Genomic DNA, 113015 nt, shown 5'->3' with positions numbered 1-113015 from the left:
AGAAGAGGGATTGAGAATAAGAAAAATAAAAAGGGACACATGTAGCCTAATTTTCCAGTAAGACATAAACAACAAAACTGTCCAAGAAGCATGTATGGAGAGGAATTTGTACACATGAAACTTGTTCTCTTCTATAGCACACTAGAAGTTGTGTGTGGACACACTATTTCAGCTGCTCCACAGTATTTCATTAACTACACTTATTTATGTTACTCATGGGAATGTGATGTCTCACACTCTGCTTATAAACCTTCCATGAGAAGTCACTTCCCCATTGTCACTGAATCCCATAACAAGTGTGCTTACTTTTTCTTATATCAGAAAAATTAAAAACTACCAGAAGCAAATTAGCACTCAATATTGACAGAATGTAAGGTTTTTATAATCTATTTGATCTAATTCCATCTTTATCTCCATATATATATATATATATATATATATATATATATATTTGCCAGTCTTGGGTTTGAGCTCAGGCCCTGAGCACTGTCCTTGGACTTTCTCAAGGCTAGAACTCTACCACTTGAGCCTCAGCACCACTTCTGGCTTTTTTCTATGTATGTGGTACCGAGGAATCGAACCTGGGTCTTCATGCATGCTAGGCAAGCACTTTAACTTCTAGGCCAAACTCCCGGCCCTATCTCCTTATATTTTTAAATCTTCAACATACATAGGTAGGTAAAACACTGAGAAATAAAAAGCAACTCACCACAGATCTTCTCATTTTTTCTTGCTTTTGACAATGAACAGAAGATTCTGGAAGAATAGCTGGGAGAAAAAGCAAATGAGGTGGTTAGGAAAGAGTCTGTATGGTTTTGCTCCATTTTTTTCCTGCAAAACACAGACTATTTAGGCTGGAGAAGCATAAAGCCTTCTATAGATTCTTTTGGATCACAAGTATAGCAATAAACTCTCTGCTAAAGAAGAATCCAGTCCATTAGATGTTAGGTAGATAGTATACAAGCAATTCATTTCTAGATTAATAGATATACAGAATTCATAAAAGCTAATGTTTGCCTGGGTAGGGAGTGTGCCCTCCCGGTAGATTGCTCGCCTATCATGCATGAAGCCCCTTATTTGATTCCTTTGTACCACATCTACAGAAAAAAGCCAGAAGTGGTACTGCCGCTCATGTGGTAGACCTGTAGCCTTGAAAAAGCTCAAGGACAGTGTCCATGCCCTGAGTTCAAGTCTAGAACTGGCAAAAAGCAAACCAAAACAAATGTTCCCACCAAAAAGAATTAACTAATTGAAACAAATAGAAAATGAAACCCTCATTAAAACTAGTTTTTACTGAAATACACTGAGGCATGTATGAATGATTATTTTATTTATTCAAAGGTATCCAAGGACTGCACTGACCATTTGTGTACTGCCTCATTCATTTACATACTAAATACAACAAAAACATGTATGTCTAACTCAGTATTTATCACCCAAATTTATACAGGAGAAGTGTATATGATATGTAAGTCTTGTTTATAATGTTTCAGTAATGGCTAACAAATGGCACATTTCCCTATATTCAAACACTCAGAGAACCCTTGTGCAATGATTTGCAAGTTGTCATTTAACCTGCTTTTGTCAAAAGGCCATCAGTAAAGATGATGCAAGTCCTTAATGCTGACTTTCCTAAACAGTAAAATTAAGAACCTTGCTAGCCTGGTGGAGACACAGGGCCTAACAAAGATGCAACATAAAATACCGGTCAAAGGCGTGTCTCAATCCAACTCACACATCCTGAGCTAAAGAACCAGAAGATTATAGTCTTTTCTCAGGTCCATTTCTGCCCGGGCTGGCTTTGAACCTTGATCCTGAGATCTTAGCCTCCTGAGTAGCTAGGATTACAAGCCTGAGCCATCTCACTCAGCTTACATTCTAACATTACTTAAAAAATACTTATGTAAAATTACTAGCTGAGAACTCTCCAAAAGGCAGATCCATTATATTTTTAAAACATTAAATAGATGTGTTTCTACATGTACTTAGTAGTTGGTTTGTTACACATGAAATACATTATCTACAGTTCTGTTTGTTTTTTTTTACACACTCATGTAGAATGGAAATTCTTTTTTTGTGTTGTTCATTGGACTTCTGCTTTAGGGCCTGGTTGTTGTCCCTGAGCTCCTCAGCTCCAGGCTACCACCCTACCCCTGGAAGCAAACAGTGCCACTTCCAGGTTTTTGCTGCTTAACTGCAGGTAAGATTCTCAAAGACTTTAGTGCCTGAGCTGGCTTTGAACCACAATTCTCAGATCTCAGCCTCCAGAGAATGTAGGATTATAGGTGTGGGCCACCACGCCCAGCTTGGACATTTTTTGATGTAAAATAACATGAATCTTACAAAGACGTACAAAAAATGAAAATGTACTCTTTAGACTTTAAGTGAGGCTGTTCTTGCTAGGAAAGACAATGTGAATTGTTTAAAAGCAATGTTTGCAGATCAGTATTTTGTTTTTCTACATCAGAATAGTGTTTCCTTACATTAAAAACAATTTTTGAAAGCTGGTGCAGGTGGCTCACATCCATAATGCTACCTTCTCAGGAGGCTGAGATCAGAGGATCAAGGTTCAATGCCAGCCTCGGCAGAAAAGGAACTGAAACTCTTATCTCCAGTTAACCTCCAGAAATTGGAAATGGGCCTTGGCTCTCTGGCAGGGTGGTAGCCTTTTAGTGGAATACCTCTGGAACAGAGCCCAAGCCTAAGAAAAACGATAAGCTGGGCCGGGAGTTTGGCCTAGTGGTTAAAGTGCTTGCCTAGCATGTATGAAGACCCGGGTTCGATTCCTCGGTACCATATACATAGAAAAAAGCCAGAAGTGGTGCTGAGGCTCAAGTGGTAGAGCTCTAGCCTTGAGAAAGTCCACGGACAGTGCTCAGGCCCTGAGCTCAAGCCCAGGACTGGCAAAAAAAAAAAAAAACCAATAAGCTTAAAAAAGGTTTTACAATAGCCCATTGCCTATATTCACAACGCTTGAGATCAAGAGTGTTATAGATTTCAGGGTAGGGTATTTTCTTTTTGTTTTGGGATTGGGACTACCCTTATACATATTAGTGACTGGACATCCCTTATTAATTTAAAGTTTTCTATTTCATATGACTTTATTAGAAATATAATATGCATTTTATAAGAGAGTATTGTAACTAGGCTCTGGTGGCTATAATCCTAGCTACTCTGGAGGCTGAGATCTGAGAACTGTGGTTCAACCAGCCCAGGCATGGAAAGTCTACGAGAGGCTCATTTGCTATTGAAAGCCAGAAACCCGGAAGTAGCACAGATTAAAGCCAGCAGGGACAGGTCTGGAAAAATCCAATCTCCAAGAAAATACCAAGAATAACTGGAATTTAAGAGGTGCTTTAAGTGTTTCTGAACACTACTCTTGAGCAAACAAGATCATGGTTAGTGCCAGGCTGTGAGCTCAAAGGGCAAAATTAGAGAACCCCAAACAGAGAATACTAGCTAAAACTGCAGGGTATGTAACATATACAAATTATAAAATCTGCAGCAAGATACCTTACTTGAATGTTTCTTCTGTGATTTTCCAAAAAGGACAAAGATATGGACTTACACTTCCTGAAATGCCAGCAAGAGCCAATATAGGATCACCAGATCCATAGATGGGATATTTGGGATTCAATTTGAGAGATCATGTACTAGAATGATTGTGGGAGTAGACAAATAAATTAGTGAGAATGGGATTGGGGAGTAGTGCCTAGACAGATCCTTTCATTTGTCTCTTGTTCCCCTCTAAAAACTAGGTTCCAGCTTATTCCTCGGCCCAGCTTCTCTCCCCGCCTGAAAGTTGGTCTAAACCTTCCAAAATCAACAAGTGACTGAATGTTGTAAGAAAGACTACGACGTCCATTTTGTGCTCTGCAGAAGTAGAACCAATGATTCCTTAAGGGAAGAAGAGCTAAAACCGGCTTCCTCTTCCTGTGCTTTTCTCCTCTGCTCTGTACGGCTTGTCAGAGTGGGTGAAGTCTGTCCTTTAGGAGGGAGACTCCTGGTCACAGGGTGTCTTTGAAACATCGCTAGGCTCCATTCCTAAAACCACAGCACCAGCACACACTACTCCAATATCCCATGAACAATGACTCCAGACACAAGGACGTGTGCACACCTGCGTGAACTCAAGCCAGGTGAGCTAAGAAGGCCAACAAAGCAGGAGCAGAGCAAACATGTCTTGAGAAACAACACAGAACCCCAATCCCAGCTCACTGTCCTAAGACCTTCCACATTTCCACCACAGTCATGCCCTGGCTCGTCCTCCAGCTGGGCACAGTGATAACATCCCATGGCCGACACAGCACTCTCTCTCAGTCATGGAGGGAAATGCACAGCTCCTGCTTCTCCTGGTCTGCAGGGCCCAACTTGCTCTCCCGGCGTCCAGAGCCAGTTTCTGGCACCTGGAGGAGACCCGAGAGCTGACGGCAGCGACACTTATGAACCCCGAGTGGAGGAACACGTGGAGGTCGACTCTGCTCCAGTGCTCCAGCCCCGGCTCCACACCTGACATGGGCTCCACACCTGAGATGCCTTCAAGTACAGCTGGTCGCCTGTCTCAGGGGACTCCGACCTACAGATGGCCAAGTTAGTCTTCCGCGGACTTCCAGCAGCCAGGGGAAGAGGCAGAGCGGGGATTTTCAAAAGCTAAGCTGTGGCTGGGAACGCGCAAGCGCAAAAAGGATCTTCCGCTTCCCCACCCCGCCTCAAAACAGAAAACCTCCACTACCAAGGGCTCTGCTCTGCCCGAACACTACAACTCCCACAATGCACGGCGGCACCCTGGAGGAAGTGGGCTCCTTTCAGAGGTTGCACCATTGTCAGATCCTAGATCACAGGTGTGGCTTGATAGTTTGGAAAGTTTCTCACCCGGTGGGGGAGCCAAGGTGAGTTTCTTCTTCCAATTACTGTTTGCCTCTCAAAGCATTATAAGAACACGCAGAAAATGGAAACATATGGCTAGCACTAGATAAGTTGGCTCTTATTAAAAAACTTTTATTAGAGAATTTATTAACATTGATTTTTACATCGTATTTCAAATGACATGATTAACAAACAAGTGTTCAAAAGGAATCTCTATATACAATCAATGGCACTTAGTTTTTATAACATAATCAAAATTAGGCTAAGGGCTTCCCACATTCCTTACATTCAAAGGGTTTCTCTCCTGTGTGTTCTCTGATGTGAAGTGAGGTATGGTTTCTCTCTGAAACACTTCCCACATTCCTTACATTCAAAGGGTTTCACTCCTGTGTGTATACGGGAGTGTCTTTGTAAATTTCTCTTGCATGCAAAGAATTTGTCACATTCCTTACACTCAAAGGGTTTCTCTCCTGTGTGTATACGGGAGTGTCTTTGTAAATTTCTCTTGCATCCAAAGAATTTGTCACATTCCTTACATTCAAAGGGTTTCTCTCCTGTGTGTGTTCTCTGATGTAAAGTGAGGTGTGGTTTATCTCTGAAAGACTTCCCACATTCCTTACATTCAAAGGGTTTCACTCCTGTGTGTATACGGGAGTGTCTTTGTAAATTTCTCTTGCATGCAAAGGATTTGTCACATTCCTTACACTCAAAGGGTTTCTCTCCTGTGTGTATACGGGAGTGTCTTTGTAAATTTCTCTTGCATGCAAAGGATTTGTTACATTCCTTACAATCAAAGGGTTTCTCTCCTGTGTGTGTTCTCTGATGTAAAGTGAGGTGTGATTTCCGTCTGAAAGACTTCCCACATTCCTTACATTCAAAGGGTTTCTCTCCTGTGTGTATACGGGAGTGTCTTTGGAAACCTGTCTTGCATCCAAAGGATTTATCACATTCCTTACATTCAAAGGGTTTCTCTCCTGTGTGTATACTGGAGTGTCTTTGGAAACCTCTCTTGCATCCAAAGGATTTGTCACATTTCTTACATTCAAAGGGTTTCTCTCCTGTGTGTGTTTGCTGATGGGAGGAGAGGTTTGACTTTTGTCTGAAAGACTTTACACATGTGTTACACTTATAAGGTTTCTCACCTGTGTGAATTCTCTGATGCAAATTGTGGTATGACTTCAGTCTGAAAGACTTTCCACATATGTTGCATTCATAAAGTTTCTCACTTGTGTGAATTCTATTATGCATGTCAAGCTGTGAGTTCTTCATGAAAGTCTTTCTACATTTGTCGCATTCATAAGGTTTCTTTTCTGTGTGATTTCTTGTATGTACATTGAGATCTGATTTCAGGGTGAAGTATTTGTCACTTTCCGTACATTCAAAGGGTTTCTCTCCTGTGTGTGTTTGCTCATGTAAAGTAAGGTATGGTTTACGATTTGAATTCAACTTAAAAGTTCGTAGTGATCTCATTCTTTCCACGACTGTGTTACTATTCATGCTTTCTACTTCACACACACATTCATCTGGATTTTCCTCACACGTTTGAGTCATTGCCTCCATCTTTTGGATACCTAGAATGAGTCATACAAAAAAAATACAAATGAGAACCAATGATTCTGTAATGTAAAGGTAAAGACATTTTCTCCCATCCTAACTGTTAAAGAGATTGTAAAATGTCAAAGTAGGAATTGATTTATGAGAAATATATGCTTTTCTTTTGCCGGGAGTTTGGCCTAGTGGTAGAGTGCTTGCCTAGCATGCACAAAGACCGGGGATCGATTCCTCAGTACCACATATAAAGAAAAGTCAGAACTACTGCTGTGGCTCAAGTGGTAGAGCACTAAACTTGAGGAAAGTCCAAGGATAGGCTCAGGCTCCTGAGTTCAGTCCTCAGTACTGGCAAAAAAAATAAGAAACAACAGAGAAATATATGCTTTTCTCTCTAGTGTATTAATTAAGCAAGTAATCCAGACATTTTACAGAGAAAAATGTTTTTCTATGTGTCCTTTTTCCTTTGTTTTATAACAGAGAAAAATTTACTCAAATTGCTCAATTTTGTACTGATAAAATTGAGCTCAGTACTTACCTTTGGCCTTTACCATTTTTTTCAAATATTATTTGCTTGATCATGGGAGAAAAGCTGCTTTGTTTACATTTACTTTTTTGAAATAACTAATACTGCTGTGTTTCTCAATAATTAGGTGACTCTTTGCCTTTCAATAATTGTTTATACATTCAGTTCTAACTTCTCATTAAGAATTATTTTAGGTATCTATGGGAATTATAAAATTTGTGTTTCTCTATCTTAGACAATGTCTCATCAAATTCCTTTCCTAACACTCCTGTTCCTCACAACCTTGGAAAAACAAAGATACTCCAGCTCACCACCTACTGAATCATCCTCACTAGACTAAAAGCTCTGCTTCTGGATCTCAGTCTCTGCCACCACTGATACACTATTTTGGTTTTCAGAGTAAAACAGCCCTGATGTATTCCTTATTTCCTCACACCGGCATACTTTTACTTCCAGGAAAATTAAAACTCTTTTCTCTCTTCCTTTCTCTCTTTCTTTATCAGTTCTGGGATTTGAACTCAGGGCCTGAACACTGTCCCTGAGCTCTTCAGCCAACACTAGTGTGCTACCACTTTGCCCCACAGGATCACTTTCACCTTTCTGGGAGTTATTTAGAGAGAAGCGTCTAAAGGACTTTCATGCCTGGGCTTGCTTTGAACTGAGATCCTCAGATCTCAGCCTCCTCATTAGCTAGGATTACAGGTGTGAGCCTCCAGCACCAGGCAGAAAATGAAATCTCATTTTCTACATTATTCACTTTATTCTTTTTGTTCCATAGTGACTTCCACATAAAGAAAGAAATTGCTAACTTTACCGCCACAGAGAACATAGTAGATCTCCATATCAAGTCTTGTTTCACAGTCCTTTGACACAAGGATCACCTAGGTTTCCATCACACACAGGACTCAGGGAAACCTGCAATATTATAGCTCCATACAGCACAAGAAGAACTTACCCACTGAGTTCAGGCCTCAGCATCACTACATATGATGATGTCACTCACCTGTGAAGTTCTGGTCAGAGGCTCCCCAGGGTTCTGTACCTTGCTCCAGCTTGGCAATCAATTCAGGTTTAGGGAAGCAGTGCCCTGCTAATAAGAAGTAGTGGAGAACTATGGCTCATGCTGGGTCATCACTGCTCTAGGATGTCACACATATTGTTCACAAGGCTGATCCTAAATCTTGCTTCCCTTTTTTTTAGTCTATAATGAATAAATTTATTGTCTTACAAAAATCATTGTCTAGAAATATGGGAATACAAGAAAAGATATCTGCAGTCAGGAGTCTGGTGGTCAACAGCCAGTACAATTCATCCAGGGGAGATTCAAGATTCCAAACCTGCATGACAATTCTTCCTAACAGATGATAAAGCTTTTAACCCCCAAAGGTTTTGTGTTTTGAAGTACAATGCAGAGGATTGAGGATTTTTCATTAACACTGATTCATTGTTGCTGAATGTTTATAATACTACTTTGACTAGAGAGGTACATGTTATGAAGCACAGTCAAAATAATACAATAAATTGTCCTAGAGGCAAATAATATATTTAACATTGTCTTAGTACTGTAGTGTCTAAGGCACTTTCTGTAATGTCAGTTTGCTCAACTATCAACTGAAAAAAAAACCCAAAACAAAACACCAGAATGCTAAGTGTGCACTGGAATACTGTGCAAAGGAAAACGAAGGATTCACACCCCCTGGCATGTCAGCGTTCAGGCAGGTGGCATCTGTTCTTCAGGAGGACGTCAGCACAGACTTGGAGAAAGCCAAGTCCAAAAAGCATTTCCAGTCTTGAGTAGTTAATTGGAGATAAGAGCCTCATGGGGATTTTTCTGCCATTGATGGCTTCAACCCCAAAATCTCAGATTTCAGCCCCTAAGGAGCCAGGATTACAGGAGTGAAGCACTGCAACCAGTGCCAGATTTAGAGTATATATCCTGCGGCCTGAAATCTTACACTCCAATAACACAAACATTCATAAATCCACTACAAAATATGACGATGACCTTGTAGGTTATTATGATTTTTGCTCACCCAAGGACACAAAGTTGCTGTAGGTATCTAGCATGGCATCCCTATACATGGTTCTCTGGGCATTGTTCAGGATCTGCCACTCCTGCCAGCTGAAGTCCACAGCCACATCATCAAATGACACCAGGTTCTGTAACAGCACATTTCCATCAAGTCATTAACTGTGAGGCATAAGAATACCAACTCTGGAAATTCACTCTTGTACATATATGTTTCATCTTACATCAAATGTTTGGAGCTTGCTCTGTTATGTTACACTAAGAGAAAGAAAAATTAAAAGAAATATATGTCTCTATATTAACTTAGTAATTAGTAATACAAAGTTTCTGCTGCTAGCATTAGAGACAAAGTAACTTCTAAGGAGCTAATAACCTGGAATAATAAAATTAATTATACATAGGTTTCTGAAAGAGTGTCCTTAGCTTATAATATGATAAAATTTACTACTTCTCAGGGTAACCATGAAGTAAACAAATTATTTTTCCATATTTTCATATTCTTCCTCACTGAATATGCTAATTTGATCTTTTATAAAGAGCTCTCATAAGCAATCAGAACAGATTCAGGACATCACATGGAATACATATGCCATTAAGACATCTGTGACAAGTAGAGTGTCCAGGGGAATGTTTAAGTGAGTGACAATACTCAAGTATGTACCTAATGGAAATTTTACAGCTCAAGTGTTAGAGCTCCAGCCTTGAGAAATCCAAGGATAGTGCTCAGACCCTGAGCTCAAGCTCAAGACAGGAAAAACAATAAATAAATAAATAAATAAATAAATAAATAAATAAACTTACCAGTTAATTTTCTATGAAAAGAACAGTCAAACTACCAGACTAGATTATAGCTATTACATAATTAATAGCTTTTCAAAGGAATATACTAGGCCCTGCATATTTGTGAACTGCACAGATGCACAGAGCAATCGAACCAAAATATTTGAAAAAGTTTGGCATCTGTACTAAACAGGCAGTCTTTGAACTATTGTTATCTTAATAATCAGTCAAAAGAGATCTATACTAAATATAGAAAAAACAAATAAAAAGCTAACCTAAGCAAAAGACAATAATGAAAAATACAAATGGTGGGAACATGAAAGGAAATAAACATCAGTACAAATTGTATGACCATAGCTACAGACCATTTATAATAACGAATACATCAAACATCTGCATAATAAAAGATGCATGGTAAAAAGGAAAGTCTCGAAAGACATGCTTAAAAGGAACTCTGGGGCCCTGACTTTGGCCTGATGGTAGAGTGCTTGCCTAGCATGCACAAAGACATGGGTTCAATTCCTCAGTACCACATATGTAGAAAAAAGGCAAAAGTGATGCTCATGCTCAAGTGGTAGAGCTCTAGCCTTGAGAATGTCCAAGGAGGGTGCTCAGGCCAAGGACAGTGCTCAGACCCTGAGCCAAACCCAGAAATGGCAAAAAAAAAAAAAAAAAAAAAAAAAAAGAATAAAAGGAACCCTAAAGCTGAGGGTTTAAAGTTCCACCTTGCCAGAATGCAAAATACTGAGAGCTGGCCATGAAGGGTTTAAACAGCAACTCTGGAGAGTGTTCAGAGACTCAGATCACACCTCTTCCTTAGTGCTGGGAAGGCTGGGAACTGAACCTTAGAATGTTGTTGACCTTGAAAAATAATTAAGGAGGATTTCATGGCTGGAATTTGTCTGGGCTATAGTCTCCTGTCTTAAAAGCCTCTTACAAACTCTGTTTTGGCTCTGCTTGTAATATTAATATAGGTGCTTTATTTTTTTTTAATGTACCCCTTGTAACCTTCCCTTTGTGAATTAAATATGCTTGTTTGCTGGGACTCTAGGCCCAAATGCTAGTCAAACTTGGAAAGCCTAGTTTCTCTTTTATTTCTCGATTTTTTTATGTCTTCTTGTTGTTTTTTGTTTTTTTTTTATTTGTTTCCTTTGGATCTGGAATCCTGTAGAAGTGTCTCAGTTTATAATTTGCAACAATTTTCCTATATATTGGGTAAGAAAAATGTCAATTCTGACCAGGTGCTGTGGCTCCAGCCTGTAAACCTAGCTCCTCAGGAGGATGAGATCTGAGATCAAGGTCCAGAGCCAGCCCTGCATAAAAGGACCAGAGTGTCTCATCTCCAATTAACCTCAAGAAAACAGTCTCCAGGATAGGGCAGTGGCCTCTAGCTGAAGAGCTTCAGGACAATGCCCAAGCCCAGGGGCAGGATGGTAAGGCTTGAGCTGATAAGTTCAGGGAGAGTACTGAAGTTAGGGCCGGTAGTTTGATCTAGTGGTAAAGTCCTTCCCTCATATGCACAAAGGCCCAGGTTTGATACCTTGGTACCATATACATAGGAAAAAAAAAGCTGGAAGTGATGCTGAGGCTCAAGTAGTAGAGTTCTAGCTTTGAGAAAGTGCAAGTATAGTGCTCAGGCCCTGATCTCAGGCCTAGCACTTGTAAACTAACGAACTAAATAAATAAATAAATCAAGGATTGAAGGAAGGAAGGAAGGAAGGAAGGAAGGAAGAAAGAAAGAAAGGAAGAAAGGAAGAAAGAAAGAAAGAAAGAAAGAAAGAAAGAAAGAAAGAAAGAAAGAAATGTATGTAAAAGAAATGTCAATTCTGGCCCGGGTTTGGCCTAGTGGTAAGAGTGTCTGACTAGCATACACAAAAACCCAGGTTCGATTCACCAGTATTCACCAGTACCACATCCTCAGGAATGGCAAAAAAAAAAAAAAAGTAAGAAAGATAGAAAAGAAAATGTCAATTCTATGAACCAAAGGAAAATGGATCAATAAGGAAAACTAGTTCCTGGCAGGGAGTTTGGCCTACTGGTAGAGTGCTTGCCTACGTAGCATGCACGAAGAACTGAGTTCAATTCCTCAATATCACATACACAGAAAAAGCTGCCAAAATGAAGCCAAAAGAAGATCATTGGAAGAAAAGAAAAAGGTGAGACTTATGACAGACAGGGGGGACCAGGAGCATAGCCTAGTGGTAGAGTGTTTCCCTAGCATGCAGGAAGACCCAGATTAGATATCTCAGACAGTATGCCATACACAAAAAAGCCAGAAGTGCTGCTGTGGCTCTAGTGGTGGAGTGCTAGCCTTGAGGAAAGTCCAAGGACAGAGCTGAGGACCTGAGTCCAAGCCTCAGGACTGGCCAAAAAAACAAGGAAAAAACGTAAAGAAGGAAGGAAGAGGGATTGAGAATAAGAAAAATAAAAAGGGACACATGTAGCCTAATTTTCCAGTAAGACATAAACAACAAAACTGTCCAAGAAGCATGTATGGAGAGGAATTTGTACACATGAACCTTGTTCTCTTCTCTAGCACACTAGAAGTTGTGTGTGGACACACTATTTCAGCTGCTCCACAGTATTTCATTAACTACACTTATTTATGTTACTCATGGGAATGTGATGTCTCACACTCTGCGTATAAACCTTCCATGAGGGCCATGAGTTTGGCCTAGTGGTTAAAGTGCTTGCCTAGCATGCATGAAGACCCGGGTTCGATTCCTCGGTACCACATACATAGAAAAAAGCCAGAAGTGGTGTTGAGGCTCAAGTGGTAGAGCTCTAACCTTGAGAAAGCCCAAGGACAGTGCTCAGGGCATAAGCTCAAGCCCAGGACTGGCAAAAAAATAAAAAAATAAAATAAATAAAATAAACCTTCCATGAGAAGTCACTTCCCCATTGTCACTGAATCACAGAAAAATTAAAAACTACCAGAAGCAAATTAGCACTCAATATTGACAGAATGTAAGGTTTTTATAATCTGTTTGATCTAATTCCATCTTTATCTCCTTATATTTTTAAATCTTCAACACACATAGGTAGGTAAAACACTGAGAAATAAAAAGCAACTCACCACAGATCTTCTCATGTTTTCTTGCTTTTGACAATGAACAGAAGATTCTGGAAGAATAGCTGGGAGAAAAAGCAAATGAGGTGGTTAGGAAAGAGTCTGTATGGTTTTGCTCCATTTTTTTCCTGCAAAACACAGACTATTTAGGCTGGAGAAGCATAAAGCCTTCTATAGATTCTTTTGGATCACAAGGATAGCAATAAACTCTCTGCTAAAGAAGAATCCAGTCCATTAGATGTTAGGTAGATAGTATACAAGCAATTCATTTCTAGAATAATAGATATACAGAATTCATAAAAGCTAATGTTTGCCTGGGTGGGGAGTGTGGCCTCCCGGTAGATTGCTCGCCTATCATGCATGAAGCCCCTTATTTGATTCCTTTGTACCACATCTACAGAAAAAAGCCAGAAGTGGTGCTGCGGCTCATGTGGTAGACCTGTAGCCTTGAAAAAGCTCAAGGACAGTGTCCATGCCCTGACTTCAAGTCTAGAACTGGCAAAAAGCAAACCAAAACAAATGTTCCCACCAAAAAGAATTAACTAATTGAAACAAATAGAAAATGAAACCCTCATTAAAACTAGTTTTTACTGAAATACACTGAGGCATGTATGAATGATTATTTTATTTATTCAAAGGTATCCAAGGACTGCACTGACCATGTGTACTGCCTCATTCATTTACATACTAAATACAACAAAAACATGTATGTCTAACTCAGTATTTATCACCCAAATTTATACAGGAGAAGTGTATATGATATGTAAGTCTTCTTTATGATGTTTCAGTAATGGCTAACAAATGGCACATTTCCCTATATTCAAACACTCAGAGTAGCCTTGTGCAATGATTTGCAAGTTGTCATTTAATCTGCTTTTGTCAAAAGGCCATCAGTAAAGATGATGCAAGTCCTTAATGCTGACTTTCCTAAACAGTAAAATTAAGAACCTTGCTAGCCTGGTGGAGACACAGGGCCTAACAAAGATGCAACATAAAATACCGGTCAAAGGCGTGTCTCAATCCAACTCACACATCCTGAGCTAAAGAACCAGAAGATTATAGTCTTTTCTCAGGTCCATTTCTGCCCGGGCTGGCTTTGAACCTTGATCCTGAGATCTTAGCCTCCTGAGTAGCTAGGATTACAAGCCTGAGCCATCTCACTCAGCTTACATTCTAACATTACTTAAAAAATACTTATGTAAAATTACTAGCTGAGAACTCTCCAAAAGGCAGATCCATTATATTTTTAAAACATTAAATAGATGTGTTTCTACATGTACTTAGTAGTTGGTTTGTTACACATGAAATACATTATCTACAGTTCTGTTTGTTTGTTTTTTTACACAGTCATATAGAATGGAAATTCTTTTTTTGTGGTGTTCATTGGACTTCTGCTTTAGGGCCTGGTTGTTGTCCCTGAGCTCCTCAGCTCCAGGCTATCACCCTACCCCTGGAAGCAAACAGTGCCACTTCCAGGTTTTTGCTGCTTAACTGCAGGTAAGATTCTCAAAGACTTTAGTGCCTGAGCTGGCTTTGAACCACAATTCTCAGATCTCAGCCTCCAGAGAATGTAGGATTATAGGTGTGGGCCACCACGCCCAGCTTGGACATTTTTTGATGTAAAATAACATGAATCTTACAAAGACGTACAAAAAATGAAAATGTACTCTTTAGACTTTAAGTGAGGCTGTTCTTGCTAGGAAAGACAATGTGAATTGTTTAAAAGCAATGTTTGCAGATCAGTATTTTGTTTTTCTACATCAGAACAGTGTTTCCTTACATTAAAAACCATTTTTGAAAGCCGGTGCAGGTGGCTCACATCCATAATGCTACCTTCTCAGGAGGCTGAGATCAGAGGATCAAGATTCAATGCCAGCCTCGGCAGAAAAGGAACTGAAACTCTTATCTCCAGTTAACCTCTAGAAATTGGAAATGGGCCTTGGCTCTCTGGCAGGGTGGTAGCCTTTTAGTGGAATACCTCTGGGACAGAGCCCAGGCCTAAGAAAAACAATAAGCTTAAAAAAGGTTTTACAATAGCCCATTGCCTATATTCACAACGCTTGAGATCAAGAGTGTTATAGATTTCAGGGTAGGGTATTTTCTTTTTGTTTTGGGATTGGGACTACCCTTATACATATTAGTGACTGGACATCCCTTATTAATTTAAAGTTTTCTATTTCATATGACTTTATTAGAAATATAATATGCATTTTATAAGAGAGTATTGTAACTAGGCTCTGGTGGCTATAATCCTAGCTACTCTGGAGGCTGAGATCTGAGAACTGTGGTTCAAGCCAGCCCAGGCAGGGAAAGTCTATGAGGTGCTTACTTGCTATTGAAAGCCAGAAACCCGGAAGTAGCACAGATTAAAGCCAGCAGGGACAGGTCTGGAAAAATCCAATATCCAAGAAAATACCAAGAATAACTGGAATTTAAGAGGTGCTTTAAGTGTTTCTGAACATTACTCTTGAGCAAACAAGCTCATGGTTAGTGCCAGGCTGTGAGCTCAAAGGGCAAAATTAGAGAACCCCAAACAGAGAATACTAGCTAAAACTGCAGGGTATGTAACATATACAAATTATAAAATCTGCAGCAAGATACCTTACCTGAATGTTTCTTCTGTAATTTTCCTAAAAAGGACAAAGATATGGACTTACACTTCCTGAAATGCCAGCAAGAGCCAATATAGGATCACCAGATCCATAGATGGGATATTTGGGATTAAATTTGAGAGATCATGTACTAGAAATGACTGTGGGAGTAGACTGAATAAATTAGTGAGAATGGGATTGGGGAGTAGTGCCTAGACAGATCCTTTCATTTGTCTCCTGTTCCCCTCTAAAAACTAGGTTCCAGCTTATTCCTCGGCCCAAGTCCTCTCCCCGCCTGAAAGTTGGTCTAAACCTTCCCAAATCACCAAGTGACTGAATGTTGGAAGAAAGACTACCACGTCCATTTTGTGCTCTGCAGAAGTAGAACCAATGATTCCTTAAGGGAAGAAGAGCTAAAACCGTTTTCCTCTTCCTGTGCTTTTCTCCTCTGCTCTGTACGGCTTGTCAGAGTGGGTGAAGTCTGTCCTTTAGGAGGGAGACTCCTGGTTACAGGGTGTCTTTCCAACAGCTCTAGGCTCCATTCCTAAAACCACAGCACCAGCACACACTACTCCAATATCCCATGAACAATGACTCCAGACACAAGGACGTGTGCACACCTGCGTGAACTCAAGCCAGGCCAGCTAAGAAGGCCAACAAAGCAGGAGCAGAGCAAACATGTCTTGAGAAACAACACAGAACCCCAATCCCAGCTCACTGTCCTAAGACATTCCACAATTCCACCACAGTCATGCCCTGGCTCGTCCTCCAGCTGGGCACAGTGATAACATCCCATGGCCGACACAGCACTGTCTCTCAGTCATGGAGGGAAATGCACAGCTCCTGCTTCTCCTGCTCTGCAGGGCCCAGCTTGCTCTCCCGGCGTCCAGAGCCAGTTTCTGGCACCTGGAGGAGACCCGAGAGCTGATGGCAGCGACACTCATGAACCCCGAGTGGAGGAACACGTGGAGGTCGACTCTGCTCCCGTGCCCCAGCCCGGGCTCCCCACCTGACATCGGCTCCACAGCTGGTCGCCTGCTTCGCGGGACTCCAAGCTGCCGAGTTAGTCTTTTGCAGGCTTCCAGCAGCGAGCAGGGAACAGGCAGACGCAGGGATTTTCAAAGGGAAAACACCAAGCTGTGGGCGGGAGCCTAGGTGCAACACCCATCTTCCGATTTCCGACCCCGCCTCCAAACAAACTTCCTCCACTACCAAGGGCTCTGCTCTGTGGTAAAACTACAACTCCCACAATGCACGGCGGCACCTTGGCGGAAGTGGGCTCCTTTCACAGGATCCACCACTGTCAGAAGCTAGGTCCCAGGTCTGGCTGGATGTACTGGAAAGTTTCTCTCCCGGGTTGGGGAGCCAGGTGAATTTCTTCATCAAATTATTGTTTGCCTCTGGAAGCATTGTAAGACCAAACAGAAAATGGAAACGTATGGAGAGCACTAGATAAGTTGACTTCAGCTCCAGGCCTTGGTTCGATGGTGCCCCTCCGGTGTTCTGGAGGTTAAATGGACATAAGAGTCTCCACGATTTGAAAGCCTGGCCTGGTTTTGAACCACAGTCCTCTGATCGCAGCTTCCTGGGAATTTAGGATTACAGGCTGAGTCGCTGCCACCGGCTTTGGCTTTCTAAGTCCTAGATGTAATCATGGCATTGAGGTTATGAGACCACATTGGTTTTGGTTTTCTTTTCACAGATTCATTCTGCTGCAGGGTAAAGTATGTCTCTGTTTCCCCTTCAAGTTTTGAGTATCTTCCCTGTCACTTTGAAAAGATATTTGTAGGCCAGCGCTGAGAGTTTGGCCTAGTGGTAGAGTGCTTGCCTAGCATGCATGAAGACCCAGGTTTGATTCCTTGGTACCACATACATAGAGAAAAGCCAGAAGTGGTGCTGATGCTCAAGTGCTAGAGCTCTAGCCTTGAGAAAGTCCAAGGACAGTGCTCAGGCCCTGAGCCCAAGCCCAGGACTGGCAAAAAAAAAAAAAAGAGAGAGAGAGAGAGAGAGATTTGAAGGCCCTAAACTAATTCCTGGATAATTTTCTACTGCTCTAATGTTCACACTGATATAAAATACCTGTATTGTTATTGTAAGAACCCAGTTTTAGATATAGTATTTTTGGTGTGTGTGTCTTTTCTTGTTGCTGTTTTTTTAGACCCTGAGCCTTTTCCCCAAATTGGGGGTTGTGGCCTGTGCAGACCACATCCCCGTTTCAGAAACTGCAAAGGTCAGTTCTGTGAACCAGCTTGTTTGCAGGCAGAATCAGGGGATGTGGGATCCTCCCTGCCTTCCCAGAAAAACCTAGCCAAATATACAAGCTGTGTGTGTTGTGGGTAATTCCCCCACAAAGTCCAGGCAGAACGTGAAAAATCCAGCATGGAGAAATTGCGTTGAAATCATGATGTGAGCCTGGAAATGGGCTGGGGAGAAGCTAAGGAACATGGCCTAGGACTGCTTGACCTTGGCTGTGGAGGGAAGAGGAAGGCTCTTAATAGAGATTTAAGTTAAAAATCAGACACATGTTGAGTTTCTTGGACCAGTCTCCACTAGTTCTCGTGGAAGGGAAGGTCATGGGAGGAGATGACTGGTAATCACTTAGCCACTAATTCTGCTTATTTGGGGAAGTGGTAACCCTCACCATGATAGGTTTCTTTTGTATCTTACATCGCAGTCATTGGCTGCCTAGATGATGATGTAGCATAAAACTGTTGGCTGTAGGGCCGGGAGTTTGCCCTAGTGGTAGAGTGCTTGCCTAGCATTCACAAAGACCCGGCTTCAATTCCTGGGTTCCACATACATAAAAAAGCCAGAATTGGCTCAGTAACTCAAGTGGCAAAGCTCTAGCCTACAGAAAGGCCAAGAACAGAGGTCAGGTCCTGAGTTCAAGCCCCAGGACTGCTGGACTTCTGTCACAAAGACCAGGCCCTAACAGAATCAGAGTTTGCACCAAGTTTTGCTTTCTTGTGTTTTTGTTTTTTCCCGGGCAGTGGGGTGGGTTGGGAACAAGAAAATCATGAAGCTTGGCACTGTCCCTGAGCTCTTTAGCTCAAGGTTAGTCTTCTACCACTTGAGCCACACTGCCACTTATACTATGCCATCCACCTTGCTTCTAGGAATTATAAACTTAGGTCAAGCTTTCTGTGTCTATGTAGATGAAAGGGTTTCATTCCAACCTTCTGTAAAATGCCTGAGCCTCTCTAGCCTTGAGAAAGTCCAAGGACACTGCTCAGGCACTGAGCTCAAGCCCAGTACTGCTCCTCCCCCCCCCAAAAAAAAAAACTGTGAACCTCTGTATTATTCAAAAAAGGCTCAAAGAATTTCTTTCTGGTAAAACCCATTTTTTTCTTGAGCCATATTTCTAAAAGTTATTTTTAGATGCTCCCCAAAATAAATTTCCTTCCTTCCTCTTTCCCTCCCTTCCTATCAAGGCCTAGCATGTTAGCTGAGGCCTCTACTACTCAGGTACAACTCACAACCATAAGATTTGTATCCACTTAAATTATCCATCAAATGAAGGAGCAATGACAGCTTTCTGAAATATGGAAAAATACTCAGCAGCCTGAGATCTGAGGATCACAGTTCAAAATCTGCCATTGCAATATAGTCGGGCAGTATTCCAAACAAACTTTAACTATTAAAAACACAGAAGTGAGTTGGGCTTCTAGAAATAAGAGCACCAACATTCACTAAAAAAAAAAAATGTCAAAAACCCCAAAAGAAAAACACACTCTCGCGCTCTGAGCGCACGACTGTAAGTTCAGAAAAAAAAAACAAAAAAAACAAAAATGAAATAATTTTTTCTAGCAGATTTTCCTTGAATAAAGGAAATATTAGAATCCTTGCCTATTATTCTAGCTACATAAGCTTAAGTAAGAGGACTGCAGTGTCTGAAGCATCCCTTGAGGTTTAAGCAATATTTCCCTGATTAAAAATATATATATCTGAGCTGGGCATGGTGGCTCACACCTGTAATCCTAGCTGCTTTGGAGGCTGAGATCTGAGGATTCCAGGCCAGTCCAGTCAGGAAATACCATTGACATTTCTCAGCATTTCAGCAGTGAGAAACCCAGAAGTAGAGGTATGCTTAACAGGCAGCCTATCATCCATAAGGGAAAAGGCCAAGGAAGAGCAAGAATCCTGGGTTCAAACCCTACTCCTCACACATACAAACTAGGACCAATGAAATTAATTTACAACTAGTAACTCAGACCCTTACTCATCAATAACTGGTTCCATGTTGCTTGTGAGAGAGTAAACGCTTTTGTGCTTCCTTCACACAGGTGACCTGCTGCTGTGTGTCCTCACCCACTCTTGGATATGGATGTAGGCCACCTTTAGCATATCAGCAGTAGAAGGTCATTCCAGAATTGTTTAATATATATCCTTTGAAAACTGAAGATGACATCCAGCTGCTACTTTATGCATCAGAGGGCAGAGATGTAAGAAGTGGTTTGTTTCAGCGAGCTTCATAGAACAGTGATTTCTAATTTGAGTGGCATCATAAGGGGTCAGTCATTCTCCCTGGCTTGTTCCAGAACTCTTCCCTATGAGTGATTGTACTAAAAACATCCAGTAATCACAGGAAGGAAAATATTTTGCCTTTTAGACAGAAACCATGTAATATTTACCTTTCACTCAGTTTACTGAGTGAAATCACCAGTGTTACAACAGAATGAAAAGACAATTGATAATTTTCAATGGCTAAGTTCTGATTTCTCAGGTATATGACACAGAATTTATTGAATGCCTTATAAGTTTTTTCACCTGTGTGAATTCCCTGATGCAAAGTGAGCTTTGACTTCTTTCTGAAAGACTTTTCACATATGCTGCATCCATAAGGTTTCTCACTGGTGTGAATTCTATTATGCACATCAAGATGTGACTTCCACTTGAAGGTCTTCCCACATTTGTTGCATTCATAAGCTTTCTTTTCAGTGTGAATTCTTGTATGACAGTTGAGACCTGATTTCTGGATGAAGAATTTGCCACATTCCTTACACTCAAAGGGTTTCTCTCCTGTGTGTGTGCTCTCATGTAAATCCAGGTATCGTTTTTGTCTGAAAGACTTTCCACATTTCGTACATTCATAAGGCTGCCGTGTGTGTTCTCCCGTGTCTTTTAAAATTTCGCTTGTATCTGAAGGATTTGCCACATTGCTTACATTCAAAGGGTTTCTCTCCTGTGTGTTTTCCCAGATGGTAAGAGAGAATTGACTTAATTCTGAAAGACTTTTCACATTCTTTACACTTATAAGGTTTCTCACCGTTGTGGAATAATTTTCAATTTGTCATTTAACCTGCTTTTGTCAAAAGGCCATCAGGAAAGATGATGCAAGTCCTTAATGCTGACTTTCCTAAACAGTCAAATGAAGAATGTTGGGCAGCCTGCTGGAGACACAGGGCCTAATAAAGATGCAACAGAAAATACAGGTCATAGGAGTGTCTCAATCAAACTCACACATCCTGAGTAAGAGAATCAGAAGATTATAGTCTTTTCTGAGGTCCTTTTCTTCCTGGGCTGGCTTTGAACCTTGATCCTCAAATCTCAGCCTCCTGAGTAGCTAGGATTAGAAACGTGAGCCACCTTGCCCAGCTTATAGTCTAACATTACTTAATATTTATACTAGATAACAAGCTGAGAACTCTCCAAAAGGCAGATCATATTATTAAAAAAAATTAAATAGGTATGTTTCTACACTTACTTGTTGCTTGGTTTATTGCACAGAAAATAATTGTCTACAGTTCTGTTTTGCTTTGTTTTGACACAGTCATGTAGAATGGAAATTCTGTTTTTGTTATTGTTCATGGGTCTTCAACTCTGAGCCTGGGTGTTGTCCCTGAGCTCCTCAGCTCCAGGCTACCACTCTACCCCTGCCACCTAACAGTGTCCGTTCCGGGTTTCTGCTGCTTAATTGCAGGTAAGAGTCTCATAGACATTAGTGCCTTAGCTGGGTTTGAACCACAATTCTCAGATGTCAGCCTCCAGAGAAGCTAGGATTACAGGTGTGGACCACCATGCCCAGCTTGGACATTTTATAATGTAAAATAACATGAATCTAACAAGGAGATACAAAAAACGAAAATCTACTCTTTAGACTTGATGCAAGGGTGTTTTTGCTAGGAAAGACAGTGGAATCCTTTAAAACAGTGTTTGCACATCAGTACTGTGTTTTTCTACCTCAGAAGAGTGTTTTCTTACTTTAGAAACAATTTTAAAAAGCCGGTGCTGGTGGCTCAGACCTGTAATCCTATCTTCTTGGGAGGCTGAGATCAGAGGATCAAGGTTCAAAGCAAGCCTGAAGAGAAAAGGAACTGAGACTCCTATCTCCAGTTAATCTCTAGAAAATGGGGAGTGGGACTTGGCTCTAGGGTAGAGCAGTAAGTAGCCTTGAGCTGAAGAGCTCAGGGACAGAGCCCAGGCCTAAAAAAAACTTAAAAAAAGATATTACAATAGCCTAATGCCCATATTCACAATGCTTGAGATCAAGAGTGTTTTAGATTTCAGGGTGGGCTATTTTCTTTTTTTGTTTTGGGATTGAGAATACCCTTATACATATTAGTTACTGGACATCCCTTATTAATTTAAACTTTTCTATTTTATATTATTTTCTTAGAAATATAATATGCATTTTATAAAACTATATTGTAATCTGGCTTGGTGGCTCAGGGCTATAATCCTACCTACTCTGAAGGCTAAGGTCTGAGAACTGTGGTTCAAAGCCAGCCCAGGTGCTAAAGTGTATAAGATTCTTACTTGCTATTAATCACCAGAAACCCGGAAGTGGCACAGATTGACTCCAGCAGAGACAGGTCTGGGAAACTCTGATCTCTAATAAAATATGAAAAATAACTGTTATTGGAGATGTGCTTTAATTGTTTCTGCACATTATTCTTGAGCAAACAAGCTCATGGTTAGTGCCCAGACTATGAGCTCAAAGACCAAGATCAGAAGAAGATAAAAACAGGCATTGTATCGTAGGTTATATTTCAACAATTGTTTTGCAATATAGATTTAGGCAGTCTCTAGAGTTAAGGGATGTTAAAGAGGCAGACAATTAAAATGGAGAATATCCATGTGAGTAACATTTTAAACTTGCAAAAGCCATAGCAAGTGCAGAGGATAAAAACAGCAAAAAGCCAGCTCGGGCAAGGAAGTCCTGTGAGACACTCATCTCCAATTAACCACTACAAACTGTGGCTCCAGAGCTGAAGAGCCCAGTGACAGCACAGCCCTCATGAAAGATTTCCAGCCCCAAGACCCACAAAAAAAAATCAAACAAACGAACAGCTTCAAGCCAGGAGCTGGTAGCTCACACTCATCATCCTAGCTACTCAGGAGGCTGAGATCTGAGAATTAGTTCAAAGACAGCAGGCAAAATATCCAGAGAATCTTATCTCTAATTAAACGCCCGACAACCTGATGTAATGCTGTGCTTCAAAGTCAGAGCAATAGTCCTCAGCTGAAAAGATCAGGATGAGTGCCTGTTGTACCCGAATTCCTAGGATCCCAAAATAACTACCAGACATCCAGGTAAAACCAAAGAGCCAAGGGTCGTTTATGGTGAATTCGAACTCAGGCCTCTGCGCACACGTTGCCGGTGACACTCAGAGGCCGGGAGCAGAGATTGCACACAGCATTTATAGTCAAGGGCAAACAAGTTTCCACAGTTACAGACTACGTTTAACTTTGAACCACTGGTCACTTCAGGATTGGTCAGAGCTCATAACCGCAGGGCGATGAACCATTGTCACCTGGGCTTCAAGTCTGGGTTAGTGTTTTCTGTGGTTTTGGTTCCCAGACAGGGCCTGGGGTGAGGGAGGTCATTTCACCAACAAGTACCAGTGTTTTTCCACTCTTCATGCCACCGAGGCCCACAGTTAAACTCCCACAAACAACCTCCCCGCCCCCCCCCACAAAAATATCACCCAGCATAAACATGTTTCCATAAGATATTTTAACAGAGCCAGGCATGGTGGCTCATACCCTGGAAGCCTAGCTACTCTGATGGCTGAGATCTGAGGATGAAGATTCAAAGTCAATGTGGGCCCAAAAGGAACTGAGACTCTTATCTGCAATTAACCTCTAGAAAACAGGAGTGGGGTTTGGCTCCAGGTAGGGTGGTAGTCTTGAACTGAAGAGCTCAGGGACAACACCCTGGGCAAGGGGTAGGGAGGAAGCCTTGAGCTGAAGATGGACCGCACATTAAATCCTCACGACCCACCCCCCACAAAAGGTAGTTTAACAGACTGCTTATGTCCACTAAGTTCAATTCCCAGAAAGAAGGTCTTATGTGAAATAATACTTCTTAGAGTAGATTGTCCCAAATGGAGAACACTAGGAAAAAGTTCAGGATATGTACAATCTACAAATTATGAAACCTTCAGTAAGATACATTACCTCAAAATTTCTTCTGTAATTTTTCTTAAAAGGACAAAGATCATGGACTGACACTTCCTGAAATGCCAGCAAGAACCAATATATAACAGCTAGGATCACCAAATCCATACATGGGATATTTGGGATTAAATTTGAAAGATCATGTACTAGAATGATTGTGGGAGTAGACTGAATAAATTAGTGAGAATGGGATTGGGGAGTAGAACCTAGACAGATCCTTTCATTTGTCTCCTGTTCCCCTCTAAAAACTAGGTTCCAGCTTATTCCTCGGCCCAGCTCCTCTCCCCTCCTGAAAGTTGGTCTAAACCTTCCAAAATCAACAAGTGATTGAATGTTGTAAGAAAGACTACCACGTCCATTTTGTGCTCTGCAGATATAGAACCAATGATTCCTTAAGGAAAGGAGAGCTAGATAGATACAGATAATATTATAGTTAGACAGTTGGCCATAGAAAATGCTAATGTAGCCTGTAAAGCTGCTTTAAGAGGCAAAACAAAGACCCTAGACTTAAATGGTATGATTAAAATTTGTAATGATGTGGATTCCTTTGAATATAAAATGTCTAAATCTATTAATTTGGCCATTGGAGCCATACTTCAGAACCAGACTCCGCCTTCAGGAAAACTAGGACAAATATCTAGCCCTAAAAACTGTTTTAAATGTGGACAAATCGGACATTTTGCTAGAGAATGCCCTGGAACATTTAAACAACCCAACGTTCCTGGGGCGATTCCCCTCCCCCCTCCCCCTGGCCTTTGTCCTAAATGCAAAAGAGGCCATCACTGGGCTAGAGAGTGCCGGTCCAAGACCGATATAAATGGCCAGCCTTTGTCTGCGGTCTCGGGAAATGGGCTACGGGCCCCAGCACAGGGCCCTACCTACCCACCACGACAACCAATGACCCTTCCCGACCAAAATATGCCTCTAATGCAAACATCGCTGACTCAGACTTGTTCCGAGCCACTGCAGGCAGTGCAGGACTGGACCTCTGTTCCCCTACCACCAGAATTATAACCCCAGAAGAAGGAACAGTTGTAATAAATTCTGGAAAGTTCGGCCCCCTCCCCCCGCCGGGAATGTTTTTCTTATTATAGGCAGAGCTTCAAGCTCACTGCAAGGACTCTCCGTCATCCCCTCGGTAATTGACAATGATTATTCAGGGGAATTAAAAATTTTAGTGCATGCCTCTCAAGGCCCTCTTACCATTGCAGCGGGCCAACGCATCGCCCAAGCCCTCCCTCTTTTGGTAATAGGACAATTCCCATATAAACATCCCCAATGTGGCACTTCTACATCAATAGATGTATTCTGGGTACATCAATTGACGAAATCTCAACCAACCTTAAAGCTTTTTTTGGAAGGAAAACAATTCCTGGGCCTTTTAGATACAGGGACTGATGCTACTGCCATTGCAAAACAACATTGGCCTATCTCTTGGCCTCTGGAACCCACCACTACCCACTTGCAAGTTATTGGGCAGACGAGAAATACACTCCAGAGTTCTAAAATATTAACATGGACGGACCCTGAGGGAAACACTGGGACAGTTAAACCTTTTGTTGTGGAAGAACTCCCTGTAAATCTGTGGGGAAGAGATATAATGACCCAAATGGGAATTATCATGTTCAGTCCTAATGAGACTGTGACTAACATGATGCTTAAGTCTGGATATTTGCCAGGAAAAGGGCTGGGAAAGCATGAGCAAGGAATTAGTCACCCAATTATACCCACCCCTAAATGGGATAGAAAAGGTCTTGGGACCGACCTTTTTTCCTAAAGACCACTGCTCCCCCTGCGCTCCAAGCCGATAAAATAACTTGGAAATCTGACAATCCAGTTTGGATAGACCAGTGGTCCATGCCTCAAGAAAAGGTTCAGGCTGCTCTTCAGTTGGTGCAGGAACAATTAGAGCAGGGACATGTTGAACCTTCTACCTCTCCCTGGAATACTCCCACATTTGTTATAAAAAAGAAAAATGGGAGTTGGAGGTTACTACAGGATCTAAGGGAAATTAATAAAACCATGGCACCCATGGGAGCCCTACAACCTGGACTGCCCTCTCCCACGGCTATCCCTAAGGGATTCTTTAAAATTGTAATAGATATAAAAGACTGTTTTTTCTCCATTCCCCTCGATCCTGGAGATTGTAAAAGATTTGCCTTCTCCATCCCCGTGGTGAATCATAAAGGCCCTAACCCCCGCTTTCAATGGCGAGTACTCCCACAGGGCATGGCCAATTCGCCTACACTTTGTCAAAAATTTGTGGCTCAATCCATAGACCCAATTCGTGTTCAATACCCTCATATATATATATATATATATATATTATACATTATATGGATGATCTATTAATTGCCGCCAAACAAGAAACGGAGGTGCATCAAGTGACTCAAAAAATAATTATTACTTTACAAGATAGAGGATTTTTTTATATCCCCAGAAAAAATTCAAACCTGCTATCCCTTTTTATTTTTAGGATTTCAATTAGAACCCAGCTTAATTTATTCGCAAAAAATTAAAATTAAAAGGGATAAATTAGTTTGCCTAAATGATTTTCAAAAACTTCTAGGAGACATTAATTGGCTACGCCCTTATCTTAAATTAACAACAGGAGAATTAAAACCCTTGTTTAATATTTTGCAGGGAAATTCTGATCCCACGTCCCCAAGAAAAATTACTCCAGAGGCTGAAAAGACCTTAATAAAATTAGAAGCAGCTATTACCCAACAAAATATAGCCTATTTTGACCCCAGTTTGCCTCTTTATTTAATTATATTTGCCACCGAATTCACCCCCACTGGTTTACTGTGGCAGAGAGCAGTACCCCTATTTTGGGTACATGCTTCTGCCTCTCAATCTAAAGTATTACCCCCCTACCCCCTTTTAATATCTCAACTTATCTTTATAGGATTAAAAATTTCAGTCAGGTATTTTGGAAAAGATCCCGATATCATAATTACCCCTTACTCTAAGGAGCAAATTAGTTGGCTGCAACAAAACAAGATGATTGGGCTGTGTTATGCACTGGGTTCCGGGGTAGCTTTGATACTCACATGCCCCGCGACAGACTTATTCAATTCCTTAATATTACTCCTTTCGTTTTTCTAAAAAATACCTTAATAAAGCCCGTCCCCAATACTTTGAACATCTTCATTGATGGATCAAAAAATGGAAAAGCTTCATATGTTATCGATAATGTTCCCCACTTTGTAAATACTTCCTTTAAATCTGCTCAGTTAGTAGAATTATTTGCTGCACTTTGTGTTTTTCGGTTATTAAAGACCCACCCTTTTAATCTGTTTTCGGATAGCCACTATGTTGTCAGAGCTTTACAAGTTTTAGAAATGGTTCCGGTTATTCAACCTACTACACCTACTTTTCAATTATTTTTTGAATTACAGAAACTTATTAGACAACGTTCGTACCCCTTTTTTGTAGGACATATTCGTGCTCATTCCGGCCTACCTGGGCCACTAAGCCGGGGTAATGAATTAGCTGACTTGGCAACCCAAATAGTTACCTTATCTCAAACAGTTGATCCGGTGACCCTTGCACAAGAGGCCCATACTGTTCACCACCTTAACGCTCATACCCTGCGCTTAAAATTTAAAATTACTAGAGAACAGGCAAGACAAATTGTTAAAAACTGCCAAAATTGCCTAACCCTGCTCCCTGAACCCCATGTAGGTGTAAACCCCAGAGGGCTCATACCTGGACAACTTTGGCAAATGGATGTTACTCATGTCCCCTCCTTTGGAAGATTAAAATATGTACATGTTACCATTGACACCTTTAGTGGATTTATTTGTGCCTCTGCTCATTTAGGGGAGGCCACAAAAGATGTTATAAACCATCTCCTATATGTTTTTTCTGTCATGGACAACCCCAAACTATAAAGACGGTTAATGGGCCCGGATGTACCAGTCAAAAGTTCAAATAATTTTGCTCCCAAATGAGCATAAAACGTATTACTGGAATCCCCTACAACCCCCAAGGACAAGGAATAGTGGAAAGGGCTCATCAGACTTTAAAAAACACCCTCATTAAACTTGCGTCACAAGAAACATTATATTCCCTTAAAGGAAACTATAAGACTTTACTATTACATGCTCTCTTTGTCTTAAACTTTTTAACTCTTGATGCAGAATGCCTTTGGCATCCCACCACACAATCAGACTACGCCCAGGCCCTATGGAAAGACCCACTGACGGGAAAATGGAACGGCCCTGACCCAGTCATTATCTGGGGAAAAGGATCAGCTTGCATTTATAATTCTAAAGAAGGGGGAGCTAGGTGGTTACCTGAAAGATTAATAAAACCGTATAATAAATCCAGGGACCTTCCCTGAGAAAGTTTTTCTCTTCTTCTAGGATCCACGGCGTTGCAGAGTCTCAATAACTCATGACCGTTCCTGTAATTGGTAAGATAAAGATGCAGCCAAAACTTGTGCCCCTATGGCTTTTAGCCTCAATAATAATCAAAAATGTAAATTCAGGCTTTGGACCCCCCCCCCAAGAAAGGAACTTTATACTGAACTCTTTGGCCCTCCCTGTGACTGCTCAGGAGGATATTGGCCTGAAGCTCCTAGTAGTTACACTCGGACAGTGGATTGTACAACTAAGGTGGCCTACCTCCGCGCAGAAGTAAATACTAATTCTGGAGGATTTCATCAACCAAAATGGGTTTGCATTAATAAACCAAAAATAGTTCCCTCTAAAACAGGCCAAGCCAGACAAAATTGCTCAGAATCCTGCGGATATACCACAGCAATGCACAGCACTTGCTATACATCAGCCGCCATTTGTATAGGCAAACAAGGCCTTCAATACTTTTCAAGCCTCCCTGACCAAAACCTTTCGCCCTGAAGGAACGGCCACACACGTGACCACTGGTCTTTTGGGGTATACAAGACTCCATACACAGTTGCAACTTGCCGGCTGTGAGGGAACTATTGGCAAACCCTCTTGCTGGCCCCTTACGGCCCCCATAGGTGTATCTGATGGAGGAGGGCCCACAGATGCTATTAAACATACCCAAGTACTGAAATCACTAGAACCCCAACTGCCTCAACTTACGTATCATCCCTTAGCATTACCCAAGTCCCAAGCATCAAATTTAGATATAAATACAATGGATATTTTAAACACCACCTTTCTTTTACTCAACAACTCTAACCCTGTACTTGCTAGTGATTGTTGGCTTTGTTTAGCAGCAAGGAGAGTTATGCCTTTAGCCACCCCTAACCTTGAGATTTCCCGTTCTTGTTATTGCAAAAACTTCCCCTCCCATACTCCCTTCCTTACACTCAGGGTATATAAACCCTGCTTTGCTTTTAATAAATGAGACCTTGATGCGACCCAGACTGACTCTGTCTTTCTTTATGCGCCTGGTCTCCTTCCTCTCTTTCCCCCATTGGTTTTCTTCTCTTAGGAGGTGCCTACTAGAGCCTGACAATTAACTGAACCCGCTGGTCGGGACACAAAGCAGGAGCAGAGCAAACATGTCTTGAGAAACAACACAGAGCCCCAATCCCAGCTCACTGTCCTAAGACCTTTCACAATTCCACGACAGTCATTCCCTGGCTCGTCCTCCAGCTGGGCACAGTGATAAAATCCCATGGCTGACACAGCACTCTCTCTCAGTCATGGAGGGAAATGCACAGCTCCTGCTTCTCCTGGTCTGCAGAGCCCAGCTTGCTCTCCCAGCGTCCAGAGCCAGTTTCTCCCTGGCTTTTTCCAGAACTCTTTCCTATGGATGATTGTACTAAAAACATCCAGTAATCACAAGAAGGAAAATATTTTGCCTATCAGACAGAAACCATGTAATATTTACCTTCCACTCAGTTTACTGAGTATAATCACCCGTGCTATAACAGAGTGAGAAGACAATTGATAATTTTCAATGGCTAGGTTTGATTTCTCAGGTATATGACACAGAATGTATTGAATGCCTCTGAGGTTTAATTTCTTGCCTTTATTATTTTGTTTTGCTTGGTTGTAGGGCTTGAACATTGGATGTGGGTTCTGGCCCTGAGTTCTTTGGCCCAGGTCTAGCACTCTCCCACTTGAACCACAATACCACTTTGCAGTTTTCAGGTGGCTAATAGGAGATAAAAACCTCACTGACTTTTGTGCCCAGGCTGGCCTTGAACTGCAATCCTCACATCTCAGCCTCGTGAGTAGCTAGGATTACAGGCATGAGCCACTGGCACCCAGTTCTGCTTCTTTCTTTAAAAGATGTTTGTTACAGTACCTACTCTCTGTGCTATTCTTTTTTTTTTAACCCCCAGTGCTGAGCTTGAACTCAGGTCCTGGGCACTGCAAATGTCAGTTCTGTAAAGCAGCTTGTTTGTGAAGGGACCCCTTTCTTGACTTCCCTCCAAATCCATCCCCTATAGGCATTTCCCATCTTAGGATAAAGGAGTACTTGACTCAACTCAGGGGCTGTAAATTCCCTGACAATAGCTCAGGTTATAAGAGCAGCTTAACCAGGTGAAGTTACCAGGATTCCTCCTCCACCCTACCCATCAGCCCGACAGGAAACTCCCTCCCTTTTCTTTGTTGTCAAAGCAGTGTGCCAGAAGCCCACCTAGATGATAGGTCAGTTCAAACAGCAAAAGCGTCAGTGGTTGCCCCAGACATCACTCAAGGAGGTTGAGATTCCATTGGCCCCCTCTGCATGGCCAAGCCCTACTACATGGCTGGTGGCCTCCAAAAGTAGCCTGTGAGATCACAGGGGGTTGCTCTCTCACATCTTTTTTTTTTTTATTGTAATTAGTAAAAGGGTTACATGATATTTGCCAGATAGAAGGTGCATTAATTCACATACATTGATACCCTTTCACATGTCTTGGTACCCGTTTCCCTCCCCCCCCCACACTCTCACTCACATCTTAGAGATGGTCCTGACCGATCCGTGTGATTCTTGATGCTAGGCGTGGAATAAAATTCTGTTTAACTCCTGCTTTTGTGTCAGACTCGTTCCTTTGATCACAGACCCTAATATTGGAGGACTGGACTCAAACAGTTTGCAGGCAAGATCAAGGAGTGTGGGATCCCTCCCCCCTGTCCCGGAAAGACCTAGCCAAACATAAAAGTTGTGGGAGTTGTGGGTAATTCCCCCCCACAAGGTCCTGGCAGAAGGTGAAAGATCCAGCATGGAGAAATCATGATGTGAGCCTGGAAATGGGCTGGGAGAAGATAAGGAGCATGGCCTAGGGCCTCTTGACCTTGGCTGGGAGGAAAGAGGAAGTCTCTTAATAGAGATTTAAGTTAAAAATCAGTTGCATGTTGAGTTTCCCAACGCATCTCAACCAGTTCTCCTGTAAGGGAAGGTTATGGGAGGAGATGACTGGTTAATTGCTGGTCATCACTTGGCCTTTAATTCAGCCTGCTTGGGTAAGTGGTAACCCTCACCTTGATAGGTTCATTTTGTATGATTTGATAGGTTCATTTTGTATGATTTGATAGGTTCATTTTGTATGATTGCAATGCACCCATCTTCTGCCTAGATAATGATGCAGCATGAAACTACTGGCTAGCTATCTGGGGTGGACTTCACAAGTCTGTGTTTTCTCACTGGTGCGAACTTGGACCAATGAGAGAGGTGCGTGCATGTTTGGTCTAATGTGATTGGCTACCGTTCGCGCCTGTCTCTCTATGAGTCAAATCCCTTTGTTCCATGCTGTAAGGTACCACATTTCTACTATCTGAATAGTGAGGTGCCATTGCCCAGTAAGAAAGAACCCTTCCCCCCTCCTTTTTCTTTTGGAGTTAATGACGTTTTGTGATTTTTTATTTTTTGTGGGTAATGGGACTTGAACTCTAGGCCTGGGCACTGTCCCTGAGCACTCTGGCTCAAGGATACCACCCTACCCTTTGAGCTCCAGCCCCACTTCCAGTTTTCTAGAGGTTAATTGGAGATGAGTTTCAGGTCCTTTTGTGCACGGACTGGCTTTGAACCTTGACCCTCACATCTCAGCCTCCTGAGGAGCTAGGATGACAGGCATAAGCCACCATGCCCGGCCTGTTTATGAAACCTTAAGTAGCTTTTTGTTGTTATTTTAGTTGTTTCTCAATTTTGCCTTTCTTTTAAGTCCCACCCCTCTCTCTTTCTATTAGTCCTGTGCTTGAACTCAGAACTTGGGCACAGTCTGGGAACATTTGCTATGTTTTCCTTGTCTTTCCTATAATAATGATATGAAAAGACCAAGAGATTAACCCAATCTAGGGATGCCAGCATTTAGGAAATTATATCTGTAGTCTTTATTAAAAAGCAAGCTCCTGGGCCGTGAGTTTGGCCTAGTGGTAGAGTGCTTGCTGAGCATGCACCAAGACCCTGGTTCAATTCCTGGGTTCCACATACATAAAAAAATCCAGAAGTGGTGCTGTAACTCAAGTGGTAAAGCTCTAGCCTACAGAAAGGCCAAGGACAGAGGTCAGGTCCTGAGTTCAATCTCCAGGACTGCTGGACTTCTGTCACAAAGACCAGGCCTTAACAGCATCAAAGTTTCACCAAGTTTTTCTTTTTTTGTTTTGTTTTTTTGGGGTGGGGTGGGGCGATGTGGCACAGCAAGACCCTGGGGTTGGGCACTGTCCCTGAGGTCTTTAGCTCAAGGCTAGTCCTCTACCACTTCAGCCACACTGCCACTTATACAATGCCATCCACCTTGCTTCTAGGAATTATAAACCCAGGTCAATCTTACTGTGTCTATGTAGATGAAAGGGGTTTCATTCCAACCTTCTATAAAATGTCTGAGCCTCATCCATAAATTCAGTGCAATACCCATCAATATCCCAATGTCATTCTTTAAAGAAACAAAAGAGGCAATCCAATATTTCATATGGAATAATAAAAGACCCCGTAGAGCAAAAACACTTCTTAGCAGATAGAACAGCCCCAGAGGAATTTCAATACCAATCTTTAGACTCTATTACAGAGCTATAATTATCAAAACAGCTTCGTATTGGCACAAGAACAGGCCTGAAGACCAATGGAATAGAACTGAGGATCCAGACCTATGGCCACCTAATCTTTGACAAGGGAGCCCAAAAAATAGAATGGAAGAAAGACAGTCTCTTCAACAAGTGGTGTTGCCAGAACTGGTTAAGCACCTGTAGAAAACTAAAATTGGATTCTTCTTTGTCACCCTGCACTAAAATTAACTCCAAATGGATCAAAGACCTGGAGGTAAAAGCCGACACACTGAAAACTTTACAAGAAGGAATAGGAGATACACTAGACTTCCTTGGCATAGGTCGAAACTTTCTTAATAAGGACCAAGAATTACAACAAATCAGAGGAAGGCTGGATAAGTGGGACTGCATTAAACTGCAGAGCTTTTGTATGGTAAAGGACATAGCTAGTAAACTAATTAGGAAGCCTACAGAATGGGAGAAGATCTTCACCAACCATATAACAGACAAAGGCCTCATATCTAAAATATATCAACAGCTCAAAAAATTGAATCACTCCAAAACTGATCTCCAAAGTAACAACCATCCCATTAAAAGATGGGTCAAAGACTTAAAGAGAGTCTTCTCTGAAGAAGAAACAAAAATGGCCTATAGACACATGAAGAAATGCTCAACATCTCTGGTCATAAAAGAAATGCAAATCAAAACAACTCTAAGATTCCACCTCACTCCAGTTACAATGGCCAGGATCAAGAAAACTAGTAACAACAGATGCTGGAGGGGATGTGGCCAGGAGGGATCACTACTACACTGTTGGTGGGATTGCAAACTCAATCAACCACTATGGAAAGCAGTATGGCAGTGCCTCAAAAGACTAAACATAGAGCTCCCCTATGACCCAGCAATTCCACTACTTGGCATCCAGAAACAAAGACATACTAAATCCACTAGCACAACAATGTTCATTGCAGCACTATTTACCATAGCAAAGATATGGAACCAACCCAGATGTCCCTCAGTTGATGAGTAGATCAACAAGATGTGGTATTTGTACACAATGGAATTCTATGCTGCTGTCAGAAAGAATGACATCGCCCCACTTGTTAGGAAATGCAAAGACTTACAAAAAATCATATTAAGTGAAGTAATCCAGACTCAAATGAACATAGGCACAATGGTTTCCCTCATTTGTCATAATGAGTAGAAACCTTGGGCTCTCCTAGCAGAGATTTGCAATAGAGCAAAACCTAGATACATAAGGCCATATAGTATGACGCTAAATGAAAGGACCTCTAGAATATAGAAACATAAGCCATATAATGAATGATTGTTGTCCTTAATGTACTATGTTATCTCTCATCTCTTTTGCTGTCCTTTGGTTGTCTCATATTGTTACAGTATCTTACTTTGTTCCCTGATATGTTGGATATATTTGTATTTGGTTATTTGAAATTGGATAGGGAAGGAGGCAAAACAAGATGAGGAGTGGGGGAGGGGGGAGAAATGGGGACCAAGACATGTGAAAAGGTATCAATGTATGTGAATTAATGCACCTTCTATCTGGTAAATATAATGTAACCCTTCTATTAATTGCAATAAAAATATATGAAAAAAAATGTCTGAACCACTCTAGCCTTGAGAAAGTCCAAAGACACTGCTCAGGCCCTGAGCTCAAGCCCAGGACTGGCACAAAAAGAAAAGAAAAAAAAGTGTGAGCCTCTATCTTATTCACAAATGGCTCAATGAACTTCCTTCTGGTAAAAGTCATTTTTTTCTTGAGCCATGCTTCTAAAAGAGTAATTCTTAGATCCTCCAAAAATAAATATCCTTCCTTCCTTCCTTCCTTCCTTCCTTCCTTCCTTCCTTCCTTCCTTCCTTCCTTCTTTCCTCCCTACATCGCTCCCTCCCTCTCAAGGCCTAACATGTTTGCTGAGGCCTCTACTACTTCAGGCACAGCTGAGAACCATAAGATTAGTATCCACTTAAATTATCCAGCAAATAAAGGAGCAGTCACTCAGCAGTTTGAGCCTGAGGCTCACTGCCATGGCAGTAAAGTCAGGCAGTATTTCAAACTTACCTTTAACTACTAAAAAGACAGAAGTGAGTTGTGCTTCCAGAAATAAGAGCACCAACATTGAAAAAAAATTCAAAATACTCCCAAAATAAAACAACAACAAAAGACACTCTCAGGCTTTGAGCCCACTACTGTAAGTTCAGGAAAAACAAAATCACAAAAATGAAATACTTTATCTGGTGAATGTAACCCTTCTATTAATTACAATAAAAATATATGAAAAAAATTAAATATCTAAAAAAATAAAATACTTTTTTCTAGCAGATTTACCGTGAATAAAGGAAACATTATGATCCTTGCCTATTATTCTAGCTACACAGGCTTAAGTAAAAGGACTGCAGTCTCTGAAGCATCCTTTGAGATGTATGCAATACTTACCTGATGTAAAAAACAAAATGTCTGAGCTAGGCAAGGTGGATCAGGCCTGTAATTTTAGCTACTCTGGAGGCTGAGATCTTACGATCAGGAATCCAGGCTAGCCCAGACAGGAAATACCATGAGACTTGTCTCCAGTTAAGCTGTGAGAAACCCAGAGGTACAAGCATGGTTAACTGAAAGCCTACCATCCATAAGGGAAAAGGCCAAGGAAGAGCAAAATCCGAGGTTCAATCACTAGTCCTGACACACACAAACTAGGAACAGTGAAATTATTTTACAAATAATTACTCAGACCCTTACTCATCACTGACTGACTCCATGTTGTTTGTGAGAGAGTGAATGCTTTTGTGCTTCCTTCACACAGGTGAGCTGCTGCTGTAGGTTTTCACCCAGTCTTGGACATGGAAATAGACCCTCTTTAGCACATCAGCAGAAGAAGAAGGTCATTCCAGAATTGTTTAATGTATGTTCTTTGAAAACTGAAGGTGATCACCAGCTGCTACTCTCTACATCAATGGCTAGAGATGTACCAACTGGTTTGTTTCAGCAAGCTTCATAGAACAGTCATTTCTAATTTGAGTGGGATCAAAAGGGTTCAGTCATTTTTCCTGGCCTGTTCCAGAACTGCTTCCTATGACTGATTGTACTAAAAACATCCAATAATCATAGGAAGGAAAATCCCTTGCCTTTAGACAGAAACCATTTAATATTTATCTTTCTCTTGTGTTGAGGCTATCTTCCCTACTCATTTTATTGACTGAAATCACCAGTGCTATACCAGAGTGAAAAGATAATTGATAAATTTCAATGGCTGGCTTTTCATTTGTCAAACATATAACACAGAATTTACTAGAAGCCTCTGAGATTTAATTAGCCTTTTTCTTTTTGGTAGGTCATAGGGCTTGAACACTGGATCTGGGCAAAGTCCATGAGTTCTTTGGCCCAAGCCTAGCACTCTCCCACTTGAGCCACTGTGCCACTTTCCAGTTTTCTGGTGGTTAATTAGAAATAAGAGCCTAGTGACTTTTGTGACTCGGCTGGTTTTGAAGTGCAATCCTCACATCTCAACTTCGTGAGTAGCTTGGATCACAGGCATGAGCCCCTAGCAACCAGCTCTTGTACTTTCTTTAAACTAAAAGATGTTTGTTCTAATACCTACTGTAAATGTTATTTTTTTTATTTTTCCTGTGCTGGGCATGAACTATGGGCCTGGGCACTGTCCTTGGATTTTTCTCAAGGCTAGTGCTCTACCCCTTGACCTTGGCACAACTTCTGGCTTTCTTTTTTTTTTTTTGCCAGTCCTGGGCTTGAGCTCAGGGCCTGAGCACTGTCCTTGGACTTTCTCAAGGCTAGAGCTCTACCACTTGAGCCTCAGCACCACTTCTGGCTTTTTTCTATGTATGTGGTACCAAGGAATCGAACCCGGGTCTTCATGCATGCTAGGCAAGCACTTTAACCACTAGGCCAAACTCCCGGCCCCCTGGCTTTCTTTTTCTATCTGCTCATGTTGTATGCAGGACTGAGTCCTGGGTGGTCATGCACGTTAGGCAAGCACTCTACCACTAGTCCATGCTCTCAGCCTGAATTATTCTATCTTTCACTCACTCTTTGACCCTACAGTTTTGGAATATTGGAATATTGATGTCTTTTTCCTATTTCCCTGCTTTTTTCCCCTTTCTGTAATTAAGTTTTCCTCACCCTGGAATCATTTCAAGTCAAATGTTGGGATGCAGCCACCATAACTTGCCTTGGTTGGTTTGTGTATAGCTTGGTGCTCCAGTCTCTGTTGCAGACTCTCATGGTCTTATCATTAGATATATGTTTCTGTGTGGACTGCGGGTCAGTTCCCTTTTGTGTGCTCCAGATACTTGGGTTTAATGTTACACTCTCACCCTGGAAGCAGCAAGCAGTGATTCCACTATCCTTCTGGGGGGGTGTAGAATCCCACCAATCTCCTAAGCTTCCAATCTTTCAATCTTTTGGAATAATTGACCCCCCTTCTGGGTTTCTTGTTGGTAACAGGGCTTGTCTGAGAGTCCACCAGCAAGACATACCTGAATCTAAGTAAGCTGTTTGGTGAGAACATTCTTCTGAGTTCATGTTTTTGTGTTAAGTGTATCTGATTGAGTCCAATTTTCTTGTTATATGTCAATGTCTGGTTTTGTTTGAGAGCCTTTTGTAGGTAGGTTAGGATGGCCTCCGCTGGCCAGCTACCAAGGAATGGAAATTTCCGTAGGGGAGGCGCCCCCTGAATTCCCAATTTCATGGTCCCATGGTCTTTCCGTCACTCTGGTAGTCTAAAGCCAGGCATGCCATCAGAAGTTTAGGTGTTACTTAAAAGCCTCTGCCTCTCTGTCTTGTTCTTCTTTTTCCTTGGGTATGTTTCCTTGTCCAGTTTTGTCTTTAAAATTGGTACCAAAAAATAAATAAATAAAATTGGTACCAGCTCTAAATATGTGGTTTGTGTGTGTGTGCGCTCACAAACACATCTTTGTTATCTATTTGAATATTTCTGGGAAGTAAAAGTTTTGGCCCCACTGGGGGTAGGTCTAGGACCTGGTATGGCCCCTCCCCCTCGGCTGCAGTTGGGGTGAGCCAAAGTCAGACAAAGCAGCTGCAGGCTTAGTCCAGTTTCCCTTTTCCTAACAACCTGCTGAAGAGGCATTCTGGAGACAGTGGGTGGCAGGACACTGACTTCAGTCTTAGTTCTCCTAGGTTTAAGACTCCCACCCAACTTTCATCTGCAAAAAGTAATATGTCTGATATCAGAAACAAGCTCTGGAAGAATAAATTTCAGCTAAGTTGCCTTGTTAAAAAGTTTTGTTTTAAAACCTGGTTGTCACCTCCAAGAATAAGATTGACAAACAAACCCTCATGATACTAAAATTTCCAGAAAATGAACGGCCGATATTAATTTTGTGCACTTTAAGATCTTTGAGTATAAATGTGTGTGTAAGTGGGTATAAATGAACATGTTCAAGGTTAAATTGTCAGCATGCTGTATAAAACCATAAATGAGCTCATATTTAAAATACAAAGGCAATTGGGTAAATCTAAGTTTAAACTTTAAGAAAAGTATTAGGTTTAAATGTTTTACAATGTCTCAAAGGATTATTGCATTGTTTTAAGGAAAAACTGGTATGCTTTGTAAACATTGTATCCTGTTTAGCCTAGAGACATTAGGGAATTTGGAACTTATTTCCTTAAGTTAAAGTTTGGAAACATGTATTAGAGATTTAAATGTGAATTGTTTATCAATGTCAGAAACTTTGCCTGTCTTTTAAAACTGTTTAGGTAATCAAATGCCAAGCGAAAGGGCGGGAAAACTTAGGATAGTCCTGTGTGACCATCTTTGGGGTGAGAGGTGAACTGGCAAAGGTGCAGCTCTGGGTTCCTATGGTGGAAAAGGCCCTAAGGGAGGGTCCACGCTGTTCACTAAACCTGGTCAGATGGTCTGAGTGGATCATCTTCGTCCCTTTTCCTTGCAGACACTGAAAATCTGATGGTAAAATCTGGGTAATGTGATTAGTATTTTAAAAAATGTTTAAAAGTTTATCTCCGGGGCCGGGAGTTTGGCCTAGTGGTTAAAGTGCTTGCCTAGCATTCATGAAGACCGGGGTTCGATTCCTCGGTACCACATATATAGAAAAAAGCCAGAAGTGGTGCTGAGGCTCAAGTGGTAGAGCTCTAGCCTTGAGAAAGACCAAGGACAGTGCTCAGGCCCTGAGCTCAAGCCCAGGACTGGCAAAAAAAAAAGTTTATCTCCTTATGATTTGGTTTCATGCTATTGGATTGCAATTGGATGTATTTTAGAAAAAGAAGGAAACTAAGTCCAGACTTAGACTTTTGGTGCACTGATGTTTGTAGCTCTTGCATTAGGAAAAACTTATTGGGCTTTAAACTGTTATTGGAGTTCTAGGCAGTAACCTAAACTGCAGAGAAAAAAAATGCCTCTTCTAAAAGGAGGCCTGAAGGCAAAGGGTGTTCCTTGAGCCCAAGGAGACCTGGAGAAAAAGGGAGTGCCTTGAGCCCTTAAAGGTTTTTCAAATGCAAATAAAGACTAAAGTGTTAAGTGTTTAAGCAAATATCTGTAAAAGTTTTAAAGAACATTAGAAATGGGTTTCTGAACAAAATTTGAAAGTGAAGTTGTCCTAAAAAAAAGGAAAATTAGACTGCTTAATTGCTATTTCAGCTTGCTCCTGTAAGTTATTTTATAGCAATCTCCAGCAGGCCCATGGAGAAGGACAGCAGATCCCCATTCAGATGTAATTTTGGCCCTCACCAAGTTCCAGGTAAGATCATGCTTAGAGACTATTTCTGAGTTGACCACCTTGTTGCTTCTAATTGGAGTAAAGTGGTCTTTTGTAGGACTCTTTGATCTGAAAGCCGAAGTTTTGAGCCAGCCTGGGCAAAGCAAAGTCCCTGTGAGACTGTGGTGTCTAATCTGGCAGCAGAGTGCTATTAAGGCAGAGCTGCTTTAGAGCTCGAAGTGGCAGAGTGCTAGCTCTGAGCTGAACAGCTGGGGGACAGCACTCAAGCACCAAGCTTGGGACTCACAGTGGCAGAGTGCAAGCCTTGAGCTGCAGAGCTGAGGAGCGGCACTCAGGCCCTGAGTTTGGGACTTAAAAGTGGCAGGGTGCTAGCCTTGAGCTGGAGAGATGAGAGACAGCGCCCAGACCCTGAGTTCAAGTCCAGCAACCAACAAAGTGAAATGCCAATGGGACATTTATACTTGTGTGGAGAGACACTACTGGGACAATAAAGCATCCAGATGCAGTAAGCCACTGTTTGGATGGCAGAGATGGTGTCAGATCCTAAAGTCACTCGTGCTTGGCCATTCAATATTAATCAGAGCCAGGAGGTCATAGAATAGTTTGTAAGCATGCCTTACTAATGCCCATGCCTTTCATAACTGGGCAGGAACTTGTCAATCATCTGTGATAGTGGGTAGTTTAAAGTCCTAACTGAGCAAAGTTTGATTTGACACCAGCCACAAATTCAGGAAAGTTAGTGGATCTCAGGCTTGTGTCCCCACTGATCTGTATATAGGCCTACATGGACAACTGAAGCATAGTTAAGCTCTCCAGAAAATCAGGAAAATGCCTTTGCAAATGGGTGCTAAGTAAGCTAAACTATTGTAGCCAAAGAAGATCTGTGCAGTTGTTAAATGTTGACTATGACCTCTAGTTTGGAACAAATCGTTGTTCCTGATAGCTAATCCTGGCAACCCCTGGGTAAAATAGGCTAAGCTTTTTAAGGTCCCTAGTCAAGTACAGAGACAATGCCCCTGAGTCAGCTTGAAGAAGTTATAGAAGATGGATCTTTGCCCATCAACCCCCTTAAGATGAAGGGACCAGAGTCATTTTTGGAAAGTGAGACAGGATAAATTAGAGGTATGGAAAAGAGTAGTAACAGATGTGCAAGAGTGGAGACTGCACTTGTGGGAAATGGCTACAGGTTCAAGTCTTCTATACTTGTCTAGAGAATCCTAGCCTTGTTTAAAGAAAATCTGGTTACTAAAAGTTGACACCCTGGTATTCCTTTGGAATCTCAGCCCTATACTGTCCTACAAACCAATGGGGTGCCAGCCTGCAAAAATGAGTGTGCTCAGGAAAAGCAACCAGGAAATCACTGGGAGACTTTGCCAAAGTCAGGCCTTAGGGTAAGCTTCTCTAACCAAGCTGTGCAGAAATTTGCTGGAGACCCAGCAGGAGGTGTGACATTCCATTGGAGCTGCTGAGAGACAAGGTTGATGCCACACATCCTGTCCTGCCCGATTCCAGTCCTGCTTCCTCAGAGGACTGGAACTAAAGCCTTGGTGGTGGGACATTCTATCTGTGCTCAGTTCAAAGTCCCCTAGGTTTTTGCAGCCATTCTGGTGACTCTGGATGGGGGAAGGGAATTTTCCATCCAGTGCTGAACAGCCTAGAGCTGAGAGGTGCAAATGTAAATGAGGGCTATAGTCACATGAAAAAGAGAGAAAGGTTAGTAAAGGTTTGGGGAGAGGAGTTGAAAAAAGAATGGTTTATGAAGGATAAGAAAGGATCTGAAAGGAATTAAAAATGTTCATGTAAGTTATAGAAGGTTTGAGTATGTAGCCAATGGTATGAGTATGTCTTGAGTAAAGTTGGTATGCAGTTAATGCAGTAATGTAAATACAGTGCACTGATGTGGGAGGTTGCTATGCTTGGATGTATATTTCCTACTTGTGAGGGTTTTCTTGGGTTCAGAACTAGGAGGGCACACTGTATGCTCCTCCAAACCAATAACAATTGTTGCCCTCCCCCCAAGTCATGTGTTATCTCAGCTGGCATTGTTAATCATGATTCAATGCAGTCCTTACAGGCCTTACAAGTTGATTTGAGGACATGTTCATCGTCTGGTTTCCAGTACCCTGACACTCAAGTGAACCTGTGCTGTGATTCCCAGCACTCCAACCAATGTAAAAGTAGCAGGAAAGGGCCGAGAGTTTTGCCTAGTGGTTAAAGTGCTTGCCTAGCATGCACGAAGACCTGGATTCGATTCCTTGGTACCACATATATAGAAAAAAGCCGGAAGTGGTGCTAAGGCTCAAGTGGTAGAGCTCTAGCCTTGAGAAAGTCCAAGGACAGTGCTCAGGCCCTGAGCTCAAGCCCAGGACTGGCAAAAAAAAAAGGTAGTAGGAAAGAGATACCGGGTTCATCACTCACTCCTAGGTGAAGACGGCTTGTAAGAATCCTGGACTTTCAGACTCCCAGAAAAATGGACTTTGACATTCTTGGGTCCCAAACAGATGCTGACCTGAGACATATGCATAAGTCAGTAGACAAGCTCATTGACTCACTGAGGTCCCTAGCTAAAGTTGTCCTCCAGAACAGAAGAGGACTAGATATTGTTCCTAGAGATCGAGTGTCACCCTGGAAAAAGAATGTTGCTTTTGAGCAAACCACGCCGAGGTTTATAAAAGATAGTCTGGCAGCTGTAAAGAGGAGACTAGATGAGCGAGAAAGGCAGACGGGGGTCCCAAGGATGAGAGGCTGTACAACTGGTCCCCCTGGGCAACTTCTTTAATCTCAGCCATTATTGGCCCACCGGTGATTATTTTAATGTTACTGCTACTGTTGATTGGCCCATGTGTAATTAATGCAATGACGTCCTTAGTAAAAGAGGATCAGAATTATAAAACTGATGATCCTGCACACCTGGTATAACCCCAGTCTGTACTGAGGTAAATAGTCAAAGATTCAACTCAATACCAAAGCCAAGGGGGGGGGAATGAGGAGCATAGAAAAAAAAATATATTTTTGATGCTGTGCTAGCCATTTGCATTTTTGAATTAGTATTGAATTTGTATTTTCTGTACCTCGCCTTTCTGCTATAACTTTGAGGAAGGTAACAGCAGTTCTGATGACTAATCTACAACCAGCCACTCACCCTTGGTCCCCAGACACTCCCGGATCTGGAGCATGAGTTACCCTCTGGCAGGGAGTATACACATTCCAGATCCTCCACCTAGGCCTGGAGCTAGAGATAGTGGCCCTCTTGGCATCTACAAGGTCAGACTTGTGGGGGTCATCAACCTAGGGCAATTGCAAGCCTGTTACCATGGAGATAAAACCATCCTCCTAGAATTGAAAGAGCCGCGGAGACCCGCACCCAAGGACGCACACACGGACCACTGGATGCAATGAGCAAGAGGGTTTTATTCGGGCATGCTCGGGCTCCCAGGTACACGTGACCTCGAGATCCGCAAGGTTCGGGTCAGTGGCTGAGAGCCCCGAACTGTCCTGGGGCTGGTTTTTTATAGGTCCACACACTCCGTTACAGCAGAGCCCGCGCTTCTTTAGCCAATAAGTTTAAAGCATTACAACAAGGTCTGCACGCAGGCAGCCAATAATTTTAGAACAAACCATACAATTTGACCAATCACCATTTAGATAGTGTTCATGCTAAGTTGCACATCTCTGGCCCCTGGTATGAGGAAACAATCCTTGGTATTCAGCAAGATGTGAGCTCTTGCTTTGGAGGGTGAGGGGCTCTTGCTGCAATCCATTTTTACTACTAAGGGAAAAGGGTAGGTTTAGGCTTTACACAAGTTTTTGCCCAGTTACGAAAGGCACGGGCATTAGCAAGACATGCTTACAAACTATTCTATGACCTCCTGGTACAAAGTGGTCAACATAGAAATAGTTTCCAAGCATGATCTTACCTGGAACTTGGTAATAGCCAAAGAATACAAAAGTAAGCTAAGTAACAATCAAAATACGGGAATAGGCTAAATCTCAGGTTTACACCCATCAGGTGGTTGAATGAGATAAGATAAGGATTAGGGAGCTTCCCAAGCTGGGGGAACTGACGGGAAGTTCTCATTCAATTGTCAAGGAGTAGTTTTATGGCCCGCAGGCTCCAATTCCTTAGTTAGCAAAACACCTGGTAATAAGCATGAGCTAAAACTTAGAGTGGCAGTCCTATGATTCCGACTTAGGGTCTTTCAGAATCACCATAGGGGCTCTGTCCAAGCAGTTCAAAGCACGACAGACCACTAGCCCGACCAATGATTAGCCTCGGCGCCTTTCCCATTTTGTGTTGCGCCAACCTTTGCTAGAAGGTTGGTATGAATTTTCCCGCGTGGTGTACCGATTCATTACTAATACTTGCTGGGGCCTTCCCCCACCAAAGAATGAATGTACAAAAGGTGCTGTAATTTTGGGCTCGGGGCTTCTGGTCTGCACTCTACTATCAGTGCCCAGAGACCCAGGCTCCAGTTTGTCAAGAAACAACTCATTGCAGTTTGGCCTCTGGCAATGCTTCCAGGGGCTTCAAGTTTCTGGGCATTATATTGGCTTTTCTCCTCTGGGGCAAAATGGTCATAAGCTTTGGAGATGGCATGACCCATTTGTGGAATGCATTCTCCATGAAAAAGTGGAATTAAGATTTTTTTCAAGGTGCCAAATCCAGAGTTACATTGGTAAGGGCACATTTTTTAAAGTTTTGGGTTTTTTTCCAAACAGATAATTGATATTTTTAAATCTTATCTGCTTAATTAATCTCGGGGAAAGCAAATGTTAAAGTTTTGGCTTTTGGGGGTTGAAATTGAAAGTGTGAAAATAAAAGCATACATTGTCTCCAAATTTAACTTTTCAAATAATGAAATAGTTAGAAATTAGAGTCAGGCATGGCTACTCACATTTGCAAACTTTTATAGACAAAGCTAGGATTATATACAGAGTATTTTAATTTATGGCTATCCAGGCATAATGCACAACACTGCATCCCATTCAACAGCTGGACCCAGTACATTTTGTGATCTCAGCTACTCAGAAAGGACATAAAGACGGATTGTGGTGCAAACTGGCCTGGGCAAAAACATAAACCGTAGTACAAAAAGAAGTGAAACAAAAACAGCAGGGTGTGTGGCTCAACTAGTACAGCACTTACTAGCATGAATGTGACCCTGAGTTGAAGCACTGGGAGAGACAGGAGGGCAGGATATGAATGAATTAAAGAAAAAAAAAAGGAGGAGGAGAAGAAGAGAGAGGCGTTATCCTATAAGCACATGCCTCAATACAAGAAGGGTTAGACATGAATCTGTTTTCTCATCATTTTTCTGCTACTTCACCACTTACAAAATCCAATGACCTGTTGTTGACCATTTTAATAATGTTTGTCTTTATTTTCCCACCAGAGAAACCAGAAGAGGAGCTATGGCTGAACTGGTAGAGCAACAGCCTTCAGAAAAAATGTTTAAGATCAGTGCCTAGGCTCTGAGGTCCAGCTGCAAGATTTGTCCCCACACACAAAGGAAATGTATCCCCAAATGTGTGTTCATCCATGTTCTCTACTGAACACAGGGACAAAAGGTGTGGAAACAGATGTTCCTTCTGTGGAAACAGATGTTCCTTCTGTGCACAGTTTGTAATAAGTGTTATCTTCCATCAGATTTTCTATTAAAACCCAATCTGGAAATACTAAGTCATCTGAGTTATAATGCATGTACCACACAATAGAGTGAGAAATTTTGGGAAAACAGTGGAGAAAAAGATGCTCAAATCATCACACTCTTTTCCCATCTAACAATCCCCAAACCATCATGGAGATGACCTCAACACCAGTCTCATAGAGCCAGAGCTCTTATTTCTGAGAAGAAATGAGAAAGTATGTTTTTGGCCAGTCCTGGGGCTTGAACTCAGGACCTGAACACTGTCCTTGGGCTTCCTCAAGGATAGATAGCTCTACCACTTGAGCCATTGCACCACACCCGGCTTTTCCTGTATATGTGGCATGGAAGAATCGAACCCGGATCTTCATGCATGCTACCACGCACTCTACCATGAGGGTAAACACCCAGTCTCCTGTGTGGGTTCTAGGAACACTGAGCTATACTTTTTCGGTGAAGAACTTTTGACATTTCTTACATTCATATGGTTTCTCTCCTGTCTGTGTTCTCTGATGGAAACTGAGGTATGCCATCTTCTTGAGAAACTTTCCACATTTGTTTCATTCATAGTATTTCTCTCTTGTATGTTAATGAGTTGTGGCTGTGCCTTCCTGCATTCATAAGGCTTTGATCCCGAATGGATTTCCTAATGCACCAGATGTGACTTCTGCTTGAAACACACTCGTCCTTTATAATCTAAGGGTTCTCTCTTGCATGGGTTCTCTGATGCAAACTGAGTTCTTATCTACTTGAAAGATATTCCACATTTATTATTCCTAATGTATTTCAGGTCTGTGAATTCTCCTATGTCTACTGAGAATTAAGGTCCGGTTAAAGGTCTTTCCACACAGTTTACATTCATAAGGTTTCTCTCCCATGTGAATTCTTGTATGTCTCCTGAGATATGATTTCTGGGTGAAGGCTTTCTTACATTCCTTACATTCAAATGGTTTCTCTCCTGTGTGTGTTCTCCAGTGGCTTTTCAAATTTGTCTTATATCTGAAGGATTTGTCACATTCCTTACATTCAAAGGGCTTCTCTCCTTTGTGTGTTCGCTGATGGGAAGAGAGGTAGGACTTTTTTTTTCCTTTTTTTTCTTGCATTTTTTAAAATTGTAATTAGTAAAAGGGTTACATGATATTTGCCAGATAGAAGGTGCATTAATTCACATACATTGATACCTTTCACATGTATTGGTACCCATTTCCCTCCCCCACCACACCCCCACACCCCCCACCTGTCTTGGTTTTCCCCCCTTCCCTATCAAATTTCAAATAACCAAATACAAATAAATTCAATATATCAGATAACAAAGTGAGATACTATAACAATATGAAATAACCAAGGGACAGCAAAGGAGATGAGAGACAACATAGTACATTAAGGACAACAATCATTCGTTATATGGCTTTTGTTTCAATATCCTGGAGGTCCTTTCAATTAGCTTCATACTATATGGCCTTATGTATCAAGATTTTGCTCTATTGCAGATCTCTGCTAGTAGAGCCCAAGGTTTCTACTGATTATGACAAATGAGGGAAACCATTGAGCCTAAGTTCTTTTGAGTCTGGCTTACTTCACTTAATATGATTTTTCCTAAGTCTTTCCATTTCCTAACAAATGGGGTGATGTCATTCTTTCTGACAGCAGCATAGAATTCCATTGTGTATAAATACCACAACTTGTTGATCCACTCATCAACTGAGGGACATCTAGGCTGGTTCCATATATTTGCTATGGTGAATAGTGCTGCAATGAACATTGTTGTGCTAGTGGATTTAGTATGCCCTTGTTTCTGGATGGTTGGGTAAATGCCAGGTAGTGGAATTGCTGGGTCATAGGGGAGTTCTATGTTTAGCCTTTTGAGGCACTGCCACACTGCTTTCCATAGTGGTTGAACTGTGTAGTAGTGATCCCTCCTGGCCACATCCCCTCCAGCATCTGTTATTATTCGTTTTCCTGATCCTGCCCATTCTAACTGGAGTGAGGTGGAATCTTAGAGTTGTTTTGATTTGCATTTCTTTTATGACCAGAGATGTTGAGCATTTCTTCATGTGTCTATAGGCCATTTTTGTTTCTTCTCCAGAGAAGACTCTCTTTAAGTCTTTGGCCCACTTTTTAATGGAGAGATAGGACTTTTGTGTGAAAGACTTTTCACATTTGTTACAATTAAAAGGTTTCTCACCTGTGTGAATTCTCTGATGCAAAGTGAAGTATGACTTCATTCTGAAAGACTTTCCACATGTGATGCATTCATAAGGTTTCTCACCTGTGTGAATTCTACTATGCAAATCAAGATATGCCTTCTTCTTGAAGGTCTTTCCACATTTGTTGCATTCATGTGCTTTCTGTTTTGTGTGAATTCTTTTATGTTTGTTGAGACTTGATTTCTTGGTGAAGAATTTGTCACACTCCTTACATTCAAAGGTTTTCTCTCCTGTGTGTGTTTGCAGATGGCGAGAGAGGTTTGACTTATGTGTGAAAGACTTTTCACATTCTCTACACTTATAGGTTTCTCACTGGTGTGAATTCTATTATGCACATGAAGATATGACTTCCACTTGAAGGTCTTTCCACATTGGTTGCATTCATAAGGTTTCTTTTTGATTTGAGTACTCTGATGTTTGCTCAGATGACAACTGAGTGGATATTTTCTTACCTCCTTCATATCCAGAAGGTTTCTCTTCTCTGGTTGTTTCAGTTTGGGAAGTTGTGTGTGACTTCTGAGAGACAGATTTTGCACACTGGCTGTACTCATCAGATTGCACCTCTGGATATTTGCTCTGACATTTTGGAATGGATATTTTCTTCCTTGAAGAATCCTCACATTCACCACATGGATTCTCCTTTGGGTATATTTCCTTATGTATAGTGACCTTAGATCTTAAGGAAAATCTTCTTCCACATACAGTACCTTCAGGTGTTTTCCTTCCTTCCTGATATATCTCATGAGCGAGGAGAACAGGCCTATCATAGTCTTCTGTGTATTCATTATGGTTTTGAGAGGGCTCTCCCCCATCAACACAATTATGTCTAAACGATATGGCCTCTGAGTTTAATACCTTCCTTTCTCCACCATATTTAAAGTACTGCAGCTCACGTAGACTGATCATTTTGAGTGAAATGCTCAGAATATCTGAGAGATTGTTCAACTGCAGGAGACACAGCAGCCCTGTATGCAGCATGCATCTCATCAGGCTTACTGGATAGAAGCATGCTCTGACACTAAACGAGCTTGTCAGTCCTCAGCCCTAAGGAATCCCAATTATTCCTCATCAGCTCTGGCTTCCTTTATGAACTCAACTTAAAAGTTGGTACTAATCTCACTCTTTCCTCCACTGTGTTACCATTCATGCTTTCTACTTCACACACACATTCATCTGTATTTTCCTCACAGGTTTGAATCATTGCCTCAATTTTTTGGACTTCTAGAATGAGTCATAGAAAAAAAATACAAATGAGAACCAAAGATTCTGTAATGGAAAGACATTTTCTTCCATTCTAAATGTTAGAAAATTTCAAAATATCAAAGTAGAAATTGACTTATGAGAAATATATGCTTTTCTGTCTAGTGTATTAAGAAACGAATAGTAATATTTTACAGAGAAAAATGTTTTTCTGGGTTTCCTTTATTCTTTGTTTTTCATCGGGGGAAATTTACTCAAATTAGTACTGATAAAATTATGAGCTGAGTACTCACCTTTGGCCTTTACAATTTTTTTATCATATATTATTTGCTTGACCATGGGAGAAAAGCTCCTTTTACTTTTTTTGAAATAACTAATACATTATGCTGCTTTGTTTCTGAACCATTAGTTGTTCTTTGCTTTTCACATAAGAGTTCTTTGCTTTTCACGTAAGAGTTTATATACTCAGTTCTAACTTCTCATTAAGAATTATTTAAGGTATCTATGGGAATTTTAAATTTTGTTTTTCTCAATCTTAGACAAAGTTTCATCAAATTCCATTGCTAACAGTCCTGCTCCTCAGAAACATGGAAAAACAAAGACACTCCAGTGTTGGGGACCGACTGTGGGGTCAATGACCTTGGACCTACGCAACTGTATACACAAGGAAGTAACTCTTATCATGATGACTTTAAGCAATGTCAATCAGTTCTTATCATGATGACTTTAAGCAATGTCAATCTGTTCTTATCATGATGACTTTAAGCTATGTCAATCAGTTCTTATCATGATGACTTTAAGCAATGTTAATCCTTTCTCATTTATCCTATATGTGATTTGTTTACTATTTTGTATGAATGTAGCCTCTGGCAACTCCCTAGTTTTAAGAAGAGTATTTAAGGTCGGAACTTAAAATAAACGAGACAGTCTTAGGCAGCAGTCTGGAGCTCACAGACTTCTTGGACCGCTGACTTGGGCTGTAGTCCTCCCGAACTCCATCTGTTTGTCTCTCTTCTATTTTTTCCTAGTCCTTGCCCCTATTTCAGGAATCCCAATCCACGAACCCTGGTTTGCTGCCGGCTGGCTCCGGCACTCCAGGTCACCATGTAGTTAATCATCCTCACTATATTACAAGCTTTGGTTCTGGATCTCAGTTTCTGTCCACCACTGATAAACTATTGTGGTTTTCAGAGTAGAACAGCCCTGATGTATTCCTAATTTCCTCACACCTGCATATTCCTACTTTCGAAGAAAAGTAAATCTCTTTTCTCTCTCTCATTCTTTCTCTTTTTGTCAGTTGTGGGACTTGAACTCAGGGACTGGACACTGTCCCTGAGCTCTTTGGTCAACACTAGCTCACGACCAGTTTGACTTTCAGGATCACTTTCAGCTTCCTGGGGGTTATTTAAAGAGAAGCGTCTAAATGACTTTCATGCCTGGCCTCTCTTTAAAATAAGATCCTGAGATCTCAGCCTCCTCTGAGTAGCTAGGATTACAGGTATGAGCCTCCAATACGTGGTAGAAAATGAAATCTCATTTTCTACATTATTCACTTTATTCTTTTGTTCCATAGTGACTTCCACAAAAAGAAAGAAACTGCTAAATTTACTGACACAGACAAATTAGTAGATCTCCATATTAATTCTTGTTTCACAGGCCTTTGACACAAGGATCACTTACCTTTCTGACACACATAGGACCCATGGCAACTAGCAATATTGTTGCTTCACACAGCACAAGAAGAACTTACCCACTGAGTACAGGCCTCAGTATCACTACATATGATGATGTAACTGACCTGTGAAGTTCTGGTCAGAGGCTCCCCATGGTTCTGTACCTTGCTTCAGCTTGGCAATCAATTCAGGTTTAGGAAAACAGTGCCCTGCTAATAAGAAGTAGTGGAGAACTATTGTTCATGCTGGGTCATCACTGCTCTAGAATGTCACACATATTGTTCACAAGGCTGATCCTAAATCTTGTTTCTCTTATCTCACTGGTTACATGGTTGACTAGCCCAGAACGTTGCATTCAGTTGGCTAAGTAATTGTCTGGAATAAACTAGATCTTTTGCTTCAAGGTAAAATTCTATCAGTCTGAGTCCAGGAACCACTTCCAGTCTTGAGTAGTTAATTGAAGAAAAGAGCCTCATGTGGATTTTCCTGCAATTGATGGCTTCAACCCCAAATTCTCAGATTTCAGCCTCCTAAGGAGCCAGGATTACAGGAGTGAAGCACTGCAACCAGTGCCAGATTTAGATTGTAAATCCCTTCTTTAAATAGTGATTTCCCAGTCACATTCCCAGTATTAATATACCTTCCATTCTAGACCATATATCCACCAACAAAATCACCTCAAGGACACCAAACTGCTGTAGGTATCTAGCATGACATCCCTGTACATGGTTCTCTGGGTAATGTTCAGGATCTGCCACTCCTGCCAGCTGAAGTCCACAGCCACATCATCAAATGACACCAGCTTCTGTAACAGCACATTCCCATCAAGTTATGAACCCCGAGCCATAAGAATACCAAGTGTGGAAATTCACTCTTGTACATATACATTTTTACCTTTCATTGAATGTTTGGAGCTTGCTCTGATATCTATACAGTAATATAAAGAAAAATTAAGAGAAATATTTGTCTCTATATTAACTGAGTAATTAGTAATACAAAGTTTCTGCTGCTAGCATTAGAGACAAATTAAAAAAATCTATGGAGCTAATAACCGAGAAGGATAAAATTAATAATACATATGTGTCTAAAAGAGTGTCTTTAGCTTAATTTGATCAAATTTACTACTTATCAGGGTAACCATGTAGTAAATTATTTTTCAATGCCTTCATATTTTTTCTCACCTAGAATCATAATTTGGTCTTTTATAAACAGGTCTCATAAGCAATCAGAAGAGATTCAGGACATCACATGGAATACATATCCCATTAAGACATCTGTGAAAAGTACAGTGTCCAGGGGTATGTTTAAGTGAGTAACACTACTCAAGAATGCAGCTAATGGGGGAAAAAAAGAATGTAGCTCATGTTCCAGTAGTGTAGCATAGTGGTAGTATGCTTGCCTAGCATGCACAAAGCCCTGGGTTCAAATACTCAGTACCACATACAGTGAAAAAAAAGCCAGAAGTGGCACTGTGGCTCAAGTGGTAGAGTGCTAGGCTAGAAAAAGGTGAAGGACAGTGTCCAGGCCCTGAGTTCTAGCCTGAGTGTTGGAAAAAAAAGACAAAGAAAGAAAAGAAAAAGATAACAAAGTGAGATACTGTAACAATATGAGATAACCAAGGGACAGCAATTACAATAAAAAATTAACCTAAAAAAAAAGAAAAGAAAAAGAATGAAGGTAATGAAGGGCTGAGAATGTGGCTTACTGGTAAAGTGTTTGCCTAGCATGCATGTAGCCCTGGGTTTGATTCCTCAGTATCACATAAACAGAAGAAGCCAGAAATGTTGCTGTGGCTCATGTAGTAGAGGGCTAGCCATGAGCAAAAGAAGCTCAAGGACAATGCCCAAGCCCTGAGTTCAAGAGTTCAAGCCTCAACAATTAGAAAGTATCCAGTGATTGATTTAGCACTTAAAAGTTATGACTAAGTTCCCACAATAAAAATATCCTACCTTGTCCAGACAGTGGCTACTCAGGAGGCTGAGATATGAGGACTGAGGTTCAAAGCCAGCCAGTGCACAAAAGGACCTGAGACTCATCACCACTTAACCTCAAGAAACAGTAAGTGGGCCTTGGGTCCAGGGGATGGGTGGTAGCCTTGAGCTGAGGACCTGAGGGACCCTGACCAGGCCCAGGGTAGGGAGGTATCCTTCAGCTCAACAAATCAGAGACAGTGCCAGGATGAATTAATGCCCCATGACCCACCAAAAAACAAAAAAGTCTCTGGTTGGGAGTTTGGGCTAGTGGTAGAGTGCCTGCTTAACATGCACAAAAACCCGGGTTTGATTCCTCGGTACCACATACACAGAAAAAAGCTAGAAGTGGTGCTAAGGCTCAGGTGGTACAGTAAGTGCAAGGACACTGCTCAGGCCCTGAGCTCAAGCCCAGGACTGCCAAGGAAAAAACAATCTTTTGGGCTGTTGGTCTTTTGTGCCTGGGACTGGCTCTGAACCTTGATCCTCAGATCTCAGCCTCCTGAGTTGCTATCTAATGATAGCTTGCTACTCATCTTCTAAACATGGAACTGTGGTCACAGACACCTGACACTTCCTAATTTAAAAAAAAAGGTAGTGCCAGCATAATTTTTGTGAACATTGCCTACCCCTATAGTACACAATGTAGGTTGGAGGGGACCAAATGGTTTCTAGACCAAATTTTCCATGAAGGCCTATTACATGGCTGAGTGTGGACAAATGTATAGGAACTTAAGGAACATTCAAGAAGGAAGAAATGTGAAATACAACCACCACCTGCAGGACAATGAAAAGAAGAAGAAAGAACAGAACATTTTAAAAGATGGAATAAAATATACTAATTTCTTGAACAGAGCCTAAAGGAGAGGTTAAAAGGACTGCTCAGGCCCTGAGCACTGTCCTTAGGCTTTTCTTAAGATTAGTACTCTACCACTTGAGCCACTTACATCTTTTCTATGCATGTGGTACCTAGGAATCCAACTCTGGTCTTAGTGCATACTAGACAAGCTCTCTATCAATAGGTCAAACTCCCAGACCCCAAAAGGAGAGTCTTTTGACTTCCTCACTGAACCCATTATATATGAATAATGACCAACAATTCTTCCAGTCCAGCCATGCTTGACAATACTGGAGATGAACATTGGCTTAAACACAGAAAGGAAATCTCTCTATAAAGTGTTGAAAGAGAACAAGATGCAATTCACAATCCATTACGAAGAGAAACTCGTGGTGATAGGGCTCAAGTGGTCGAGTGCTAGGCTTAAGAAAGCCCAAAGATAGTTCCCAGGACCTGAGTTCAAACCCCAAGAGTGGCAAAAACAAACAAAAAAGTGCATTGATAATATCAGGAAAAGATCATTCACTAATAGCTCATCTAAATTTTGATTGTGTTAAAGACATTATCATAATTCAAGAGAATAACAAACCATGCCAACATAGTCATATACCCAAGACAAGGTAATCAAAATAGTATATGTTTAGGTAATTATAAAGGAATGAATAGGTAATTTATTTTACATAACCTCTCTGAAATGATTTGTAGAGGGAAACTTATAGTACCATATTCATGATTCATAATACATGAAGATTCAATATATAAATACCTAAGTGTATTAAAAACAAAGTATACAGACTAATTAATATTACATATGTATTGGTGATATAGATTCATTAATATTGTATATATGTGGTAAACATGAGGCCCTGAGTTCAAATAATTACTCAGCAGAAAAAATGGGCAATAGATTCATATTATAAATGACATTTTTTCATTGAAAAGTAACTATATTTTATGATGTCATATAATAGCACTGTAAAATATTGCACACTCTTATATTAATAATACAGTGAAGTACAGTCATCATGTAAATTTCCTATTTCTGCCATAACCAAGAATAAGACTGGGCAGGACATTTATTTTCTTGCAGTTCTATAGAACAACAATAATTTTTGTGCATGCTTAGCCTCTTCTGAAGCACTAGGCATTAGCCTGAGGATGGCCTTTGTTTGGTCTGTAAAATTTGAAAGGGGCCTAATGGTAGTAGAGTGCGTGCCTAGCATGCACGGAGAACCAGGATCGATTCCTCGGTACCACATACATAGAAAAGAGCCAAGTGTTGCTGAACCTCAAGTGGTAGAGCTCCAGCCTTGAGAAAGTCCAAGGACAGTGCTCAGACCCTGAGTTTAAGCCCAGGACTGGAAAAAGAATAAAGAAAAAAATAAAATTTTTAGTTAATTCTCTATGAAAAAAAGTCATATTATCAGACTAGATTATACCTACTATATTCAAAGGAATATACTAGGCCCTGCATATTTCTGAACTGCACAGATGCACAGAGCAATAGAACGAAAATATTTGAAAAAGTTTGGCATCTGTACTAAACAGGCAGTCTTTGAGCTATTATTACCTTAATAATCAGTCAAAAGAGTTGTATAGTAAATACAGAAAAAACAAATACAAAGATATCCTAAGCAAAAGTCAATAATGAAAAATACAAATGGTGGGAATATGAAAGGAAATAAACATCAGTACAAATTGTATGACCACAGCTACAGACCATTTATAATTACAAATACATCAGACATCTGGATAATAGAAGTTGTATGGTAAAAAGCAAAGTCTCCAAAGACTTGCTTAAAAGGAACTCTGAAAATGAGAGTTTAAAGCTCAACCCTGATAGCATTCAGAACGCTGAGAGATGGCCACGAAGGTTTAAAACAGCATCTCTGGAGAGTGTAAAGAGACTGAAATCACACCTCTTCCTTAGTGCTGGAAAGGCTGGGAACTGAACCCTTGGATGCTGTTGACCCTGAAGGCTAGTTAAGGAGGATTTCATGTCTGGACTTTGTTGGTCTATAGTCTCCTGTCTTAAAAGAATAAGCAAATAAATGCCTATTACAAACTCTGATTTGGCTCTGATCGTGATAATAATATAGATGTTTATTTTTTTCATGTGTACATTGCAAACAAATTCAGTGTGAACTAAATATGCTTGCTTGCTGGGACTCTCGCCCCAAATGCTAGTCAAACTTGAGAAACCCAGTTTCTCTTAGTGCTTTATTTTTTAATGTCTTCTTGTTTCTTTTTTTAATTTTCTTTGGCTCTGGAATCTTGTTCATGTGTCTCAGTTTATAGTTAGCAACAATTTTCCTATACACTGGGTAAGCAAAATGTCAATTGTGGCCAGGCACAATGGCTCCCGCCTCTAATGCTAGCTACTCAGGAAGCTGAGATCTGAGATCAAGGTCCAGAAAAAGCCAGCCCTGGCAAAAAAGAACCTGACACTCTTCTCTCCAATTCAACTCAAGAACACAGGAAGTGGCTCCAGGGTAGGGCAGTAGCCTCTAGCTGAAGAGCTCAGGGACAATGCCCAGGCCCAGGAGTAGGATGGTGAGGCTTGAGCTGATAAGTTCAGGGATAGGACCCACGTTAAGTTCAAGGCCCATGACCCATAAAAAAATAGGGCTGGTATCTTGGTCTAGTGGTAAAGTGCTTGCCTTACATGCATGAAGGCCCAGATTTGATTCCTCTGTACCACAACATAGGACAAAAAAAAAAAGCTGGAAGTGGTGATGAGGCTAAGTAGCAGAGTTCTAGCCTTGAGAAAGTTTAAGGATAATGCTCATGCCCTAATCTCAAGCCCAGGAATGGAAAAATTAATCAATAAATAAGTAAATGAATGAATGAATGTAAAAAAATGTTAATTCAGGCAGGAGTTTGGATTAGTGGTAAGAGATCCTGCCTAGTATACACAAAAACCCAGGTTCGATTCATCAGTACCACATCCTCAGGAATGGCAAAAAAAAGAAAGAAAAAGAAAATAAGAAAGGAAGGAAGGAAGGAAGAAAGAAACAAAGGGAAGGAAGGAAGAAAGAAAAGAAAACAAAAGTGTATGCCAATTCTAAGAGCCAAAGGAAAGTTGATCAATAAGAAAAACTAGTTCCTGGCAGAGTGTTTGGCCTACTGGTAGAGTGCTTGCCTAGCATGCACAAAGACCTGAGTTCAATTCCTCAGTATCACATACACAGAAAAAGCTGCCAAAATGAAGCCAAAACAAGATCATTGGAAGAAAAGAAAAAGGTGAGAGGCATAGCCCAGTGGTAGAGAGCTTGCCTAGAATGCACAAAGACCCAGATTTGATATCTCAGTTTCACATACACAGAAAAAGCTAGAAGTAATGCTGTGGCTCAATTGGTGGAGTGCTGACCTTGAGGAAAGCCCAAAGACAGAGCTGAGGCCCTGAGTCCAAGTCCCAGGACTGGCCAAAAAAGAAGGATAAAAAGAAGGGAAGGAGAGGGATTGAGAATAAGAAAAATAAAAAGGGACACATGTAGCCTAATTTTCAAGTAAGACACAAACCACAAAACTGTCCAAGAAGCATGTATGGAGAGGAATTTGTATACATGCAGCTTGCTCTCCCCTCTAGCACACTAGAAGTCATGTGTGGACACACTATTTCAGCTGCTCCACTAGTATTTCATTAACTACATTTATTTATGTTACTCATGGGGATGTGATGTCTCACTATCTGCTAGTGAACCTTCCATGAGAGTCACTACCCCATTGTCACTGAATCACTTAACAAGTGTGGCTATTTTTTCTTACATCAGAACAATTAAAAGAAAAAGACGGAAGTAAATTAGCATTCAATGTAGACAGAATGTAAAATTTTATAATATGTCCAATATAATACCATCTTTATCTCTTATGTTTTCAAATCTGCAAAACCTTTAGGTTCACAAAATGGAAGGTAAAACACTGAGAAATAAAAAGCAACTCACCACAGATCTTCTCATTTTCTATTGCATTTGACAGTGAACAGAAGATTCTCGAAGAATGGCTGGAAGAAAAAGCAAATGAGGCGGTTAGGAAAGAGTCTGCACGTTTTTGCCTCATTTTTCCCTACATAACAGACTATTTAGGCAGGAGAAACATACAGTCTTATTATAGACTCTTTTACATCTCAAGTATAGCATAAACTATCTGCTAAAGAAGAATCCACAGTCCATTAGATGGTAGGTTCATTGTATAAAAACAATCCATTTCTAGATTAATATATATACAAAATTCGTAAAAGCTATTGTTTGTTTGGGTGGGGAGTGTGGCCTTGTGGTAGAGTGCTTGTCTAGCATGTATGAAGCCCCTGGTTTGATTCCTTGGTACCACATGCACAGAAAAAAAGTCGGAAGTGGTGCTGTGGCTCATGTGGTAGAGTGTAACCTTGAAAAAGCTCAAGTACAGTGTCCATACCCTGAGTTCAACTCCAGAACTGGCAAAAAGCAAACCAAGACACATGTCCCCACCAAAATGAATTAAATACTTGAAACAAAAAGAAAAACAAACCTTCATTAAAACTAGTTTTTAGTGAAATACACTGAGACATGTATGAATGATTATTTTATTAATTCAAAGGTATCCAAGGACTGCATTGACCATTTGTGAACTACCTCATTCATTTGCATGCTAAATACCACAAAAATATCTATTTATAACTCAGTATTTTTCACCCGAAGTTATACTGGAGAAGTGTATATGATATGTAAGTCTTGTGTTATAATGTTTCAATAATGGCTATCAAATGGCACATTTCCCTATATTCAGACACTCAGAGTACCCTTGTGCAATGATTTGCAATTTGTCATTTAACCTGCTTTTGTCAAAAGGCCATCAGTGCAAGTCCTTAATGCTGACTTTCCCAAACAGTCAAGTGAAGAACGTTGGCCAGCCTGCTGGAGACACAGGGCCTAATAAAGATGCAACAGAAAATACCGGTCATAGGCGTGTCTCAATCCAACCCACACATCCTGAGACAAAGAACCAGAAGATTATGTCTTTTTTCACATCCTTTTCTGCCCAGGCTGGCTTTGAACCTTGATCCTCAGATCTCAGCCTCCTGAGTAGCTAGGATTACATGCATGAGCCACCTCGTCCAGCTTATAGTCTAGCATTATGTAAATATTTATACAAAATACCAAGCTGAGAACTCTCCAAAAGTTGGATCCATAATATTTTTTAAAAGTTAAATAGATGTGTTTCTACATGTACTTGTTGCTTGGTTTATTACACACAAAATGCATTATCTACACTTTTGTTTTCTTTTTTTACACAATCATGTAGAATGTAAATTTTATTTGGTTGTTGTTCATGGGTCTTCATCTCTTGGCCTGGGTGTTGTCCTTGAGCTCTGTCAGGGTCCTTCATCCCCGGTCCTCCTCTACTAGTAGGGGGATGGGGAAAAACACACCCCGACCAGGCCAAGCCGCGAGAGGAAGGGGCCCACTGTCCTCCTGCACCCAGCCTTCTTACCCTGGAGCACGAGCAGAGACGCCACGCAGCTTCATCAAGGCAGGAAGATCTCTCTCTCTTTATTCCCTAAATCCCTCCTCCTTATATTGGGTGAGGGAACCTATCAGTATACAAGATGGACAGGACAAAGAGATCCACGTGTTTTATCTCTACTACAAGCCTCAGCAGAAAGTTATTAGACACGGTGTTACTCGGCCCCCAAAAGAGCTCCTCAGCTCGAAGCTTCTACCCCTACCCCTTGAACCAAACAGTGCCACTTCCTGGGTTCTGCTGCTTAATTGCAGGTTAGAGTCTCAAGGACTTTAGTGCCTGAGCTGGCTTTGAACCACAATTCTCAGATCTCATCTTCCAGAGAAGCTAGGATTACAGGCGTGAGACACCACACACAGCCTGGACATTTGTTAATGCAAAACAACATGAATTTTGGGGCCCGAGTTTGGCCTAGTGGCCTGCTTGCATAGCAAGCAGGAAGGCCCGGATTTGATTCTTTGGTACCATATACAAAGACAAAAGCTGGAAGTGGTGTTGGTGCTCAAGTGGTAGAGCTCTAGGCTTGAGATGGTCCAAGTACAGTGCTCAGGCCCTGAGCTCAAGCCCAGGACTGGCAAAAAAAATTAATAATAACATGAATCTTCTAAAAGACATGTTGAAAAAAATGAAAATCTACCCTTTAGACTTTAAGTAAGGGTGTTTTGATAGAACGACAGTATGAATCCTTGAAAAGCAATGTTTGCACATAACTATTTTGTTTTTCTACATCAGAAGAGCGTTTTCTTACTTTAAAAACAATCATAAAAAGCTGGGTACCTGATGTTTCACACATGTAATCGTATCTTCTCAGGAGGCTGAGATCAGAGGATCAAGGTTCAAAGCCAGCCCGGGCACAAATGGACCTAAGAATCTTATCTCCAGTTAACCTCTAAAAAATGGGAAGTGGGGCTTGGCTCTCAGGCAGAGCAGTAAGTAACCTTGAGCTGAAGAGCTCAGGGACAGAGGCCAGGCCTAAAAAATCCCCAAAACTTCAGATGTAACCATGGCCTAATCCCCATATTCACAATGCTTTAGATCAAGTGTGTTATAGATTTTAGGGTGGGGTATTTTCTTTTTGTTTTGGGATTGGGACTACCCTTATACATATTAGTGACTGGACATCCCTTATTAATGTAAAGTTTTCTGTTTCACATTGGTTATTAGAAATATAATATGCATTTTATGAGGGCATTATAACTTGGCTCTGGTGGCTCAGGGTTTTAGCCCTAGCTACCCTGGAGGCTGAAATCTGAGAACTGTGGTTCAGAGCCAGCCCAGGAGCTAAAATGTATGAGGCTCTTACTTGTTATTAAGCACCAGAAACCTGGAAGTGGCACAGATTGACACCAGCAGGGACAGGTCTGGGAAACTCTGATCTCCAATAAAATACTAAAAATAACTGGAAGCAAAAATAACTGGAATTGAAGATGTGCTTTACGTGTTTCTACACATTACTCTTTTTTTTTTTGCCAGTCATGGGCTTGGGCTCAGGGCCTGAGCATTGTTCCTGGATTTTCTCAAGGCTAGGGCTCTACCACTTCTGGCTTTTTTCTATGTGTGTGGTACCGAGGAATCGAACCTGGGTCTTTGTGCATGCTAGGCAAGCACTCTACCACACTAGACCAAACCCTGCACATTACTCTTGAACAAACAAGCTCATGGTTAGTGCCCAGACTATGAGCTCAAGAACCAAGATTAAAACAACACTAAAACAGGCATTGTATTGTAATTATATTTCAACAATTGTTTTGCAATACAGATTTAGGCAGTCTCTACATTTAAGGGATGTTAACGAGGCAGGCAATTAAAATGGGGAATATCCATGTGAGTAACATTTTAAGTTGCAAAAGCCATAGCAAGTGCAGAGGATAAAAACAGCATCAAGCCAGCTCAGGCAAGTCCTGTGAGATGCTCATCTCCAATTAACCACCACAAAGCTGTTGCTCCACTTGCTAGAGCAGTAGCCCAGAGCTCAAGAGCCCAGGGACAGCACAGCCCTCAGGACAGATTTCCAGCCCCAAGACCCATCAAAAACCAAACAAACAAACCAACAGGATCAAGCCAGGAGCTGGTAGCTCACATTCATCATCCTAGCTACTCAGTAGGCTGAGATCTCAGAATCAGTTCAAAGTCCGCAGGCACAAAAATCCAGAGAATTTTATCTCCAATTAACCACCAGAAAAGCTGCACTTCAACAGGTCAGAGCAATAGTCCTGAGCTGAAAAGATCAGAATGAGTGCCTTTTGTACCTGAATTCCTAGGACTCTGAAAGAACCACCAGAAGCCGAGGACAAAGCAAAGAGGTAAGGGTCGTGTATGGCGAGTTCGAAGTCGGACCTCTGCGCACACATTGCCGGTGATGCTCAGAGGCCGGGAGCAGAGATTACACACAGCTATTATAGTCAATCTCTAACAAGTTTCCACAGTTACAGACTACATTTAACTTTGAACAACTGGTTGCTTCAGGATTAGTCAAAGCTCAGATCTTTAACCCTAGGGTGATGAAGCATTGTCACCTGGGCTTCAAGTAAGGCTTAGTGTTTTCTGTGGTTATTTATTCCCAGAACCTGGGAGTTGATTCCCAGAAGCCTGGGGCGAGGGAGGTCATTTCACCAACAAGTACTAGAATTTTTCCACTCTTCATGCCCCGGCCCTGGGTTCAAGCCACACAACCAACCTCCGCATCCCCCTCCTCCCTCCCCCAGCAAAAAAAAAAAACCACCCAGCATAAACATGCTTCCATAAGATATTTTAACAGAGCCAGGCATGGTGGCTCATACCCTGGAAGCCTAGCTACTCTGATGGCTCAGATTTGAGGATGAAGGTTCAAAGTTAATTGGGCCCAAAAGGAACTGAGACTCTTATCTACAATTAACCTCTAGAAAACAGGAGTGGGGCTTGACTCCAGGTAGGGTGGTAGCCTTGAGCTGAAGAGCTCAGAGACAACACCCAGGGGTGGAGAGGAAGACTTGAGATGAAGAGGGAAAGCACATTAAATCTTCACTATCCACCCCCCACAAAAGGTAGTTTAACATAGTACTTATGTCCCATTAACTTCAATTCCCAGAAAGGTCTTATATGAAGTACTACTTCTTAGACCAGATTGTCCCAAATGGAGGACACTAGCTAAAACTTCAGGATATGTACAATCTACAAATTCTGAAACCTTTAGCAAGATATATTACCTCAAAGTTTCTTCTGTAATTTTTCTTAAAAGGACAAACATCCCCTACTAACACTTCCTGAAATGCCAGCAAGAACCTATATATAACAGCTAGGATCACAAAATCCATAGTTGGGGTATTTGTGATTACATTTGGGCGAATATTTCTCTTATCATGGAGCTGAGGTGACTTTCTTCTTCAAATCACTGTTTGCCTCTCGAAGCATTGTAAGACCAAGCAGAAAATGGAAACACGTGGGGAGCACTAGATAAGTTGGCTTTCAGTTTTGTTTTTTTGGTCAGTTGTGGGTCTTGAACTCTGGGCCTGGGCATTGTCCCTGAGCTCCAGGCTACCGCCCAGCCCTTGGTACCACAGTGACACTTCTGGTGTTCTGGGGATTAATTGGAGATAAGAGTCCCAAGGATTTGAATGCCCGGGCTGGTTTTGAACCACTGTCCTCAGATCTCAGCCTCCTGAGTAGTTAGGATTACAGCCTGAGCCACCACACCCAGCTTTGGCTTTTTAATTCCTAGGTGTAATAATGGCATTGAGGTTATGAGACTACATTGGTTTTGGTTTTCTTTTGACAGATGCATTCTGCTGGAGTGTAAAGTATGTCTCTGTTTCACCTTCAAGTTTTGAAAAGATACTTGTAGGCCCTAAACTAATTCCTGGATAATTATCCACTGCCCTAATGTTCACACTGACATAAAGCAGCTGGATTGTTATTGTAAGAGCACAGTTTTATAGTTTTTTGTGTGTTTGTTTCTGTTTTTAGACTCAGCCTTTTCCCCAAATTGGGGGATGTGGCCTGAGCCGGCCCCACCCCCGTTTCTGAAACTGCAAAGGTCAGTTTTGTGAACCAGCTTGTTTGCAGGCAGGATCAGGGAATGTGCGAATCCCCTCCCCCATGCTTTCCCAGAAAAACCTAGCAAATATAAGAGCTGTGTGAGTTGAGTTTGTTGTACCAGTCTCCACCACAGAAGGTCATGGGACTGTTAGGGTCTGTGATCAAAAGAACGAGTCTGACACAAAAGCGGAAGTTGGAAGTTAAGTTATACATAGTTTTATTCTGCACCTAGCATCAAGAATCATACTGACAGGTCAGGGCCATCTCTAAGATGTGAGTGAGAGAGTGACCCCACCTAATCTTACAGGCTACCTTTATAGACCGCCAGACATGTGCCTAGGCTGGCCATACACAGGTGGCCAATGGAATTCAACATAGTTGACTGATGGCTAGGGCAACCACTGACACCTTTGCTGTTTGAAGGGGCCTATCATCTCAGTGGTCTTCTGGCACACTGCTCTGACAAGGAAAGCCAGGGAGTTTCTGGCAGGCCAAGGGGGCTAAGGGGGGGAGGAATTGGGGAAGTCCCTTTCAGGAGGAGATGACTGGTAATCACTTAGCCACTAATTCTGCTTGCTTGGGCAAGTGGTAACCCTCACCATGATAGGTTCATTTTGTATGCTTGCATCTCAATCATTGGCTGCCTAGATGATGACGTAACATAAAATTATTGGCTGCCTGCCTGGGACAGTTCTACATGTTACTGTGTTTTCTACCTAGTGCGAAAGAGGACCAATGAGAGAGATGCATGTGTGTTTGGTTTAACATGATTGGCTACGATTCACGCCCATCTCTCTGTGAGTCAAGTCCTCTTACTCCATGCTGGAGGGAACATTTCTACTATCTGACTAGTGAGGTGCCATTCCCTGGTAAGAAAAGACTTTTGACATTTTTTGGAGAGACAGGTTGTGTTTTTTCTTTTTTCTTTGTTTTATGTGGGACATGAGGCTTGAACTCTGGGCCTGGATGCTGCCCTTGAGCTCTCTGACTCTCTGCTACCAGCCTAAACCTGGATCTCCAGCCACACTTCCTATTTTCTAGAGGTCAGTTGAAGATAAGAGTCTCCGGGCCTTTTGCGCCTGGGCTGGTTTTGAACCTTGATACTCAGATCTCAGCCTCCTGAGGACCTACCATGACAGGCATAAACCACCGACCCATGCCTGTCTATGAAACCTTAAGGAACTTTTGTTATTATTTTGGTTTCTCAATTTTGCCTTTCTTTTAAGTCCCCACCCCTTCTTTTTGCTTTCACTCCTGAGGCTTGAACTCAGAGCTTGGGCACAGTCTGGGAGCATTTGCTGTGCTTTACTTGCCTTTCCTATAATAATGATGTTATAAGACCATTAGATTAGCCCAATATAGCGATGCGACAATTTAGGAAATTATATCTGTGGTCTTTATTAAAAGGGCTGCTGAGCTGTGGCCTAGTGTTAGAGTGCTTGTCTAGCATACATGAAGACCCTGGATCGATTCCTGAGTTCCACATACATACAAAAGCCAGAAGTGTTGCAGTAACTCAAGTGGTAAAGCTCTAGCCCACAGAAAGACCAAGAACAGAGACCAGGTCCTGAGTTCAAGCTCCAGGACTGCTGGACTTCTGTCACAAAGACCAGGCGCTAACACAGTCAGAGTTTGCACCAAGTTTTGCTTTCTTTTCTTTTTGTTTTTTGGGGGGCGAGGGGGAGATGGGAACAAGATCATGGGGCTTGGCATTGTTCCTGAGCTCTATAGCTCAAGGCTAGTCATCTACCCCTTGAGCCACACTGCCACTTATACAATGCCATCCACCTTGCTTCTAGGAATTATAAACTTAGGTCAAGCTTTCTGTATCTATATAGATGAAAGGGGTTTCATTCCAACCTTCTATAAAATGTCTGAGCCTCTCTAGCCTTGAGAAAGTCCAAGGACACTGCTCAGACACTGAGCTCAAGCCCTGAACTGACACCCCCCTCAAATGAAAGTGTGAGCCTCTGCATTATTCAAAAAAGACTCAAAGAATTTCTTTCTAGAAAAAACCACATTTTCTTGAGCCCTACTTTTAAAAGAGTAATTGTTAGATCCTTCCCAAAATAAATTTCCTTACTCACACTCTCCCTGCCTCCCTCCCTTTCAAGGCCTAGCATGTTTGCTGAGGCCTCTACTACTCAGAAACAGCTCAGAACCATAAGATTTGTATCCACTTAAATTATGCATCAAATGAAGGAGCAACGACAACTTTCTGAAATATGGAAAAATACACAGCAGCCTGATATCTGAGGATCACAGTTCAAAATCTGCCATTGCAATATAGTCGTGCAGTATTTCAAACTTATCTTTAACTACTAAAAAGAAAGATGTGAGTTGTGCTTCTAGAAATAAGAGCACCAAATCTGGGGTTATTCTGATTGGTTTGCCTTTGTAGGTGATTGTTTTCTTCTCCCTGACTGCTTTTAGGATCCTATCTTTGGCCTCTATTGATTCAGTTCAGATTGTAATGTGGCGGTGGGATGTCCTTTTCTGGTCAGACTGTTTGGGGTTCTAAAAGCTTCTTGTATCTGGATGGGCCTGCCCTTCTGGATATTTAGGAAGTTCTCTGAGATGATTCCCTGAATATATTTCCAATACCATTGACCTCTTTCTCTAGACCCTCCTCAATACCAATTAGCCTTAAATTAGGCTTCCTAATTGTTATCTTGGACCTCCTGTAGCGTTTTTTCATATTTTCTAGATTTGAATTGACTCATTTTCTGTTCTTTTTCTATAACAACTAAATTATCTTCAACCCTGGAAATTCTCTCTTCTGCACTGTCTAACCTGCTATCAAAGCTATCTACTTTATTCTTCATCTCCCTTGCTTCTAATTGCTCATTTTTGATGCCTTGCATGTCTTGTTTTAGATCATGTATGGATTTCTTTAGCTCCTTGATTTCCATTTGAGTGGTTAGCTCAGTAGCTTTATTCTCTTTGGACATTTGTTGGAGTTCAGTCACCATAAAACAAACCTGGACATATTCAGAAACACTGAAATTATTCCCTGCACTCTCTCAGACCACAAGGGCATCAAATTGGAACTGAACACACAACTCCACCAACGAAAACCCTGTAACTCATGGAGATTGAACAACACATTGTTGAATCACCAATGGGTCATCGAAGAGATCAGAACAGAAATCCAACAGTTTCTGAAATTTAACAGTAAGGAGCACACAAAATACCAGCTCCTTTGGGACACGGCAAAGGCAGTACTCAGAGGAAAATTTATAGCTCTGAGTGCCTACAATAACAAATTGGAAAAATCGCAAACCAACAATTTAATGTGTCACCTTAAGCTCCTGGAAAAAGAACAACAAACCAACCCTAATCCCACTAGAAGGAAGCAAATTATTAAAATCAAAGCAGAATTAAATGAATTGGAATCCAAAAAAACTATAGAAAGAATCAACAAAACAAGGAGTTGGTTCTTTGAAAGAATTAACAAAATTGACAAACCCTTAGCAAATCTTACCAAAAAAAAGAAGGGAGCATACTGATATAAACAAAATCGCAGATGAAAATGGTAATATCACAACAGAAATTACCAAGATCCAGAGTATCATGAAGGAATACTTCTCAATCCTTTATGCCAACAAATTTGAGAATCTAGAAGAAATGGATGAATTCCTAGCCAATATTAACATACACACACTGAACCAAGAAGAACTAACTTAACTAAACAGGCCTATTTCAAGCACTGAAATCGAAATGGCAATAAGAGAACTTCCACCTAAGAAAAGCCCAAGGCCAGATGGATTCACAGCTGAATTCTATAAGGTCTTCAAAGCAGAGCTCACACCAATACTCCTCAAGCTCTTCAACAAAACTGAAAATGAAGGTTCTTTACCAAACTCATTCTATGAAGCCAGTATAACCCTCATGCCCAAACCAGAGATTCATCAAAGAAAGAAAACTATAGACCTACTTCTTTGATGAACATCGATGCAAAACTTCTCAACAAAATACTGGCCAACCGTTTGCAACAACTCATCAAAAAATTATACACTATGATCAAACAGGTTTCATCACAGGGAGGCAAAGCTGGTTCAACTTATGCAAATCAATTAATATAATTCAACACATCAACAGGAGCAGGGACAAAAATCAAATGATTGTCTCAATAGATGCAGAAAAGGCATTTGACAAGATCCACCCCTTTATGTTAAAAGCTCTGGAGAAATTAGGAATCCATGGAACATTCCTCAATATAATAAAGGCTGTGTATGACAAACTCACAGTTAGTATTATACTTAACGGCAAAAAGCTAAAGCCATTCCCTCTAAAATCAGGAACGAGACAAGGATGCCCACTCTCTCCACTCCTCTTTAACATAGTTTTAGAATTCCTAGCCAGTGCAATGAGGCAAGAAGCAAGCATAAATGGGATCCAAATAGGGAAAGAGGAAGTAAAACTTTCCGTCTTTGCAGATGCCATGATCTTGTATTTAAAGAATCCTATAGACTCTACTCCAAAGTTCCTTGAGCTGATTCAAAACTTTGGAAGGGTAGCAGGATATAAAATTAACCCTCAAAAATCAACTGCCTTCCTCTACGCCAACAGTGAGAGGAATGAGGCAACAATCAGGAAAGCAACTCCTTTCACAATAGCCACCCACAAGGTGACAGGCAAGTTGGATTGCCAAAACCAGGAACTGAGCAATGGACCACGAGGTAAGCCTTTTGTAGCATTTCATTTCCTTGATGTGATGTGCCAAACACTTGCCTCTTATTCTAGTTACATAGGCTTAAGTAAGAGGACTGCATTCTCTGAAGCATCCTTTGAGATTTAAGTAATACTTACCTGATTAAAAAAAAAATGTCTGAGTTAGGTATGGTGGCTCAGGACTGTAAGCTACTCTGGAGGCTGTCATTTGAGGATCAGGATTCAAGGCCAGCCCAGGCAGGAAATACCATGAAACTTGTCTCCATTTCAGCAGTGAGAAACCCAGAAGTACAAGTATGTTTAACAGGCAGCCTATCATCCATAAGGGAAAAGGCCAAGGAAGAGCAAGAATCCTGGGTTCAATCCCTACTCCTGACACACAAACGAGGAACAATGAAATTATTGTACAACTAAGAAGAGCAAGAATCCTGGGTTCAATCCCTACTCCTGACACACAAATGAGGAACAATGAAATTATTGTACAACTAAGAACTCAGACCTGTACTCATCACTAACTCCATGTTGCTTGTGAGAGAGTGAATGCTTTTGTGCTTCCTTCACACAGGTGAGCTGCTGCTCTGGGTTCTCACCCAGTCTTAGACATGGAAGTACACCCACTTTAGCACATCAGCACAAGAAGTTCATTCCAGAATTGTTTAATGTATGTTCTTTAAAAACTGAAGGTGACCACCAGCTGCTACTTTCTACATCAATGGCTAGAATGTAAGAAGTGGTTTGTTTAAGTGAGCTTCATAGAATAGTGATTTCTAATTTGAGTGGGATCAAAAGGGGTCAGTCATTCTCCCTGGCCTGTTCCAAAACTGCTTCCTATGAGGGATTGTACTAAAAACATCCAGTAATCACGGGAAGGAAAATACCTTGCCTTTTAGACAGAAACCATTCAATATTTATCTTTCTCTTGTGTTGATGCTATCTTCCCTACTCACGTTATTGAGTGAAATCACCAGTGCTATACCAGAGTGAAAAGATAATTGATCAATTTCAATGGCTAGCTTCTGATTTCTCAAATATATAAAATAGAATTTATTGGAAGCCTCGGAAATTTTATTAGCCTTTTTTTTTTTTTGCCAGTCCTGGGCTTGAGCTCAGGGCCTGAGCACTGTCCTTGGACTTTCTCAAGGCTAGAGCTCTACCACTTGAGCCTCAGCACCACTTCTGGCTTTTTTCTATGTATGTGGTACTGAGGAATCGAACCGGGTCTTCATGCATGCTAGGCAAGCACTTTAACCACTAGGCCAAACTCCCGGCCCTAGCCTTTTTTTTTTTTTTTGGTAGGTTGTAGGCTTTAACTCTGGATATGGGTGAAGTCCATGAGTTCTTTGGCCCATGGCTAGCACTCTCTGCTAAGTAAGCACTCTGTCACTAAGGTAAATTCTCCCTCTCCTGTGTGTATTCTAGAACATTGATCTATATTTTTTTGGTGAAGAACTTTTAATTCATATGGTTTCTTCTCTTTGTGTGTTCTCTGATGAAAGCTGAGGTATGTCATCTTCTTGAGAAACTTTCCACATTTGTTTCATTCATAGTATTTCTCTCTTGTATGTAAATGAGTTGTGAGCTGTGCCTTCCTGCATTCATAAGGCCTTGATCCCAAATGGTTTTTCTAATGCAGGAGGTGTGACCTCTGCTTAAAAGACAGTGGTCCTTTATAATCTAAGGGTTCTTTCTTGCATGGGTTCTCTGATGAAAACTGAGTTCTTATCTAGTAGAAAGATTTTCCACATTTATTATTCCTAAAGTATCTGATGTGTGTGAATTCTCCTATGTTTACTGAAATTTCACTTCTGCCTGAAGGTCTTTCCACACTGTTTACATTCATAAGGTTTCTCTCCTGTGTGAATTCTTGTATGTATTTTGAGACTTTTTTTGCAGGAGAAGGACTTGTTACAATTCTTACATTCAAAGGGTTTCTCTCCTGTGTGTGTTCTCTGATGAAAATTGAGGTGTACTTTCCACATGTTGTGCATTCATAAGGTTTCTCTCCTGTGTGTATTCTCCAGTGCCTTTGGAAATCATTCTTGTTTCTGAAGGATTTTTCACATTCCTTACATTCAAAAGGTTTTTTTTCTGTGTGTGTTCGCATATGGGAACAGAGATTTGACTTGTGTCTGAAAGACTTTTCACATTCTCTACACTTATAAGGTTTCTCACCGGTGTGAATTCTATTATGCTCAACAAGATTTGACTTCCTCTTCAAGGTCTTTCCACATTGGTTGCATTCATAAGGTTTCTTTTCTGTATGAGTTCTCTGGTGTCTGCTCAGAACTGACACCTGGGTGGAAATTTTCCTACGTCCTTCATATCCAGAAGGTTTCTCTTCGGTGGGTGTTTGAGTTTGGGAAGCGGGGTGTAACTTCTGAGAAACAGATTTTGCATACTGGCTGTACTCATTGGATTGCACCTCTGAATATTTGCTCTGAGGTATTGTAATGGATATTTTCTTTCTTGAACAATCCTCACATTTACCACATGGATTCTCCTCTGTGCACATTTTCTCATGTGCAGTGACTGTAGGTCTTAAGGACAATCTTCTTCCACATACAGTACCTTCAGGTGTTTTCCTTCCTTCCTGATATATCTGGTGGGCAAGGAGAACAGGCCTATCATAGTCTTCTTTGTATTCATTATGGTTTTGAGAGGGCTCTCCCCCATCAACAGAATTATGTCTAAATGATATGGCCTCTGAGTTTAATACCTTTCCTTCTCCACCATATTTAAAATACTGCAGCTCATCTGGACTTTCATCATTTTGAGTGAAATGCTCAGAATATCTGAGGGATTGTTCAACTGCAGGAGACACAGCAGCCCTGTATGCAGCATGCATCTCATCTGGCTTAGTGGAGAGAAGCATGCTCTGACACTCATTGAGCTTGTCAGTCCTCAGCCCTAAGGATTCCTGTTTATTCCTAATCAGCTCTGGCTTACGATTTGAAGTCAACTTAAAAGTTGGTACTAATCTCACTCTTTCCTCCACTGTGTTACTATTCATGCTTTCTACTTCACACACACATTCATCTGGATTTTCCTCACAGGTTTGAATCATGGCTTCCATCTTTTGGACATCTAGAAGGAGTCATAGAAAACAAATACAAATGAGAACCAAAGATTCTGTAATGTAAAGGTAAAGACATTTTCTCCCATCCTAACTGTTAAGAGCTTTTAAAATGTCAAAGTATGTCGGGGGGCCAACTGTGGGGCCAGTGACCTTAGCCCCTGTGACGTCAGTTACCTTGGGCAATGTTAATTGCTTCTCATTTAACCTAATGGTGACTTGATTGCTGTTTTGTATGAATGTAGCCCCTGGCAGTTCCCTAGTTTTAAAAAGAATCTTTAAGGTCAGAACTTGAAATAAACTGGACTACAGTGTTGGGCTCATGGCTATCTGGAGTCTTGGGCTGCTGACTTAGGCTGTAGTCCTCCCGAACCCCATCTGTTTGTCTCCTTTCTATTTTCTTAGTCCTTACCCCCTATTTCAGGAATCCCAATTCGTTGTCGGCTGGCTCCGGCAAAAGTAGGAATTGATTTATGAGAAATGTATGCTTTTCTTGGGCCGGGAATTTGGCCTAGTGATAGAGTGCTTGCCTAGCATGCACAAAGACCGGGGTGAGATTCCTTAGTACCACATATATAGAAAAGCCAGAACTGGTGCTGTGGCCCAAGTGGCAGAGCACTAACCTTGAGGATGGTCCAAGGATACTGCTCAGGCCCGGAGTTCAGTCCCAAGGACTGGCAAAAAACCGAAACGAACAAAAAAAACAACCACAGGGAAATATATGCTTATCTCTCTAGTGTATTAATTAAGTAATACTGATATTTTACAGAGAAAAATGTTTTTCAGTGTTTCCTTTATTCATTTTTTTTTTGCCAGTCCTGGGCTTGAGCGCAGGGCCTGAGCACTGTCCTTGGACTTTCTCAAGGCTAGAGCTCTACCACTTGAGCCTCAGCATCACTTCTAGCTTTTTTCTATACGTGGTACCAAGGAATCGAACCCGGGTCTTCATGCATGCTAGGCAAGCACTTTAACCACTAGGCTAAACTCCCGGTCCACTTACCTCGTCTTTTACTATTTTTTTTTCAAATATTATTAGCTTGATCATGAGAGAAAAGCCGCTTTCTTTACATTTACTTTTGAAAGGATTAATACATCATGCTGCTTTGTTTTTGAACCATTATGTGACTCTCTGCTTTTCACCTAATTGTCTATACATTCAGTTCTAATTTCTCTTTAAGAATTAATTTAGGTATCTATGGGAATTTTAAATTGTGTTTCTCTATCTTCGACAAAGTTTCATCAAATTCCTTTCCTAACACTGCTGCTCCTCAGAACCATGGAAAACCAAGGATACTCCAGCTCACCATCTAGTTAATCATCCTCACTAGACTAAAAGCTTTGGTTCTGGATCTCAGTCTCTGCCCACCACTGATACACTATTTTGGTTTTCAGATTAGAACAGCCCTGATGTATCCCTTATTTGCTCACACATGCAGCTTCCTACTTTGTTTCTCTTTTTGTTAGTTGTGGGACTTGAACTCAGGGCCTGGAAATTCTCCCTGAGCTCTTCAACCAACACTAGTGCACTGACACTTTGAGCCATAGGATCACTTTCAGCTTTCTGAGAGTTATTTAAAGAGAAGCGTCTAAAGAACTTTAATTCCGGGGCTGGCTTTGAAATGAGGTCCGCAGATCTGAGCCTTCCGAGCAGCTACAATTACAGGTGTGAGCCACCAGCACCTGGTAGAAAATGAAATCTCATTTTCTTCATTATTCACTTTATTCTTTTTGTTCCATAGTGACTTCCACAACAAGAAAGAAATTGCTAACTTTACTGTCACAGAGAAATTAGTAGATCTCCATATGAATTCTTGTTTCACAGGCCTTTGACACAAAGAATCACCTAGCTTTCTGACACACACAGGACCCAGGGAAATCAGCAATATTATTGCTCCATACAGCACAAGAAGAACTTATCCTCTGAGTACAGGCCTCAGCATCACTCTGTATCATGATGTCACTCACCTGTGAAGTTCTTGTCAGAGGCTCCCCATGGTTCTGTACCTTGCTCCAGCTTGGCAATCAATGGAGGTTTAGCAAAACAGTGCCCTGCTAATAAGAAGTAGTGGAGAACTATTGCTCATGCTGGGTCATCACTGCTCTAGGATGTCACACATATTGTTCACAAGGCTGATCCTAATCTTGTTTCTCTTATCTCACTGGTTGCATGGTTGACTAGCCCAGAACTTTGCATTTAGTTGGCTAATTGATTGTGTGGCATGAACTCAGATCTTTTGCTTCAAGCTACAATTCTATCAGTTTGAGTCCAGGAACCACTTCCAGTCTTGAGTAGTTAATTGGAGATAAGAGCCTCATGAGGATTTTTCTTCCATGGATGACTTCAACCCCAAATTCTCAGATTTCAGCCCCTAAGGAGCTGAGATTACAGGAGTGAAGCACCACAACCAGTGCCTGATTTAGAGTATAAATCCTGCAGCCTGAAATCTTACACTCCAATAACACAAATATTATTCACTACAAAACATGACAATGACCGTCTACATTATTATGATTTTTGCTCACCCAAGGACACCAAGTTGCTGTAGGTATCTACCATGACATCCCTATACATGGTTCTCTGGGCAATGTTCAGGATCTGCCACTCCTGCCAGCTGAAGTCCACAGCCACATCATCAAATGACACCAGCTTCTGTAACAGCACATTTCCATCAAGTCATTAACCGTGAGGCAAAAGAATACCAAGTCTGGAAATTCACTCTTGTATATATACGGTTTATCTTACATCAAATGTGTGGAGCTTACTCTGTTATCTATACAGTAAGATACAGACAAATTAAGAGAAATATTTATCTCTATATTAACTTAGTAATTAGTAATACAAAAGTTCTGCTGCTAGCATTAGAGACAGAGTAACTTCTAAGGAGTTAATAACCTGGATTGATGAAATTAATTATACATAGGTGTCTGAAAAAGTGTCTTTAGCTTAATATGATAAAATTTACTACTTCTCAGGGTAACCATGAAGTAAACAACTTATTTTTCCATATTTTCATAGTCTTCCTCACTGAATATCCTAATTTATTCTTTTATAAAAAGCTCTCATAAGCAATCAGAACAGATTCAGGACATCACATGGAATACATATGCCATTAAGACATATGTGACAAGTAGAGTGTCCAAGGGAATGCTGAAGTGAGTGACAATACTCAAGAATGTAGCTAATGGAAATAAAAAAAAAAGAATGGAACTCATGGGCCAGGAGTGTAGCATAGTGGTACAGTGCTTGCCTAGAATGCATGAAGCCCTGGGTTCAAATTCTTGGTACCACAATTGCTAGAGTCCTAGGCTTGAGAAAGCCTAAGGACATTGCCCAGGATCTGAGTTCTAAACCCAGGACTGGCAAAAAAAAAGTACATTGATAATTTCCGGATAAGATCATTCACTAATAGGTCATCTAAATTTTAATTGATCATGCTTCAGAAAAATAACAAACCATGCCAACATAGTCATATACCCAAGACAAGGTAATTAAAATAGTTAATGTTTAGGTAATTATAAAGGAATGTATAGACAATATATTTTATGTAACTTCTCTGAAAGGATTTGTAGAAGGGAAACTTATAGCACCATATTCATGATTCCTAATGCGTGAAGATTCAATATATAAATACCTAAGTGCATTAAAAACAAAGTATACAGATTAGAGATATAGATTCATTTATATTGCATATGGATTGGTAATATAGATTCATTAATATTGTATATACTTGCTAAACATGAGGCCCTGAGTTCAAATAATTACTCAACAGAAAAAAATGGGCAATGGATTCACATTATAGATGGAATTATTTCATTGAAAAGTAACTATATTGTATGTCATATACTGGCACTGTGAGAATATTGCACACTTTTACAGTAATACTACAGTGAAGTACAGTCATCATGTACATTTCCTATTTCTGCCATGACCAAGAATAAGACTGGGCAGGACATTTATTTACTTGCAGTTCTATAGAATAACAAAAATATTTTATGCATGCTTAACTTCTTCTGAAACTCTAGGCATTAGCCTGAGGATGGCCTTGTTCTGCGCATAAAATTTCTAGTAGGGCTATGAGTTTGGCCTGATGGTAGTAGAGTGTTTGCCTAGCATGCACAAAGACCCAGGTTCAATTCCACGGTACCACATACATAGAAAAGAGCCGATGTGGTGCTGAGGGTAGAGTGGTAGAGCTCCAGCCTTGAGAAAGTCAAAGGACTGTGCTCAGACCCCGAGCTCAAACCCAGGACAGGCAAAACACTAAATAAATAAATAAAATTTCTAGTTAATTCTGTATGAAGAAAACAGTCAAACTATCAGACTAGATTATAGCTACTACATAATAAATAGCCTTTTCAAAGGAATATACTAGGCCCTGTATATTTGTGAATTGCACAGATGCACAGAGCAATGGAACCAATATATTTTAAAAGCTTTGGCATCTGTACTAAACAGGCAGTCTTTGAACTATTATTACCTTAATAATCAGTCAAAAGAGATCTATAGTAAATATACAAAAAACAAGTACAAAGATATCCTAAGCAAAAGTCCATAAGGAAAAATACAAATGGTGGGAATATGAAAGGAAATAAACATCAGTACAAATTGTATGACCACAGCTACAGACCATTTATAATAACGAATACATCAAACATGTGCATAATAAAAGTTGCAATGGTAAAAAGCAAAGTCTCAAAAGACATGCTTAAAAGGAACTCTGGGGCCCCGAGTTTGGCCTAGTGGTAGAGTGCTTGCCTAGAATGCACAAACACATGGGTTCAATTCCTCAGTACCACATATGTAGTAAAAAGTCGGAAGTATTGCTCAGACTCATGTGGTAGAGCTCTAGCCTTGAAAAAGTCCAAGGACAGTGCTCAGGCCCAGGACAGTGCTCAGGCCCTGAGCTCAAGCCCAGAAATAGCAAAAAAAAAAAAAAAAAGAAAAGAAAAAAGTGTCTCAGTTTATAATTTGCAACGATTTTCCTATATATTGGGTAAGAAAAATGTCAGTTCTGGCCAGGCCAGATGGCTCCTGCCTGTAAACGTAGCAATTCAGGAGGGCTGATATCTGAGATCAAGGTCCAGAGACAGCCCTGAACAAATGGACCAGAGTCTTTCATCTCCAATTAACCTAAAGAAAACAGTAAGTGGATTGGCTCCAGGGTAGGGCAGTGGCCTCTAGCTGAAGAGCTCTGGGACAATGCCCAAGCCCAGGAGTAGGATTTAAGGCTTGAGCTAATAAGTTCAGGGCCAGTACCCAGGTTCAGTTCAAGTCACATGACCCACAAAAAATAAAAAACAGGGCCGGTAGTTTGGCCTAGTGGAAAAGTCCTTGCCTCATGTGCACGAGGCCCAGGTTCGATACCTCAGTACCACATAAATAGAAAAAAAAAAAAGCTCTACCCTTGAGAAAGTGCAAGGATAGTGCTCAGGCCCTGATCTCAGGCCTAGGACTGGCAAAATAAATGAATAAATAAATACATAAATAAACAAATAAATAAATGTAAAAAAAAAAAGTCAATTCTGGCTGGGGTTTGCCCTAGTGTCTGCCTAGCATACATAAAAACCCAGGTTCGATTCACCAGTACCACATCCTCAGGGATGCAAAGAAAAAAAAAAGGTAAGAAAGAAAGAAAATAAAATGTCAATTCTATGAGCCAAAGGAAAATTGATCAATAAGGAAAACTAGTTCCTGACAGGGAGTTTGGCCCACTGGTAGAGTGCTTGCCTACTGAGCATACGCGAAGAACTGAGTTCAATTCCTCAATATCACATGCACAGAAAAAAACTGCACAAAGTGAAGTCAAAAGAAGATCATTTGAAGAAAAGAAAAAGGTGAGACATATGACAGTGGTGGGACCAGAAGCATAGCCTAGTGGTAGAGTGCTTGCCTAGCATGGAGGAAGACCCAGACTGGATTCCTCAGACAGTATGCCATACACAAAAAAGCCAGAAGTGGTGCTGTGGCTCAAGTGGTAGAGTGCTAGCCTTGACGAGAGCCCAAGGACAGAGCTGAGGCCCACAGTCCAAGCCCCAGGATTGGCCAAAAAACAAGAAAAGAAAAGGAAAGAAGGAAGAAACAAAAGAAGGAAGGAAGAGGGATTGAGAATAAGAAAAATAAAAAGGGACACATGTAGCCTAATTTTCACAAACCACAAAACTGTCCCAGAAGCATGTATGGAGAGAAAGTTGTATACATGCAGCTTTATCTCTCCTCCAGCACACTTGAAGTTGTGTGTGGACACACTATTTCAGCTGCTCCACTAGTACTTCATTAAGCTACATTTATTTATGTTACTCGTGGGGATGTGATGTCTCACTCTCTGCTAGTAAACCTTCCATGAGAAGTCACTTCCCCATTGTCACTGAATCCCATAACAAGTGTGCTTACTTTTTCTTACATCAGAAAAATTAAAAAAACAACCGGAAGCAAATTAGCACTCAATGTATACAGAACGTAAAATTTTATAATCTTTATCTCTTCATATTTTTAAATCTTCAACCCCCGTAGGTTCACAAAATGGAAGGTAAAACCCAGACAAAAAGCAACTCACCACAGATCTTCTCATTTTTTCTTTCTTTTGACAATGAACAGAAGATTCTGGAAGAATGGCTGGGAGAAAAAGCAAATGAGGTGGTTAGGAAAGAGTCTGTATGGTTTTGCCCCATTTTTTTACTGCACAACACAGACTATTTAGGCTGAAGAAGCATAAGGCCTTCTATAGACTCTTTTATATCTCAAGTATAGCAATAAACTCTCTGCTAAAGAAGAATCCAGTCCATTAGATGTTAGGTAGATAGTATACAAGCAATTCATCTCTAGATTAATAGATATACAGAATTCATAAAAGCTAATGTTTGCCTGGGTGGGGAGTGTGGCCTCGTGGTACAGTGCTTGCCTGGCATGCATGAAGCCCCTGGTTTGATTCCGTGATACAACATGCACAGAAAAAAGCCAGAAGTGGTGCTGTGGCTCATGTGGTACAGCTGTAGCCTTGAAAATGCTCAAGGACACTGTCCATGCCCTGAGTTCAAGTCCAGAACTGGAAAAAAGCAAAAGAAATGTTCCTACATAAAACAGTTAACTAATTGAAACTAAAAGGAAATCAAACCTTCATTAAAACTGGTTTTTATGGGGCTGGGAGTTTGGCCTAGTGGTTAAAGTGCTTGCCTAGCATGAATGAAGACCCGGGTTCGATTCCTCGGTACCCCACATACATAGCAAAAAGCCAGAAGTGGTGCTGAGGCTCAAGTGGTAGAGAAAGTCCAAGGACAGTGCTCAAGCCCTGAGCTCAAGCCCAGGACTGGCAAAAAAAAAAACAAAAAAAAAACAAACAAAAAAATGAGTTTTTATTAAAATGCATTGAGGCATTTTTAAACATTTTTTTTAGAAATTCAAAGGTATATAAGGACTGCATTTGTGTACTGCCTCATCTATTTACATACTAAATACCACAAGAAACATGCATTTATAACTCAGTATTTTTCACTCAAATTTATATAGGAGAAGTGAATCTGATATGTAAATCTTGTGTAATGATGTTTCAATAAAGGCTATCAAAATGCACATTGCTGTATATTCAGACACTCAGAGAACCCTTGTGCAATGATTTGCAATTTGTCATTTAACCTGCTTTTGTCAAAAGGCCATCAGTAAAGATGATACAAGTCCTTAATGCTGACTTTCCTAAACAGTCAAGTGAAGAACATTGTCCAGCCTGCTGGAGACACAGGGCCTAATAAAGATGCAACAGAAAATACCGGTCAAAGGCGTGTCTCAATCCAACTCATACATCCTGAGCCAAAGAACCAGAAGATTATAGTCTTTTCTCAGGTCTTTTTCTGCCCAGGCTGGCTTTGAACCTTGATGCTCAGATCTCAGCCTCCTGAGTAGCTAGGATTAAAAGCCTGAGCCACGTTGCCCAGGTTATACTTCTTAGAGCAGATTGTCAAACATGGAGAATACTAGCTAAACCTTCAGTATATGGACAATCTACAAATTATGAAACCTTCAGCAAGATACATTACCTCAAATTTCCTTCTGTAATTTTTCTTAAAAGGGCAAAGATCTCGGAGTGACACTTCCTAAAATGCCAGCAAGAACCAATATATAGGAACTAGAATTATTAAGTCCAAGGATGGGATATTTGGAATTAAATGTGAGAGATCATGTACTAAATGACTGTGGGAGTGGCCACAATAAGCTAGTAAAAATGGGATTAGGGAGTAGTGCCTAGACAGATCCTTTCATTTGTCTCCTGTTCCCCTCTAATAACTAGGTTCCAGCTTATTCCTCGGCCCAGCTCCTCTCACCTCCTGAAAGTTGGTCTAAACCTTCCCAAATCACCAAGTGACTGAATGTTGGAAGAAAGACTACCACGTCCATTTTGTGCTCTGCAGAAGTAGAACCAATGATTCCTTAAGGGAAGGAGAGCTAAAACCGGCTTCCTCTTCCTGTGCTTTTCTCCTCTGCTCTGTAGGGCTTGTCAGAGTGGGTGAAGTCTGTCCTTTAGGAGGGAGACTCCTGGTCACAGGGTGTCTTTCAAACATCTCTAGGCTCCATTCCTAAAACCACAGCACCAGCACACACTACTCCAATATCCCATGAACAATGACTCCAGACACAAGGACGTGTGCACACCTGCGTGAACTCAAGCCAGGCCAGCTAAGAAGGCCAACAAAGCAGGAGCAGAGCAAACATGTCTTGAGAAACAACACAGAACCCCAATCCCAGCTCACTGTCCTAAGACCTTCCACAATTCCACCACAGTCATGCCCTGGCTCGTCCTCCAGCTGGGCACAGTGATAACATCCCATGGCTGACACAGCACTCTCTCTCAGTCATGGAGGGAAATGCACAGCTCCTGCTTCTCCTGGTCTGCAGGGCCCAGCTTGCTCTCCCGGCGTCCAGAGCCAGTTTCTGGCACCTGGAGGAGACCCGAGAGCTGATGGCAGCGACACTCATGAACCCCGAGTGGAGGAACACGTGCAGGTCGACTCTGCTTCCGTGCCCCAGCCCCAGCTCCCCACCTGACATGGGCTCCCCACCTGACATGGGCTCCACAGCCTGAGATCCGTTCAAGTACAGCTGGGCGCCTGCCTCAGGGGACTCCAACCTACAGAACGCCATGTGAGTCTTCTGAGGAATCCAGCAGGAAGCAGAAGAGGCACATGTGGGAAATTTCAAAGGGAAAACCCTAAGCTGTGGGCGGGAATGCGCAGGCGCAAAAAGGATCTTCTGCTTTCCCAGTCCGCCCCAAAACAAACTTCCTCCACTACCAAGGTCTCTGCTCTGCCCTAAAACTACAACTCCCACAATGCACGGCAGCACCTTGGTGGAAGTGGGCTCCTTTCAGAGGATCCACCACTGTCAGAACCTCGGTCCCAGGTGTGGCTGAAGATACTGGAAAGTTTCTCTTCCAATCTTGGAACTGTGGTGACTTTTTCCTTCAAGTTACTGTTTGCCTCTTGAAGCATTGTAAGAACAAGCAGAAAACAAAATAGTATGGGGAGCTCTAGATGTAACATTGATTGTTACATCATATTAACAAACAAGTATTCAAAAGGAATCTCTATATATAATCAATAGCACTTAGTTTTTAGAACATAATCAAAATTAGGCTAAGGGTTTGTATATCATAGATACATATGAATCTATGTAATAAAACATTATGTCTATAGAGTCATAGGTTTTTATGTCTATGTAGTTCTGTTTATATTTCCAATACCATATCCATAGCATTTGGTGTACAAATATTGAGTCCTCACTCCTGTACTGTTTGGATCTAATAGCCACATATTAAAGATACCAGGTGCTGGACTGACAGTTTGGCCTAGTGGTTAAAGTGCTTGCCTAGCATGCATGAAGACCCGGGTTCGATTTCTCGGTACCACATACCTAGAAAAAAGCCGGAAGTGGTGCTGAGGTTCAAGTGGTAGAGTGCTAGCCTTGAGAAAGTCCAAGGAGAGTGCTCAGGCCCTGAGCCCAAGCCCAGGACTGGCAAACAAAAAAATAAATAAAAACAAATAAAGATAGCAGGTGCCTTTTGTTCCCTTGGTCTTGACTTGTCTCACTCACATCTTACGGATGTCCCTGACCGGTCAGTATGATTCTCTATGCTAGGTGTGGAATAAAACTTTAACTCCTGCTTTTCTGTCAGACTCGTTCCTTTGATCACAGACCCTAATATTGGCTAGCACTCTCCCACTTGAGCCACAGTACCACTTTCCAGTTTTCAGGTGGCTAATGGGAGATAAAAGCCTCACTGACTTTTTGCCCAGGCTGGCCTTTAACTGCAATCCTCACATCTCAGCCTCATGAGTAGCTTAGATTACAGGCATGAGCCACTGGCACCCAAATCTGGTTCTTTCTTTAAAAGTTGTTTGTTCCAGTACCTACTGTATGTGCTATTTTTTTACCCCCCAGGGGTGGGCTTGAACTCAGGGCCTGAGCACTGCGAATGTCAGTTCTGTGAACCAGCTTGACTTTCCCCAAAATCCATTCCCTATAGGCATTTCCCATCTTCTTGACAAAGGAGAACTTGACTCAACTCAGGGGCTGTGAATTCCCTGATGACAGCTCAGATTACAAGAGCAGCTTAACCAGGTGAAGTTACCAGAATTCCTCCCCCACCCTATGCCCTCAGCCTGCCAAGAAACTCCCTCCCTTTCCTTTGTCGTCAGAGCAGTGCATCAGAAGCCCAAACAGCAATGGTGTGAGTGGTTTCCCAGCCATCACTCAAGTATGTTGAGATGCCATTGGCCACCTGTATATGGCCAAGCAGAAACACATGGCTGGTGGCCTATAAAAGTGGCCTGTGAGATTAGACGAGGTAGCTCTCTCACTCACATCTTAGAGATGGCCCTGACCCGTCAGTGTGATTCTCGATGCTAGGCATGGAATAAAACTCTGTTTAACTCCTGCTTTTGTGTCAGACTCGTTCCTTTGATCTCAGACCCTAATATTGGGGGACTGGACCCTAGCAGTTTGCAGGCAAGATCAGGGAATGTGGGATCCCTCCCCCTTTCCCAGAAAGACCTAACCAAATATAAAAGTTGTGTGAGTTGTGGGTAATTCCCCCCACGAGGTCCTGTCACAATGTGAAAGATCCAGCATGGAGAAATTGTGTTGAAATCATGATGTGAACCTGGAAATGGGGCTGGAGGGAAGCTAAGGAGCATGGCCTAGGACTGCTTGACTTTGGCTGTGGAGGAAAGTGGATGTCTCCTAATAGAAAATTAAGTTAAAAATCAGTCACATATTGAGTTTCTCAACGCAGCTCAAGCAGGTCTCTTGTAAGGGAAGGTTATGGGAGGAGATGACTGGTTAATTGCTGGAAATCACTTAGCCACTAATTCTTCCTGCTTGGGTAAGTGGTAACCCTCACGTCGATAGGTTCATTTTGTATGCTTGCAATGCAGCCATCATCCGCCTAGATCATGATGACACAGCTTAAAACTATTGGTCAGCTACCTGGGGTGGGACTACATGAGTCTCTGTGTTTTCTCACTGGTTGAACGAGGACCAATGAGAGATTTGCATGCCTGTTTGGTTTAACGTGACTGGGTACTGTTCGTCCCCGTCTCTCTATGAGTCAAATCCCCTCGTCCCATGCTGGAGGGCACCACATTTCTACTATCTGAGTAGTGAGGTGCCATTCCACAGTAAGAAAGGACCCTTGCCCCCCCTTTTTTTTGGAGTCAGCAAATTTTGTGATTTCCTATTTTTTTTGGGTAATGGGACTTGAACTCTAGGCCTGGGCCCTGTCCCAAGCTCTCTGGCTCAAGGCTACCACACTACCCCTTGAGCCCCAGTCCCACTTCCAGTTTTAGAGGTTAAATGGAGATAAGAGTCTCAGGTCCTTTTGTACATAGGCTGGCTTTGAACCTTGATCCTCACATCTGAGCCTCCTGAGAAGCTAGGATGATAGGCATAAGCCACCATGCCCAGCCTATTCATGAAACCTTGAGCTTTTTGTTATTTTGGTTGTTTCTCAATTTTGCCTTTTATTTTAAGTCCCCACCCGGCCATCTTTAATTTTAGTCCTGAGGCTTGAACTCAGAGCTTGGGCACAGTCTGGGAGCATTTGCTGTGCTTTACTTGCCTTTCCTATAACAATGATGTGATAGGACCAAGAGATTAGCCCAATATAGAGAAGCCACAATTTAGGAATTTATATCCTGGGTCCTTATTAAAAAGCAGGCTGCTGGGCCAGGAGTTTGGCCTAGTGGTAGAATGCTTGCCTAGCGTGCACCAAAACTCTGGTGCAATTCCTCAGTACCATATTCATAGAAAAGCCAGAATTAGTGCTGTAACTCAAGTGATAAAGCTCTACCCTACAGAAAGGCCAAGGACAGAGGTCAGGTCCTGAGTTCAAGCCCAGGACTACTGGACTTCTTTCACAAAGACCAGGCCCTAACACAGTCAGAGTTTGCACCAAATTTTGCTTTTTTTGTTTTTTGGGGGCAGGGTGGGGGGAGCAATGTGGAACAGCAAGACCCTAGGGCTTGGGCACTATCTCTGAGCTCTTTAGCTCAAGGTTAGTCTTCTACAACTTGAGCCACACTGCCACTTATACAATGCCATCCACCTTATTCTAGAAATTATAAACTTGGTCAAGCTTTTTGTATCTATGTAGATGAAAGGGGTTTCATTCCAACCTTCTATAAAATGTCTGAGCGGCTCTACTCTTGAGAAAGTCCAAGGACACTGGTCAGGCGCTGAGCTCAAACCAAGGACTCCCCCCCACCGCAAAAAAAGTTTGAGCCTCTGAATTATTCAAAAAAGGCTCAAAGAATTTCCATCTGGTAAAACCCATTTTTTTCTTGACCCCTACTTCTAAAAGAGTAATTTTTAGATGCTCTGAAGAATAAGATTCCTCCCTCCCTCCCTCCCTCCCTCCCTCCCTCTCTCCCTCCCTTTCAAGGCCTAGCATGTTTGCCGAGGCCTCTACTACTCAGGTACAACTCAGAACCAAAGATTTGTATCCTCTTCAAATATCCATCAAATGAAGGAGCAATGACAACTTTCTAAAAAAAAAGGAAAAATACTCAGCAGCCTGAGATCTGAGGCTCACAGTTCAAAATCTGCCATTGCAATATAGTTGAGCAGTATTTCAAACTTATTTTTAACTACTAAAAGACAGAAGTGAGTTGTGCTTCTAGAAATAAGAACACCAACTTTCGCTAAAAAAAAATCTGAAAAACCCCAAAACAAAACAACAACAAAAACAAACTCTCACGCTGAGCTCACTACTGCAAGTTCAGAAAAAAAAAATGAAACACTTCTTTCTAGCAGATTTACCTTGAATAAAGGAAATATTAGAATCCTTGCATGTTTTTCTAGCTACATAGGCTTATGTAAGAGGACTGCAGTCTCTGAAGCATCCCTTTAGGTTTAAGCAATATTTTCGTGATTTAAAAAAATAAATGTCTGAGTTGGGCACGGTGGCTCACGCCTGTAATCCTAGCTAATCTGGAGGCTGGGATCTGAGGATGCAAGGCCAGTCCAGTCAGGAAATACCATTAAGAATTGTCTCCAGTTCAGCAGTGAAAAACCCAGAAGGAGAGTTATGGTTAACAGGGAGCCTACCATCCATAAGGGAAAAAGCCAAGGAAGAGCAAGAATCCTGGGTTCAATCCCTACTCCTGACACACACAATCTAGGAACAATGAAATTATTGTACAACTAATAATTCAGACCCTTATTCATCAATAACTGGTTCCATGTTGCTTGTGAGAGTGAATGCTTTTGTGCTTCCTTCACACAGGTGAGCTGCTGCTGTGGATTCTCACCCAGTCTTGGACATGGAAATAGGCCCTCTTTAGCATATCAGCAGGAGGTCATTCCAGAATTATTTAATATTATCCTTTGAAAACTGAAGATGACCCCCAGCTGCTTTCTACATTAATGGCTAGAGATTTAACAAGCGGTTTGTTTCAGCGAGCTTCATAGAACAGTGATTTCTAATTTGAGTGGGATCATAAGGGGTCAGTCATTCTCACTGGCTTGTTCCAGAACTCTTTCCTATGAGTGATTATACTAAAAACATCCAGTAATAACACGAAGGAAAATCTTTTCCCTTTTTGATAGAAACCATGTAATATTTGCCTTTCACTCAGTTTACTAAGTGAAATCACCAGTGCTATAACAGTGTGAAAGGACAATTGATAAATTTCAATGGCTAGGTTCTGATTTCTCAGGTAGATGACACAGAATTTATTGAATGCCTTTGAGGTTTAATGTCTTGCCTTTATTTACTTACTTATTTATTTATTTGTTGGTTGGTTGGTTGGTTGTAGGGCTTGAACATTGGATCTGGGCACTGGCACTGAGTTCTTCAGCCCAAGGCTAGCACTCTCCCATTTGAGCCACTGTACCACTTGCCAGTTTTCAGGTGGCTAATAGGAGATGAAAGCCTCACTGACTTTTGTGCCAAGGCTGGCCTTGAACTGCAATCCTCACATCTCAGCCTCGTGAGTACCTAGAATTACAGGCATGAGCCACTGGCACCCAGTTCTGGTTCTTTCTTTAAAAGATGTCTGTTCCAGTGCCTACTCTATGTGCTATTCTTTTTTCTTAATCCCCCCCCCCCAGTGCTGGGCTTGAACTCAGGTCCTGGGCACTGCAAATGTCAGTTCTGTAAAGCAGCTTGGTTGTGAAGGGACCCCTTTCTTGACTTCCCTCCAAATCCATCTCCTATAGGCATTTCCCATCTTCAGGTCAAAGGAGTACTTGACTCAACTCAGTGCTGTAAATTCCCTGATAACAGCTCAGATTACAAGAGCAGCTTAACCAGGTGGAGTTACCAGAATTCCTCCCCCAACCCACCTCCTTAGCCTGCCAGAAAACTCCCTCTCTTTCCTTTGTTGTCAGAGCAGTGCACAAGAATCCCAGTAGATGATAGGTCAGTTCAAACAGCAAAGGCTTCAGTGGTCTTCCCAGCCATCCCTCAAGTCTGTTGAAATTCCATTGGCCACCTGTGTATGGCCAAGCCCAACCACATGGCTGGTGGCCTATAAAAGTAGCTAGGGACCTGAAAAGCTTAGCCTATTTTACCAAGGGGTTGCCAGGATTCCATTTTAGGAGCAATATTTTACTGTAAACTGTAGATCATATAAAACATCTAACAACCACACAAACTTTTTCTTTGGCTACAATAATGTAGTTCACTTATCACCCATTTGCAAAGGCATTTCCCTGATTCTCTTGGGATCTTAATCTCTGAGACTCTGCTTCAGTTGTCACTGTAGGCCTAAACAGATCAATAGGGACACAGCCTCAGGTCCACAAACTTTTCTGAATGTGTGGCTGGTGTTCAACCCAAATCTTCCTTAACGACTGCAAGTGCTGGGCTTGAACTCATGGCCTGGGCATTGTCCTTGGAATTTCGTCAAGGCTAGAGCTCTACAACTTGACCTCAGCACCACTTCTAGCTTTCTTTTTTTCTGTTCATGTGATATTGAGGACGTCCTGCACATTAGGCAAGCACTCTACCACTAGTCCATGCTCTCAGCCCCAATTATTCTATCTTTAACCCACTCTTTGATCCCACTGTTTTGGAATATTGTTGTCTTTTTCCTATTTGCCTGCCTTTTCCACCTTTTTATAACTAAGCTTTCTTCACCGTGGAAACATTTCAGGTCAAATGTTGGGATACAGACACCATAACTTCCCTTGGTGGGTTTGTGTATAGCTTGGCCTTTTCTCCTCTCAATCAAAATGGTCATTCGTGGAATACATTCTCCATAAAGAAGAGTATTAAGATTTTTTTCTTCAAAGTGCCAAATCCAGAGTTACATGGGTAAGGACACATTTTTTAAAGTTTTGGGTTTTTTTCCAAACAGCTAATTCATATTTTAAAATCTTATCTGATTAATTACTCTCAGGGAAATCAAATGTTAAAATTTTGGCTTTTGGGGTTTGAAATTTGAAACTATGAAAGTAAAAGCATACATTGTCTCCAAATTTAACTTGTAAAATAATTAAATAGTTAGAAATTAAAGTGAGGAATGGCTGCTCACATTTGCAACCTTTTATAGACAGAGCTAGGATTGCATACAGAGTATTTTGATTTATGGCTATCCAGGCAAAAATTCACAACAGTGCATCTCATTCAACAGCTGTACTCAGTTCATTTTGCTTGTGATGTCAGCTCCTCAGTAAGGACATAAAGATGGATTATGGACATAAACATAAAACCTAGTATTAAAAAAAAGTGAAACAAAAAGAGCTGGGTGTGTGGCCCAACTAGTACAGCACCTAGTAGCATGAAATGTGACCCTGAGTTTAAGCACAGGGAAAGACAGGAGGAAGGGATATGAAGGAATTAAGGAAAAAATTAAAAAGGAGAAGAGAGGAGAAAAAGAGAGAGGAGTTATCCAATAAGCACATACCTCAATACAAGAATGGTTAGAAATGAATGTTTTCTCATCATTTTTCTGCTACTTCACCACTTACAAAATCCAATGACCTGTTGTTGACCATTTTAATGATGTTTGTCTTTATTTTCCCACCAGAGAAACCAGAAGTGGAGCTATGGCTGAATTGGTAGAGCATTAGCCTTCAGCAAAAATGTTTAAGATCAGTGCCTAGGCTCTGCAAAATTTGTCCCCACACACAAAGAAAATGTATCCCCAAATGTGTGTTCATCCATGTTCTCTACAGAACTTAGGGACAAAAGGTGTGAAAAGAGATGTTCCTTCTGTACACAATTTGTAATAAGTGGTATCTTCCATCAGAACTTCTATTAAAACCCAATCTGGAAATACTAAGTCATCTAAGTTATAATGCATGGACCACACAATACAGTGACAAACTTTGGGAAAACAGTGGGAAAAAAGATGCTGAAATCATAACACTCTTTTCCCATCTAACAATCCCCAAACCATCACGGAAATGACCTCAACACCAGTCTCATAGTGCTAGAGCTCTTATTTCTGAGAAGAAATAAGAAAATGCCTTTCTTGGCCAGTCCTGGGACTTGAACTCAGGACCTGAACACTGTCCTTGGGCTTCCTCAAGGATAGATAGCTCTACCACTAAGCCACTGCACCACATCTGGCTTTTTCTGTGTACGTGGCATGGAAGAATCGAACCCAGGTCTTCATGCATGCTAGCAAGCACTCTATCACGAGGCTAAACACCCAGTCTCCCGTGTATGTTCTAGGAACACTGAGCTATACTTTTTTGGTGAATAATTTTTGACATTTCTTACATTCATATGGTTTCTCTCCTGTGTGTGTTCTCTGATGAAAACTGAGGTATGCCATCTTCTTAAAAAAACTTTCCACATTTGTTTCATTCATAGTATTTCTCTCTTGTATGTTAATGAGTTGTGAGTTATGAATGCCTTCCTGCATTCATAAGGCTTTGATCCTGAATGGTTTTTCTAATGCATGAGATGTGACTTCTGCTTGAAAAACACTCATCCTGTATAGTCTAAGGGTTCTCTCTTGCATGGGTTCTCTGATGCAAACTGAGTTTTTATCTACTTGAAAGATTTTCCACATTAATTATTCCTAAAATATCTCAGGTGTGTGAATTCTCCTATGTCTACTGAGATGTGAGTTCTGGTTAAAGGCCTTTCCACACTGTTTACATTCATAAGGTTTCTCTCCTGTGTGAATTCTTGTATGTCTCTTGAGACATGATTTCTGGGAGAAGGATTTGTTACATTCCTTGCATTCGAATGGTTTCTCTCCTGTGTGTGTTCGCTGATGGGAAGAGAGATATGACTTTAGTCTGAAAGACTTTTTACATTTGTTACACTTATAAGGTTTCTCACCTGTATGAACTCCCTGTTGCAAATTGAGGGATGACTTCTTTCTGAAAGACTTTCCACATTTGCTGCATTCATAAGGTTTCTCACCTGTGTGAATTCTATAATGCACATCAAGATGTGACTTCTTCATGAAGGTCTTTCCACATTTGTTGCATTCACTAGGTTTCTTTTCTGTGTGAATTCTTGTATGTATGTTGAGATCTGATTTCAGGGTGAAAAATTTGTCACATTTCTTACATTCAAAGGATTTCTCTCCTGTGTGTGTAGTGGAGTGCCCTTGGAAATCTCTCTTGTATATGAAGGATTTGTTACATTCCTTACATTCAAAGGGTTTCTCTCCTGTGTGTGTTCGCAGATGGCAAGAGAGGTTTGACCTATTTCTGAAAGATTTTTCACATTCTCTACACTTATAAGGTTTCTCACCGGTGTGAATTCTATTATGCACACCAAGATACGACTTGCAGTTGAAGGTCTTTCCACATTTGTTGCATTCAAAATCTTTCTGTTCTGTGTGAATTCTTGTATGTCTGTTGAGACTTGATTTCTGGGTGAAGAATTTGTCACATTCCTTACATCCAAAGGGTTTCTCTCCCGTGTGTGTTCTCCAATGTCTTTTGAAATTTCCCTTGTATCTGAAGGATTTGTAACATTCCTTACATTCAAAGGGTTCCTCTCCTGTGTGTGTTCGCAGGTGGCAAGAGAGGTTTGACTTTTGTGTGAAAGACTTTTCACATTGTCTACACTTATAAGGTTTCTCACCGGTGTGAATTCTAGTGTGCACATTAAGATGTGACTTCCACTTGAAGGTCTTTCCACATTGGTTGCATTCATAAAGTTTCTTTTCTGTGTGAGTTCTCTGGTGTCTGCTCAGAGTTGACACCTGGGTGGAAATTTTCCTATGTACTTCATATCCAAAGGGTTTCTCGTCTTTGGGTGTTTGAGTTTGGGAAGTTGGGTGTGACTTTAGGGAGATGGTTTCTACACACAGATTGTACTCATATGATTGCACCTCTGGATATTTGCTCTGAGGTTTTGCAATGGATATTTTCTTTCTTGAAGAATCTTCACACATACCACATGGATTCTCCCCTGTGTACATTTTCTCATGTGCAGTGACTGCAGATCTTAAGGACAATATTTTTCCACATATAGTACCTTCAGGTGTATTCCTTCCTTCCTGGTATATCTCGTGGGCAAGGAGAACAGGCCTATCATAGTCTACTGTGTATTCATAATGGTTTTGAGAGGGCACCCCGCCATCAACACAATTAGGTTTAAATGATATGGCCTCTGAGTTTACTACTTTCCCTTCTCCACCACAATTGAAGTACTGCAGCTCATGTGGACTTTCATCATTTTGAACGAAATGCTCAAAATATCTGAGGGATTGTTCAACTGCAGGAGACACAGCAGGCCTGTATGCAGCATGCATATCATCTGGCTTACTAGAGAGAAGCATGCTCTGACACTCACTGAGCTTGTCAGTCTTCAGCCCTAAGGAATCCCGATTATTCCTCACCAGCTCCGGCTTCTGTTGTGAACTCAACTTAAAGGTTGGTACTAATCTCACGCTTGCCTCCACTGTGTTACTATTCATGCTTTCTACTTCACACACACATTCATCTGGATTTTCCTCACCGATTGTAATCATTGCCTCCCGCTTTTGGACATCTAGAATGAGTCAAGAAAAACAAATACAAATGAGAACCAAAGATTCTGTAATGTAAAGGTAAAGTCATTCGTTTTCTCCCATCCTCACTGTGAAGAGATTTTAAATATCAAAGTAGGAATTTATTTAGGACAATTATATGCTTTCTTGGGCCGGGAGTTTGGCCTACTTGTACAGTGCTTGCCTAGCATGCACAAAGCCTGGGGTTCATTTCCTCAATACCACATATATAGAAAAGCCAGAACTGATGCTGGGGCTCAAGAGGTACAGCACCAACACGATGTGGTATTTGTACACAATGGAATTCTGTGCTGCTGTCAGAAAGAATGACATTGCCCCATTTGTTAGGAAATGGAAAAACTTAGAAAACATCATATTAAGTGAAGTAAGCCAGACTCAAAGGAACTTAGGCCCAATGGTTTCCCTCATTTGTCATAATCAGTAGAAACCTGGGCTCTCCTAGCAGAGATTTGCAATAGAGCAAAACTTTGATATAAAAGGCCATATAGTAGGACACTAAATGAAAGGACCTCTAGGATATAGAAACATAAGCCACATAATGAATGATTGTTGTTCTTAAGTTATCACTCATCTCTTTTGCTGTCCCTTGGTTATCTCATATTGTTACAGTATCTCACTTTGTTACCTGATATATCAGATATATTTGTATTTGGTTATTTGAAATTGGATAGGGAAGGGGGGAAAACAAGTTGAAGGGTGGAGGTGAGGGGAGGGAAATGGGGACCAAGACATGTGAAAGGGTATCAATGTATGGGAATTAATGCACCTTCTATCTGGCAAATATAATGTAACCCTTCTATTAATTACAATAAAAAATATATGAAAAAAAGAAAATGAGAAAAAAAGAATTATTTTAGGTATCTATGGGAATTATAAATTTTGTGTTTCTCTATCTTGGACAAAGTCTCATCAAAATTCCTTCCTACCACTGCTGCTCCTCAGAACCTTGGAAAAACAAAGATACTCCAGCTCACCACCTACTTAATCATCCTCACTAGACTAAAAGCTCTGCTTCTGGATCTCAGTCTCTGCCACCACTGATACACTAATTTGGTTTTCAGAGTAAAACAGCCCTGATGTATTCCTTATTTCCTCACACCTGCATACTTCTACTTCGAGGAAAATTAAAACTCTTTTCTCTCTTCCTTTCTTTCTTTCTTTCTTTATCAGTTCTGGAATTTGAACTCAGGGTCTGGACACTGTCCCAGAGCGCTTCAGCCAAGACTAGTGCGCTGCCACTTTGAAGCACAGGATCACTTTCAGCTTTCTGGGGATCATTTAGAAAAAGGCATCTAAAGGACTTTCATGTCTGGGTTGGCTTTGAGCCAAGATCGTCAGATCTCAGCCTCCTGATTAGCTAGGATTACAGGTGTGAGCCACCAGCACCTGGTAGAAAATGGAATCTCATTTTCTACATTATTCACTTTATTCTTTTTGTCCCATAGTGATTTCCACATAAAGAAAGAAATTGCTAACTTTACTGCCACAGAGAAACTAGTAGAGAAGCTAGGGCTTTGAGACAAAGGATCACCTAGCTTTCTGACACACACACAGGACCTAGGGCAACTAGCAATATTATTGCTCCATACAGCACAAGAAGAACTTACCCACTGAGTACAGGCCTCAGCATCACTCTGTATGATGCTGTCACTCACCTGTGAAGTTCTGGTCAGAGGCTCCCCATGGTTCTGTACCTTGCTCCAGCTTGGCAATCAATGGAGGTTTAGCAAAACAGTGCCCTGCTAATAAGAAGTAGTGGAGAACTATTGCTCATGCTGGGTCATCACTGCTCTAGGATGTCACACATATTGTTCACAAGGCTGATCCTAATCTTGTTTCTCTTATCTCACTGGTTGCATGGTTGACTATCCCAGAACTTTGCATTTAGTTGGCTAATTAATTGTGTGGCATGAACTCAGATCTTTTGCTTCAAGCTACAATTCTATCAGTTTGAGTCCAGGAACCACTTCCAGTCTTGAGTAGTTAATTGGAGAAAAAAGCCTCATGGGGATTTTCCTGCAATTGATGGCTTCAACCCCAAATTCTCAGATTTCAGCCCCCTAAGGAGCCAGGATTACAGGAGTGAAGCACTGCAACCAGTGCCAGGTTTAGATGGTAAATCCCTTCTTTAAATAGTGATTTCCCAGTCACATTCCCAATATTAATATACCTTCCATTCTGGACTGTATATATACCTAGAAAATCACCTCAAGTTTGGGAAGACAGTCTCCTGTCAGTAGAATATGGTTTAGAACTTTTGTCTAACTTCTGATTGGGCTTCTGGAAGAATCAGAAGAGAAATTTTCAACATAGTCAAGTGGATGTTTTCTTAGAATATTTTTGTGTGTGTGACATTTCCTGCACACTGCAATCTTGTACTCTAGTAACATGAATATTCATAAACCCCTACAAAGTATGATGTTGACCTTGTAGGTAATTATGATTTTTGCTCACCCAAGGACACAAAGTTGCTGTAGGTATCTAGCATGACATCCCTATGCAGGGTTCTCTAGGCAATGTTCAGGATCTGCCACTCCTGCCAGCTGAAGTCCACAGCCAGATCATCAAATGACACCAGCTTCTGTAACAGCACAGTTCCATCAAGTCATTAAGCCCAAGTTATAAAAATACCAAGTGTGGAAATTCACTCTTGTTCGTATGCGTTTTATCTTACACCAAATGTCTGGAGCTTGCTCTGATATCTATATAGTAAGATACAGACAAATTAAGAGAAATATTTATCTCTATATTAACTTAGTAATTAATAATACAAAGTTTCTGCTGCTGGCCTTACAGACCAGGTGACAATTCTTAGGAGCTAATAACCTGGAAGGATAAAATTAATTATACATGGGTGTCTAAAAGGGTGTCATTAGCTTAATTTGATATAATTTACTATTTCTCAGGATAACCATGAAGTAAACAAATTATTTTTCCATACTTTCATGTTCTTCCTCACTGGATACGTAATTTCGTATTTTATAAAGCAATCATAAGCAATCAGAACAGATTGAGGACATCACATTGAATACATATCCCATTCAGACATCTGTGAAAAGTACAGTGTCCAGGGAATGTTCAAGAATGTACCTAATGGGAAAGAAAAAAAAAGAGTGTAGCTCATGGGCCAGGAGTGTAGCATAGTGGTAGAGTGCTTGCTTAGTATGCACCAAGCACTGGGTTCAAATCCTTCATGCCACATACACTGAAAAAAAAAAAGCCAAAAGTAGCACTGTGGCTCAGTGGTAAAGTGTTAGGCTTGAAAATGCCCAAGGCAGTGCCTAGTCCCTGAGTTCTAGCTTCAGGAGTGGCAATAATTAAAAAGGAAAAAAGAAAACAAAACAAAAAAGAAAAATAATGAATCTATTGAAGGGCTGGGAATGTGGCTTAGTGGTAAAGTGTTTGCCTCATATGCATGAAGCCCTGGGTTTGATTCTTCAGTATCACATAAACAGAAGAAGCCAGAAATGGTGCTGTGGCTCATGTGGTAGAGGGCTATCCTTGAAGAAAAGAAGCTCAAGGACAATGCCCCAGCCCCTATTTCAAGAGTTCAAGCCTCAACAATAAGAAAGCTAATGATTGATTTAGCACTTAAAAGTTATGACTTTGTTGCCACAATAAAAGTATCCTACCATGTGGAGCCAATGGCTACTCAGCAAGCTGAGATATAAGGATTGAGGTTCAAAGCCAGCCAGTGCACAAAAGCACCTGAGATTTTTATCTCCAGTTTACCTCAAGAAAACGGGAAGTGGGCTTTGGCTCCAGGGTAGGGGTGGCAGCCTTGCTCTGAAGAGCTGGAGGACCATGCCCACGCCAAGGATAGGGTGGTATCCTTGAGCTCAAGAACTCAGGTACAGTGCCCAGGATGAATTAATGCCCCATGACCCACCAAAAAAAAAAACAAAAAAGGCTCTGGCTGGGAGTTTGGCCTAGGGGTAGAGTGGCTGGCTAGCATGCATAATGACCCGGGTTCGATTCCTCAGTACCACATATACAGAAAAAAGCTGGAAGTGGTGCTCAGGACCAGGTGTTAGAGGAAGTCCAAGGACAGTGCTCAGGCCCTGAGCTCATGCCCAGAACTGGCAAAGATAAAAAAAAATCTTTTGGGCTTTTGGTCTTTTGTGCCTGGGACTGGCTTTGAACCTGATCCTCAGAGCTCAGCCTCCTGAGTAGCTAGGATTACATGTGTGAGCCTCTGCACCCACCTTGCCACTGAATTTCTAAAGATGGAACTGTGGAAACAGACACCTGATACCTCCTCATTAAAAAAGGAAAAAGTAGTTAAGCATAAATTTTTTGTGAACATCGCTACCTCCTACAGTACAAAATGTAGGTTGAAGGAGAGGAAACAGTTTCATGGAAGAATGTGTACAAATGTATAGGAGCTTAAGGAACATTCAAGAAGACAGAAATGTGAAATACAATCGCCACCTGCAGGACAAAGAAAAGAAGAAGACAGTGGGATTAGATCTAAAAATAATAGAACACTTTAAAAGTTTAAATAAAATATCATACTAATTTCTTGAACAGTGGTTAGAAGGAGAGGTTAAAAGGACTGCTCAGGGCCTGAGCACTGTCCTTGGGCCCTCCTTAAGATTAGTGCTCTTCGGGGCTGGGAGTTTGGCCTAGTGGTAGAGTGCTTGCCTAGCATGCATGAAGACCTGGGTTCGATTCCTCGGTACCACATACATAGAAAAAAGTCGGAAGTGGTGCTGAGGCTCAAGTGGTAGAGCTCTGGCCTTGAGAAAGTCCAAGGACAGTGCTCAGGCCCTGAGCTCAAGCCCAGGACTGGCAAAAAAAAAAAAAAAAAAAAGATTAGTGCTCTACTGCTTGAGCCAGAGCACCACTTCCAGCTTTTCTATGCATGTGGTACCTAGGAATCCAACCCTGGTCTTAGTGCATACTAGACAAGGACTCTACCTAGGTCAAATTCCAAGCCCCCAAAAGGAAAAACTTTTGACTCCCTCATTGAACCCATTATATATGAATAATGATCAACAATTCTTCCATTCCAGCCATGCTTGACAATACTGGAGATGAATGCTGGCTAAAACACAAAAAGGAAATCTCTCTGTAAAGTGTTGAAAGAGAACAAGATGCAATTCACAATCCATTAGGCAGAGAAACCCAAGTGGTGCTAGGACTCAAGTGGTCAAGTACTAGGCTTGAGAAAGCCCAAGGATAGTGCCCTGGACCTGAGTTCTAAACCCAGGACTGGCAAAAAAAAAGTACATTGATAATTTCAGGAAAAGATCATTCACTAATAGCTCATCTGAATTTTGATTGTGTTACAAGACGTTATCATGCTTCAAGAGAATAACAAACCATGCCAACATAGTAATATACCCAAGACAAGGTAATTAAAATAGTATATGTTTAGGTAATTATAAAGGAATGTAAAGACAATATATTTTATGTAACCTCTCTGAAATGATTTGTAGAAGGGAAACTTATAGCGCCATATTCATGATTCCTAATGCGTGAAGATTCAATATATAAATACCTAAGTGCATTAAAAACAAAGTATACAGATTAGCAATATAGATTCATTAATATTGCATATGGATTGTATATACTTGCATATGCATATTGCATATTGCATATGCATTGTATATACTTGCTAAACATAAAGCCCTGAGTTCAAATAATTAGTGAACAAAAAAATGCACAATAGATCCACTTATAAATGGAATTATTTCATTGGAAAGTAACTATATTGTATGATGTCATATACTGGTACTGTGAGAATATTAAGACTCTTACATTAATAATACAGTGAAGCACAGTCATCATGTACAGTGCCTATGCCTGCCATGACCAAGAATAAGACTGGGCAGGACATTTTTTTTGTTGCAGTTCTATAGAATCACAATAATTTTTGTGCATGTTTAGCTTCTTCTGAAGCTCTAGGCATTCACCAGAGGATGGCTTTTGTACAGTACATAAAATTTGACATGAAGCTAGGAGTTTAGCCTAATGATAGTAGAGTGCTTGCCAACCATGCATGAAGACCTGGGTTCGATTCCTCGGTACCACATGCATAGAAAAGAGCCAAAGTGGTGCTGAGACTCAAGTGGTAGAGCTCCAGCCTTGAGAAAGTCAAAGAACAGTGCTCAGGCCCTGAGCTCAAGCCCAGGACTGGCAAAAAAATAAATAAATAAATAAAATTTTTAGTTAATTCTCTATGAAAAAAAGTCATACTATCAGACTAGATTATACCTACTATATTCAAAGGAATATAGTAGGCCCTGCATATTTCTGGATTGCACAGGTGCACAGAGCAATAGAACCAAAATATTTGAAAAAGTTTGGCTAATGTACTAAACAGGCAGTCTATGAACTATTATTATCTTAATAATCAGTCAATAGAGATCTATACTAAATATACAAAAAAACAAATAAAAAGCTAACCTAAGCAAGACAATAATGAAAAATACAAATGGTGGGACTATGAAAGGAAATAAACATTAGTACAAATTGTATGACCTCAGCTACAGACCATTTATAATAACAAATACATCAAACATTTGGATACTAAAAGTTGTATGGTAAAAAGCAAAGTCTACGAAGACATGCTCAAAAGGAACTGTGAAAATGAGTGTTTAAAGCTCAACGCTGACAGCATTCAGAATACTGAGAGATGGCCCAAGGGTTAAAACAGCAACTCTGGAGAGTGTTCAGACACTGAGATCACACCTCTTTCTTAGTGCTAGAAAGGCTGGGAACTGAACCTCTGGATGCTATTGACCCTGAAGGGTAATTAAGGATGATTTCATGTCTGGACTTTGTCTGTGCTATAGTCTCCCATCTTAAAAGAATAAGCATTTAAATGCCTCTTACAAACTCTGTTTTGGCTCTGAATGTAATATGAATACACATGCTTTATTTTGTTCATGTATCCATTGCAACCTTCCCTGTGTGAACAAAATATGCTTGCTTGCTGGGATTCGAGGCCAAAATAGTAGTCAAAGTTGGGAAGCCCAGTTTGTCTTCTACTTCTCTATTTTTTTTGTCTTTTTTTAAAAAACTTTTCTATGGCTCTGGAATCCTGTACAAGTGTGTCAGTTCACAGTTAATGACAATTTTCCTATATAGGGGGTAAGAAAACTGTCAATTCTGGCCAGGCGCAGTGGCTCCTGCCCGTAATCCTAGCTACTCAAGAGGCTGACATCAAGATTCAAAGCTAGCCCCGGCACAAAAGGACCTGACACACATCTCTCCAATTCAACCCAAGAACATAAGAAGTGGCTCCAGGGAAGGGCAGTAGCCTCTAGCTGAAGAGCTCAGGGACAATGCCCAGGCCCAGGGGTAGGATCTTAAGGCTTGAGCTGATAAGTTCAGGGATAGGACCCAGGTTCAGTTCAACGCACATGGTCCACAAAAAAATAGGGCTGGTATCTTGGCCTAATGGTAAAGTGCTTGCCTCACATGCATGAAGGCCTGGATTTGATTCCTCCGTACCACATACATAGAAAAAAAAAAAAAGCTGGAGGTGGTGCTGAGTTTCAAGCAGTATAGTTCTAACCTTGAGAAAGTTCAAGGATAGTGCTCAGGCCCTAATCTCAAGCCCAGGACTGGCAAAATTAATCAATAAATAAGTACATGAATGAATGAATGTAAAAAAAATTAAGTCAATCCTGGCAGGAGTTTACCTAGTGGTAAGAGTGCCTATCTAGCATACACAAAAACCCAGGTTCGATTCATCAGTACCACATCCTCGGGAATGGCAAAACAAAATAAAACAGAGAGAAGGAAGGTAGGAAAGAAAGAAAGAAAGAGAAAGAAAGAAAGAAAGAAAGAAAGAAAGAAAGAAAGAAAGAAAAGAGAAGAGAAGAGAAAAGAAAAGGTCTATTCTAAGAGCCAAAGGAAAATTGTACAGTAAGAAAAACTGTTTCCTGGCAGGGAGTTTGGCCTACTGGTACAGTGCTTGCCTAGCATCCACAAAGACCGAAGTTCAATTCCTCAGTATCACATACACAGAAAAAGCTTCACAAAATAAAGCCAAAAAAGATCACTGGAAGAAAAGAAAAAGGTGAGACATATGTTGGAGAGGTGGGACAAGGAGCATAGCCCAGTGGTAGAGAGCTTGCCTAGCATGCAGGAAGAACCAGATTTGATATCTCAGACAGTATCACATACACAGAAAAAGCCAGAAGTGGTGCTTTGGCTCAAGTAGTGGAGTGCTGGCCTTGAGGAAAGCCCAACACAGAGCTGAGGCCCTGAGTCTAAGCCCCAGGACTGGCCAAAAACAAGAAAAAAAATGGAAATGAGAAAGGAAGAGGGATTGAGAATAAGAAAAATAAAAAGGGGCCGGGGGTTTGGGCTAGTGGTAGAGTGCTTGCCTAGCATGCACAAAGACCCGGGTTCGATTCCTCACTACCACATATATCGAAAATAAGCCAAAAGTGCTGCTGAGGCTCAAGCGTTAGAACTCTAGCCTTGAGAAAATCCAAGGACAGTGCTCAGGCCCTGAGCTCAAGCCCAGGACTGGCAAAAAAAAAAAAAAAGAAAGAAAGAAAACTAAAAGGGGACACATGTAGCCTAATTTTCAAGTAAGACATAACAACAAAACTGTCCAAGAAGCATGTATGGAGAGGAATTTGTACACATGCAGCTTACTCTCTCCTCTAGCACACTTGAAGTTGTGTGTGAACACACTATTTCAGCTGCTCCACTAGTACTTCATTAAGCTACATTTATTTATGTTACTCGTGGGGATGTGATGTCTCACTCTCTGCTAGTAAACCTTCCATGAGAAGTCACTTCCCCATTGTTACTGAATCACATAACACGTGTGGCTACTTTTTCTTACATCAGAAAAATTAAAAACAACCAGAAGCAAATGAGCACGCAATGTAGACAGAATGTAAAATCTTATAATCTGTTCAATCTAGTACCATCTTTATCTCTTTATGCTTTTAAATCTTCAACACACTTAGGTTCACAAATGGAAAGTAAAATCCAGAGAAATAAAAAGCAACTTACCACAGATCTTCTCATTTTTTCTTGCTTTTGACAATGAACAGAAGATTCTGGAAGCATGGCTGGGAGAAAAAGCAGATGAGGAGGTTAGGAAACAGTCTGCATCGTTTTGCCCCATTTTTTTTACTACATGACTCAGATTATTTAGTCTGGAGAAGCATAAAGCCTTCTTACATATTCTCTTATATCTCAAGTATGGCAATAAACTCTCTGCTAAAAAAGAATCCAGTCCATTAGATGGTAGGAAGACAGTAAAAGAGCAATTCTTTCTAGATTAATAGATATACAGAATTCATAATGTATGCTTGGGTGGGGAGTGTGGCCTTGTGGAAGAGTGCTCGCCTAGCATGCATAAAACCCCTTGTTTGATACCTTGGTACCACATGCACTGAAAAAATGCTCCTCTCCCCTCCTGAAAGTTGGTCTAAACCTTCCCAAATCACCAAGTGACTGAATGTTGGAAGAAAGACTACCACGTCCATTTTGTGCTCTGCAGAAGTAGAACCAATGATTCCTTAAGGGAAAGAGAGCTAAAACCGTTTTCCTCTTCCTGTGCTTTTCTCCTCTGCTCTGTAGGCCTTGTCAGAGTGGGTGAAGTCTGTCCTTTAGGAGGGAGACTCCTGGTCACTGCGTGTCTTTCAAACATCTCTAGGCTCCATTCCTAAAACCACAGCACCAGCACACACTACTCCAATATCCCATGAACAATGACTCCAGACACAAGGACGTGTGCACACCTGCGTGAACTCAAGCCAGGCCAGCTAAGAAGGCCAACAAAGCAGGAGCAGAGCAAACATGTCTTGAGAAACAACACAGAACCCCAATCCCAGCTCACTGTCCTAAGACCTTCCACAATTCCACCACAGTCATGCCCTGGCTCGTCCTCCAGCTGGGCACAGTGATAACATCCCATGGCTGACACAGCACTCTCTCTCAGTCATGGAGGGAAATGCACAGCTCCTGCTTCTCCTAGTCTGCAGGGCCCAGCTTGCTCTCCCGGCGTCCAGAGCCAGTTTCTGGCACCTGGAGGAGACCCGAGAGCTGATGGCAGCGACACTCATGAACCCCGAGTGGAGGAACACGTGGAGGTCGACTCTGCTTCCGTGCCCCAGCCCCGGCTCCCCACCTGACATGGGCTCCACACCTGAGATGCCTTCAAGTACAGCTGGGCGCCTGTCTCAGGGGACTCCGACCTACAGAACGCCAAGTTAGTCTTCCGCGGACTTCCAGCAGCCAGGGGAAGAGGCAGAGCGGGGATTTTCAAAAGCTAAGCTGTGGCTGGGAACGCGCAAGCGCAAAAAGGATCTTCCGCTTCCCCACCCCGCCTCAAAACAGAAAACCTCCACTACCAAGGGCTCTGCTCTGCCCGAACACTACAACTCCCACAATGCACGGCGGCACCCTGGAGGAAGTGGGCTCCTTTCAGAGGTTGCACCATTGTCAGATCCTAGATCACTGGTGTGGCTTGATAGTTTGGAAAGTTTCTCACCCGGTGGGGGAGCCAAGGTGAGTTTCTTCTTCCAATTACTGTTTGCCTCTCAAAGCATTGTAAGAACAAGCAGAAAATGGAAACATATGGCTAGCACTAGATAAGTTGGCTCTTATTAAAAAACTTTTATTAGAGAATTTATTAACATTGATTTTTACATCGTATTTCAAATGACATGATTAACAAACAAGTGTTCAAAAGGAATCTCTATATACAATCAATGGCACTTAGTTTTTAGAACATAATCAAAATTAGGCTAAGGGCTTCCCACATTCCTTACATTCAAAGGGTTTCTCTCCTGTGTGTTCTCTGATGTGAAGTGAGGTATGGTTTCTCTCTGAAACACTTCCCACATTCCTTACATTCAAAGGGTTTCACTCCTGTGTGTATACGGGAGTGTCTTTTTAAATTTCTCTTGCATCCAAAGAATTTGTCACATTCCTTACACTCAAAGGGTTTCTCTCCTGTGTGTATACGGGAGTGTCTTTGTAAATTTCTCTTGCATCCAAAGAATTTGTCACATTCCTTACATTCAAAGGGTTTCTCTCCTGTGTGTACACTGGAGTGCCTTTGGAAGTCTGTCTTGTATCCAAAGGATTTGTCACATTCCTTACATTCAAAGGGTTTCTCTCCTGTGTGTATTCTGGAGTGCCTTTGGAAATCGATCTTGTATCCAAAGGATTTGTTACATTCCTTACATTCAAAAGGTTTCTCTCCTGTGTGTGTTCTCTGATGTAAAGTGAGGTGTGGTTTCTGTCTGAAAGACTTCCCACATTCCTTACATTCAAAGGGTTTCTCTCCTGTGTGTATACTGGAGTGTCTTTGGAAACCTCTCTTGCATCCAAAGGATTTATCACATTCCTTACATTCAAAGGGTTTCTCTCCTGTGTGTATACTGGAGTGTGTTTGGAAACGTCTCTTGCATCCAAAGGATTTGTCACATTTCTTACATTCAAAGGGTTTCTCTCCTGTGTGTGTTTGCTGATGGGAAGAAAGGTTTGACTTTTGTCTGAAAGACTTTTCACATGTGTTACACTTATAAGGTTTCTCACCTGTGTGAATTCTGTGATGCAAAGAAAGGTTTGACTTTTGTCTGAAAGACTTTTCACATGTGTTACACTTATAAGGTTTCTCACCTGTGTGAATTCTCTGATGCGAATTGTGGTATGACTTCAGTCTGAAAGACTTTCCACATATGTTGCATTCATAAGGTTTCTCACCTGTGTGAATTCTATTATGCATGTCAAGCTGTGACTTCTTCATGAAAGTCTTTCCACATTTGTCGCATTCATAAGGTTTCTTTTCTGTGTGATTTCTTGTATGTACATTGAGATCTGATTTCAGGGTGAAGTATTTGTCACTTTCCGTACATTCAAAGGGTTTCTCTCCTGTGTGTGTTTGCTCATGTAAAGTAAGGTATGGTTTACGTTTTGAATTCAACTTAAAAGTTCGTAGTAATCTCATTCTTTCCACGACTGTGTTACTATTCATGCTTTCTACTTCACACACACTTTCATCTGGATTTTCCTCACACTTTTGAGTCATTGCCTCCATCTTTTGGATACCTAGAATGAGTCATACAAAAAAAATACAAATGAGAATCAACGATTCTGTAATGTAAAAGTAAAGACATTTTTTCCCATCCTAACTGTTAAGAGATTTTAAAATGTCAAAGTAGGAATTGATTTATGAGAAATATATGCTTTTCTTTTGCCGGGAGTTTGGCCTAGTGGTAGAGTGCTTGCCTAGCATGCACAAAGACCGGGGATCGATTCCTCAGTACCACATATAAAGAAAAGTCAGAACTACTGCTGTGGCTCAAGTGGTAGAGCACTAAACTTGAGGAAAGTCCAAGGATAGGCTCAGGCTCCTGAGTTCAGTCCTCAGTACTGGCAAAAAAATAAGAAACAACAACAGAGAAATATATGCTTTTCTCTCTAGTGTATTAATTAAGCAAGTAATCCAGATAGTTTACAGAGAAAAATGTTTCTCTATGTGTCCTTTTTCCTTTGTTTTATAACAGAGAAAAATTTACTCAAATTGCTCAATTTTGTACTGATAAAATTGAGCTCAGTACTTACCTTTGGCCTTTACCATTTTTTTCAAATATTATTTGCTTGATCATGGGAGAAAAGCTGCTTTGTTTACATTTACTTTTTTGAAATAACTAATACTGCTGTGTTTCTCAATAATTAGGTGACACTTTGCCTTTCAATAATTGTTTATACATTCAGTTCTAACTTCTCATTAAGAATTATTTTAGGTATCTATGGGAATTATAAAATTTGTGTTTCTCTATCTTAGACAATGTCTCATCAAATTCCTTTCCTAACACTCCTGCTCCTCAGACCTTGGAAAAACAAAGATACTCCAGCTCAGCACCTACTTAATCATCCTCACTAGACTAAAAGCTCTGCTTCTGGATCTCAGTCTCTGCCACCACTGATACACTATTTTGGTTTTCAGAGTAAAACAGCCCTGATGTATTCCTTATTTCCTCATACTGGCATACTTTTACTTCCACGAAAATTAAAACTCTTTTCTCTCTTCCTTTCTCTCTTTCTCTATTTATCAGTTCTGGGATTTGAACTCAGGGCCTGAACACTGTCCCTGAGCTCTTCAGCCAACACTAGTGTGCTACCACTTTGCCCACAGGATCACTTTCAGCTTTCTGGGAGTTATTTAGAGAGAAGCGTCTAAAAGACTTTCATGCCTGGGCTGGCTTTGAACTGACATCCTCAGATCTCAGCCTCCTCATTAGCTAGGATTACAGGTGTGAGCCTCCAGCACCAGGCAGAAAATGAAATCTCATTTTCTACATTATTCACTTTCTTCTTTTTGTTCCATAGTGACTTCCACATAAAGAAAGAAATTGCTAACTTTACCGCCACAGAGAACATAGTAGATCTCCATATCAACTCTTGTTTCACAGTCTTTTGACACAAGGATCACCTAGCTTTCCATCACACACAGGAAAGGGGAAACCTGCAATATTATAGCTCCATACAGCACTGAGTTCAGGCCTCAGCATCACTACATATGATGATGTCACTCACCTGTGAAGTTCTGGTCAGAGGCACCCCATGGTCCTGTACCTTGCTCCAGCTTGGCAATCAATTCAGGTTTAGGAAAGCAGTGCCCTGCTAATAAGAAGTAGTGGAGAACTATGGCTCATGCTGGGTCATCACTGCTCTAGGATGTCACACATATTGTTCACAAGGCTGATCCTAAATCTTGCTTCCCTTTTTTTTAGTCTATAATGAATAAATTTATTGTCTTACAAAAATCATTGTCTAGAAATATGGGAATACAAGAAAAGATATCTGCAGTCAGGAGTCTGGTGGTCAACAGCCAGTACAATTCATCCAGGGGAAATTCAAGATTCCAAACCTGCATGACAATTCTTCCTAACAGATGATAAAGCTTTTAACCTCCAAAGGTTTTGTGTTTTGAAGTACAATGCAGAGGATTGAGGATTTTTCATTAACACTGATTCATTGTTGCTGAATGTTTATAATACTACTTTGACTAGAGAGGTACATGTTATGAAGCACAGTCAAAATAATACAATAAATTGTCCTAGAGGCAAATAATATATTTAACATTGTCTTAGTACTATAGTGTCTAAGGCACTTTCTGTAATGTCAGTTTGCTCAACTATCAACTGAAAAAAAAACCCAAAACAAAACACCAGAATGCTAAGTGTGCACTGGAATACTGTGCAAAGGAAAACGAAGGATTCACACCCCCTGGCATATCAGCATTCAGGCAGGTGGCATCTGTTCTTCAGGAGGACGTCAGCACGGACTTGGAGAAAGCCAAGTCCCAAAAGCATTTCCAGTCTTGAGTAGTTAATTGGAGATAAGAGCCTCATGGGGATTTTTCTGCCATTGATGGCTTCAACCCCAAAATCTCAGATTTCAGCCCCTAAGGAGCCAGGATTACAGGAGTGAAGCACTGCAACCAGTGCCAGATTTAGAGTATAAATCCTGCGGCCTGAAATCTTACACTCCAATAACACAAACATTCATAAATCCACTACAAAATATGACGATGAACTTGTAGGTTATTATGATTTTTTCTCACCCAAGGACACAAAGTTGCTGTAGGTATCTAGCATGACATCCCTGTACATGGTTCTCTGGGCATTGTTCAGGATCTGCCACTCCTGCCAGCTGAAGTCCACAGCCACATCATCAAATGACACCAGCTTCTGTAACAGCACATTTCCATCAAGTCATTAACTGTGAGGCATAAGAATACCAACTCTGGAAATTCACTCTTGTACATATATGTTTCATCTTACATCAAATGTTTGGAGCTTGCTCTGTTATGTTACACTAAGAGAAAGAAAAATTAAAAGAAATATATGTCTCTATATTAACTTAGTAATTAGTAATACAAAGTTTCTGCTGCTAGCATTAGAGACAAAGTAACTTCTAAGGAGCTAATAACCTGGAATAATAAAATTAATTATACATAGGTTTCTGAAAGAGTGTCCTTAGCTTATAATATGATAAAATTTACTACTTCTCAGGGTAACCATGAAGTAAACAAATTATTTTTCCATATTTTCATATTCTTCCTCACTGAATATGCTAATTTGATCTTTTATAAAGAGCTCTCATAAGCAATCAGAACAGATTCAGGACATCACATGGAATACATATGCCATTAAGACATCTGTGACAAGTAGAGTGTCCAGGGGAATGTTTAAGTGAGTGACAATACTCAAGTATGTACCTAATGGAAATTTTACAGCTCAAGTGTTAGAGCTCCAGCCTTGAGAAATCCAAGGATAGTGCTCAGACCCTGAGCTCAAGCTCAAGACAGGAAAAACAATAAATAAATAAATAAATAAATAAATAAACTTACCAGTTAATTTTCTATGAAAAGAACAGTCAAACTATCAGACTAGATTATAGCTATTACATAATAAATAGCTTTTCAAAGGAATATACTAGGCCCTGCATATTTGTGAACTGCACAGATGCACAGAGCAATTGAACCAAAATATTTGAAAAAGTTTGCCATCTGTACTAAACAGGCAGTCTTTGAACTATTGTTATCTTAATAATCAGTCAAAAGAGATCTATACTAAATATAGAAAAAACAAATAAAAAGCTAACCTAAGCAAAAGACAATAATGAAAAATACAAATGGTGGGAACATGAAAGGAAATAAACATCAGTACAAATTGTATGACCATAGCTACAGACCATTTATAATAACGAATACATCAAACATCTGCATAATAAAAGATGCATGGTAAAAAGGAAAGTCTCGAAAGACATGCTTAAAAGGAACTCTGGGGCCCTGACTTTGGCCTGATGGCAGAGTGCTTGCCCAGCATGCACAAAGACATGGGTTCAATTCCTCAGTACCACATATGTAGAAAAAAGGCAAAAGTGATGCTCATGCTCAAGTGGTAGAGCGCTAGCCTTGAAAATGTCCAAGGAGGGTGCTCAGGCCAAGGACAGTGCTCAGACCCTGAGGCAAACCAAGAAATGGCAAAAAAAATAAATAAATAAATAAAAGGAACCCTAAAGCTGAGGGTTTAAAGTTCCACCTTGCCAGAATGCAAAATACTGAGAGCTGGCCATGAAGGGTTTAAACAGCAACTCTGGAGAGTGTTCAGAGACTCAGATCACACCTCTTCCTTAGTGCTGGGAAGGCTGGGAACTGAACCTTAGAATGTTGTTGACCTTGAAGACTAATTAAGGAGGATTTCATGGCTGGAATTTGTCTGGGCTATAGTCTCCTGTCTTAAAAGCCTCTTACAAACTCTGTTTTGGCTCTGCTTGTAATATTAATATAGGTGCTTTATTTTTTTTCATGTATCCCTTGGAACCTTCCCTTTGTGAAATAAATATGCTTGTTTGCTGGGACTCTAGGCCTAAATGCTAGTCAAACTTGGAAAGCCTAGTTTCTCTTTTACTTCTCGATTTTTTTATGTCTTCTTGTTGTTTTTTGTTTTTTTTATTTGTTTCCTTTGGATCTGGAATCCTGTAGAAGTGTCTCAGTTTATAATTTGCAACAATTTTCCTATATATTGGGTAAGAAAAATGTCAATTCTGACCAGGTGCTGTGGCTCCAGCCTGTAAACCTAGCTCCTCAGGAGGCTGAGATCTGAGATCAAGGTCCAGAGCCAGCCCTGCATAAAAGGACCAGAATGTCTCATCTCCAATTAACCTCAAGAAAACAGTCTCCAGGATAGGGCAGTGGCCTCTAGCTGAAGAGCTTCAGGACAATGCCCAAGCCCAGGGGCAGGATGGTAAGGCTTGAGCTGATAAGTTCAGGGAGAGTACTGAAGTGGGGCCAGTAATTTGATCTAGTGGTAAAGTCCTTCCCTCCTATGCACAAAGGCCCAGGTTCGATACCTTGGTACCATATACATAGAAAAAAAAAAGCTGGAAGTGATGCTGAGGCTCAAGTAGTAGAGTTCTAGCTTTGAGAAAGTGCAAGTATAGTGCTCAGGCCCTGATCTCAGGCCTAGGACTGGCAAACTAACGAACTAAATAAATAAATAACTCAAATCAATGATTGAAGGAAGGAAGGAAGGAAGGAAGGACAGAAGGAAGGAAGAAAGGAAGAAAGAAAGAAAAAAAGAAAGAAAGAAAGGTATGTAAAAAAAATGTCAATTCTGGCTGGTGTTTGGCCTAGTGGTAAGAGTGTCTGACTAGCATACACAAAAACCCAGGTTCGATTCACCAGTACCACATCCTCAGGAATGGCAAAAAAAAAAAAAAAGCAAGAAAGATAGAAAAGAAAATGTCAATTCTATGAACCAAAGGAAAATGGATCAATAAGGAAAACTAGTTCCTGGCAGGGAGTTTGGCCTACTGGTAGAGTGCTTGCCTACCTAGCATGCACGAAGAACTGAGTTCAAAACCTCAATATCACATACACAGAAAAAGCTGCCAAAATGAAGCCAAAAGAAGATCATTGGAAGAAAAGAAAAAGGTGAGACTTATGTCAGAGAGGGGGAACCAGGAGCATAGCCTAGTGGTAGAGTGTTTCCCTAGCATGCAGGAAGACCCAGATTAGATATCTCAGACAGTATGCCATACACAAAAAAGTCAGAAGTGCTGCTGTGGCTCTAGTGGTGGAGTGCTAGCCTTGAGGAAAGTCCAAGGAGAGAGCTGAGGACCTGAGTCCAAGCCTCAGGACTGGCCCAAAAAACAAGGAAAAAACGTAAAGAAGGAAGGAAGAGGGATTGAGAATAAGAAAAATAAAAAGGGACACATGTAGCCTAATTTTCCAGTAAGACATAAACAACAAAACTGTCCAAGAAGCATGTATGGAGAGGAATTTGTACACATGAACCTTGTTCTCTTCTCTAGCACACTAGAAGTTGTGTGTGGACACACTATTTCAGCTGCTCCACAGTATTTCATTAACTACACTTATTTATGTTACTCATGGGAATGTGATGTCTCACACTCTGCTTATAAACCTTCCATGAGGGCCATGAGTTTGGCCTAGTGGTTAAAGTGCTTGCCTAGCATGCACGAAGACCCGGGTTCGATTCCTCGGTACCACATACATAGAAAAAAGCCAGAAGTGGTGTTGAGGCTCAAGTGGTAGAGCTCTAACCTTGAGAAAGCCCAAGGACAGTGCTCAGGGCGTAAGCTCAAGCCCAGGACTGGCAAAAAAAGAAAAAAATAAAATAAATAAAATAAACCTTCCATGAGAAGTCACTTCCCCATTGTCACTGAATCACAGAAAAATTAAAAACTACCAGAAGCAAATTAGCACTCAATATTGACAGAATGTAAGGTTTTTATAATCTGTTTGATCTAATTCCATCTTTATCTCCTTATATTTTTAAATCTTCAACACACATAGGTAGGTAAAACACTGAGAAATAAAAAGCAACTCACCACAGATCTTCTCATGTTTTCTTGCTTTTGACAATGAACAGAAGATTCTGGAAGAATAGCTGGGAGAAAAAGCAAATGAGGTGGTTAGGAAAGAGTCTGTATGGTTTTGCTCCATTTTTTTCCTGCAAAACATAGACTATTTAGGCTGGAGAAGCATAAAGCCTTCTATAGATTCTTTTGGATCACAAGGATAGCAATAAACTCTCTGCTAAAGAAGAATCCAGTCCATTAGATGTTAGGTAGATAGTATACAAGCAATTCATTTCTAGATTAATAGATATACAGAATTCATAAAAGCTAATGTTTGCCTGGGTGGGGAGTGTGGCCTCCCGGTAGATTGCTCGCCTATCATGCATGAAGCCCCTTATTTGATTCCTTTGTACCACATCTACAGAAAAAAGCCAGAAGTGGTGCTGCGGCTCATGTGGTAGACCTGTAGCCTTGAAAAAGCTCAAGGACAGTGTCCATGCCCTGACTTCAAGTCTAGAACTGGCAAAAAGCAAACCAAAACAAATGTTCCCACCAAAAAGAATTAACTAATTGAAACAAATAGATAATCAAACCCTCATTAAAACTAGTTTTTACTGAAATACACTGAGGCATGTATCAATGATTATTTTATTTATTCAAAGGTATCCAAGGACTGCACTGACCATTTGTGTACTGCCTCATTCATTTACATACTAAATACAACAAAAACATGTATGTCTAACTCAGTATTTATCACCCAAATTTATACAGGAGAAGTGTATATGATATGTAAGTCTTGTTTATGATGTTTCAGTAATGGCTAACAAATGGCACATTTCCCTATATTCAAACACTCAGAGTAGCCTTGTGCAATGATTTGCAAGTTGTCATTTAATCTGCTTTTGTCAAAAGGCCATCAGTAAAGATGATGCAAGTCCGTAATGCTGACTTTCCTAAACAGTAAAATTAAGAACCTTGCTAGCCTGGTGGAGACACAGGGCCTAACAAAGATGCAACATAAAATACCGGTCAAAGGCGTGTCTCAATCCAACTCACACATCCTGAGCTAAAGAACCAGAAGATTATAGTCTTTTCTCAGGTCCATTTCTGCCAGGGCTGGCTTTGAACCTTGATCCTGAGATCTTAGCCTCCTGAGTAGCTAGGATTACAAGCCTGAGCCATCTCACTCAGCTTACATTCTAACATTACTTAAAAAATACTTATGTAAAATTACTAGCTGAGAACTCTCCAAAAGGCAGATCCATTATATTTTTAAAACATTAAATAGATGTGTTTCTACATGTACTTAGTAGTTGGTTTGTTACACATGAAATACATTATCTACAGTTCTGTTTGTTTGTTTTTTTACACAGTCATATAGAATGGAAATTCTTTTTTTGTGGTGTTCATTGGACTTCTGCTTTAGGGCCTGGTTGTTGTCCCTGAGCTCCTCAGCTCCAGGCTACCACCCTACCCCTGGAAGCAAACAGTGCCACTTCCAGGTTTTTGCTGCTTAACTGCAGGTAAGATTCTCAAAGACTTTAGTGCCTGAGCTGGCTTTGAACCACAATTCTCAGATCTCAGCCTCCAGAGAATGTAGGATTATAGGTGTGGGCCACCACGCCCAGCTTGGACATTTTTTGATGTAAAATAACATGAATCTTACAAAGACGTACAAAAAATGAAAATGTACTCTTTAGACTTTAAGTGAGGCTGTTCTTGCTAGGAAAGACAATGTGAATTGTTTAAAAGCAATGTTTGCAGATCAGTATTTTGTTTTTCTACATCAGAACAGTGTTTCCTTACATTAAAAACAATTTTTGAAAGCCGGTGCAGGTGGCTCACATCCATAATGCTACCTTCTCAGGAGGCTGAGATCAGAGGATCAAGATTCAATGCCAGCCTCGGCAGAAAAGGAACTGAAACTCTTATCTCCAGTTAACCTCTAGAAATTGGAAATGGGCCTTGGCTCTCTGGCAGGGTGGTAGCCTTTTAGTGGAATACCTCTGGGACAGAGCCCAGGCCTAAGAAAAACAATAAGCTTAAAAAAGGTTTTACAATAGCCCATTGCCTATATTCACAACGCTTGAGATCAAGAGTGTTATAGATTTCAGGGTAGGGTATTTTCTTTTTGTTTTGGGATTGGGACTACCCTTATACATATTAGTGACTGGACATCCCTTATTAATTTAAAGTTTTCTATTTCATATGAGTTTATTAGAAATATAATATGCATTTTATAAGAGAGTATTGTAACTAGGCTCTGGTGGCTATAATCCTAGCTACTCTGGAGGCTGAGATCTGAGAACTGTGGTTCAAGCCAGCCCAGGCATGGAAAGTCTATGAGATGCTTACTTGCTATTGAAAGCCAGAAACCCGGAAGTAGCACAGATTAAAGCCAGCAGGGACAGGTCTGGAAAAATCCAATCTCCAAGAAAATACCAAGAATAACTGGAATTTAAGAGGTGCTTTAAGTGTTTCTGAACATTACTCTTGAGCAAACAAGCTCATGGTTAGTGCCAGGCTGTGAGCTCAAAGGGCAAAATTAGAGAACCCCAAACAGAGAACACTAGCTAAAACTGCAGGGTATGTAACATATACAAATTATAAAATCTGCAGCAAGATACCTTACCTGAATGTTTCCTCTGTAATTTTCCTAAAAAGGACAAAGATATGGACTTACACTTCCTGAAATGCCAGCAAGAGCCAATATAGGATCACCAGATCCATAGATGGGATATTTGGGATTAAATTTGAGAGATCATGTACTAGAAATGATTGTGGGAGTAGGTTGAATAAATTAGTGAGAATGGGATTAGGGAGTAGTGCCTAGACAGATCCTTTCATTTGTCTCCTGTTCCCCTCTAATAACTAGGTTCCAGCTTATTCCTCGGCCCAGCTCCTCTCCCCGCCTGAAAGTTGGTCTAAACCTTCCCAAATCACCAAGTGACTGAATGTTGGAAGAAAGACTACCACGTCCATTTTGTGCTCTGCAGAAGTAGAACCAATGATTCCTTAAGGGAAAGAAAGCTAAAACCGGCTTCCTCTTCCTGTGCTTTTCTCCTCTGCTCTGTAGGGCTTGTCAGAGTGGGTGAAGTCTGTCCTTTAGGAGGGAGACTCCTGGTCACTGGGTATCTTTCAAACATCTCAAGGCTCCATTCCTAAAACCACAGCACCAGCACACACTACTCCAATATCCCATGAACAATGACTCCAGACACAAGGACGTGTGCACACCTGCGTGAACTCAAGCCAGGCCAGCTAAGAAGGCCAACAAAGCAGGAGCAGAGCAAACATGTCTTGAGAAACAACACAGAACCCCAATCCCAGCTCACTGTCCTAAGACCTTCCACAATTCCACCACAGTCATGCCCTGGCTCGTCCTCCAGCTGGGCACAGTGATAACATCCCATGGCTGACACAGCACTCTCTCTCAGTCATGGAGGGAAATGCACAGCTCCTGCTTCTCCTGGTCTGCAGGGCCCAGCTTGCTCTCCCGGCGTCCAGAGCCAGTTTCTGGCACCTGGAGGAGACCCGAGAGCTGATGGCAGCGACACTCATGAACCCCGAGTGGAGGAACACGTGGAGGTCGACTCTGCTCCCGTGCCCCAGCCCCGGCTCCCCACCTGACATGGGCTCCACACCTGACATGGGCTCCACACCTGAGATGCCTTCAAGTACAGCTGGGCGCCTGTCTCAGGGGACTCCGACCTACAGAACGCCAAGTTAGTCTTCCGCGGACTTCCAGCAGCCAGGGGAAGAGGCAGAGCGGGGATTTTCAAAAGCTAAGCTGTGGCTGGGAACGCGCAAGCGCAAAAAGGATCTTCCGCTTCCCCACCCCGCCTCAAAACAGAAAACCTCCACTACCAAGGGCTCTGCTCTGCCTGAACACTACAACTCCCACAATGCACGGCGGCACCCTGGAGGAAGTGGGCTCCTTTCAGAGGTTGCACCATTGTCAGATCCTAGATCACAGGTGTGGCTTGATAGTTTGGAAAGTTTCTCACCCGGTGGGGGAGCCAAGGTGAGTTTCTTCTTCCAATTACTGTTTGCCTCTCAAAGCATTGTAAGAACAAGCAGAAAATGGAAACATATGGCTAGCACTAGATAAGTTGGCTCTTATTAAAAAACTTTTATTAGAGAATTTATTAACATTGATTTTTACATCGTATTTCAAATGACATGATTAACAAACAAGTGTTCAAAAGGAATCTCTATATACAATCAATGGCACTTAGTTTTTAGAACATAATCAAAATTAGGCTAAGGGTTTATATATCATAGATACATATGAATCTATGTAATAAAACATTATGTCTATAGAGTCATAGGTTTTTATGTCTATGTAGTTGTGTTTATATTTCCAACACCATATCCATAGCATTTGGTGTGCAAATATTGAGTCCTCACTCTTGTATTGTTTGGATCTAATAGCCACATATTAAGGATACCAGGTGTCTTTTGTTCCTTAGGTCTTGACTTGTCTCAATCAACATGATTCGCTCTAGATTCATCCACTTCCCTGGGCAACCGCATGCAAAAAACTAAAAATTGACTCTAGCCTTTCGTCATGCACAAGCATTAACTCAAAGTGGATCAAAGACCTCAATGTCAGACCAGAAACTGTGAAACTGCTACAGGATAGAATAGGAGAGACACTGGAACTCATACACACAGGGAAAAGATTCCTGAACAGAATCCCAGGGTCACAACAGATTGGAGAGAGACTCGATAAATGGGACTACCTAAAAAATCAAAAGTTTCTGCACAGATAAAAGCATAGCCACAAAAGTAGACAGCCAAGCAACTGGGAAAAGATATTTACCAATAATACATCTGACAAATGCTTAATATGCAGTATCTACAAGGAACTCAAGAGACTAATCCCCACCAAACCCAACACAGCAGAGGTCTTCTGGTTCACCAACGGGAGCAGCTTTATGCACCAAAGCTAGATGTATGCGGGGGCTGCAGTAG

At 41.1% G+C, this 113015-nt stretch overlaps 3 protein-coding genes across 3 annotated transcripts; all 3 read right to left on the bottom strand.

Annotated features, from left to right (window-relative positions):
- Window positions 1-5134: 5134 nt before the first annotated feature.
- Window positions 5135-12855, bottom strand: LOC150044764 (uncharacterized). Its single transcript, XM_090320871.1, has 4 exons — window positions 12826-12855; window positions 8974-9100; window positions 7944-8027; window positions 5135-6437 (listed from the first exon to the last, which is right to left on the bottom strand). Exons 1-4 carry the CDS (start codon window positions 12838-12840, stop codon window positions 5155-5157), a joined length of 1509 nt encoding a protein of 502 aa, XP_090176997.1. The 5' UTR covers window positions 12841-12855; the 3' UTR covers window positions 5135-5154.
- A 6777-nt stretch (window positions 12856-19632) lies between these two features.
- Window positions 19633-79058, bottom strand: LOC150044763 (zinc finger protein 717-like). The gene is made up of 6 exons (XM_090321161.1): window positions 78981-79058; window positions 78270-78326; window positions 72765-72891; window positions 72207-72290; window positions 69341-70252; window positions 19633-19745 (listed from the first exon to the last, which is right to left on the bottom strand). Exons 1-6 carry the CDS (start codon window positions 79056-79058, stop codon window positions 19633-19635), a joined length of 1371 nt encoding a protein of 456 aa, XP_090177287.1.
- An 8090-nt stretch (window positions 79059-87148) lies between these two features.
- Window positions 87149-111451, bottom strand: LOC150044762 (uncharacterized). The gene is made up of 10 exons (XM_090321160.1): window positions 111374-111451; window positions 110671-110694; window positions 104272-104398; window positions 103242-103325; window positions 100471-101750; window positions 92389-92416; window positions 91370-91453; window positions 89180-89695; window positions 87795-89002; window positions 87149-87494 (listed from the first exon to the last, which is right to left on the bottom strand). The coding sequence occupies exons 1-10, from the start codon at window positions 111449-111451 to the stop codon at window positions 87420-87422; spliced, it is 3504 nt and encodes a 1167-aa protein (XP_090177286.1). The 3' UTR covers window positions 87149-87419.
- Between the last annotated feature and the right edge of the window lie 1564 nt (window positions 111452-113015).

Source organism: Megascapheus bottae, chromosome 29 (assembly GCF_031878675.1).
Source record: "Megascapheus bottae isolate mThoBot1 chromosome 29, mThoBot2.hap1, whole genome shotgun sequence".
NCBI classification, from domain to species: Eukaryota; Metazoa; Chordata; class Mammalia; order Rodentia; family Geomyidae; genus Megascapheus; species Megascapheus bottae.
This window is presented reverse-complemented; position numbering and strand designations above follow the sequence as displayed.

What these genes read in the sequence shown, in the direction of transcription:
- LOC150044762 (XM_090321160.1), bottom strand. Translation starts at nt 111,451, where the DNA reads ATGGGATGTTATCACTGTGCCCAGCTGGAGGACGAGCCAGGGCATGAC. An exon ending in CACACAGGAGAGAAACCCTT is followed by an intron (nt 92,417 to 100,470) that starts TGAATGTAAGGA and finishes CTTACTATATAG; the next exon opens with ATATCAGAGCAAGCTCCAGA. An exon ending in GCAAGCTCCAGACATTTGGT is followed by an intron (nt 91,454 to 92,388) that starts GTAAGATAAAAC and finishes TCTTATTAGCAG; the next exon opens with GGCACTGTTTTGCTAAACCT.
- LOC150044764 (XM_090320871.1), bottom strand. An exon ending in CAGCAACTTTGTGTCCTTGG is followed by an intron (nt 8,028 to 8,973) that starts GTGAGCAAAAAT and finishes TCTTATTAGCAG; the next exon opens with GGCACTGCTTCCCTAAACCT. An exon ending in CTCTGACCAGAACTTCACAG is followed by an intron (nt 6,438 to 7,943) that starts GTGAGTGACATC and finishes GACTCATTCTAG; the next exon opens with GTATCCAAAAGATGGAGGCA.
- LOC150044763 (XM_090321161.1), bottom strand. Translation starts at nt 79,058, where the DNA reads ATGGGATGTTATCACTGTGCCCAGCTGGAGGACGAGCCAGGGCATGAC. An exon ending in ATTACAGAAGGAAATTTGAG is followed by an intron (nt 72,892 to 78,269) that starts GTAATGTATCTT and finishes GTGCTGTTACAG; the next exon opens with AAGCTGGTGTCATTTGATGA. An exon ending in GCATAATAGAATTCACACCG is followed by an intron (nt 19,746 to 69,340) that starts GTGAGAAACCTT and finishes GATATGCTAAAG; the next exon opens with GTGGCCTACATCCATATCCA.